This window comes from Scomber scombrus, chromosome 6 (genome assembly GCF_963691925.1).
Source record: "Scomber scombrus chromosome 6, fScoSco1.1, whole genome shotgun sequence".
In the NCBI taxonomy this organism is placed as follows: domain Eukaryota; kingdom Metazoa; phylum Chordata; class Actinopteri; order Scombriformes; family Scombridae; genus Scomber; species Scomber scombrus.
Window position 1 is genome coordinate 7,210,840 of NC_084975.1, and position 132,790 is coordinate 7,343,629.

General features: G+C 39.0%; 7 protein-coding genes across 10 annotated transcripts; 5 read left to right on the top strand and 2 right to left on the bottom strand.

The window, feature by feature from the left end:
* Nucleotides 1-3,356: 3,356 nt before the first annotated feature.
* Nucleotides 3,357-11,838, top strand: pdia3 (protein disulfide isomerase family A, member 3). Its single transcript, XM_062420418.1, has 13 exons — nucleotides 3,357-3,704; nucleotides 5,348-5,426; nucleotides 5,552-5,669; nucleotides 5,839-5,946; nucleotides 6,207-6,336; nucleotides 6,434-6,550; nucleotides 7,798-7,923; nucleotides 8,253-8,435; nucleotides 8,800-8,908; nucleotides 9,573-9,701; nucleotides 10,069-10,148; nucleotides 10,875-10,932; nucleotides 11,151-11,838. The coding sequence occupies exons 1-13, from the start codon at nucleotides 3,571-3,573 to the stop codon at nucleotides 11,274-11,276; spliced, it is 1,497 nt and encodes a 498-aa protein (XP_062276402.1). The 5' UTR covers nucleotides 3,357-3,570; the 3' UTR covers nucleotides 11,277-11,838.
* A 2,023-nt stretch (nucleotides 11,839-13,861) lies between these two features.
* LOC133982130 (apoptosis-enhancing nuclease-like) lies at nucleotides 13,862-19,397 on the top strand. Its single transcript, XM_062421055.1, has 4 exons — nucleotides 13,862-13,902; nucleotides 15,686-16,357; nucleotides 16,897-17,097; nucleotides 18,429-19,397. The coding sequence occupies exons 2-4, from the start codon at nucleotides 15,719-15,721 to the stop codon at nucleotides 18,627-18,629; spliced, it is 1,041 nt and encodes a 346-aa protein (XP_062277039.1). The 5' UTR covers nucleotides 13,862-13,902; nucleotides 15,686-15,718; the 3' UTR covers nucleotides 18,630-19,397.
* Nucleotides 19,398-26,739: 7,342 nt separating this feature from the next.
* On the top strand, nucleotides 26,740-30,299 carry rlbp1b (retinaldehyde binding protein 1b; the record flags this gene model as incomplete). Its single annotated transcript, XM_062421406.1, has 6 exons — nucleotides 26,740-26,874; nucleotides 27,628-27,832; nucleotides 28,560-28,738; nucleotides 28,844-29,002; nucleotides 29,162-29,272; nucleotides 30,171-30,299. Coding segments are annotated over 6 exons (918 nt in total), but the record flags the coding sequence as incomplete, so codon positions are not given.
* A 1,333-nt stretch (nucleotides 30,300-31,632) lies between these two features.
* Nucleotides 31,633-46,341, bottom strand: LOC133982366 (monoacylglycerol lipase ABHD2-like). Of its 3 annotated transcripts, XM_062421405.1 has the most exons (12): nucleotides 46,276-46,330; nucleotides 45,866-45,946; nucleotides 45,214-45,290; nucleotides 44,370-44,605; nucleotides 42,128-42,303; nucleotides 41,598-41,765; nucleotides 40,980-41,163; nucleotides 40,569-40,661; nucleotides 39,936-40,037; nucleotides 39,770-39,839; nucleotides 37,916-38,000; nucleotides 31,633-34,375 (listed from the first exon to the last, which is right to left on the bottom strand). In XM_062421405.1, the coding sequence occupies exons 4-12, from the start codon at nucleotides 44,579-44,581 to the stop codon at nucleotides 34,149-34,151; spliced, it is 1,317 nt and encodes a 438-aa protein (XP_062277389.1). In that variant the 5' UTR covers nucleotides 44,582-44,605; nucleotides 45,214-45,290; nucleotides 45,866-45,946; nucleotides 46,276-46,330; the 3' UTR covers nucleotides 31,633-34,148. The 3 variants fall into 3 exon arrangements, with proteins under 3 accessions (XP_062277389.1, XP_062277387.1, XP_062277386.1); XM_062421403.1 differs by lacking the exon at nucleotides 45,214-45,290 and having other exon boundaries at nucleotides 46,276-46,341; XM_062421402.1 differs by lacking the exons at nucleotides 45,214-45,290; nucleotides 45,866-45,946; nucleotides 46,276-46,330 and having other exon boundaries at nucleotides 44,370-44,806.
* Nucleotides 46,342-53,689: 7,348 nt separating this feature from the next.
* Nucleotides 53,690-82,299, top strand: LOC133982292 (lactadherin-like). Of its 2 annotated transcripts, XM_062421270.1 has the most exons (11): nucleotides 53,690-53,858; nucleotides 65,752-65,874; nucleotides 66,179-66,310; nucleotides 67,094-67,126; nucleotides 73,437-73,550; nucleotides 74,158-74,339; nucleotides 74,662-74,817; nucleotides 75,499-75,643; nucleotides 77,187-77,371; nucleotides 77,707-77,862; nucleotides 78,848-82,299. In XM_062421270.1, exons 1-11 carry the CDS (start codon nucleotides 53,789-53,791, stop codon nucleotides 78,989-78,991), a joined length of 1,440 nt encoding a protein of 479 aa, XP_062277254.1. In that variant the 5' UTR covers nucleotides 53,690-53,788; the 3' UTR covers nucleotides 78,992-82,299. The 2 variants fall into 2 exon arrangements, with proteins under 2 accessions (XP_062277254.1, XP_062277255.1); XM_062421271.1 differs by lacking the exon at nucleotides 67,094-67,126.
* Nucleotides 82,300-92,904: 10,605 nt separating this feature from the next.
* Nucleotides 92,905-96,373, top strand: hapln3 (hyaluronan and proteoglycan link protein 3). Its single transcript, XM_062421111.1, has 4 exons — nucleotides 92,905-93,037; nucleotides 94,493-94,891; nucleotides 95,676-95,978; nucleotides 96,065-96,373. Exons 1-4 carry the CDS (start codon nucleotides 92,905-92,907, stop codon nucleotides 96,340-96,342), a joined length of 1,113 nt encoding a protein of 370 aa, XP_062277095.1. The 3' UTR covers nucleotides 96,343-96,373.
* A 5,632-nt stretch (nucleotides 96,374-102,005) lies between these two features.
* Nucleotides 102,006-114,426, bottom strand: acanb (aggrecan b). Its single transcript, XM_062420820.1, has 18 exons — nucleotides 114,357-114,426; nucleotides 113,121-113,504; nucleotides 112,418-112,592; nucleotides 110,552-110,679; nucleotides 109,553-109,846; nucleotides 109,098-109,331; nucleotides 108,342-108,516; nucleotides 107,983-108,110; nucleotides 107,565-107,858; nucleotides 107,016-107,080; nucleotides 106,764-106,795; nucleotides 105,407-106,599; nucleotides 105,139-105,243; nucleotides 104,826-104,984; nucleotides 103,992-104,074; nucleotides 103,634-103,778; nucleotides 102,986-103,168; nucleotides 102,006-102,158 (listed from the first exon to the last, which is right to left on the bottom strand). Exons 1-18 carry the CDS (start codon nucleotides 114,424-114,426, stop codon nucleotides 102,067-102,069), a joined length of 3,939 nt encoding a protein of 1,312 aa, XP_062276804.1. The 3' UTR covers nucleotides 102,006-102,066.
* Nucleotides 114,427-132,790: the final 18,364 nt, after the last annotated feature.

Here is a 132,790-nt window from a genome sequence, read left to right on the forward strand (position 1 = left end):
TTTTCCACAGCAGGTACATGACACACAGAAACCTGCAGATCCACATGCTTAACCTTCCCTCTGTTATCTGAGCCACGGTTTTAGGCTTATTATTTTAAGTGCTTTGGGATTGATTTATAAGAAGAACTATCAGTTGTAAATATTGTTGCCCATTGGCCAATACAGGCTTTGAATATTGTGGTTGGGGACTCATAACCACCGGACTGACCTCAGTAAGCATGCTGACTCATGCTTACTGAGGTTTAATACCAACATGGATACTTGTTGTTTCAGGCTCTTGGAATTACAATAACTTACCTTTGCACATAAGAAAAAGGTTTATGTCTTTTGAATATTATGGTCTCTGGTAAACTTACAAGATTAAAGAATAGTTTCTACTCCAAATCCATAATAATAATAATACAAATAATAATACATTTGGTTTATAGAGCACTTTAAACAATAATCAAAGACGCTTTACAGAATCAAAGACAATTAAAACAATAAAACTATACAGACTAAATGAAAACAAAATCAATAAAAGCAATGCAAAAAAAGAAGAAACAAAATAGAAAAACAAAAAGAAAAGAAAACATCAAAACAATCAAACATTAAAAGCGGATTTGGATCCATCCAAATCCTGTGCAATATTATTTATTTGCTACTTATTTATTTATTAATTTTATACTTAGTATGGACCATCTCATTTTTAACTTTCTTTTAAGCATATGTTGGTAATTAAGTGTATGCGCACATGTTTTGAGGAATGTGTGTATGATGAATCTTTCTTTTTATGTAAAAATCTTGAGTTCTGTTTTTAAGTTATTATCATCTAACTTATAATCATTTGTTTCGTGAATGTACGACTTGAGTAATTTTATTGATGTTGATATAGATATATATTGCATTGGTTGGTTGGCAATATGATATCATTGGTGGTCAGCTGGACTCTTTTTAACATCCTACATCACAGTGGAAAAAAAGTCTCATTGTTTATTGTGTCATCCATGACGTGGTCAACATGGGCTAGATGGTTTTAGTGATAATAACAATGGAGATGTTTATTGTCTATTCAATGTTGTTTTAATTCATCACTGTACTTTGCTGTATTTATAATTAGAGACTGATACCTGAGAGACAAATTGTGAAAAAGACCAACAGGGATTGTCCTTATCCCACCAACGTGTAGGTGCAGGACAGAAAGCTGAATCATCGTCTGTTATCCAATGAGAGAGAGACACATTGATGGTCAGCCTCTAAGGAATGTTGTAATGCAGAACATGACAAACCTCAAACTCATGGACACAAAAAATTAGTTAGAGGGATAACACAGATACTTTTACTTTAACACTTGAACTGCATTTTTCTGCTAATACTTCTGCTCTTTTAGTTAAGTCTGACTTTTCATGATGGAGTTCTGCTTGTACTGCAGTATTTTTACATTGTATGATACTTTTACTGAAGTAATGATCTAAATACTTCTTCCACCACTGCTCTACTCTAATGCTATATATGTGAGACTGTGTGTAAACTACCACCGGGACTCTGTCCTTTTTTGCAGTAACTTTACTTTTGTAAGTTATGTGATACTGTCTGAGTAATGTTTGACTATTGCATCAGTCATTTTGGTGTCTTATAAGTGCGTGTAGGATGCAGTTCAATACAGAATTGGTTTGTTTTCAAGTGTGTCTTAAAACAGTCAGGTGCCCATATCAACACTGCTGTTATCATCCCTCATCATGTTCATATTGGTTAATTTAAAAAAAATCCCCTTCAAATGTGCTTTCAATATAAATGGCCAAAATCCACAGTGTGCCCACACAGTCATTTAAAAGTAGACGTGAAGCTTATATGAGGTTTTAGCAGTCTGAGTTAGTCGTATCAAGTGGATATCTGCCACATTTACAGTATTTTTAGCGTCAGATTCCCTCTTTGAGTGTCCCTGATGAACTGTTGTGGAGGTATAGTAACAAAAAGAGGGACTTTGGGTCCAAAAATAAGAAAGATATCAACTTAATTCGTCTAGTTTGGACAACTGAAACTTCATATTAGCTACAAGTTAACTTTTAAATACATTTTTGCACAGAAGGAGGCTTGTGGACTTTGGCCACCCATCACTGACATATGTAACCTATTCCAACTTCTCACCTCTGGTGGGCGCTACAGAGCACTGTACACCAAAACTATCAGACACAGGAGCAGCTTCTTCCTCCTTGCTGTCAAACTTATGAACAGTTACCTCAGTCACTATGCAATAGCCCTGTAACACTACAAAACCTGCTGTACCTACAAATTATATGTATTTATTTTAGTTTATATTACAAAATGTGCAATAACAGATATACATGATATATATGTATGTTCATTAATGTACATTTGAGCTGATTTTATATACTGTGCATGTACTGTACTGTATGTATATAAAGAAGTGTATGACTTAATACCTTTAATATTCATTTTAACACTCCTTGTTCACACCATTTGTACCCTATTTACAGTACAGTTTTACCTGTGTATAGACAATTTATGTTGTTTTCCACTTTTTCTATAGGTATGCATGTATTTTTTTCAGCCATTTGCTTGTACATAATAGTGATATGTTTATGTTTCATTATCTTTGGTTGACTTATTGTCCATGTGTATCTTTCTGAAGATTGTTGTGTGTAAGCAAGCTGAACCGGAGTCAAATACCTTGTATGCATACTTGGCTTTTTAAAGCTACTTCTGATTACACTGTAAGTACATTAAGATTAGATCTTTTAAAAGTCAATATGAACAAGAGGAATGATCACAGCAAGAAATTTAAATGCTCATTTAATTTAGCAGGAGCGATTCTAGGATCAGACCTTTAGAGGGGCCAGAGAGGCGCCTTCAAATAAAATGTATTATTATTATTATTATTAATGAATCCTGAAGGAAAGACAATATTAATGACAGGACTATCCAAAGTACATTAGACCTGTTAAAATAAAACCATTTGAACCTGTAGCATATAAGTGTTTGTTCCATCTCTAACAGACAGGCTTGCAAAATAATTAAAGTTGTATAAAATAATTTTTTAGGGAAGAAAATACAATAATAATTCACTTATTTTTAGGGGTGCTTAGTCTGAAATCGCCACTGTATTTGAGCACCTGACTGTTTGTTTTAAATCAAACTTTAAAAAATCTTTTGAATCTATCCTTTAAAAAGCAGTGAAGTCAAAGAGCATCTGAGTGAGGAGTTTGATTTTTGTCAAACTGTGATTGGTCCAAAAAGATGAGCGCTGGTGTGTGCTCGGTTCTCATTGGCTTATCGACTTTGAGTGACGTGTCCGACGGACCAATGAGCGGCTGCCACACTGTGGTTAGGAGAGGTCCTGCTTGCTGCCTGCCTGCGTCTCTTTCTCTTTCTCTATCGGCTCGGCTGCATATTTTCTTGGCCCTGTCGTCCTCGGGGGTTGCACGGAAGAGACACACAGATAGAGGGATAGAGAGGTAGAGAGAGAGGAGGGTTGCTATTGTCTCAAGCTCTGCAAGTTTAAACCAACTTTTCAGTAGTTTAACCAAAACAAGAGGGATACTTTTATTCAACCCCAAGCTGCGGTGAGCCATGCTGAGGCTGATCTTTCTGGCGGCGCTCGCCGGCTTCTCTCAGGCCAGTGATGTGCTTGACTACACGGACGATGACTTCGATAGCAGGATTGGAGACCATGATATGGTTCTTGTGGAGTTTTTTGCACCATGGTGAGTCTTTTTGTGAATGTAGTATTTGAGTTATTTGGACGATAAAAAACGTCGCTAGCTTGAATTGGCTGCTGACCAAAACGTTAAGTTAGCATTACTTAGCTGCAGCGAAAGATTTATTGCTTTAAGAGCGGTTGCAGTTTGATAATAAACATAAAACGGTATAAACTTAACACTATTAGTCATATTTAGTGTGTTTTTAACACGCTGTTGTGTCGTTTTTTCACTGGAAACCACCTTTATGCACGAATGAGGTTAATATGAGGAAGTTGGGGGGCGTGTTCTTTTTCGTCGTTGTAACGCTCTGATTGGTCAGTCAAGTTTTGGTGTCCACCTCTGATTGGTCCGAGGGGAGGAGTGACGTAGTTTTTTAATGTGCCAAACTTGAATGGAAGTGAACCAGGATGCTGCTGTAAAACCTTTCATCCTGTTCTTAAACTTGTGTTTTAAGGACATATTTCTGCATTATTTTACATTATTTGGAGTAATATTTATCTTTATCAGCAGTCACACTTATTAAAAGTGTTGTTTGAGTGACTAGAAGATGACTCAAAGTTGAATTAATCACCTATACATTACAAGTCTTTAAATTTTACTGACTAAATTTCATATTTATAAAAGCAAACTTATCTTTTTTGTTTTTACAATTCAATCAAACGACTGCATTGGATATTAATGCCTGTTTAAAATATGTATTTTACTCCCCCTTACTTAGTTTATTTGTGTTTCTACTTTTATTTTACATTTCTTCTACAAACTTCAAGGTCAATATTTTGATATTTGCATTTTTATATGTCAGTAAAGGGGGAAAAAGTGAACACAGGAAGCTACAAGTCAGCTGTGTTGGTACTGAACTGTTTTTTTTTTTTTTTTTTAATCAAATCTTTTATAATCAAGTTTTTTGAGCAGGAAATAAGATGCTCCACTCCAATTGAAAATTGAATTTATAATATCTTATTCCAAAACTCCACTTATAGTTTTGTAAATTTGCAAAACACAAACAACTGTATTGCCTATAGATAGTTAAGATAAGATATTCCTTTATTAGTCCCACGATGGGGAACTTTACATTATTGCAGCAGCAAAGTGAATAACATAAATAAAGAGCATCAATAAAAAGAATAAAGAACAATAAATAATAAGTACGTACAAAAGCAATAAAAACAATAGTAGTAAAAAATATAGTAAAATAATAGTAATAGTAACATTATGTACATGAGTAATATTGGTGTTGGGAGATAATATAACTAAGTTGGATAATGTTATTGCACAGATTTAAAGTGAAATAAAAAATATATATGGAAATAGATAGATAGATAGATAGATAGATAGATAGATAGATAGATAACTTTATCAATCTCAATGGGAAATTAAAGCATTACAGCATTTGACATAAATCAAAACACCAAAGCAATGAGATATACAATTTAAAGGCAATATTATATACAAATAATTATAATCTGAGAAAAGTAAATCATTTCCCACTTAAGAGTTAAACTTACTCTGCAGTCAAAATGTATCTGAGGTATCATATTTCACTGTAGGAAGTCAATATTTCTCTTTGAGGACTTTTCTTTTTGATGAACTGAAACCTGAACACAAAGCTGAAGTGTAACCTGTGCTCCATATCATCTGCTCCATAGGTGTGGCCATTGTAAACGGTTAGCACCTGAGTACGAGGCAGCAGCTACACGTCTGAAAGGCATCGTCTCTCTGGCCAAGGTATTGCATAATCCAGTTCATTTAACTTTGTCCACGTAAGTGTAGTTTTCTGTACTGTGTCCTGTTGCACTCTGCACCTACTCAGATATGAACGTTTCTTGTTTTGTTAAATTCTTTCCTCTCAGGTTGACTGCACATCCAGCAGCAACACTTGCAGCAAATATGGCGTCAGTGGTTACCCGACCCTGAAGATCTTCAGGGACGGAGAAGAAGCTGGTCCCTATGATGGTCCCAGAACTGCAGGTTTGTGACTCTGATGGGATTTTTGTTTGTAACACATGTTAAAACAATACTACTCATGTCTTCATATTTAGATTAACATGTGATCATCTCTGTGTTTTATGCCTCTACTTCCTTCTCTCATTCTCTCTCTTTCTGTTGTTTTTCCTGCTTTCCTCTTTTCTCTCTGTAGATGGGATCGTCAGCTTCCTTAAGAAGCAGGCTGGCCCCGCTTCTGTAGAGCTCAAGGCCGACGCAGAGTTGGCGAAATACATCGGAGACCACGACGCAAGTGTTGTCGGTGAGTTACAGATTTTAAAAAAATGTTTCGGTCACTTCCTCCTCCAGCAGTGGAAGTAGCTGAAGTGCACGTTGTTAACCCTGAAATCTTTAATCATTATAAAAGTGCAGGAAGCTCCCTTGTAGCCACGTTGGCAGAATATCAACTGCATATCTTGTGATCTAGTTTTTTTTGGCAGGTAGATACATTGAAGTTTGGAAACAATGACACAGAGGTTACTGCATCCTGATCTGAGCATGATTCATCTTTTTTTCCCCCAGGATTCTTTGCTGACGACAAGAGCACAGCACAGGCAGAGTTCCTGAAGGCAGCCAGCGCCCTGAGGGACAACTACCGCTTCGCCCACACCAACTCTGAGGCTCTGCTCCAGAGTCATGGCATCGACGGAGAGTGAGTAGCTCTTTTTGTTACATAGCTGCGGTTAGTTCAGCAGATTCTTCTGAGTGCTTATTAAGTGACCTCTTCTTTTTTTGTTGTTGGTTCACAGGGGAGTCGTCCTGTTCCGCCCATCAAGACTCAACAACAAATTCGAGGACAGCTCCGTCAAATACAGCGAGGACAAATACGCCAGCAATAAAATCAAGAAGTTCATCCAGGACAACATGTAATTATTGTTTTTTCTCCACCCGTTCCCCGTCACTTCACGTTCAGTACTTCTTCCCCCCCCAAGCAGAGATGATGGCTCGTGATATTTAAACAGCACAATACAGCTGCATGAGTTGCTCTAGTTGGCAGAGGTAATATCTACTGTCCTGGTAACGGTACATATTTACAGGTCTGGCTCGGCGCCAATAGGACTTTGTGTAGGAGGTGACGTGTCTGCTCTGCCAACACATGCAGCTCTTTCTCAATTCTGGGAGTGTGGATAATGGTCATATTAACATTTTGGCTGTAATTGTTGTTATTTTGTACATGTCATTAACAAATAGTGTGCTTTGATGATCTGTTTGCATTATGTTTTGGAGGCTAATTTGATAACTGTCTCTATTATGTTGAATAGAAAGATCAAACTTACGTGATTTGCAGATCATGAAGAGACCGACTGATACTGTGCAGACTAGCTGGACTGGTAGCATTTCTCTCTTAATCCTGATCATTTTTAGTGGATCTGAATCATGTCAACTATCTTTTAAGTTGATCTGACTGCACCATGGCAGCCATAATATTAGTTTATTAGTTTTTATATTTAGTTTACCAAAGTTCTCAACAAAAATATTACTTTGGTCTTTTGGCTGTAAGTGTGAAGTTAAGATTAGCATGGGGTTTCCTTTGTGTCTTCTCCCACTCGTGCCCCACCCAATTTAAGTTCATCTCATTCTACATATAATTTATAAGTGTAAACTTGCAGTATTTTCTTTATATTTTCCCCAGATGATGATAGGTACAGTTACTTTTACATTTTGTTCATTTACAGGAACATTTCCTGACTATTTAGTTTTATTAACACCTTCAAGTTCTGATATAAAACTGAAACTGTAAAGATTCACAGTGTTTGTGCGCATGCCTCTGCATGTGGTTTACCAGCTTTCTCACCAACAGTCATGTGAGGAGAGTTTTCATTTCTGAAGTCTACATTTTTTATTTACTCGAACATCTCCCAGTTAGTTTATGCTTGGCTGCATCTTGTTTTGCTTTCATTTTACCTGTTTGTGTGTGTCATGTTCCAGTTTGTCTACATTATTCAACCAATCTTATTTTATGAAGATTGATCAGATATCAACCTATAAACAAACTAAAGGTTTTCACTTGTTGTTCTGCGGATTGTTTCACGCTGTAAATCACAGTTTTAGTGGGTTATCTAATGGGTTACTCTGTTAACTGACCCATTCTCGCTTCCTTTCCTCCCCTCAGCTTTGGAATGTGCCCCCATATGACAGACGACAACAAAGACCAGCTGAAGGGAAAAGATCTGCTGGTGGCTTATTACGATGTCGATTATGAAAAAAACCCCAAGGGCTCCAACTACTGGAGGAACAGGTGAGAGTCACTCAACTCACCCCCGGGTTGTTCTTTCCCTCAATATCACTCTGTCTCTCAGCTTCAGCTCAAACCTCAGATTGTAGCTGTGGTTTTTATAGACACAGGACTTGCTGCGTCAGGCTCTAACAAACATTATAGGAATGAAAGCAACATTTGTTTTTCACTTTCTGTTCCTCGATGCATCGCTGCAAATACTGGAGTGAGCTTTTTTATCTTCTGCTTCTCTCATAGTCCGCTTCACGTTGCATAAATGAACCTTTTCATACCTTTTTTATGTTATTTTTAGGATACATTTTTTAAATAAACTAAACTTAACATTTTTCCAGGGTGATGAAGGTTGCTAAGAGCTTCCTGGATCAGGGCAAGAAGCTGAACTTTGCCGTGGCCAACAAGAACGCTTTCGGCCACGATTTGTCCGAGTTCGGCCTGGACGGCAGCTCAGGAGAACTGCCCGTGGTCGCCATCCGCACCGCCAAGGGAGACAAATTCATCATGAGCGAGGAGTTCTCGTAAGTAGAAGTGGCTCGTTGATTTTAAAAGAGTTTATAGTTCTACATAAGTGCCACGGCGTAGGAAGTTACTGTTATGGGTTTAACTGTATGATAATGTATTTAGTAATTTTATTTAGTGTGAGGTGCAGCTTCAGTTTTGCTTCCAGAAAAATGTTAAATTTTGCATTATGTGACCCACAGCTGATGTGACAGGATGTAGATGTTGTTTTTAGATGCAGAGTTGCACAAATCTGTAGAAAAGATGAACTCAAGAGCATTAAAACGTAAACTAGTATAAAACTTGAGGATTTGATTGTATAATTTCTCTGCTGATAACTTAAATGTCTCTTACATGTTTTTTTTTTTTGTTTCTTAAAAACAGTCGCGATGGAAAAGCTCTGGAGCGTTTCCTGCAGGACTACTTTGATGGCAAGTTGAAGCGTTACCTCAAATCAGAGCCCATCCCCGAGAACAACGACGGACCCGTCAAGGTGAGATGAAACGTCCGGGGAAGATTCTTAATTTCTACTTTTTAATGTATGTTGTGTGATGTTTTAATATCCAGAGGAAATGTTTTTGGGTGTTGCTCCTACTTTTCCCACTTATGCGTCATGTTTACACTCACTTACGCTCCATAATTTTACAGACTGAAATATTTGTGCATGTTTATACAAATCCTTCATAATTTTTCAGTCGAGTCTAGTATTACTCAGTGTAAAATATATTTAGGAGGCAGACTGTTAAATGTGGATTTGTTAGGAGTTGTAAAAGCAACTAATTGAGGAACTTTGACCAAAGTCTTGTGCTGTATATTCTCATCTTTCTGATTATCCAGTGACTGGTTTAAATCATGCTAAAATGCTTAATGCTTGGTATGATTGTTAAATAAGTTCAGTAGAACTTAGTACTTCATTTTATTACTTAATGCTGATTTGTAAAGCTTTGGAGTTTTCTGTTAGTCGGGATCAGATGCAGCGTTTCTTTTACATCCCACACAAACTTTTCTGCAACAGAAGTGATTTCAAATTTAGTCAATTTTTAACACGACTGTTAAAAGTCTTACTGGTCTGTCTCCAGAAAAATATTCAAAGTTCAGCAGAAGCTACACATTAATCCACAGCGACTTGAACTTGTGATGTCTGTCTGTGTCGGCAGGTCGTGGTCGCCGAGAACTTCGACTCCATCGTCAACGACGACAGCAAAGACGCTCTGGTCGAGTTTTACGCTCCGTGGTGCGGACACTGCAAGAACCTGGAGCCCAAATTCAACGAGCTGGGAGAAAAGGTGAGGGGACGAACTCGTCCTGACATGTTTATATTTCAACATTTAGATGATATTAGAGGTTATATAAGTCTTTTTAATTACCTTAACTAAAGAAGCATAGTGTTAATTTAAAGCTTACAATAAGAGAGCAGGTTAAACAACTTTAATGTGATAGAGAGGAACAGTTTGAGGTAGGTTAAATAGTTATTAATTTGAACATTTGGTGTGTAAAAGAATATAAATAGTTAAACTGATTGAAACTACTTCATGCTAGCGCGCAGTCAGTCGTTTGGTTGATTATTGTGGAGCTTTCTTGCACTTCCTCGTGGAGGTGGACGTTTATATGTTGGCAAATGGCTCACACTTTCTTCTTCTTTGCTCTCTAAAGCTCGCCGGCGATCCCAACATCGTCATCGCCAAGATGGACGCCACAGCCAACGACGTTCCATCTCCATATGAAGTCAGCGGGTGAGTCGTGACTAACTAATAACGTGTGATTCCTCCGGGCCCCGAGGTTATGTTTAGAAGAATTTATTACTTAGATAGATACATATTTTTAATTAAAATATTGCACCAAATACCATCCGAGCGCTTCAGTGGAGATTTGCTTTGATGCAGAGCGGATTTTTAATGGTTTCACTGGATTTATTCACTGAACTGCAGCAACACATCTGCTCTTAAACCAGCCATAAAAAGCTCATGACGCTCCGCTCTTCATTTCTCTGCACTGGCTTCCTGCTGCTCGCATTAAGTTCAAGTCACAGGACACTGATAATAGATTTAATTAACCCTCACACACTCTTCATATTTAGACCATTCACAGTATCCCTGCATAATTAGTGTCTCATTACCAAATTTCTGCACAACAAAAATCATGAATGCGTCATCGGTCACAGATAAACAGCCAGATTAATCCTTAATGAAGCTTTCAGAGAGTTCATTCTACAGTTTTTACACTAAAAACATGTGAAGAATGTAACAGTATTTTTGGAGTAAATTTGGATTAAACACTCTGCACACATGTTTTTAAGAAGTTGAAATATTTCCATTGTTGTTTATTCTGGATCACATTAGGAGAGGTCAACAAATATCAGGCTAACAGTAGAAGATATTGAGGGTGTTTCAGAGCTGTAAGGATTAAAAGGAAATATTGATTTTTTTATTAATGTTAACCTTTTATTTTTACTTTTCCAGTTTCCCTACAATCTTCTTCGTTCCAGCCGGACGTAAGATGAACCCAAAGAAATACGAGGTGAGTATCGGCTCGAGCGACAAGTAAAACAAAGTTGATTTTTATGTTTGGACCCTCCTGAATCTCATCCCTCTCTCTCTCTCTCTCTCTCTCTCTCTCTCTCTCTCTCTCTCTCTCTCTCTCTCTCTCTCTCTCTCTCTCTCTCTCTCTCTCTCTCTCTCTCTCTCTCTCCTTCTCTCTCTCTCCTTCTCTCTCTCTCTATCTCTCTGCCGTTCCAGGGAGGTCGCGAGGTGAGCGACTTCATCTCCTACCTGAAGAGGGAGGCGACCAACCCCTTGGTGGTGCAGGAGGAGTCCAAGAAAAAGAAGAAGAAGAACGACAGGCCAATGAACCCAGAGCTATAAATGCTCCAAATTTGGAACTCAACTTCCCCCCCCTGCCCCACCCCAGCCTGCAACAGGAGGAGGATTTGGGGGGCGGTGGGGGGAGGGGATCCATGCAGAGAAAGAACTAAATTATATTCCACTCTCTTAGTGAACTACCGAATGCTCTGAAGCCAAGTCGAAAAAGACGCGGCCCTCCCTTTTTAGGTCCTCCGCCGCTCTGGGATTACTGTGGAAAGGAGGAGGAGGAGAGGTGGTGGCCAGGGCCTGCCCGATGTTTAAAAACAAAAACAAATTTTTAGGGAAGGGGGGGGGGCAAGCTTTTTGACAATTGAGATTTTTATTTCCCCTGGTCTGTCTACTACACCTCAGGCTGATGCACTTTGGTTTTGACACCAGTTTCCAGTCGTCATCATCTGTCGCTTTTTTGGTTTTGTTGTCATCGCGTCACAGGGGGGTTAATGGTATATGGTGAATTCCTCTTTTTTTTTTTCTTTCCTTTTTTTTTGTCGTTTTTGTAACACGTCTTTGTTTTTGTACATTTGGAAGGATTGTGAAATAAAAAGGCCCACAAAACCAATAACTGTATGATCTCATTCACTAACTCTTGCTAGCCTCAGTTTAAAACTCCTTATTTACATGCAATTTCTACACTGCATTTAAGATAAGATGTATCTTTATTGATCCCCCCTTGGGAGAAATTGAAATTGACACAGCAGTACAGTGAAAAAAATTGCAACAATAAATAGGACAAGAATAGGATAAAATACTATATACAGTAAACTGAATCATTGTATAAATACATCTGCAATAGTTCTTAAATTTAGTGTTGATAGACATGTATGAGGAAGCAGCTAACAATGTTTTCTTTATTGATTAGTCTGTTTTTGAGTCACTGATAATTACTTTAATTTATAAAATGTCAGATAATAATGAACAAAAACTAAAGAGAAGATAATCAGATATAAAACAGGGACAAAGGAGAAAATGTGTATATTTTAGAGGCTTCAATTTGCAGCCATTTGAAATCCGGTGCAGGTAATCCAAAATTCATGACCACTAATTTTCTGTTAATTGACTAATCAATTAAATGTTTAACATGCATCATATAAAGATAGATATAGATCTTGTCACTTTTAAGACATAAATACATTTGGACAATAAGAACAGTACAAAGTTGCTGCTTTTGGTGCTTGAGAGGTTACTGCTCTCCACAGTCTCTTTAGATCTTATTGGGGGGGGGGGGGGGGGGGGTGTCAAGGTGACAGCTTTGGGGAAGAAGCTGTTTTTTTTAGTTTATTTGTTGTGCATCTTATTGTTCTGTATCTCCTTTGGTGGGTAGAGTCTTCTATGAGACAGCAGGTTTTCTTGCTCAGTCGACCAGTGTATATGTCCTAAAATGGGTCATTTGGATGTTTGACATTTACTGTCACTTTTAAATTCCTTTTTCTACATCAGTGGTCACCAACTCTGCTCCTGGAGAGCTCCTGCCCTGCATGTTTTAGGTATATCCCCAACACACCTAACTCGTTATTAAACTTGAAGAGCTTCAGCTGCTTGATGAAGAGTTAATTATTAGAATCAGGTGTGTTAGAGTGAGGAGATGAACCTAAAATATGCAGGGTAGGAGATCTCCAGGAGCAGGGCTGGTGATCACTGTTATAGAAGCTTTAACCTGCAGCCATTTGAAATCAGCTGCAGCAGGTAATCCATAATTGGTGACAGAAAATTTACTGTCAATTGACTAATCAATTTAATTGTTTTAACGAGGTCATATAAACTGGGTCATGTGGATGTTTGACATTTACTGTCACTATTTAACCCTTACATACTGTACTTAATTGGGCATTTCAGAGTATCCCCTCATAATTAGTCTCTATACATAATTTTGGACTTGAATATCTCATCGGTCATTAATAAATTGGTGATTGATCCTTAATGAAGCTTTCAGAGAGCAGAAATAGTGTTTTCTTTAGTTTATATGCTTTTTGTTGATGGAGAACAAATATTTACAATCACTTTTTGAATTGTGTTTTTTTTTTTGATAGATAAGAGTCAAACACAAAAACATTTTTATAAAGTTGAAATAACATAATATATATTGAATGTACTACTTTAAGTCAATTTTCAATTTGAGTTGAACATCTGATTTCCTGTTCAAACTTTTTTTTCCTCCTTTACTGACATATAGAATACAAAATATCACAATATTGATCTTTCAGTTTGTAGAAAAAAATGTATAGTAAAATTTAAAAAAAAAAACTAAACTGAGTTAAGGGGAGTTACATAAAGATTTTAAACAGGTAATAATATTTTATACAGCCTTTGGATTATAGGAAAATTAACCTGTATGTGAAAACCAAGAAATACAAATTTGGTTTTATTAGTATGAGATTAAGCCAGTAAAATTAAAAGATTTGTAATGTATAGCTGATAATTCAATTTATTAAAAACGATCTAATCATTAAGTTAAACTGTAGTGACACAGTGGCGCAGTCACTCTCCAGGCCCGCAGGGGGCGCCTCTGCTGGTATTTAAAAGTTCAACACTTCCTCCTCAGAGTTCAGAATCAGCCAATCAGAGAAGAGCTGTAAAAAACACGTCCAGGCGAGTCCCAAAGAGTCCACGTGGTGCTTCAGACCAGCAGGTAATGTCCCCAAAGACTCAATATTTTCCTATTTCTGTTGTGTTTTTCTGATTTTTGACACTATTCATAGACAAGTTAGACTCTTAGCTTTTATGTGACGTGATGTTTTATTTAATGGAGGATGTTTAGTGTCTTTAGCGAGGTTTTATTCTGCTAGTATCGTTTTACCCAAAACACCATGCTACAAAACCTTCAATGGAAATATTGTGCATTTATAATTAATGTGGTTATTGACTGAGTTTAACACAATATACAACGTGATTACCCACCTTTACTGAATTATTATGTGCCATTATTAAATTCGGCATACATTTAAAACCTGTAAAACAAGTATTTAGTAGAATAATTGTATGTTTTTATAATGATTTTTCGTACATCTCTGATGGCTGATGCTCACGTTGGCCTTTTCTAAATACGGCACGTGTAGTTTAGCCAAATGTTGATGAGCTATTAGCTGGTTGTACACACAGTTACACTTTTAAATTGACTACTAGAGTCTAATAATAATAATGACAAATAATCATTAGTAAGGTTTTGTGAGAAGTTAAATATCTAGCGACTATTAAAGGAACATTAAATTGACAGTATTTTGAATGGAGTCTGGTGGCTTTTGTGTTTATTTTTCCAGCACAAAAAAAGTCTAATTCCCATCTGGTGTTTCCCAGACTTTCATAATTGACTTTTAATGTGTATGAGTTATAAGTTGACTGTTATGTGAATGAGACCAAGAAGAGACTCTTAACACAGTAACAGGAGGGTCGGTGTGTTGAAATGTGTTGCTGTCAATCACCTGGTGGTAAACTCAGAAAATATTTCTGCCTCTCCTGTCTAATCTTATCGGCTGTTATATAATAGAAATATGATATATTGTTGTATTTCTTTACATTGTACATAATGTCTTAGTCATTGGGTTTTATTTAACTCGTGTTCTCATAATAAGGCTGCGCAATATATCTAAAATATTATATTAGATATGAGACCAGATATCATAATACTGTGATATGGCATAAGCTTTTCTTTGTTTTAAAAGCAACATTGCAGTAAAAATTATGTAATTTTTTCTGAATTTAACAGACTGTTGTAGCTGTTCTGTAATCTGCCTTTAAACTACTTAATCATTATATCCACATTACTGATGATTATTGATCAAAATCTCATTGTTTAAATAATTTGTAAAAAACACAAATAGTCATTCCTACATTGTGGCAATATTGATATCAAGCTATTTAGTCAAAATATTGTGATTTTTGTTTTTTTCCATATTAACCAGCCATATCTCATAAATTGAGTTTTTTTATTACTCTCACATTACACACACATATAGGGATGTTTGGTATCAAATCGTGTAACCAGTAGGAAGCTTGTTTTTAGTGGCTAAACTAAATAAAACTACTGGTGAAGGCAGGAGCACTGTACTTTATTCAGTGTCCTCTGAAAAGACAGATAATCATGGTAATGTAAATTGTTGGTAGTATTAAATTAAAGAGTACAGTCTAGACCTGCTCTATGTGAAAAGCGCCTAGAGATAACTTTCGTTGTTTGGCACTAGATAAATAAAGATTGATAGCTTGATACAGATTCACCACAGTGTACATAGTAAAATGTTATACTGACAAATCTCTACACATACAGTGAGATAATAACTGGTTTTGTGGTGACTAAAGGTACAATACTATCTTATTTCAGAGTGAATGTTTAAGATTTAGAAAAATAAATCTTAAAGTAGGGATCATTTACTGAATTTATTTCCTAATATTAATTGTTGTGTTTTATTTCCTTTTAGAAATGACTACTAGGCAAGTTTCGTTCGATTCTGATGGCTGAGGCGTCAAGAAGGAATAAAGTCTCTTCGTGGGGGCTTCTCAGCAATTGCCGATATTTGTGCAAAAAAAGGATGATGATGCGTGCCATAGAAAGCGCGAGAGCAAAGAAGAAACATCAGCAGAGGATCATGATCGCTGACAATAAGCGGAAAAGAACTGACAGCCACAACGAACCGCTGGATACAAATAAACTGATCAAAAAGACGAAATCGGGTCGTACGGAGCAGGAAAACACCTTGAACTCTGAAAATAAGAGCGCTGACGTGTCTAAACCTGGACTTTTAGTGTCTAAAGCGGACCAGCACAGTCTGGTCAGCGCCCTCACAGACCACTGGGAGGTGGACAGCGGTTTCTGCTCTGAGACCAGTCCTCCGGCCAGCGGCAGAAGTTCTCCGTGCCTCAGCTCGTGCCGGACCATGGTGGTGGCGTTGGACTGTGAGATGGTGGGGACGGGTCCCGGCGGGCGCTGCAGCGAGCTGGCCCGCTGCAGCATCCTAGATTACCATGGCAACGTCCTGTACGATAAGTACATTCGGCCGAGTCAGGTCGTCACAGACTTCAGGACTCGCTGGAGCGGCATCAGGAGGCATCACCTGCGCAACGCCACACCCTTCGCTCAAGCCAGAGAGGAGGTGAGGCCTACTTCACTTCTTTGTCTGCTGTTGTATTTTCCATCTTCTCATTTTAAAACATTTTTGTCACACCATGTAGAAATAATATAGTTGGTATAAAGTGTGTTTAATCACGTAAATTGTAATCAAACTTTAAAAAGAAACGTAAAATGAAGATCCATGTCATGTATTTATTCATGCATGACCTTTTATCTTGAGCTGTTGTGGACCAGATTTTTCTTATTTTCAAATCGATTAATCTTAATTTTGATTAAAATTTTTGATTAAGTTGTTTGGTACATAAAATGTCAGAAAATGTTTTCCAAAGCCCAAGATGACAACGTCAAATGTCTCATTTGTCCACAATCCAAAGATATTCAGTTTGCTCTGTATCTACATAGAAAAGATACAATTCAGTAGTTGAAAAAAACAAACAGGTTTAAATTCAGTCAAACAACTCAACATCCTGCCTGCTCTGACCCTAAATCAAATCCCTCAAACTTCCAGCTCAAGTTTTATCTTCATTCTGATCTGCATCTCTTGCTTTATCTGTCCTGCAGGTCCTCAGTATACTGGAGGGCAAAGTGGTCGTGGGACACTCGGTCTACAACGACTTTGACGCGTTGGACATGCTCCATCCAGTCCACCTGGTCAGGGACACCTGCACGACGCGTTTCCTCAGTCGGCTGGCCGGATTCCCCGGAGAACGCGGCCCCTCCCTCAAGATCCTCGCCAACAAGCTGCTGAACAGGAAGATACAGGTGACTTCTTCAGCCTTTTACACACTGAATGAAAATGTTTGGGCTTGTTTTTTGTTGTAGGCAGCTGTCCATTTAAATTTGCTTATTTCACATATTTGCTGGTCAGATTTTGATGGTTTATTTATCGACTTACCAGTAACGGACCAAACTGAATATTGGCAGTGGATCAAGGAACTTAACAAACAGACATTTTGTAACATAAACACACGTAAAGAATTTAGTGTCTCTTAGAATAAAACAGAAGCGTGACTTAAACCATTTAAAATATTTTCCTGCAAAAAAAACATCAGTAGATAAAAGTCATAAACTGTTTGCACTGATCGCTACTTCTGTTGAAAGTAGCATTAAGGTCAAGATTACTAATTAGACATATTATCGAGTAAAGCAGGATACAGGCAGGGCGTAACGTTGGGAGGAAATTCATTTGAATGTTGAAAAGTGGACGTTTCATCATTAATCTAATCTGATTGATTGATGGGTGGATGTTATGATATTGTATTGGTTCAAATTGTTTGGTTCAAGCCTACATGAGTACACAAGTCATATTTTGTTTTATAGAAAAAAACATGATTAGATTTCCATTTACAAATACACAAAAAAATGTTTTTGTAGTTTTTGGACCAATATTAAGTAGGTGCACAATATGACAGTGAATGTGATCTAAAAGGGTTCAAGAGGTTTTTTTCATTCCTTCTTGACTTTAAGTGTATCCACTGCCTGTGTGGGTTTGAGAAAACAAATTAAATTGGTAACATTACTAATAGACTAACTGATACAAAGTCATGGCCAATTGTATTGATTGACATCATAGTAACAGATATATCAGCATATATCTTGGGTGTGTGCTGTAATGTAAAAAAACATGTTCACCATTGTTTGTCCACCAGAGAGCAGTGATATGTTTATATTTTAAACTGTGACTGTCCTGCTCAGTACATGTTAGTAAATAGTAAAGCAGTTAGTACATAACTAAATATGTCCCTACCAAAAAATCTGTCTTCTTGTTACACCGGCTGATTGTTTGTTTGTTTTAACATCTATATTAAAGGTTGGAGTGTTGTCTGCCTGTGATTTTTGCTTTTTAATGGTTCATCATCCTTCTACACATGTTGGACTGATTGTTTTATTCATGTTTACTCTCATATTGCAATATTGATGTCCAGCGTTGGTCGGGCTGCAGTGGGAACAAAACTGAAGAAAATCTGAAGACATAGTTACAAAAATTCATAATTACAGGCATATCTGGGTTTTTGTGGTCCATGTTGGGTATCTGAAGGCAGTTTGAGTCGTTGTGAAACACACTAACCCCGTCTGTTTCTCTCTCCGCTCAGGTCGGGAAGCAAGGTCACTGCTCGGTGGAGGACGCTCGCGCCGCCCTCGACCTCTACAAGCTGGTGGAGGGTGAGTGGGAGCAGGAGCTGCAGAACAGGCTGAGAGACGACGACACGCCACGCGAGCCGAGCTTCGCCGCCTCCAACCACTACATGCAGGACGAGTACTGGCCCAATGATGTCATAGCTGACGGCCAATGAAAAGAGGGGATTAATAAGGTGTGAAATACCTCAACATGGTGATGTCCTCAGAAAGGTTTTGATAACAAATAATGTGAGTTAAACACATTTTGACAGTGAATCAACTTATCAAGGATATAAAAGTGTTGTAAGAAATAAATGCTAATGTATTTTGGGGTGTGTGATAACATTTATCTGCATTATCTCATATGAGAAAATGTTCTGTATCACCTTAGGGAAAATAACTTAATAATTAAAACACTTAACTTATTGAGTTTTAAACATGTTAAACATGGAGTTCTTAGCAGCATATTTTTTGCTGTGAAAACATATTTACTTTTCAGAGGTCAGTTGTTACAGACTTGATTATTATACTAAAGTATGAAATGTTCTCTTAAGGTTGGGGGTTATTAACTTAAAGTATAATGTGTTTGGAGTATCTGCTCTTTACTTGAAAGGTGAAATTTAACTGATACCAGGTTAGGATGTGAGGCTGATTTTGGGCCACAGATGCAGCTATTTTATGAAAGTGAAACTTTTGTTTTATTTTTAATTTCTGTACTCAAACATAAAACAAAATGCACAATTATCTGCAGTGAACAACTCAAAATTGCTCAAGTAGCTTTCAACATGCAGCTGTTTTAAATAACCTGTTAAAACTATTGCAGTGACGTCCATGTACATGCAGCCATAGATGTCTGTGTTGGTGTATTTAATAACTGTATCAGTGGTAGTTGATTACCTCTCATTGTAAGCTGCTCTTAAATGTCCTAATAAACCGGCATCATGTTAAAATAAAACCATTGGCAGTGTGATTTTTATTTTTATTTTTTTAATGGGTGAATGTGACAAATAGTATGAAGACCATGAAACCTGCCTAATATTAGCGATGGGATCCTTCCGAAGTCTGAAAATGTATCATCAATTTTAAATTAATCCTATTTTGCACAAGAGTTTTTTTTTCTGTTTTATCTGAACTATCACTGCTTTGAAGTAGGCGGGACCATTTTGGCAAAAGTTGATGTCACACTACCTCCCTGTCTCCCTGCACCAATCAGGAATAAACAACATTTTAATTAAAATGATGGCGAGGCTGTGCGGTTGTTGACTTATGCTTTACTTATGCTGCAGCATTGTCAATTAAATCTGATTCAACCACACTCAAACAGTCCCGATGAAACAGATCAGATGGGTTATGAGTGTCAAACTCAAAACTCGTTCTAAATGTTACACTCCCCCTGATTGTTGCACATTTAGTATTTCAAATGATAGAAATACTTCAGGAACATTCACAAAAAAGACATTATATACAGAAGATATACTTGAAATCAAATAAACACTGATTAATTTCCTTATTACATTTATTAAGCTGATTTTCTTAAATGCTGACACATTTTTAATCAGTGGAAAAGTGTGAAAGTATTTACAGGATTGTGTATTGAGAAACTCCACCAGGTAATTTTAATATTACAGAAAACCCCAAAAATATTTTTGTTCTACTTGGACACAAATCGAGGTCTGATAACCTTGGCTGGGTACTCTGGGAGAGGGTGTCTGATTTGAGACCTGAAACTACATCGTGTTTTTCTTTTCTCAAACAGGAAGCTGTTTATTTAAGGTTGTTAAAAAGTACTATTTTAATCATATATCATGTATATTTGTGTGTTTCAGCTTAAGGGTCATACTAGTTGCAGTCGAATAATTCCCAACAACTATGGCGTCACTGTCGTCCTACTTGATCCACGGCCAGATCAGCATTAACAGAACAGCAGCAGCATTAATGGATGAAGTAAAGGCTCTGTTAGTGTTGGGAAACGTTTCTGGATCATCGGTCACAAACACTGGATCAGGATGTGAAATCATCTAATGGTCGTTAAAGACTACGAAATCCACCGCAGTAAAGATGGGCTGACCAAATATTCTCAGTTTAACGCTACAGCGAGATGATATTTAGCACCATTAAGTGACTGAAACCCATGCTGCCCAGTGTTAGGACTTCCCCTTCCCTTCACTAATCATGCAGTACAGGGAGCTGCAGGTGGAGCTGTACATTTTTCTACGCTCTGAGGCTCTTTAATGGCTTTGTCCCTGTGCCTCCGCCTCTTTCTTTCTCGCTCTGTAAAGCCTGAACTTGGCCCTACAGCTCAGGTTATAGAGAGAACAGAGCGTAGCATTGTTTGGCCAATCCATCTAATTTTGCTCACCAAATCGCTTTATTACGCAGATCAGGCCTGATTTAGCAGATTACTGGTCGGCTGCCTGCGCCTTCATCGTTGCATCAGGAGGAAAACGTGTGTTGGTGACGTTAATGATTCCCAGGTCAGAGATGGGAAAATGGCTAACTTCCAAATAACTGACTGCCTGCCACATAACTGCAATGTCTTTGGTTTTATCTCAGCCAGGGACACTTGTTGCATACCATAACAATCTCTTTCCCCTTGTCTTCTGTCTGCCTCTTCACTATAAAACTGACAAAAATGTCACAAAAAGAAAAGGAACAAATTATGAAAATATGGTTTTACAATCAGCACTTTCAGGATGACACTTTTGGATTTATCCACATCATGAGTTTTGGAAATTAGAAACAGCAGTGCTGCATGTGTGCAAGGGTTTTTTAATAATACAATTAATTAGTGCATGATTTGTATGTGTTGTGAAATGTGAATGGGCCCCACAAGTCTTATTGACACCCCTGCTGTGGGCTTGTATCACAATCTTTTACAAAAGATGTATAAAGGAAAAGATTATACACATTTTCTCAGCATATTGAAAAGTGTTATTATTGGAAAATCATGAAAATTAGATTACAGTACCCTGCTGTATTTACTACCTAGTGGCTCTTTGTTGATTTGTTTGCATGCACATGTCTCTGTTGCTCAACTGAGATTAATCTAGAGATTTTTTACTCAACCTCACTCAGTTGATTAGACACACAGACCGAGTCCACGGCTCCTATGTGATGAATAAACGTTTACTCTCCGCACACAGTCATTTTGCGGCCATCAAGGTGACAGCCACATGCACGGTGCCGTTATGCTTGCTGTGCTGACATGTAATGTGTGTGTGAGAACTAATCTGATCACAGGGAATTGTGGATATTTTAGGGTCCGGGTTCACTGATATAAATGAACCTAAGTCTAAATCCAAATACTTAGGGTGGAGGCGGTGCTTGTGTGAAGCTAATACATGTTTATGAAAACAGGAAGTGTTGAGTATATGTTAAAGCTTTCCTCCTCAGGTAAACAGATAGATTTATACTTTTTTAAAGATCTTATAGTATTTGTTGCATGTGGTGGAAGCTCAAGAGCTTAAAAGAAACTACTATTAAGAAACTGCTAGGCTATTTGAGGTTGTTTTATTTTCCAAAAATGAGAAAACTTTGATGCTGAATCTTCCTCCTCCAAACTTAAATATGCAGAATGTAACTAGATCAAGGGTTCATGCAACGTTTATTATATTGTCTGTTGTTAAATTAATGAGGTATGTTTAAGTCTGTTTGTTGAGATATTAGTCACATATAACACTTGATTACACCCTTTAAAAGATGTATATTTGATATTAGTGATATCTTTGAATGTTAAAGCAAGTTAAAGGACAAGTTCATGGATTTGTAAGTCTTAAAACAACAGTCAGACGCCCAAACTAACACTGAAACAGATTTTTCTTGCTGTAATCATTCCTCCTGTTCATACTGATCATCAGAAGATCCCTTCATAATGTACTTACAATGTAAGTGATGGGGGACAAAATCCACACTCCTCGTTTTGAGCAAAAATATATTTAAAGGTTTATCTGAAGATGAGTAGTGTCAATAAGTTTGCCACAGTTACAACTTCCCCTTTTGTCTAAACAAGGTGTTTTCCTGTTCAGCTTCCATGAAAACGGGGAATTTAACACATATATTACCTTGTGATGCAGCTGGATTCACAAGATCACTAGATCACATGAGAGTCCATCATGCTTCAAGTTATACGCCTGTGGCTTCCTCGGCATCCTAGACCTACTGGCAGCTTTGGGCTTGGTTTAGCTGTGACGACAAAGAGAAGAGATAGATGGTGATTGACAGATGATTCATCCAATTCAAAGTATTACAAACAGTTTCTAAGGATAACTTCTCATTCTGTCTAACAAACCATCTTACCTCATTTTAGCTTCAAATAAACTTTAATACATTTTTGCACAGAAGGAAGACTGGATTTTGTCTCCCATCATTTAATAGTACTCATGAGGTCATTGTGCATTCGGGCTGCTTTAAGACATACTTGTAAAATTCTGAACCTGTCATTTAAAGACTATTTAAATCAAGTTATTCCTATTGCCAGAGATAATAAATACACTACAGTACTCCCTTTTATATAATATAAGTGCTGATTCAGTTGTTAACATGACAATATCAGAACCACACTGAACACTTTTCCACCATTATGCCTCTAAACATGTGAAACAGACTGAATAAAGCTCGACCTCTCCTCTCACCCAACCCGAGTGTTTTCACGTTGCAGTAATGAAAACCGGGAATCAGCGATCACAATGGTCACTTTTCACTCCATCCAAGTCTCCGAGGAATGCCACCAAATCCCCGTCCCCTCCAATCCTGCCTGTTCCTCTGTTAAACCACCTCTTACCTAGAAGTGTGTATACGTTACAACATTACATCATCCGAAATGTGTCCTGACCCTGCCTCTGTCATGTGAGCACCTTCACCATTGGCCAAACACCTTTCGCCGTCCCCTCCGCCCCCCTTCTTCCCACCCTCCACCCTCTGCCACTTTTATGCTGATTGAAAAGAAAAAGAAATCTATTGGGTGTAATCTGTCGTGACGTCACTAATCCCAGAGCTACAAATTATAGGTCCCCTCCACTGTGCTCCACACAGACCCCTGCAACTCCCCACCAGCGACTTCACATCTGCCCCAGGTAAGGCTCGGCCTCCTCTGCTGAGGGGCTGCCTTTTTTTCTGCCTCGGATGTTGCACGACTCTTAAACTCTGCAGCTCCTCTGGGTCCTACTGTTGTCCTTCATGCTACTGATGAAGATGATTTTAACCAGGGACAATGATGCTATGTTATACAGTGGCATTACATTTTTTTTTTTAATGGATATTAAGCTGCTTTTGACTCCCAAACTTAATTTCTCTTCCTTGTATCTTGATGTATTTGAGTGCTAAATCTAATTATAAGACTCATTGGTCACTCTCACTCAGTAGGTGCATTATAGGACTAATTCTAGCTCCCACTGTGTCCAAAGATCCTAAGAATACAAGCACTCATGGTGCTGCTGCTCTGGATATTGAGTCTACAGAGAGGCATTTACAGTGTTATAGTAATTAGAAACTTGTGTGATGCAGTGAACTTTAGAAAATCAGCTGTCGAGATAGAGAGTAGCAGGTGGAGGATGTTTGACTCTGTCCTGATTGATGACACTTCGCGAGCAGTCTAGCTTCAAAATTTCAATGTGTAGGAGACAGATGAACTGTTTATGTCTCCAAAGATACTCAATATGACACGCTAAATGCATGAAACATTTGTTGCAGCTCACATATTTCACCTTAAATTTCACCTTAAGTGTGTTATATTATAAATTAAGTCAGGGCTGCAACTAACAATTATCTTCATTATTAATCAATCTGCTCATATTTACTCAATTAATGATTTGGTCTATAAAATATAGTTAAAATAGTAAAATCTTATCTAATTGCTTGTTTTGTCCACCAGTGTAAAAACCCAAAGATATTCAGTTTACTACTCAATATCTTGACAATTAAGAAGCTGGAATGAGTAATGTATGTTTAATGTTTTTGCTTCGATTATCAAAACAGTTGCTGATTAATTTCCTGACACTAATTTACTGAGAATGGAACAAGAAACATACACTGCAATAGCCAGTGTGATACAAGTTTGATCTAGTTTAAATAAAAACTAGGTTCACTGAGGTTCAAATGGTTGTATAATTTACTGCTTCTGTATAGATACTAGATTTATAGACATGTATTGAATTTATCAGCATGATACTAAAGAGTTCAACTTTAAGAAACCCTTGAGTGTGATCATTTTGATTATAAAACCAATGGACTGTTGACCTTAAATGTCCTGATAAACCATCTAGGAATGGGGCAAGTGCTAAATATAGCACAATCAGTACCTTGTTATAGCAGAGAGGGTGGGATGGAGAGGGATTAATGTGGAGTACAGTACATCAGTAGTATGCTTTTTTTTTTGTCAGGATTGGTGTGAATCACAAATTCCCGTTTGTTTCCCCTCCAGACTGTACAGAGCTGATATTAAAGAGCAGAAGACATGGCTGTTGTTGTAAGTACACGTTTTCTATTTATTTAAAATTGTTTTGGATAAATTGTGCAAAGAGAAAACTGATCAGTGCCGATATTTGACATACGTTTCTTCTAACCGAGCTGTAGCAGGGATTTAAATAGTACTCCTCTCACAACTTTCTCCAAGACAAACACCCAGTCATCTTTTTGTAAACTGGACTCAGCCACAGCTCAACATTTCTCAAGACCAAAGCTCATTGTTACGGATGCCGTAAACAGTTGCTAATCCCTGCATCAGGTCTACTTGTAGTCGTTACTGTACATTTGCAGGCTTTACTGGATTCATGTGAGGGAGATTAACCAAACACTGAAGCCCATTGATTATGTTCCTGCACTGTTTGGTGGCCAGGCATTTTATCTGTGTGGATTAGACTCGTTTTAAACTTCACACTGCATAACCAAGTCTTGTGAGAGAATTATATTGACACAGAAAGCCATTTAAAGCTTTTTGTTTTTACCTGAAGCAACGTGCACATTTTACAAGCGTGGGAGGAGAAGGAGGAGGAGGAGTCAGTCTGCAGAGATAATGAGTGTGCATGTTTCTGTGCTCCCAGGAAAACAAAGTTTAGGTGCAAAACCATCAAAAAACACCTGCTGTGAGATGATGAATAGGAGTTTTTCAGAAATATTGACATGCAATTCCAGGACAAGTGCAATATTAATGATCGAGCCTTCCCATTTCTGAGGGTCACTGACCGGTGAGCCAACACCCTTAACATCGAGGTCCTGGAACTGGCACAGCTGCATGGAGTTAATCCATTATTAATGATATTAATTATACACCACAGCCTTTCCTGCCATGATAAACTCTCCACTGTGGAAATAGTCTATTGAGGTGTGGCCAGTGGTGCAACAGCCTGCTGAAAGGTTTCAACTCACATTGAGCAACAAGAATTAGTCACTGCTGCTTTACTCTGACTTCTGAAGCAGTCCGGGACCTTAAAACTAGGACTCAAAGCTGTTCTTAGTTATAGCTTGCAAGGCTGACTGACAAACCTCTATACTTTTATTGGTATCTTATGATATCGGCATTGAATGTCTGATCAGATTTGTAGCCTTTTCCATTAATTAATCAGATATTTAAATCATAATTCTGCCAAATGTAGACATTAGATTAGTTATTATAATATAGCTGCTTGTGTTTAGACAGCACTCAACATCTAAGTGTGTTTCCTTATTTTGTTAAATGAATAAAAACACATTTATATTTTTTAAGTAAGGTATCAGAAAGTACTTATCTATTAAGTACTATCTTATTAACTATCTTTCTTGAATCTCAAGTATTAAATAATTGATGTTAAGTATCAAAAAAGTTTAATATTTTTAGATTTAGATTTGTTTTGTTCCATGTAGTCATATTATTTTCCTTTAATATTGTGACATTTTTTAGGTAGAGGCTTTAAATAAGTCCATTTGGGTTCTTTGCCTCTCCCTGCACTGTATATTATCTGTCATTGTTTTGTGTGAATTTTAACACTGGTGCTGCTAATTGTTGGTATATAAGCTAGTGCACAAAGAAGATGTACTCTATTTACACAGGACTAAAGCAAGCTAGTGAGAGGATTGTGAGAGGAATTTGTACCTTATTAACTCGACTTAAGCGTAAAACGTCTGCGCTGTGTGGTGCCCTGAAAATCCAACAGTGGAATGAAAATTTAGTCAAGTTCACACGCTGCTTTTTGCAAAAATCACACAAGGCAGTAATTTGTCTTTTCTCTTAAGATGAAGTGCTTGTAAACTGACTCATGACAAAGCTGTTCTGTATGTTTCATTAACGCTGACCTCTGACCTCTCTCTCTCTCTCTGCAGAGTGGAACTTACCGTATGGTGTCCGAGGAGGAGCAGGCTCTCAGGGCCAAGCTCGAGCGCCTCACCGTCAAGGACCATGGGGCGGTGTTTGGACCCTGTGCCAGCCTCCCAGACCACACCAAGCAGAAGGTAGCTAGACCTGCTCTCACGTAACCAAGTCAGGAAAGATCAGGACACAAAATGTAATTATGTTCAAGAGTTTAATCACTGTACTATGTCACTTATGATATTTTAAATTACATATAAACATAGAATAGAAATAGAAATGAAACAAGTTCAGGGTCTCATTCTTTTCTAAAGTGTTAATTGTGCAATTTCAGCACACACATTCACGCTAAATGGCTAACTGTAGCTAATACCTCTACATTTCAGAGTGAAATATTGTACTTTATACTCCACTGCATTTATTTATTATTTATTTAAGTTTTTCAACCTTTTAAATGATGCTGCATTATTCAAGATTAAACCAGCAATTCCCAAATTCACATGAAATATGTGTGTAGATGTGTGTAGAAGACAAGTACTTTTCCTTTGAATAATTTAAATACATTTAGCTGGTAATACTTCTGTACATTTACTTGAATAAAGATTAAATGCAGGGCATTTACATATAACATTGTACATATATATATCTTATATTTTTACATTGTGGTATTTCTACTTTTGCTTAATTAAAGGATCTGAGTCTTCCACCACTGGATAACAATGTCAAACAGCTGTACTTGTATTTCACATCTTCTCTCTGCACATTCTTACAATGAATAAACACAATATTTCAATTTTCTTTTTGACAGTATGTACATAAAAAAGGTATAAAACCAAAACTTAAGTACCTGTGTTTCTATGTGAGCTGTTAACGGTCTGGTGTGGCTCCTCTTACAGGCCAAGGATGAGCTGAACGAGACAGATGAGAAGCGGGTGTCTGCTGTGAAGGAGCTGCGAGGAATCATTAAGGAGAAGGCAGATGCAGGAGATGAACTGGCCAAGGGGGTGCAGGACACCTTCGGGGAGAAACCAGACGGTATGCTGGTCCGCTTCATCCGCGCCAGGAAGTACGACGTGCCCCGAGCCTTCGAGCTTATGAAGGGTAAGTCCTGTAACTGACAGTGTTAAGAAGCAGATTCTAATATTCTGACAGCATTTTTCCTCCTCTGTCCATGAAAGCTGTAATTATGGTGCCAGTTTTTTGAGAAAACATCAAGCTGTTTTTAATACATGTATTTAGTTTAAATGAAAGCAGCTGTAATGAAGTGAATGAGGGATTTTCACTTTTTTCTTTTGAGAAAATCTGTCAATCTTTGGTGTCTAAAATGTTGCATGTGATCTAACAGATAAACAGCAGATAATTTACAAGTAAAAATAATCTATAAAAAGTCTTCAAATGATGCAGTCAGGAAATCCTTTTGCAAAGATACACTAATGTGCCAAAAGTAATGAACGTTATCCATTTTATGTCAACTTTTCACAGTGATTTTTATGTTCACATCAGACATTTCATTTACATCGTGTAAAATCCTTTGAAACAGTGTTTAGATCATCATGAGACACTGAAACAACCTGATTTCATACTTTTAGATGTATCAGTTTCTCCTGAAGACAGTGAGATCTAACCTAGATATGATAAACACTAACATTTGGCCATTAAATTGTACATTAATACACAAAAATGTCAATAAATCAAAATGCAAGCAATGGTTTCATGGCTGCTAGATGAACCTTTAATCATATGGGCAGTGGATGACAGGGCCAGTCAATACGTCTCCAGATCTACAGCTGAGTATGACCCTTCAATCTGTTCCTGTGTCTGTGTCCAGGCTACGTGCGTTTCAGGAAGGATTACCCCGAGCTGTTCGAGAATCTGACCCCGGAGGCCGTACGCAGCACCATTGAGGCCGGCTACCCTGGCATCCTGCAGAGCCGAGACAAATACGGCCGCGTGGTTCTTCTCTTCAACATCGAGAACTGGGACTACGAGGAGATCACCTTCGATGAGGTAACCACATATCTCACAATACTCAGTTTTCATTTAAATGGACACAAGAGGTTTTTTTTCTTTGTTCTCAAATATCACCCTATGTGTGTGTGTGTGTGTGTTTAGATCCTGCGTGCCTACTGTGTGATCCTGGAGAAGCTGCTGGAGAACGAGGAGACTCAGATCAACGGGTTCTGCATCATTGAGAACTTCAAAGGCTTCACCATGCAGCAGGCGTCAGGAATCAAACCCACCGAGCTCAAGAAGATGGTGGACATGTTACAGGTGGGGAAAAACAAACTCTTGCCAACCCACATTTTTCTCATGGGAGAGAAAAATCTGTTAAGTAGTAGAAAAAATGTAGGCTTCACTTACTTCCTGCAGAACTCTTCCTCACTGGATGTTTTTCTTCTTTTTTTTGCCTCATTCTTTCTTTCCCACCAGGATTCGTTCCCTGCTCGCTTCAAAGCTGTGCACTTCATCCACCAGCCCTGGTACTTCACCACCACCTACAATGTGGTCAAACCACTCATGAAGGGCAAACTGCTAGAGAGAGTGAGTTACAGAGATTTAATCCAATAAGAACGATGGCATTGTGACTACTGCTGCTCCTGCCTACAGCCTCATTAAGTCTAATTACAGCAATGTTAGGGGAAAAATCCACTTAAAACGGAAAGAAAACTCTATACTTTGGTTTGAATGCATGACTTTCATAATACAATTGAGAAAATGCACTTAAACACGAAACGAATGGATATTACTAGACTCATTCATGGCATTGTAACTACACTAATGTTAAGAGCTTTTATGTTTTTCAGTTTTGGATTGAATTCACAGATGCAAAGGGCTTTATAGGGAAACTTTAGCACAATACATAAACATATAAATATATGCACATATAAATAAAATCAGGCCACCAAAAGTACCCAATGATAAGATAATATATTAAGTACCAGTCAAATGTTAGGATGAATTTTCTCCTTGAAAGCTACTGTAAATGAAATGAAAGCTGTAACATAATCAAATGGAACAGATAAAACATTTTGGACTGAAAGTAAAACAAACGCTGATATTAGTAAAAAGGCTTTTTTTTTTTTTTTAAAGATGAAGTGATTTAAAAGAAGCTGAGGCTTATCTTTAGACTAGTGTAACAGTACTTCTTATTTTTGGAGCTTGGGGCTGTTTTATTATTAGTAGAGCTCACTGTAGGCTGCTGACTTTAATACCCATAATACACCAAATACCACTTTAAAATTAGGTTTATGGTGTGTTTTAGCAGTGAATGGTTAATCTGTTTTCTCTGTGTAACAGTGGGTTTATTGAGGCTTCACACCTCAGGGTATTATAAACACCCGCTTAAATTAAATGACCACTTATTTACAAAGGAAATAAATGGGTGCTGGAAATTCCTCCCGGTCTGTAATCCCTCTAACCGCTGCTGTGTTTGCTCTAGGTGTTCGTCCACGGAGACGAGCTGGACAACTACTACAAGGAGTTTGACGCCGACATCCTTCCCGCTGAGTTTGACGGAAAAGCTCCCAAGTACGACGGCAAGGCCATAGCAGCCAAGCTGTTCGACTAAACCCTCTCCCTCCCCCTGCCAATGAGGCTGAGAGCCATTATATATTACAAACCCCAAATCTAGCTGTTTGGTTGTAGAACAATAAAAAAAGTGAAGAATGAGAGTCACAAGCGTGTGAAAAGTTCAGTTTATGTCGTTTTCCCAGGACCTGACAAAACACAGTCAAACAGGAACAAGGCAGTCTCACTTCCTGTTGTTGAAATCACTTATTGTAAGTCATTTCGACACTTTACTGTATTCTGTAAAAGCCACTTGGTTGACACTTTGGCACTTTACAACTTCTCAGATTTAACTGGGATGCCCAAAGCCTATTAAATACTGAAGGCAATGGCAGATTTAAACATTACAGACTAATTTCCTTCCTTATAAACAACCTTTCATTTCATTTCATACCAGTTTATTGTGAAAATCAGCCTTTCTAGTCTTAAATTGGCTTAAAATAAGCAATTTATCACAGTGAACATTTAAGTGTTATTTCCACCCAGCAAAGCAATTTTGGGCAGAAGCTGCTATGACGCTTCCTTGTTGATGCGTTCAAATAAACTCTGACACTCAGGATTTAAGAGTTTGCTGCCAAACAGCAACCCACATTAACACAAAAAGGCCACATTTGTTTCACAACACCCACATTTGCTTATTGTTTCTTGTCAGATTGGTGATTGTATTGCTTTTTAGCAGCTGATTAACACATTTTGGATCTCAAGAGTTCCCTGGAAGGGATAAACAGGAGTGACTTTTTAAAGAGTGCATGCTCACAACTGCAAGAAACAATTAAATAAAGGTGTTGAAATGTTCACAGCGATCAATTAACCATCTGAAGGCAATTTCAAGTCTCTGCAAGTTAATTTTCACACTAAACTTAAAGTAGAGAGCCAGTGTCTGCCTGTAAGGTAGTATTTAATGTAAAATTATTTAAGTCTAAGTATTTAAGTCTTTTAAATGGTATTTCATGACGGAAAAACAGTAAAGCGTTCCTTCAAAACCCACATCTCTCCTCTGTTAAGTTATGTTTTTTTGGACCGTACTGTACTTCACTCACACAGCTTGTTTTAACACTGGCTGGCCCCAGCTCTCTCAGTTTCCACTCACTTGCCCCCCCCTCTGTCTCTCCTTGAAGTACAAGGCTGATATTCCAACAAGTGCCTGTCTCTCATGTGTTTTTTAGATTGTTCTTCAACATGAATATTATGAAGTTTAACCCAATGTGCTACCTGATGCACCAATAAGAATGTCAATAAATGTACAATAAACTGTATATAAATGTACATCGTTGTCTTTGCATTGATTTAAACATCAAAAAAAGACGGAAATCTTGGAAAAGGTTGTACGTATGTGAAAAATATTTATTATTAGGTGAGTCCAAATAAGATGACTGTGTAACACATTAAAGCAAAAACACTCGGATTAGACTATAAATCTCACACTCATACGCAAATACATATTATAGTGCCATACAGTACAGTTTCAACTGTAAAGACAGTAAAGTGCAGGCAAAACGGTCCATTTCTCAACATATTGCACAAACAGCAGCAGGTTGCACTGTGCTTTTAAAGGGCAGATTGACAATTTAAAGGACCAGTGTGTAAGATTTAGGGGGATCAATCAGCAGAAATGGAATAAAATAATCATGAGCATGTTTTCATTAGTGTATAATCACAGAATGAGCCCTTTATATCTGCATAGGGAGCGCATCCTCTACCACGGAGGTCGCCATGTTGCACCAACATGTTTTCTACAGTAGCCCAGAATGGACAAACTAAACACTGGCTCTAGAGAAGGCTTTTTTTTTTTTTGCAAGTTTTGCGGCCACCGCAGCTTCTCCTACAAGCTTGAAAGGGGGTGCTGAGGGTGAGGTGTCATTACGGTTCCCAACCAGCAGTGGGATCCAATAATAAATAGTTGGCTACAATCTGCAACAGTGCTGCTAAAATGCCACTTAATCCTACACACTGGTCCTTTCTTTACTATTACATCTTTTAAAATGAAATAAGACTTGCATGTAAAGATAATGAACAAAAGTGAATCATAAACAGTTAATTTTAAGCTTTAAATTGTGTGGAGAGTCCACGGCATTTACATGAACACCACAGGACATATTCAATATTGTGGTGAAAGAGGTCCAAACTGCTAAACAATCACTTACAGAAAACAAAGTTTCAGACCTTTATCCCCATTTATAACTGAAATACACCGTGAAACACAATAGAGATTAGATTTGTGTGTCTTCATTTAATTTTTGTGTTTTTCTACGTAGGAAATCTTTCAGTCTGAATTCTCCTCGCTGCATTTATTGTACTACACAGGCAAACCCACCTAGGTGCAAGCAGCTTATAATAAACCCCCCAAAAACCCTCAGTAACTTATGAAACTCGTAAAAAAAAAAGTTCCAAGTATTGACTAATATCAGACCCCGACTGTATTTGAGCCAACGCCTTTAAAAAAAAAAAAAAAAAAGAATAAAGCATTGGCCATAATCCAGCAGATCAAACATTAAAGTTTTTGAGCACTTTTTGAGTACCATTGTAAAATAATACACCATAAAGACCAGTCAGTGTGTAAAATGAAAGCCCAAATTTGGATTTTTCATTTAAAAAAATGTCCTGTTTGTGCCCCAGTTGTACTTTCCTCTCTCGTGTTTGCAAACATCTGTCCTGAACTGCTCTTTAGTTCTGTATAGTTTTCTAGTATCTCCTGTCCTGGATGGTAGACTTCTAAATCCACAACAACATTTAGGGGACTGAACCACCTGATGGCAGGAGCATCATAGTAATAATCGCTGTTACATGCTGGTTTTTAAGGTTTGTGGAGAAATGAATGGAATGGAACAAAAAGTGGGAATGGGAAAAGTTGACCAAAAGAAGTGCAGTTAAGTTAAGTTAAAGCTAGTTTGCATGAAGACCCATATTCCCATTTAACAACATGGAAATAACTGCTACAAAAACATTAAATAATAAAAAAAAAATTCTCTGTATTTTTTAAATATCCTTAAACCTCTTTAATAACCTGACACCCTGATTGCTGTATTTCAAAGGTCAGCAGCAACGATGCAGGCTGATGGTCCGCTGCTCATAATGGAAATGTAAAGAAAAATCTGTTAACGTGTTGAGCAAAATGACGGCTAAACCATACATCCACAAAAAAACTAACTGATTTTTTTGTCCTGCAATAAGAAAACATGACTCTCTTAATAGAAATAGACAGCATCATGTCAAAGAATGCGCAACATAAAAGAAGAAGACCATTAAAACTTCATGTTGACATCGTACAAAAGCTGGAAATCCTGTAAACCAAAATCTTTTAAAATTAAGGCACTTGCATAGTGGTAGTAAATATTGTGTTTTTAGGGAGCAAGAATAAAAATTAAAAAAAGTGTGTTGAAGACCCACTTTAAGGCTATCTGGTGCTGATTTATGAGTACCTGAGTATCTGGGAAACCTTTCAGTGGTGATTTATGTGGGGAAATTTCACCTTTCTCTTCTTTCTAAACACAGGAACAGGTCATAGTTATCCGTTAGTGTAAGTATTATTTTATGTCCAAACGAGACGAGAGACGCAACAGCTGCCAAAAACCAGCAGATGGCGAAGTGACTCATCACAAAAGAGGAAGGAACAATTGACTCTGAGGTAACATTACACCCTCCGATATTAATAAGTCTGAAATTTGTAATTTACATTTTTGTGCCCCCACTTCTCCTCTAAATTTAGTTTTTACATTTCCAACATGTATCAGAATGACTCAAGTGTATCGCCATTACTGCTGAAGAAGAAGTAGCAGCAGAAGAGCAGACGCAGCAGCATGCCTGTGTGTGTTTTGATATGTTGTTTCGTCTCCAGTCGTGTGTGTACGTGTTACCCGCTGAGCTTTGCCCCTGTGCTCTGCAGGCAAGAGTTTGTGTCCTGTTGGCTGCTCCTCTGGCAGTCCGGCCTGTTCTTCTCCCAGTGACAGATGGCGTCTGTGTACTGGACTATAAACTTGTCTATCCAGGTGAGGGGCTGCGGAAACAGTACGTCACCCTCGAAGAAGCCCAGGTGGCCTCCGTGTTGGGTCAGGGCAAATATCACGTTAGGCATTTTCTCTGGAGAGGAAGACAGAAAGACAGAATTTATTTTAATTTATTTTGTTCTGTAAAAGTATGACTCACATCTACTTCAATGCTGGTTCAGTTATGCATCTAAATGGCTTCTGACATTAACGTAGTGGTAAACCAGTGATAACGGATTAAAGAGTTGCTGATCAAGTACACATTTGTCAATATAGGTGTATTTTTTGGCCAATAAATAAACACGATATAAAACATGAAATCATCTTCACCTTAGCACATAATTCCTGACAGAAACTGCCTCTAATATCATCTAAAATACGTATAAAGGCCTGTCCTACATAAATAGAACGGCTAATTTATGGTGTTTTGTTTCTAAAGGGTCTTATTTAAAGGTGCAGTTAGTGATTGTTAACCACTAAGGTGCAGAAATCCTCCAATATTAAAAGAAAGAAACACAGACCTGTGACATAATTGGCTTATCTAGTTGCCCAAGGTGTTAGCAAACATTTGCCTATTCACACATACAGCAAACGCAGGACAACACAAATATTCTGTTGGAGTCCCCACCTGAAAAGTCAAATATTTACTCCATCAACTGTCCAAAAACATCGCCTTTATTCAACTACCTGCTAATTACGACTTTATCTAGTGCTGCGCAGCTGACGTAAATTCTGCTTATCTGAGTTTGTTTGCTGGAAACTGTTGCTCAAGTTTTTTTTATACAGAGGTTTATTAGAGCGATAAGAGTAAATTCTACCATCTGTGTGAAGCCTGAAAAGAAAGAAGAAATTAGATAAAAAGTTATGAGTTAATTATTTACAGTGAAGCTCAATATTATATAACACAGTCAATAGTGTATATACTGTTATCAAATGTTTTGCTAAATGGAGCGCTATTAAAAGGAGACATACGCAAATCTCCATTTACATATGTTGCTCCAGTCTCTTTAAATTGATCTTCCTGAAGAATAAACTCTGCTCTGATCAGAAGCTGCTCCTCTGCAGACTTCCACCAAACCAAACAACAGTAGTAGGATTTCACTGTTTTTCTCCTTGTTCTTTACTCAAAATATGAACTTCCTAAACACATCTGTACATGTTTAAGCCTGAGTCCGATCTGAAATATGCGGGTAGATAAAACAAACAACCACAGCATCAAAGGTTGCAGAACAGATATCCATTTGTGGGCATGAGCGAACACACTGACGTCAGTTTGAGGAGAACATAGAGGTAACTTTGTAGAGAAGGTGTGCACAGCTGGTTGAAGTCCTGGCTTTTGACTTGAAGGTGGCATTTTTTATATGTTGACTTTAGGTTTTGTAACTTTTACATGTTTAAGATAAATATCCAACATCATAACAGCATAGAAATAAAATAAAAATGTATCAAATGTATATAATGACTAATGACAGTCAATACATTTTGGCAAAGACGAACTCCTCACGTCTCACAGCTGATGATTTAAATCTCAAATTGTGAATTTCAAGAAAAGTCAACGGTGAGCACAGAGCACATTTCATTGTGAGGGGGCGCTATTTGGCTCTAATACAAAAACAGGTAGTGTACCTTAAACAATTAGTGATGAAGTACAGCAGACACATGTTCAGTGTTACTGCTGTGTAATGACATAAAACACCAAAATTACCATGTTTACAGCTTCTGCACTTTATATAAATAAAAAACGTTTGAAACTGTTTTAGTGCTTAAACCAAAGCACCAAACTATCATTATTATTTAAGCATTTATAAAGTTCGGCCATACTATCAGTACACTGTACGCCTGTCAGATGCTGATGCAGCATAACACTCAGTTCTTTGGTTTTTTGTTCAATCTCTAGTCAATTACTAATTAGAGACTACCTCATTTTGTTGATGTGGAAATAAATAATTAAGCCTGCCAGCATTAAAAGTCGACGTATCGTTAAAATGAAAAACTGTGAAGTCAGCGGTGAAGATGTTCAGTTCAATGCTACTTTCCCTTTCTATTATTATAAACCATTTTCACAGTCTTAACCCCCAACCACTGTTTTATAGATTAACACACACACACACATACACACAAAAGTTGCGCCCGTTCAACTAGAACAGTATTTCAGCTTTCTACTAGGCACTGAAACCAGCACTGTGTCCTTTACTTTAATCTGAAGTGTTGTATAATGTTGCACAATGTCACCCAATCTCAAAATCTCCAAGACCTATTCTTAGAAAGGCCACATTTTCAGGAACTAAAGCCTAAGGCAAGACTTCTTTTGTTCAGTGAATTTTAAATGGGTTTGTTGATGAGAGGCCTATACAGGGAAGTGTTATCATTTATTTTAGTTTAAAGAAACAAAAACAAAACTGGAGATGATTTAAAAAATGCATTAACGAAAACAATTTAATCAAAATCTACACCACAGTTGAATTTCTGTGAATAATAAAGAGAAAAAGTAATGGGAAAAAAAAGTATAATCTTTGTAATCTATGTTACTTTATCTTCAAGTGGAGGGTGAGTCTCAGATTTCACTTGACAAGGTGTAAGTCATAGCCAGTGTTGGGGAAGCTACTTTGCAAGCGTAACTTGTAAAACTACATGTAGTTCAGCCTGGCAGTAGTTTGAACAAACTACATTTCTACCACTGTAGTTAAGCTATGTAGTTCAAGTCTCCCCAACACTGGTCATAACACACAGTAATTTACACACTCTGGGGTCAGTGCATGTGACCCACTGAGGCAAAACACACACACGCACACACACACAGCTCTATATATATAATCCAACAGCTCAGGCGGATCACATGGCCCTGAAAAATTCAACAAGACTGTCTGGCCTGGGTGGTGTTGAGCAGAGAGCTGCGACAAGACTTTATCAACACTTAAGACTCCGGTGTCCGGCTCCACAGGGAGGAGGGACAACACTTCCATTCAGTCTAAAATAGGGTTGATTGTTTCACTGTGCGGACAAAGTTTTATGGTTGTAGTCATCGGTTTCTAGGAAACGCTCCAAATTATGCACAACAAACTAAATATGAGCCATTTAAACGTCTAAGTAAGAGTTTAGTCACTGTCCACATGGTGCTGCATTAATAGCTGCAGAAAAGGAGGGAATATTGTTATATTCATTTTTTTTATAAGGGTCAGTGATTATTGTAGGTTCATATGATGTATGATCTTCGATGGATGCCTATTTTTTTGTTTTATTACATTTTGATTTTACGTGCCACCTAATTTCTGATTGGTCCACTAAGGCAGTTTTAAATTTTCTTTGTCTCTTTTCTACCAAAGCCTGTTGGTTTTTATGTTCAAATTAAGATTACTTGTACAGACATTTCAAATTTGAATCATGTACAGGTTTCCGGGATTCCTGAACATTCCCAAAATCATCCGGTATTTCTCTTCCTATACAGTCCCTGATACTGAAAATGTACAATCATCACAAGATTTAAATGCACATGTCCCATTTAACATTAGCCTACTGTATTTAAACAGCCACAACATTATTAAGGCTACAGCAATATATAATAGCTGTAGTAATGGCCACCATGTAACTACCAATAACAATCAATGATAAGTGAATCTTGTCCATTGACACAAACCTGAGAGTGTGCGTGGAATAGACAGCAGTGACTGATGTATTAGTGGGTCGTCTGAGGAGTTTACCAGCAGGAGAGGCACAGTGACCTGAGAGAGACAAAATCACAGTTTGTTTGTGAGTAACCGAGGAAGGTCTACTTATACACCGGGACATTTTTAGGACCAGCATCAGTAATAGTAGTAGTATTATTAGCAGGAGGCGTTTTAGTAGAAGCAGCAGTATTAGTAGTAGCAGTGGCAGGTCAGGTAACTTCAGCAGTAGAAAATGTAAAAGCAGTATTTATTTTTCATTAATTCATTCATTGAGGAATACTTTGACATTTTAGGATCTTTGCTTATTTTGCCACTCTCATGTCTGTGCTAAAGCTAGAAGCAGCAGGCGATTACTTCAGCTTAACATAAAAAATGGAAACAGAGGCAAATAGCTACCGGGCTCTGTGCAAACATAGAAATATACCTCCCAGCACTTCTAAAGTTCACAATATTTTGCATACCATTTGTTTGATCGGCACACAAACAGTAATAAAACAGACGATGTGTGGTTTAGCAACAGAAACAATGATAGAGAGGTTGCCAGGCAACCAGTGGAGTTGCTGTGCAGAAGTACTGTAAATAAGGAAATTACACCTCACAAGTTCCTGTGAACGCACATATTTTCATTCTTACTTACTTTTGGTGTATGTATTAAAAAAACATGTATATCAGTGGCTGTTAGAAGTTTTGATACAGGCAGATTTTTTTCCACTATGGAGACACCCAGACTAGCTGTTTCCTCCTGCTTCCAGTCTTTACCGCTAAGCAAAGTCAATAGCCTCCCAGTTTTAACTCCATGATGAAAACACACACAAACATGAGAGTAGGATTTATCTCTTCTAACTCCAAAAAAAAACAAGAGGAAGCCTGAATAAGCATTTTTCGAACAAAGTAAACTACTCCCTTAACTTTAACCACACAAGAGGTGGGACGCCAAGGCTGAAACACTAACTTAAAGACATTTACAAAACCAGCAGTAAAATGATTCACCATCATAGTAGTTATACAAGAAAAAGTACACTGACATTACAGTAGCGGTAGTAGAAGAAGTAGTAGTTTTAACTGTAGTGGAAGTAAGCAGCAGCAGTATAAGTACGAATATCAGTCCGGATGGTTGTAAAAGTAGAAAATTAGAAGAAAAGTTGATGGGTGGTACAAGTACCAGTAAAATATGTAGTACTATAGTAGTATCAGCAGCAGAAGTATTAGAAGGGGATGCTTTAGAAGTAGGTTAGTCAGTCTAGTATAACTGTAGAGGCAAAAGTATAATGGTGGTACCAGTAGAAGTAGCAGAATAAATAGCAGACATTGTAAAAGTAATAGTATCAGAGGCAATTGTGTTGACTTTAGCAGTAGTACTAAATTAATGAATAATTAACTTTATTCACAGTAAATGATGTAAGAACACATCAAAGTGCTCATGAAGCATAAAGTCAAAGCTACTAAACAAACTGAACATTGAAAAAACACACAAAACAATAACAAAAGTAGAAGCCAATGACTGCTACTCTCAGGCTACACTTAGCTGTGATAATAAGCAGATATATTAGTAGTATTTGCCGAAACAGTAGAAGCAGTAGTACAAAATATAGCAGTAGTAATGGAGGTATCAGTGTTAGGATCAATAGTAGTTTAAATGCCAATAAAACATAAGTCCTTGTAGTAAAAGTGATAGTAATACTAGCACATAAAAGTAGTACGGTAGTCATATGAGCAGCAGCAGCAGATGTAAAAAGTAATACTGGTGGAGTCAGTGGTACTAATATACCGTCAGTCACGCCCTAAAAGTTTCTGTAGTAAACATCTAAATACTTGTTACTCACTTTGTGGATGTAGTGCACACAGCTCTCCTTCTCGTAGTACTCCTTCACCGAGTCGTAGCCGTGGAATTTTCTGCGGGGGTGAAATCGTGCAGTAATATTAGTAACAGATATAACGACCGTGAAGCCATTAGAAGCCCCATAAAATCCAAATTTAACAAGTTTTCACCTCATGATGCTGTCGTCAATCTGCATCAGAGACGTGGCCGCGATCAGTTTGCTAAATTCAGCGTCACCAATGTTGCTGGAGTTCATGCTGAGCAAACTGTTCCTGTTAAAGAGAATAATAATTAATAGATTAGAGGAATATTAGATGATATTGAGACAAATCAGGGCAGGAAGCTAAATCTTTGTTTCTGAGACTTTTTGTAATGGACCGTAACCTCTTAATTATGGCTGATATACAGTCATTCAGTCTTTTAGCTCCATTTTTCAGCATTTGGCTGACATCTATGAATGATTTCTTGTTTCTACAGGACAGATAAACCAATGGATGTTTATCTCAGTGTGTCAACAACTTTTTTACTGCTGAAATTCAACATTTGCAAAAATTAATGTAGAGTAAATACTTAATGTATCTTAAATAAAGCAAAATTCAAGATGGATATTGTTATTTTCTGACCACACGTCAGAAGCCAAAGCAAGGTTACTGTTTGTACTGTTTAAGTTCATAAATGATTCATATTTGACCGAAGTGAAACAGAGAAGAGGAACTTTCTGTGGCAGCTGTTGGATGAATGACAATAAACTTGAACTGTTAATATGTAACCATAGAAACTGTAGTGTTGTTATGTTTCTCCACCTGTGTGACAGGATGAGCTTCTTCATGTTGTCTGCCAACACAAAGTTGTAGAGTCTCCGGCACTGGTCCCACTGAAGGAATGTTTCCTGGGCCCTAGACAACACACACAGACACACACACGTATTAATGTGGAAATACCCCTCTGAACACTTAGACAAGTTTTAAAATACACTTCTCTTACAACCTTTTAGTGTACATATTTTATTCAACAGTGGACTAAAAGGAGATATGGGAGATTATACTACTAAGAAAAAGCTATTGACATGCATAAAAAACGAATGAATTATTCAATATTATCATCATCATCATTAAACAAACAAAGGTATTGACTGACAGCAGTATCTCAAACTGAAGAACCAGCCATGTATCTTTATTTATGCATTTACAAACATACATTTCCATTTCACTAACCTGAGGGCGCTGTATCCCTGGCAGACGCTGGCACAGCACAGCACTCTGTCCTGGTTGGATCGGTTCTCACCCAGGAACTTGCACACGATGTTTCCTCCCAGACTGAAGCCCACGACCACCAGCAGAGTGTCGGGGAGAGTTCGCTTGATGTAGTTCACCATGGCTGCAAACTCCCAGGTACAACCTTAACAAAAGAGAGACATTTTTTAGTAGTCCTAATAAAAACTAGAGTAAGAAATAAGACATCTGTGAAAGGCCTGTTTGGTTGAAATATGCATGTTTGCCTTTTCTTTTATTATGCTTCCACCTTGTCTAATGTAGATCTTATGATATATGTATATAAACCCTTTAATTTCTCGACACGACTCCTAAAGCATGAAATTAGTTTACTCAGCATGTTTCTATGGTTCAAGTTTGTCTGTGTTTTCAGTCAGATGTAAAAAAAATTAAAAATTTTAATTCACTTCTCTGTAATTAATGGTTTGCCATATAATAACCAAAATCAAAATGCAATGATGTAAACTTCACAATCACGTTTTTCTGGCTACAGCGTGCAATCATATGTTTGTGTTGTGTTTTTTTTTCAGTCACAGAGCACCATGTGTGATCTCTCCTTACCGTAGGTGAACATGCGGGGGGAGGTGAGCTCAACGTTGGGCAAAGCTCCCAGGTGGTTGAGGACAGCACAGCGGTATCCCTGCCGCTGAGAGTGATCCACAAAGGTCCGAATGTAGTTCTTCTCGCTATGGTTACCGATCCCAGGGCAGATTACCATGGTTATGTCATCTGACATACACATAGACACACGCATGAGGGAATACATGCACAAACATACAAAGTAGGTTCATTTGTGAGCGTGAAAATTGATGTCATGTGATGTTGTGTTGATTAAATTGCATGCCATTCTCCCTCATGGGAGTTGATTAGCTGCGTTCCTGCTCTTGCATAGTATGACCTGCTTGTTACATGAGGCTGATGTACTCACGATCCAAACACATAGCACATAAAACTCAAGAGGAAAGACACAAAACCTATGGCAGTTTAACTAAAAATAATCTGTCTTTTTTTTAAATAGCAAATTAAACTTTTTAAATTCTGAACAGCTGTTATGATGTTTAAATGGAGACAGACTGCTGTTTGCCTCTGACCTCCTGTGCTGTGTTCTCCGAGTGCTTCAAAGAGGTCAAAGGACGCCGTTGCCCCGTCCTGCATTGGGAGAAACTTGCGGACCCCGCAGGGAGTTGGAGTGTTGACACGTCCCATCTTGCCATACAGAGCCGTCTGAAGATGACCGCTCTTCCCCCACAGCAAGGGAGGAATGTATCTGTCGAGAAGGAGGAGTACCAAATTACACAACAACCCTGTAAAATCCACCGTGAAGACGTTTTCGGTACAGTCTTAGCAAAGATTATCAACACTCAGACACGGACAAATACATCTCCAAACCTAAGAAGGTGACAGACAAACCCACAGGGCGCAATTTAACTGACCAGCTCAGGCAGCTGAGATGGATTTGAACACAGTGAACTTGAGTGGATTCATTACTTGTCACTTAGTTTTTAGCCATACCAGCTGAATAGCACTAGAGAGAGTAGTAAGAAGCCTGTCTGTTTGGTTGGTCTGTCCACCACTTTGGTTCAGACTGAAATAGAAAACCTGTTTGTGGATTGCCATGAAATTTTGTGCAAATATCCATTGTGCCCAGGCAATGAATTGTAGTAACTCTGGTGACCCCTTTCGTGCCTTTATCGTGTCAAAATCTGAATTTGTCAAATACTTTTGTTTATGACCAAATACCAAAGATAATCCCATCTAGTGTTCTTTGTGTTTAGTACAAATGTTAGCATGGTAAACTCCTGACATTAAGCAATGAGCTCAAACTGCCAACCTCACAGAGTTTCTTGCATGGCTATAGAGTCTTATTATTGATAAATTCTGATCTGTGACGTTTAATAGCATCTTGTAACTCAAGGCATCTTCTTCCCATGTATATGTAATGAGTGGATCGCAAGCCAATCAGATAGTAAGTTGCAAAATTTAATGTAGCTTTGTAAAAACAAACAACCCATATCTGAAGCGATTAAGTCTCGGTCTAGTGCCCACAAGTCCAAATCCACGTCTGGCTCATTCAAGTTCAAACCCAACCAACAGCAACAAATGTGAACTAGCAGGAGAGCATTGGGCAGAGATGAATATATGAATAAAAGAAAGACAACTAGAAGAAACTCAAATCAACAGGATCTCTAAGTAAATATAGAAAATCTTTGGTAATTGCGAGGCAGACACAACACTTCAGCCAAAGTCGTCAAAATTTAGCAGAAATGTACAAGATGTTGGAAAACTACCTTAGAATAGACTCACTTTACCACGTTTGGTAGTTTACAGTAATTATAGGAGCCTTTTATATTTACTGCATCTTCATTTTGCATTGTCATTGTGTATTATCTCTTATGGGTGAGGTTTTAAGATAAGCCCAGAGTGGGTGTCAACCTCACCTGCACATGTGTTTTATTTTTATTTTACTATTTTTCTCTGGCTTCTATTTTACATAATAGAAGCATGTACAAATAAACCAATAACTGTTAGTATATCATTTTGTTTAGATATATCTTGCAGTATTCTTTTGGATGGCAGTGACTAGATGCACAGGGTTGAATATTTAGGGGGCCTAAGTGACAGGAAATGTTATAAACGGGTAGGGGGGAGGACACAGCTCTCACTAGACCACAAAGAGAGTAACAGGAAACACACAAACCGGTATATTCAGCATTGCTTTAAACAGCTAATTCAATAAACTACGAGGCAAACAGCAACTACTGTCTGGAAAATCTGTTTTTGGGTCTGTGTAAGATCACTAATGGCAACTGGGGAAAAAAAGGACATTGGAAAATTTTAAAATTGCCATTGCAGTAACTAACTGGATCCTTCTGACATTCAAACCGTTAAATCAACGTGAGTCCCAGTTCAACTCAGGTCATGTCTGAACCACCAGGCTCGTGGATAAATCTCTGAGATTAAATCTGAGTTATTATTAAAATTTATGTCAAATCCACAGTCCTCAAGTCTAAATCTGAGAAACCAGTTCAAGTTAATCTTCTTCTTTAATGAAAATGAACAACAGTCTTCATCTGTCTCTCCATGATCTCACTTCCTGGCACTATGGGCTCAAAGCTCTCTTACACCCTCATGTTAATTGTTTGTAGGGTAGAAGTGTGCAATTAGGATTATACTGTTAACTCACCAGATCATCAGGTACACTCATATCTTACTTAATTTAGACCCAGTTACCAGTTCAAGTTCAAGTTCAAGTTCAAATGCAAGTCATTCCCACGTCAGTCTAAGTTTCATCATGTGTATTTAAAAGGAGTAAACACTGATAATCACTCTCACTCTTTGGTCAGCAACGGGCAGGCTTTGAGCAGGTAGCGGCTGAGAGGTGTGTTCTGGTAGCTGACCTCCGGCGACGCTGTGGTACTCTTCAGGTTCAGACAGCGGACGATGACGTAGAGCACGGTAGCCACGGCTGCCAGCTTCACGCCGTCAAACATGGCTGGCAGCTCCGAGCTCAAGGTGTGGATGTGGCCGTCATCGAGGGTGGCCATTGTAGGGAGTGGGAGGTAGTCGACCTGGGTGCAGTTAGGAGAGCATTTAACTTGCTGTAGATGATTCATAAGTTTACAGAGGGTGGAGTGTTACTTAGAGAGTTAAATGAGTCATGGGTGAGCCTGAAAAAATGACTCATAAAAATGGAATTAGACCAATAAGTTTGCCAGTTCGTCCATTTTAGACTTTTTCTAAACTATCAGATTAGCGCTGCTTTTACAGAGGTTTCTACATAAAAACAGCTACACAAAATAAGCTGTAAAACTGTACTTACTTCACTTTTTATTGTTTTCTGGTTGTAAATCTGTCTGAACTGGTGATGCAAGTTACTAAATGGGCTAAAAACACAGAAACAGGATTGTGCTTTCACTTTATATTAAATCTCTGGGCAGGAGTGAAAGTCTACTGAATTCACAAATAAGTGCAGTGAGCATATACAAGATCTCCTCTTGAAGTTTTCTCTTTATTATATCAATTGAAACAGTCTACTTTAGACTCTGCTTTTCTCTTCATGTGCGCTGCAATCTGCTCTCTCTTTCGACAGCTGCTAGTCCTCATACAGTCTGTATTCTGACGTCAGTGTTGAGTTTTAGTTTTTTCCTGTTAGTTTGTGTCTGGGTGAATATCTGACCTTCTGCAGCAAACTTTCAATTTCTGGCTCCCATCCGATAAATACGATCTCTTGGTAAGATAATGATGTACTGGTCACTAGAAACACATAATTCATAAAAGAATGGGTTCACATTTTTTCAAGTTTGTCTCAAAACAACAGTCGTGCCCAAATGCAAACCGAAACAAGTTTTGTCTTGCCATGACCTTTCATCCATCTAAATGAGCCAAATTGCGTAGGTATCTTCCAGTGTTTTTAGTGCCAAAGTTCCTCTTTTAGTTACTGTACATCCACCGCAGCTGAACAGGGGAAACACTGATGCTAAGAACACTGTAAATGTGTCAGATGTCCACTTGATATGAGTAACTCAGACTGCCTCATAAAAGCTTCAGGTCAACTTTTAAACACATTTCTGCACTGTGGATTTTGGTCGCAATCACATTCATTGAAAACACATTTGTAGAGGAGTCAGTATGAACAGAAAGAATGTTTACATTAGCAAAAACCTGTTTCAGTAGTCATATGTTCAGATGAACACTGAAACAGGTTTATGCTCTGGGTTGTGTTGTGACACACTTGAAAACTTGTGAACATGTCATTTAAACCCTTCAGGAGAGTTTGCCTCAGTTTTACCAAGCAGCCATTGATTTTAGTGATTTTCTTTTTTACCCACCTTTCTGTCTCACTCTGAAGAAAGAGGAGAAGTTTCAGTCCCTCCTTAATCACGTTGAAGTGTGATACTCCTCTCTCAGAGCTGGAAAACACAGTTTAGCTAACTTTTAATAACTTTATGTTAAAGGTAAAAAAGAAAAGAAAAAGCGACATAAAAAAAGCATCGTGTTACTGGCACATAACAGAGTGTCTGCTGGGCTTCTGTAAACTTCAATTAGAGTCACAACTACTCCTGTCGGCTCCTGCTCTCCACTTCTTCACTCTCTTTTGTTTTGTCACTCAGGTAAAACTGTTCCTACTGCAGGCCCAAGTGAAGCTAAGAGCTCACACTAACACTAACACCACAATGACTTCACACAAACTACGTACAATTTTTTAAAGAAAGTTTACAGAGACTATTTGCTGTCCTACCATCGTGTTTTGTGGAGGCTGTGCAAGACTCTGGTCGGTTCCTCCCGTGTCTGTGTGAACACCGTCTGTTTACTGCGGAGCTGTGACTGACCAGCAGGGAGCTCAGGACGCATTCACGTGTCCTCACAAAGCTTCGACATCTGAGCACTGCAGCGGTGAACACATCAACACAACAAAAAAAAAAACATATTTTAGTATATTATTTCTCTCTTCTTCTTTTTTAAACATTAATTTAGCTTTTTGATTATATACACTTGTATTCAACTAGTTATATAATCTATTAATTAAATCGTCTGAGTTTGATATGATTGTAATTCCGGAATATTCGACAGTAAAGAAAGGCAGCAAAAAAGAAAAGAAAAAAAAAAGGAAAAAAATGGTGTAGTTCACTTCCTATTAAAAAAAAAACAAAAAAAAAAACAGTAACCTATTTTTTGTCACTCCCAGCTGCGGTTTACTTAGTCATATCCACGTCCGCCCTTTTTGAAGTCATTAACCTGTAGTCTCACATTTTAAAACAGCACTTAAATGTCACACCAGTATCATGTACAATTTCAGATTATTGTTAAAGAAATAATCTCACACAATGATCAACACCTTGGATATTATATCACTGATTAAATCCACACAAACTTGCTATAAGGTACACTCACTTCCTACACAAATAGCCTGTTTTACATATAAATATAATAGTTATATTATAGGAGTATGAAAATGAACCATTTAACATATAGGGAGGAAACTTTTTTGAATGGTAAGTGGCAATAAAGTAAGACAGATTTATGTTGTTTGGATGTTTTAAAGTGTCTGTCATTCTTATAAACTGAAATTACAGAAGTAGCTATTTCATGGTATTTCATTTCAGTTTCTGGTGCAGTCTGACCTTCTGTCATTGAGTATTTTAACCACTGGGTGGCGCCATGCACCAACAGAGTTGATGATGATGAGTAACAATTAAATTCACTTATGCCTTTATGGTATTTTTTAACTGATATTTATGTGGTATCACTCTAAAATTAATTATATGATTATTATAGTACGTGTATGTCCAGTTACACTGTATTTATGAGATTATATGACATTATATTCTATACTCATCATCCCATTCCCACTTGCCACTGCAGAGTGATGTGTCAAGCACTCTATTATTATTAATAACCAAATATGCACTTTTAAAATATGCACTTTAGTTGAAGCAGTTATAGTTGTTACCATTTTAACTATTTATTGTGTCATTTTGCCGCACTGTGTTGAATTGTACTTAATCTTAAACACCAGGAACAAATATTTCCATTGCTTTGTTTCATACACATTACCCACATTTGTAAAGCCACCGAAATGTATTAAAATTTCACACACATTGCCACAGCATTGTAGATAATGAAGTGAAAAGCATGGAGGAGGGGAATGTGATAATCTTTGAACTGCTGTAGCTTAATTTCGTCCAAATAAGGAGATGAAAACACAGTATTTGCTCATTTTAAAACACAGTAAGGTGAAAGAAAAAGTTAAAACAGATGTACAGATGCACAAGTAAACAGAAACGTCACACTGTAAAATAATATTTCATTTTTTATTAAATTAAGCAGGGATGCAAATTCAATTTCATTTTGCTATCCAATCAATCCAGGACTTTCTGTATATACACTGTATATCTTTTTTTCAGTTTCAGATATACCAGAGAGCCTTTTTATGTTGCTACAGTTACTTGAATGAATCCAAACCAACTTTCACTTCTTTATCTTTGAGGGTATTACTAAGTGTGACTCCTCACTCTTATTTCCACATGGGAGACAGAAGTGAAAGAGGGCTGGGTCGAACTGCACCTAGTTTTAAATAAATACCATTCACTTTTGATCAGTCTGGGAAACAGAAACGAAGATTGACTGATACACACCAGTTACACCCAACTAAATCTGAGTGTTATTCCCCTTTAAGTGCAATACAGTTTCACAAGGTTTAAATTTACAGGATTAAGCAACACTCCACATCATGGATTAGGATCAAACAGGCTTCTGTCGCATTGAATATAGCATGTAATGATCATTTTGTAATAATTAACCCATTCCCCTGGGCTGGCCTCAGTGAAGGTCAGTCATGAGATGAAGCTTTGTCTGATAGAAGAGGAACATCAGAGGACACTGCCACTGTGGAGTCTCACCACATTTGACAGCTGTTTCACGTCAACCAGCCCGCAATGCACATGACTTTCTGATCTGTTCTTATAGTGTCACGACTGTACGGATCAAGCAGTTTAGGGATTTTGCTGACGCTCTTTTTCTGAGCAGACGAAAAAAAGAGAGAAAAGAAACCAAAAGCAGATTAAATATCTTTGCTGAAGCGCTTCAACTTGATGGAAGCATTGGCATTTTTGGATCATATCTGTCACACTTCAACTACAGGATGGGGAAAATCTCTCTAAAGCCCTACTTGCTATCCACATCAACTTTGACATATTTTCTAAACTTAGTCTTGCATTTTTCTGGCTTATGGTGGTTGTTACCTACTGCTATGTGGATAGCCATTTTTTTATGATGCCTTCAAGACTGATTATACTGTTAAATACATGCCTTAGAAAGAGGATGCATGTCTGCCTGGGCTGCTGGGAAGTGTATAAAGACAGACATAAAAGTGATTAAAGGAAAATGCTGCAGCTGCACACTGCCTCTAATGCTGCAGTATGTTTCATTCATTTCTTTTGTGTATGTGTGTGTGTGTTTGGGGGTCGGGGGAGGGGAAAGAGGGGGTGTATTATTATTGTATGTCTTTATTAGATAGATTACAGACAGGAAATGAGGGAGAGAGAGAGAGAGAAAGATGGGGAACAACGTGCAACAAATGTCCCCAGTCGAACTCCAGCTGATGACACTGCAGCTCATGGTCTAATAATTCTAATTTCATCCACTGATTTTTAAATATAAATGTGATTCATGGTTAAGAAAATGCTCATGATCTTTTACAATAGATATGAGTTAGTAAAGATTGGCAGTGGAAGGATAGCAACATACATTTGTCACTGCAGAACAGCCTAAAAACTGTACGTTTTCAGCTGTTTGAGTTATAAATGTTCTAAAGACACTTTCCAGTTCAGACTTATCCAAAGAGTTTTAGTAATAGTTCAATAAAGGCAGCAAATCAAGACCATATGGGACGTATCAACCGCATCCGCTCACACAAAGATCTAATTTAAACCACCCTCTTAATAATAAATCATTTTTGATATGTGCATAAACTAAAGAAGCTTTGACTCTTTTAGTTTCCTAGCAAATCACAGGTTGACAAATACCTCGAATGACCTTCTGCATTTACATTTACGTGGAATTTAAAGAACAGAAAGAACACCTAACATTTTCCATTTCCCAGATGTATTTTACCTGCTAACGTGAAACATTCACTTTCGTTTCTTTTTCATTTCTATGTTCCTCATCCAGTCAAGTAGGCGTGGAAGTCAGGCATTCCTTCCCATGGTGATACAGTATATTCACTCTCTTTGACCCTGTGCTGTTCATCAAACTAATGAGTGGGAATATAACAGGAACTTGGTATTCCTCCATAGTTTAAAATCCGACTTTGATGTGAAAAGGTCATCTGAGGAAAGGATTTTTTTTCTTCTTTTTTTTTCTGGCATTGGAGAATGAGAAATATAGTTTTCACACAGCACAGTTTTTTCATCACGTTTTTTCGCACATACAAACCGAGCAAGGAGATGTGATAAGAACAGACCATCAAAAAGCTCAGCAGCCTTTCTCTCTTTTGTATTTGAGCTAGTCGCCAAGCATGAGATCACTTGTTACTAGGCTACAGAAGGGTAAATTTTACCCTGCCAATCAAAGTGTGTAGTGAGTTCATTACAGAATGTCGTTGCTGCTGCTGTAGATTTTTCTTTCCCAGTGTAAGCCGCAGGGAAAGAAATGCAATGACCACAGCCGGAAAGATACTTCTCTGGCCAATAAGCAGGCAACTCATACTCTTAAAGTTGACATTCAATTGACTATGGTTATATCTTGCCTGCTTTATGTCTCCTAAATTTGGAGCAGGATGTAAAATGTACTGCTATATTCATTCATGCAAGAGAAAAGGAAGGAAGAGGTGAAAGACTGAAAGATGAAAAAGGGCCGGACTCTCTTGGACGGTAGTCTCAGATTTACATCCATTAAAAATAATTCTTTGCCTCACACCCACTCCCTATGAGAACACAAAAATCAACCCTGACCCACTGCTGGATCTCGCCTCAAGAAACGCCCACAGATGAACCTTTTTGCTTGCCACAATAAAACATTGGCCTTAATCTGCATTTCAGAGGAGGATTTCATGCATGGGGCCATCATGGGAATTTCCCCCAGAACTACTGAAGAAAAGACTAACAACACATTTGCCATACAGGCTCAAACAGGGAATAACGTTACAGATCAAAGATGCATTGATTTACCCAGTTACTTGCCTGTTTGATTAAGCAGGAATGCAAATTCAATCATAATCAGCTACTTAACCAGAAGAAAAGTATTAAGGTTTGTTTCAGGCATTCGTACACCTTGAGAACATTCAGTGTGTTGGCCTTTACTTTTGCATTTCATAATAACAAACTTAACATGTGCTACATGTGCCACCTTAACCCTCACATACTGTTCATATTGTCACCCATCAGTCATCAATGAAGAGTGTATTCTATTTATTTATGCAAAAAAATACATTTAAAATCGTTAATGTATAATCCACGAGAACATTTTATAGAATATAAAGAATAGAGCAACATGTTTCAATGCTGATTTTTGATTTTGCAATAAAAACAAGTCAAATGTGGACATTTTCATACACAAAAATGTGTATCAGCTGCACAAAAATAAAAAAAATTATGCATTTTATCTACATTTTTGTATATTCAGAGCTACATTAGGAAAATTCCATCTAGAGGAAATGAGTATTGGGAGCTTTTACACCTCTCAAATGTAAAAAGTGGTCAAATTTGACCCTGAACAGTATGTAAGGTTTTTCACTGTTTAGCCAGATTTATCACCATGGTCAGATTTAGCTATTAAGAGGGACCTGTGTCAAATCGATGGAGCCTCTCACCTGTCACTTATTGTGTAAAGTGCAGACCGAGACCAAGAAACCAACCAGCACTACCAGCAGGTTTTCTTTGTGTTGAAGCTTTTTAAGGCATTTTGGTTTAATGTAACTAAATTTAATGTTTGTTCAAAAACATTACATTTATTTTTTACACAGGGCCCATCTAGACTTGGCCACACAATCAAGAAGCAATGCAGGACGAAACCTACGTTGATTAAATGACGCAAATTCCTAAACATTTTCAATTAGTTACAACAAATTGAAACACACTTGGGGTTATGCTGGTAGTTCAGCACTATGAAATGGTGTTTTGCATGTGATAAAGTCAGATAGGCCAGACAGCTTAAGTCAAAACATTAATGTCACATATTTTAATAAGGTACAGAAATGTAACACAAGCATTTATCATATTTGAAACATGTACACTCCAACACCTGTACACCTGTACAATCTAATACAAAGTGTTCCTAATATTTTGGCCCCCTCATGTACGTTAATGGGGTGGACAAAATATTTGGAATATTTTTGAATATAATGCACTACAGTTAACCTATACCACCTGCTACAAACTCAATAACAAACATAAAGTAACAAAAGTTTCTTAAGGGTGGAATGTAAATTAGGTTATAGGTCAAATATGACGGCAAAGGATACAGTTTTGGGGGGAACAATCCTCTAATGGGTTTTACATTAAAGATCTCCTCCAGGCATATATTACATGCTTGGAACAATAATGTGCGTCTGATATAGTGTTTCCACAAAAAAAGTAAAATTTCCATGTTAAAATCCTTAAAATGGCTTTCAGTCCAACTCCCTTAATAAAACTTCCCGAATCTAAAAGTTTAACTGCTGGACAACAGATGTTTCCTCCTTCACTGTAAAGTCCATTCACAGTGTATGTGCAACAGAGGCTTCAGGTTTCCACATCACACTTGTGTAAGTTTCATATGGGGCCACGGCTGGCCTCCAAAGTAGTTGTGATGTCACAAATCATGCTTGTAGGTGGACTCTTTAAAATTAGATTTCCAGTGAGCACAGAGAAACTTTTCACTTCCAGCTGCAGATGAATGTGAAAACATCATGGCCGGATCTACTGTACAGGAAATCTGGGGCCCTCCACGATGGGAGAAAAAAAAGAAGTGCACTTTTATTTTTGGTCAGGCTCCATAGAAATATGACAAAAGGCTCATTCTTTTGATAATGATAGATGTCGTCGCTGTCAGAAACAAAGCCAACCCTGTATGTCCAAAAAGGTTGCAAAGGTTTCCACCTGACAGCAGCGTTATCCACTAAAATAAAAGTTCCAGGAGAATAAGTGTCATGATTGACAGCTATAAAAGTGATTGTTGGTTTGCAGCCCACAATGCACTGTGGTTAGTTTTTATCAACGAGCGTGTCGGGGAAAAAAACTATTGAAATGAGGATAAGTTTCACTTATTACTGTTACTCCCCAGTAGTAATCCAGCCTTGGAAAACATCCTCTGCACATACATCATTCTGTAAAGTGAAGCTCAAACATCCAACTGTAGCACCAAGAAAACATATTTCCCCAGGAAAAAAATAAATTAGGTCATAGGTAGGGCTGGACAATATATTGATATTATATTGATATCGTGATATGATATTAGATATCGTCTTAGATATTGGATATTGTAATATCGTGATATTGCACAAGTGTTTTGTCTTTTCCTGGTTTTACAGGCTGCATTACAGTAAAGTGATGTCATTTTCTGAACTTAGGCCTACCAGACTTTTGTAGCCTTATTATATCCACATTACTGATTATTATCTATCAAAATTCTTATGATGTAAGTATTTTGTGAAAACACTAATATTGATTCCTGTAATATTGTTCCAATACCAATATCGAGGTATTTATTTGGTCAAAAATATTGCAATATTTGACTTTATCCATATGACCTAGCTCTAGTCATAGGTCAAATATGACTGCAAATGAATTGTGGGATAAAATCCTCTCAGTCTTGATGTGTTTTCTGACAATTTGTCTTTGTGTTCTGTTAAATATTAGTAGTTGTTTTACATTAAATATATCTTAATCAAGACATTAAATCTAATGCAGCTCATTAACCATCAACGCCTCTTTTGTTGCCATGGTAATTTACTCCTTTCTTGGATTTTTTTTTTTTTACAGTGCGTGTTCTTTTTGTCATTAACGGTAAAGGGGGCGTGGGGGATGGAGGGGCGTGGTTAAAATCAAATGCCACGTCACTATTGGTTGAGAGCTGACGCGCACGTGCTCCTGCTGCCTAGGAGTTAAAAGCCTCACAACAAGCTCGAGCCACACTCAGAAGCTCCCAACGTCCAGAGCGCCGCTGACGTCCTCCGGCGTCCCGTCGTACGTTTAACTAACAAATAACAAATAACAAACAGCTCCGTATCAAGTAAAGAAAACAAACAAAAAAAATCTGACATAAAAACAGCAGCAATGAAGGAGGAGGCGCGCTTTTTTCTCTGGCTGCAACTTTTCACGGCTTGTCTGGTGTTTGCACAAAACGGTAAGTTGCCTCTTTGTGTTTGTTTACATTTAAAACCGCAGCCGTTGACGTCCCCGTACGGCTGGCGACGTGAAGAGCGTGTGCCTGCTTTTTAAGTTAAATTGGTAGTTAGTTAAGCTGTAAAAGTTGTCTTCTCCTCTCTCTCAAATTTTTTTTTCTTCCTCACTGGAAATGTCTTGTTTTATTCGGAAAGTATGTTTGGTATGTGCTTATTTAATATCAGCCCTTTTGGCAATAGTGGCACCGTCAATTCATCATTACCAAGGTAACGAGGCGGTCGGGCTCACTGGAGTTTAGGTGCACAAGTTCAAGCGATCCTTGAGTTAAACGGACAGGACGTGTGGGAATGTAAGATATGAGACGCTGCTTTGGCTCTGAAACTGCAAGATTAGATTGTTTGCATGTTAAAGGCCACTTCCACATCTCATAAAACCAGAAAGTAGTCATTTAACAGCGATATTATCTGCATGTTTTTCAGGTTTTTTTTTTGTAGGCCAGCATGTATGGTTGCTGATTCAATACCTAAGGGCAATTTTTGTGCACAATGCCCCCCCTCCCTTTTTATGAGGCACACAGGCTGGCTATTATACTTCTCCCATGTAAAACCTTATGCCACTGGCGTTTGGTATTGTTTGCATGTGTATGCATCAAACACATTTAGGCCGATGGACAAAAGGTGGGAAAAAATGGCCTGATTCCCGTTGCCTTTTATTTTCTGCTTCACATGGCACATAAGTGTTTACCTTGGTATGACAGTGTATTTTCCAAATGTGAAAAAAAAAAAATGTTCCCTGTTCCACTCTTTGAACATTAACAAAGAGGAGAATTCATAACTTTGGTTTGGTGCTGTGTGTAAAAGACAGATGTGTATATGTCAGCAGCAGATGAAACATTTGGACTTTTTACTTATTTATTTATTTGAGCCTGACAGTCAACCTTTGACATTTGCCTCCCTGGCTTCAGGGATCAATACTCAGTAGCAAAGGGCAGGCATATATATATGTTCGATCCTTTTTTATAGATTTGTTTTAAAACGTGCAGGAAAGCATGCCAAATAGTTACCTATAAGATCACATATTCATCATCACCGTAACAGGATCTGAATATGATTTAATTACATCTGAATGCAGAATTAAGTCTGTTTAAAAAAAGCAGCACTCATCCATCTCAGTAAATCCCATTAAATGTATTTTCTGATGCTTTTGTTTTGCATGTGGCTTTATTAGGGAGGCGACAAGGAATTTTAAAAACAGGACCTTGGAACCAGGTAACTAACCAGGTCCATGTAATTGTTTTACAGCTATCAATGACTGGCCCCAAAATTGATGACTACCAGACAAAAAACTAATCTGCTCAACCCAGATTTAGACTGTGTTTTCCACTCCTGGTGATGTAACGTCCTTACATAAACCTGCGTGTCTGTGAAAGTCTGCTAAATCCTTTCCTGATGCATCACTTACATTAATATTTGATACTCCCTTATTTGAATTGAGATTGCAAAAAAAACAAAAAGAAAAGAGAGAGAAGCTGCACATCCCAGAGGCGCTAGGGGGACAGTCCAGCTGTGGAGAATAGGTGTGGCCGGACCGACCACAACGTTGAGTCACTTTTCCGGATGCGGTCGCCAACACAGACATGCCAATGAACTTCCACCCACAACAGCGCTCACTGGGACCTCTCCACGCTGTCAGGGAACGGACAGGGGGGGAGGTAGGGGAGCAGGACTTGTTGCTGCTGTGTCATGCAAAATGTTTACAGTGCAGAATAAGAGCTGAGGGGAGTCTTTTTTCTTTAATATTTTTTCTCTTGTGTTTTACCTGATTAAGGTTTGATTCAGCAGGTCTCCGTGAGCTGCTGAGGAGGAAGGAAAGAGAGGGAAAGAGAGAGAAGTGGAAAATGGTGTTCTGTGTCAGGGCTGAGGCAGAGTCTCTTTTCTCACAACAAGACCACTTAGGGCAGCTGACTGAACCAGGGCTAAATATAGCCTGACGCTGAGCCAATGGCAGGGCACAAGCGCTTGCGTGTGTGTGTGTGTGTATGTGTGTAATTTGTGGAGGTAGGGCAGGTAATTATGAGCTTGAAATTAGTGCAGATGTGTCTTAATTAAGGGGCTTAATTGCCAATATATCACACATTTATCTTATCTTACAATTTGTCAAATATCAGATGTCAAACAGGAATTTAATTTGTTGCCAAGGCGATGGATTATCTTACTTGACCACAGTTACGCTGCAAGAGTCAAATCATGCAGTGACTTTTTTTTTTTTTTTCATGTTTTATCCAAGGATTAACGGGGCTGTTTGATGGTTGAATTAGATTTTTTCATCTGCTTATTTCTTCGGACTAATGTATCCCACAGTTTCCCTTATTACTGAATCTCTGCTGGGGATCAAAATGTTAGTTTTAGTTTCCTATAAACGGGAGAGTGTTTTAAAGTACTTTCTATAATGGGAAGAACATGATTTGTTTTCCAAAACCTTGACAAATAGAGTAAAATTGAGATTAGACCCCACTGTAACCAAACCAAGGAGTGGATTAGAGCTGAAAGATTAGACTATTAATAGATTAGTTTAGTCAATTGTCAGAAAAATGAATACGTTTTCAAGCAAAAAAAGACGAAAAATTCACATGTTTCTTATAATAAAATGTGATTTATGTGCAGCTTTTATTCACGTTTGCTTGTAGTGTACAGGGGCGGAGCTAAAGGGTGGCTTTTACCTCCGAATGTTTTCTTAAAAGCCCCGAATATATTTTAAAATAAATCTGGTTGAAGTCTTTCTTTTTCTGAACAGTGACTTCAACCAGCTGCTGATTGAATCTGAGTGAGTTTATTACAATTGTTATTAAGAGTGAAACTTCTGAAGACATTTCAGTCAAATTTTGAAAGTTCCTCTGGGAATCCCTCCAAAATGTCACATTTAGACACAAATACCTTTAGGAACACCATAAAAAATTCATGATGTCATTTGTTATCTTAACATTTGAGCACTTCTGTTCTGGAAATTACTCCAGCCAAACACCGTCTAAATGCTCTCAGTCTTAGTTTGTGGTTGTAAAGTGTCATTGGTCAGTGTTAATGAGTGAAATGTTCTGGGTGGTCTGGACTTAGCCCCGTATCTCTTCAACTCCTAAACCCGCCCTTGGTTATGTAAGACGGTGAACTGAATATCTTTTAGTTTTTGGACATTTGAATAAATTGTTGCCATTTTTTTCACTATTATCCAATGTTTAGAGAAGCAATTAATCAAGAAAATAGCTGTCAGATTAATCAATAATGTAAGTAATCCTCAGATGAGTCCTTGTGTCACTAATTTTGGGTGTGTGTTTCTCTATCGGGTCTCCCCTTCAGGCTGCCTTCCCCTCTCGAGCGCTGATGATGACTTTATTATAACTTCTCCCATCGACTCCCTTCAGGATACGAGAGCATCTCTCCCCCTCCCCCCTCCTCCTTCCTTTTCCTCCTCCATTTGAATTTTGAACAGCTTCCTTTTAATCAATGTTTCATCACAATATGGAGTGGATCTTCTAATTTAGGGGGCTCGCTTTTATTAGCGTCTGTCGTCCCACTTTCCAATCTGCCGCGCTGAATATTTTACACGCTGTCGTGAGCTTCAACGGCTGAGCCAGAGGAGAGAATCAGTGGCAGTCAGAATCCAAGCAGAAGAAGAAAATGTATTATCAGAGAAGTATTGATCACTTACAGTATTGGTAGTATTGATAACTTATTGACAGTATATTGATACACGGTACAGGTTCAGTTTAGGCTGATGTCGCTGTTGTGGCACTAATTCAAGGCTTTTATTTCAGTTACAGTACGCTCAGAGAAAAGCTTGTTGTCTTGTTGATGATGCGTGACGCTCGTGTTTATTTTTAGCAGCTGGCTCTCTTCTTCTTTTTTCTCCTTTTTTGTTTTTTTTGGGTTTTTTTGAGCAGCAGCAGATGGTTTCGCTGCTCTGGAGTAACACCCACAGATTACAGAAAGCTCACCTGCAGCTGGAGTCCCTCTGCTCAGGCTCAGGTTATTTAACCTCCATACACACGTTGTCTTTTTTTAAGGGGTGTAGTGGATCTTTAGGGGGATATAGAAGGTCGACAGTATATGTAACATAAAAGTGGTGTACATCATCTGAAAACGGGGTACCTAAAGATTCATTTGAGATGCAGCCGAGCACCTATTCAAATTTTGAATGTTTAGAGACTCAAAAAAGACTCAAAAATCCCTCCACAATGCCACATTTAGACACAAATACCTTTAGAAACACCATAAAAAATCATGCTGTCATTTGTCATCTTAAATCTTTCACATTTGGAGATTTCTATAAGAAAATTGGATGGCGAGCACTTCTGGAAATAGCTCAAAACGCCCCCCTTACTGTCAATATACAGCGGAAACCAAACATCCTCATAATGCAGCAGGTCTCTAGTTTGTGGTTGTAAAGTTTATACAGTGAGGTATTTAAAGAGTTTTTAAAGATGATCTCACTACAATGAAATGTGGAGACTAACATCATCACACACGAGTACAGTTTGGTTCGTTGAATCTACAAGAGCTTTCCAATCATACCCAATTCATGCAATGCAGAGACTTTTTGTTACCTCAGTATACAGAAACAGTCAATTACATTTTTATTATAGGTGAAATCCAGTTTTTCCATCGCCAAACTTTAGCCCAGCTTTGGAGCGTTTTTTAGCCCTCTTACGACAAGCAGGGTTAGTGCTACTGGATGCCTTTGGTTGTATAGTTTTACATTATTTATTCTTAAAAAATTAGCCCGCTACAGCTTCTGAAACACGGTAATGTCGTTTGAGGATGAGGTTAAAGCTGAAGTGCAGGATTTTAACATATAAATGAATTCGTCTTTTACATACGAGTTCACACAATGCTGATCAAACCCCAGATAAATCTCTCCATATTTTGCAGCATACCAAAGTTTTTAAATCTGGTGTCTGTGGCGGGGCTCTGATGATTCACACCTGTAGCCTTTCTAAACTTTCCAAATGTTATCGGACCGAACGGATCCAATTCTGATAGTGAAACTAGTTGCGAGGGTTAAAAAAACACTGTATCCACCGTTTTTTTTTTTTTTACAGCCAGTAGCAGCTTGTAGACAGACGTCATAAACATGCGTCGACTGTGTTTCTGTGATTCCTCTCGTTGTGTATTATAAGAGCTAGATAGGGCGCCACCGCTCAGCCTTCATCCGATTTTTTCCAGTGGTCACTCGCGGTATTGCAAGGAAAAATCCCCCTACGGACCAAAAACATTTTCCCCTCAGACTTCCGTAAAAGGTCAATTATTCTCTTTCTATAATGATTTTTTTTAATCCATGGAGGTTTTTTTAAGTGTAAAACTTTCCTTGAGCCGAGAAAAAAGCAATCTACATAATCACAGTGTAAAGTCTGCGGGCCATCGGTCTTGATAAATCCACTTCCTGTTCCACATATCCAGGTCTCTGTACTGTATGCTTTCAGGACTCAGTGATGCAATGTGGCCACGGCACGTCAACAGAAAGTGGATCTCAAACCTTATTATTATGCTTCAGCACGTCCAGTTTTAACAAGGACTGGAAGTGTGTTTGTGTGTGTGTGTGTGTGTTTGTGTGTGTGTGAGACGCAGGCTTCTCTTCCCAGCTCTCTGAGTACAGAGTTCCCACGCTCACTCGCTCGCCCGCGTATACGCTCTGGCATGCCAGTGTATTCGTGACAGAGCAGAGGGCAGAGAGCGTTTACTGTTTTCAGGCCTCGTGACACGTCAGATATAAGTCCTGACGTAACCACACACGCATATACACACATATCGTCTCCTGTCCATTTATCAGCTTCCAGACAACCAGCTGGTGTGGACTTTGTAACTTTCTGAGCTCATTTCAAACAATCTTGCCACTCTCCATACTTCCCTAATAACCTTTAATCCCTCTTAAACCGTCTTAGTGTGTAATTCTCCTTGTTTAATTCAGAACAAAGAGATTTTTTTACCCATGACTGCGCATCGTGTATTTTTCTAACTCAGCGAGTCGCCCGCTCTGTTTAGCCATCCCGACTCTGTGACATGGCAGCCACCAGAAATAATTTTTTCGTTTTGCATGAAACCGATTAAAGCTAGTCCGCTCACTCGTGTCAAGATGATATCTATCCAAAAGTGTTTATTTATCTCTGTGAGCAGCTGCTGGTTCTCTAATACAGCTGCAGTAAGTTGCCCGAAACAGTCCTCTTTGACCTCTCACGCCCTCCGTCTTCACCCTCAAACATGATGCAGAGCCCTTAAATTACTTTAATTCACCTGAAGTCTCCACAGGTTTGTGCTCTATGCTCTATGTGACCGTGTACTTTTATTATTAATGTGTGATTTGCCTGTCTGTGGTGCGTCTTCTTCCAGATAGCAGGTGAGCGCGCAGATGTGTTGTCGTTGAAGAGTAACACTGCTGCCTTTCACAAAGTCGACAAACAGCATCATCTTTGTTTGTGACTCTGTCATCTACGGCGTGGAACCCAAAAATACTTCCACACGCGGCTTCTCAGATGTTTTACTGTTACGTCCGCAAATATAAAAATAATAGAGCATGAGGGGAGTGACGGAGATGTTACCCGGGGAAAGAATAAATCAAAGGTAAACAGAGTTTGATTGATACAAAAGAGGGTTTATTTAAGAAATAAATGAGCAGTGTTTCTCATTTATTATATAGAGTGGCGGCCCACCATAGTCTAATTTGTGCCACCACAGTTTCATAGTGAGCCAAACATGTCTGTACACTCTCCAAAACGTTCAGCTATCAATCTCGTCCTGTACCAGAGCTACTCTGCCCTACTAAACTAGTTGAACTTGGATAATCACTTCTGCTCTCTTTGTTTCAGAGCTAAAATATGAGCATTAGTCTTTTTTGATGGTTTGTTTGGAAAATGTATGAACTGGTAAAATTTCTGTCCCATGCTTTGTCAGTGTGTCATCACCATTCATACCTATAAACAGCCAGTAGTTAAATTAATAAAGCACTAACTTGTTTAGAGCACAACATTTTTTTATTTTTTTTAATAGATATTACCTCTTAATTTGTGCAACCAGTATGATGCATTGATTTAGAAATGGGCTCCTAGCCCCCTAGTGGGTCGGACTGAGGTCCAGTCACCATAGTCTCTCAAGGTTTTGTGGGAAAGGCTGAATGAGGGTCACACAAAAACCAACAGAAGAAAGCAAAGTCAATTCAAGTGAATTAAAGGATTAATAAACACATTTAATTATCTACAACGCAACATTTGGTGTAGTGATTGTCCGCTTAGGACGGCTCTGCTCGCTACTTTCCTCCATTCTAAACAACACATTAACCTTAGTTTAGTTTACTGAGAGGTCATCAGGGTGCATGGGGAAAACCACTTTCAAACACTTGATCTGATGCTCTGACTGCAGCATACATTTCAAACAAGTCGCTACAGCTCGAATATGAACTTTTCACCCCAAACAAAAGTTCAAATTTGCAAAATAAAAAGTGACAGCCCTACTATGTACATCTTTTTTATTGGTGGAGACGGATACAGATCATCAAACCGTACCAAGACATACTGAGATACTAAAAATATCTAAATTAATCATGAAGAACCAACATCTTTTATGGTATTTGACAAGTTCTAATATGATAAGACATGATATGAACCACCAAACTGCAGCTCTGCCCTCATATCTGAGGCTTTGGCGGGTCTCATTACGGACTGAGTCATCATGTGACGAGATGTTTTTGGGTCTGGTATTTGGACCTCGCTCTCGAGGCTGAGACTGCATGGGAAAGGCACAGACCATGACTCATAAGGAGTGAGAAAAACACAATGCCCCGTGGAAATGGCTCGTCCTGCCAAACATAACTCCACATACCTTCCTAATCTGTCACTGCGGTTTGAATAAAGTGGGGCACCATGTACGGTGCTTTTAACGCCGGTGCACATTTTTTGACAAATGCATTTTAAACTGTTGGCATATTTTATTGACTTCGCTTTAAAAACGCTGCCAGATAGATTCGTTTTTTGGATTTGAGCCTATGTTTACAAGTCCAGGCACATTAAATAAAGTGAGGTAAGGTTTGTTTTTCATTGAGTTTTTTGTTAATAAACTTCAGAAACACCTCAGGAATTTTTCTTATTGAATCAAATAATCTGCTATTTTCTTGTAGCGATTTCTCCTAAATGAAACCGAAACTACGGCCACAGAATTCCCTCAGTAAATACTTGCTTATCTGGCAGCGGTTCATGTTGATGATGGGGAAGAACAAATCTCCTGGTTCTGGTTTCCTCTGAATCGACAGACACAACTGTCAGACACACCCACCGTATACAAGGGGTGTACTTGTTTCATTCCAGTCGACTTTTATACAAACGTGTCTGAGGTTGACCACCGTCTCATGACCGACCGTCTTGACTAATACATCACTCATTTCATTTCCTCAATAAATCCGTGCAGACTCCCGACTAAATCCCCCCTCAGTCCGACCACAAGCAGCATTTACGGAAACTGTCTCTTCCTCTCTCTCGTTTCTCTTTTTATTTGCGTCATAAACGTTCTCTTTTTGTTGTAACTTCATCATCAGTCCAATAAAATATTAGATATGTTGATAAGATGTGTTGTGTCTCATCACTAAAAGCATTAAAGCCGATGGGAGCTCTGTGTGCCAGTGTTGGAAGGGAGGTCGAGTTCCTTCCCCAAAGATAAACAGGCAGCGAACTCTGGGATGAGGATGTGTTGGTGGTGCCAGGCGAGTCCCAGGAGAGGTCCACGGCACTAGATACAGAACTGATAACACTGGAGCACCATGGGAAGTTCAGAGGATAAACAACCACAGGATGTTTGTAAAATGGGTTTCTCTCTGCCTCTCTCTTTCTCTCTCTCTTTTTATTTCTCTCTCTCTTTCTATTTCTCTCTCTCTTTCTATTTGTCTCTCACTTTCTATTTCTCTCTCTTTCTCTTTCTATTTCTCTCTCTCTTTCTATTTCTCTCTCTCTTTCTCTTTCTATTTCTCTCTCTCTTTCTATTTCTCTCTCTCTTTCTTTCTTTCTTTCTCTCTCACACACACAAACTCCACTATATTAATCTGTAGTTTATTTCTTTAAAAAAAAAAAAATCCTTTTCTCTCTCTGAGGATCAGCTAGTGAGCTTTTCCACAGTGTTGCACTGTTTGTGAGTGTTTCTACTGGGTTACCTACTCAGCGCGCTCTTATCCTGAGTGTTTTTAAAAAAGCAAGAAAAGATGTCTGGTGTGGGGTTAGAAAGATGGGAGAGGTTGCACCGATGCTCAGGAAGTTGGGAAAACCCTTACAAAAAAAAGGCATTTTCAGCCGTGGTCTCGTGGCCTTTTGAGAATTATACCCTCAGCAGAACGAAAACGCCACTTTTCTTTACTGTCTGTTTCTAAAAATGTTTATCTACTCTCACGTGTCCGTTTGTTTGAGGTGGGAAGAGGTACCCTACTGAAATGCTGAGGAAAAAAAATAGGCTCCGAGATCCTTTTTTTTAGCATGAATGGCAGACACTGTGGTGCTTAAACCACCAATTTCACACTTGGGGTCCAACCTCAATTTCCTCAACAATTTTCCAAATGATAAGGGTTAACCCAAAAAAAAAAAAACCCTTTGCTGTCTACATGGGCGTTAAAAACATCCCAATTATTTACTTCCTCTTTGTCAGTCTCATAACAGGGTGTAATTGAAACGTCCATATCCAAAAATGCCATGTACCGGTAATTACTGGTGCATTTTTTCCAATATCTTATAAACTAAATGCTAAAATTAAGCCCTTTGGGGGAACTCTTTCATACCATCAGACTGTACCACACCACAACTCCCAGTACCTCCCACTCCCACTAATAAGACAGAGGCTGTCCCTACTCTTTAATCCAGTAACATGGCAGATTGTTTTAGAGGTTGTTTATTATGTGTAGTGTTTTATTTTATTTTATTTTTTATCACTTATTACAAGAATACTGTAGTGTCAATTTTGAATTTCTCCCTAGGGGGATCACTAAAGTTTACCCTTACCTTTATCCTTACCTTTACCTTACCAGGGTCCTCGCGGATCATTAAAAAGTCTTACAATTACTTACATTTAGTTTTTTGATATATTTAAGTTCTAGAAATGTTTTAAAATGTTTGAAATTGTAGGAGTTAAGGTATTAAATTTGATTTGAGCGTAATTATATTTGTTCAGTTTGTTATTTATCATTATTATCATTATTTTACATAAATCAACCAATAAGCTTATTAATTAAATTGATGATCAGCAGTTGGAACTCAAATGACACTAATCATTTGTTGCAGTCCTATATATAAATGACCTTCAAAATTAACTCCATTTCAACCCACTACAGCAGTAAAATCCTGCTTTATCTTATAATATGAGTACAACAGACACATGTGACACTTTTCTGCATTGAGTACTCTTTAAAAGTCATTAAATTTGTACTTGTTTGAACTCATTTTTGCCATTAATGATTTTGTAAGCAATGTTTTAAATCTCTTTTTTTGGACTAAAGCTCTTTGACAATAAGTCATCACTCATACAGTCTTCATGCTTTTTTTTTTTTTAAACCACTGCACGCCTGTCGACTCTGTTTCCTCTTCCAGCTGACAGGTTCTCCCTCATTGCCGGAGAGCTGCCAGATTGTCAGGTTCAGGTCAGGCAGCAGCAGCAGTCGACGATGCCGGTGGAAGCATCCAGTGTTTGTGTTGTGTTTACAGCGTCGCGATGGCTTACTCAGCTGTTCAGACCGTCACGTCCAGCCTGCAGCGGGGCGGGTGGGGAGGGGGGGCTTCTGTTATTCAGCAGCACAACAACGAGGGAATACAGTGGAAAATTTTAATAATGGAGAAAAAACATCTGATTATCGCTTAAAAACTGGCACGAGAGCCAAAAAGGGCCCAAATGTAAACACGGATACAGACAAAAGCTCCTCCAGTCACAATTTAAAAGTTACAACTGGTGCAGTATCTCATAGTCCTCTTCCTGTCCCGATGTAGCCTTGAAAGATCAGATGTTTGTTCCTGTATACCGGAGGATATCGTTGGCAGTAAATGCTGAGTTCTGTCAGGCATATATGAATCTGAAATTAGGAGCGCAAAAACCACAGCTGGGTCAGATGAGACGCACAACAACTTTTTATGGTTTTTGTTTTATTTTTCTCTAAGACAATCTTGAAACTCTTGTGAACCTCACATTGATTGACAGCTGTGTCAACACTTTCTTACATGTGTTTTTTTTTAAATAATCGTCACTCATGCAAGAGCTAGAAACTGCCACAGGGGTAGCTTTACTTGATCTCATGTTGTCTCTTCCTCTGTCTCTGTTTTCATTTTACTCACACCCATAACCATTACGCACGATTAAAACCTAACCAGTATCTTGCCACTCATTCTCAGTGGGATAATATTGGAGTAAGGGAAGGGAGAAATATGTTTACTGGATGTAAATAAGTACATTTCTGTATTTTTGGGACTTGCACAGTTCTTTGAGTTGTTAAAGGTCACTCTTTATCAATTTATGTTTGATTACTTCATTAAATATATAAGTTTGTATGAGTTTTGTGTCTTGGGGTTATTTGGCAGAGCAAAGCTGGGGCAGAACAAGTGTTTTTCCTCTGGTCAATCATACTGAACGTGCATCTGCCATTGAGTGCATGTTTATGTCTGTGTATGTAGTTTCGTGGGTGAGGATAGGGAAATTTGCCTATGACGGGTGATTGAGATTGTGTGGAGGTTAGAGGTAAATCAGATTAAAGGAGATCAAGTTTATGTAATTAGATTTCTATAGGGAATGACAAATATTTTGCAGAGTTGTCTTTGTGTCCTTGCTCACTCCAATAAAAAATATGGGGTCAATCATACTGTAGGAATCACCTTGTCACTCCTCCTCTCTCTGCAGGTGATCACTGTGAGGTGAATGTGTGCAGTAATGGCGGCACCTGCATGATCGGGGCAGGAAGTCGGTTCATCTGTCTCTGCCCAGACGGCTTCTCTGGAGACACCTGCAACGAGACTGAGACTGGTAAGCCAATGCTTGAGCTCAAAACCAGACTCAGATATAAGTTTTGTTGTTTTGTTTTTTTTATGGCTTGCTGGTTAGACGATGACACTGTGGACACATAAATTACTAGTTGGTGATCAGTATGAAGTTGTGGCAGCTCAGAAGTAATTGCATATCAAGGCATTTTGGTGAAATGTGCACAACCCTAAAAGATTTATTTGATTCTCTAAAATGCATAAAGATCAACCTTAACACCCCCCCTGGAAAAAGAAAGAAAGAAAGAAAGAAAGAAAGAAAAAAAAAACATTAATTGTATATTTTAAAGGGCCCTGCAACCCTAACCCATGCAAGAACGATGCCACCTGCGAGTTGACCGGCCATTCCCGCCGAGGCGACGTCTTCAGCGAGTACGTCTGCAAGTGCCAGCCGGGTTTTGAGGGAGTTTACTGCCAGAACAGTGAGTATATTCCCTTCTCAGTCTTTGTATCATAAGTCAATCAGTAACAATTAAAAAAAAACATCTGTTATTGAATATTTCTATCATGATGGGTAGTTGCTCTTTCTTTGCTCTGGCTGCAACAAATATACTGTATGTGTATGTACATTTCTTTTTTTGCAGGTAGATGACGAAAGTTCAGTGTATTTACATTTTGGCTTAAGTCTTGAAGTGCCACCATAGTGTGAAAATTAAATGGAGCAGTTGACTATGTATGAGTCCTCAGCATTGTAAATAGTTAAAATCTCTCAGGTCCCTTCTTAGGGAAAGAAAAAAAGCTGCAGCAACACACCAAATTAAAAGATTGTTGCTGACGTGCCAGTAAACTTCATCCACTAACTGTACTCATACATTTCCTACACAATTAACCGGTGAGTCCTGTGAGGTCCTTGTTTATCCACCTAACCTGACACACTAACACAGAGACAGCTGATCTGAGAGTGCCCAGCCACCAGACAGCTGTCGTCCTTCTGTGAGTTTCATTCACACGTCACTCCAGACCAGGTTGGTTCAATCAGGGTCAGTCTGAGAGAGGGGAAGCAATGGTGGGAACATGTGCTGCGATCCTCCAAATGCCTCTAACCCCGCGCACAGAGACAGATGGCTACTGTTTGCATGAGAAGGCAGCAGAACAACAGTGGCCAAGTGCACACAAAGAGCTAATTTAGCAAGGGATCAAGCAGGACTTTTACAAAAAGCCTAAGTGTATTTTTGTGTTTGATCATGTTTGCCTTTTTATTCTAGGTGTCCAAGGGGCAGATTTAAGCTCTGAAAAAGGTAACAGTAGAACTGGGACTTAATGGGATGGGGAATGGTGTGTGTATGTGTTTCTGTTATGCGCTGTAGTCTCTATTTTTCCTTCTTGAATCCAGGTGCTCTCTATTCTCTTGGCTGCATGCAGAGGCCGAGGAATTCAACAAACACACACTCTTTTACCAACAGGGAGCCGCTGAGATCAGCACTATCTCCTCCTTTTTGAGTCAAGGCCAGCAGCAAAGGCAGCAGCAAGATAATTTCAGATATGCTGCTGCCTTTTTATCAGTTCAGTTCCCCTGACAGGAAGACGCCCCTTCATATTAAAAGATTTGTCATTTAACTCCCTCATGCCTCAAACCTTAAACTTTCCAAACGCTTTATGAGCCAGTTGAGTTGTTTCCAAGCTACCGTCTGTTTTAATCTACAATTCCCTAGCCTGTATTCATGCTTCAAACACTCATCTGACTTTAAAAAGGCCAATAATAGCCAAGTTATCTGTATGTGTTTTGCTTAACCCCTGAGAACCGCAAATCACAGCTCATCCATACATTCACAAGTCCTTTGGCAGGTGCCACCCGGAAAACAGCCCTCTGCTCCCTCTGGAGCATTCATTTACACTAATTAGGTAATGCCTCGAGGATAACGATAAGGGGAATTTATTTGATTGTATTGGTTTATGAGAACCCGTCTGAGCACTTCTGGGTCACTGAGGTCCCTCTTCCTTCACAACTTTTGATGATTCTGTTGTGACAGTTTAAAATGTAGTCTAATTGGTGTTTGTGTGTGGGCGAGGACGGAGGCACATGGCAGCCAGCTCCTATGGCTTGTGTGAAACAGATACGGAGACAGGCTGTGAAAACAGGCTGCGGTGAACCCAGACTGTGTAGTTAAACATTTAACTAGCATGCTCACACTCACTTTACACCCGAAAAATGCAAACTGAGATGAATATTTTTGGGGCTGAAATGCTCCTCTCACTTGTCAGCTGTGGGGATATATGGGAGGCTGTGTTGGGAGGATGAGCTGTTCATCAGAAATGCAGACCTTTACATGCAAATGTTGGCGAACCAGAGCCAGATGTAGAAGAATATGTTGTCCTCACATAAACAACCGCCTGTAGAAAAAATTGAAATAGAAAAACGCAACCGTAAAGATGTGGAGTTGAAAATAGCCCCATCCTCTCCTTCAGGGCCCTCTGTCAGTAAAAGAATATAAAAGAGAAATTAAAAACAAGTGATTTTTTTTTTTAATCCATAAATGCAAATTGTACATGTATTATCTCATTCCTGAATACATTTCCTCATAAAAGGCTAAAAAAAAAATCTCTACTGCAAAAAGCTTAATCACACGTGTGCTGCACATCCCACATGAACAACCACACACATGGCTTGTGATCTCATATACAGGCTGTTTAGCATACACATACACACATGGTTCATCCCTCGTGCCAGTGTAGCCAACAGAAAGTGGCGGTCCACGCTGAGCGCTCGCAACGTCAGTGCTGCTACTGTTGCCGGGCGAAAAAGTGAACGCGGAGGCGGAACGTGAATTAAGTCTGCCCTCCCAACAATGTCACACTCACTACTCAGGTCTGACTGCAGCACTTCTGACTGTCCTGCCAAATTGGCCTAAAAGCCTTTTATGGGTTGCAAAGAAGGTGTGTGTGTGTGTGTGTGTGTGTGTGTGTGTGTGTGTGTGTGTGTGTGTGTGTGTGTGTGTGTGTGTGTGTGTGTGTGTGTGTGTGTGTGTGTGTGTGTGTGTGTGTGTGTGTGTGTGTGTGTGTGTGTGTGTGTGTGTGTGTGTGTGTGTGTGTGTGTGTGTGTGTGATGGATATGCAGAGAAAGAGAGAGAGATGTCAATAGCTGTTCACTTCACTTCAGGCCGCAGCAGATGGATGGAAACAGTGAAGAAAGGAGGAGTCTTTTTGTTCTTTTTTTTTCTTGCGGACAGCCTCTAAATCCCCGATTTTCATAACAGATTAAGGCTGTTATTTGCTTCATGGAAGTTGCCAAGGGGTATGAGTGTGTTCCTGTTTCAGTTGTTTGTGTTTCCAGCTCCTCCCAGGATGTGGTAGTGTGGGCAGACTGCGCTCCATTCCCCCCCTTCCCGGTGTATGTGTGTATATATATTTATATATAGTCAAAAGTTTGGACACACTTTCCCATTCACATCAATGAGAAAGTGTGTCCAAACTTTTGACTGGTACTGTATATGTAATATATATGTGCTTGTCTGTGCAGTCGAGGTTCTGATTGAGCCTGGCGTGCATTTCCTGGTTTACTATTGTCTCCATTAAACAAGCTTGATTGGCCTAGTTGATATTCAAAGCTGCTTATCTGGAATCACAACATTATCTCACGTAAGAGCAGCAGCTGTTATGTATTTTTACGGGATAGGCAGCACCTTCACAGGTAAACAACGACACAAAAACAACAACAACAGACTAATCACGACTGACCGCAGGCTTGTGGAGTCAGTACCTTAAGTATTGTTTGCACATCTGCAAGTACTCCTCTGACCACTAAGCAATTGAGGGTTGAGTGCCTTGCTTGAGATCCTCCCGAAGCTACAATAACCACATTTGTTGTAAAAATGTGACCATAATGTGGTGTTGAACTCTAGACGTTCAACTAGGGGAAATCCATCATCTAGAACTCGCAAGACTTTTTCGGCCGCAGTGGCATAAAGTCATCACTCTTCATTTCTCCAGCGAAGATGATAGTTAAAGATCCCTCTGTGTTTTTGTTGTAAAGGGGGGGAAAAAAGCCAGTTTATACTTAAAAATAAATAAAATATACATTCTGAGTTAAGGTAAGCTGATGTAACATTAAAAGTGTGCATTTCAAACTTAATAATGTTGATCTTAACATGTTGCAACTTTAAGAAACAGCTATCATTTACAAGCGCACTGGATCTGATGTCACCATGCCTCGATCCATTTAGGCTGAGCGCTTAAGAACACTGCTTTAAATAAAATGCTCTGTAAATATATTTTATGACATCAGAAGTTTCATCTTAGAGCTCTGCATCTCTCCAGCAGAGAGTGACACCCTGGCAGAGATCTGAATCAGAGCTATTCTAGGTCCCACTTGTGCTCCCTGGCGTACTGCAGATGGTCCAGTCCACAGCAAATTACACATCTGGAAACCTTTTATCCCTTTTTACTTAATAATGCCATTGTGGTTTGATCTGGTGACCATAATGACTGAAGTGCACCCCCTTGGTTGCTGTACCATGGCAACGATGGAACTGGTAATTAAAAATATATACTTGTCTTATTTTATGTTGTCATTTGTTGGAAAAAAACAAGACTAACTTTGCTTCTGTAAAACGTCTTTAAAAGGTGGGAATGACTAGTGTAGATTTTAAGAAGTTTTATAGTACTGTATTATATATTTGGACAATACATTTTGTGGGAATGAAAGTACTTACCTTAACTTTTGTTAATTTTCTCACTTTACACAGTCCTCTGCTTTGAAGGGAGGTATTATTGTCTAACCATGAAAATCACAGATGGTTTACTTCCAAATCTCAGAGTGAGTGCCGCGCAGGCTGAGGCTTCACACTGTGAGGTATGAAGAACATAACTTGACACAGTCAACTCTCTGCAGCAACACAAAAGCAGGTTTGCTCGGTCAGATGCAGATTCGCACCTTTATTTAGGCCCAAATCCTGCTGGCTGCGGCTCACAGCCTGGACGTAGATAGCTTTGTTGACTACCACGTGTACAGCCAGCTGACCTTGGCTTTGCCTCGATGGGGGTCGGGTTACAAACAAGTCACATGAGATTTGTATTGGTTTTCGTTTCATGCTGAGACAGATATTGACGCTCTAAATATTGTGGTAGTTTGCCGTTTCCGTTAGAAGCTCTAGTGTTTGTTGTATGCAGGCCATGCACACGCACCGTCCCCTGTAATCTATATGTGAAAACAGTGTCCTGATAGCGGGAGCTGCTAAATATGTAACAGCTGATAAGTTGACGGTATTGTTTTTCTGGTTGACATTTTAGAGTTACAAGGTCGTCACCCTGAAGCATCTCCATATGGCCGTCACAGTTATAGTTACTCAGAGCACCATGAGTGTGGATATTTCAGGCATGCACAGCCCAGTGATAAACAAACCTATGAGCCAGACAGTGTTACCTGTCTCAGGGATGTTGTGTTCCCCCTCAGGCTCCTCCCACCACTGACTAGGGATTACAGGGAGTTGGCCAGACTGTGTGGTCCTCCTGGTGCCCAATCCTCTTACTGTGGAGAGGGTCACCAGCTGACGCATATCAGGACCTGACCAGAGTTTCAGTCAGGCTGTCATCAATAGCTGATAGGAGCTGTAGGGGTGTATTTCCTGATCTGAACAGACCTTAAAGTCTGAACTAACTAATGCTTCACAGACTGATTCAAATACAGCATACTGGACTTCTTATTTTTGTCTCCCTTGTAATGAATAAATGATTAACTTTTCATCCATCTTCAGTCTAACAGCTGCCCGATTTAAATTAAACCCTAAGACATTTTGTGTAGAAGAGGTGCCTTTTAAACTTTGACCCTCTCTGGTTGAGGATGCTAACTGTTATCTGCTTTGATTATATTTGGTCACCAACCACAAAACATGTTAACAGCTGACCCAGCCAAATAGATACTACACATTCCTTCTTTGTTATACTTTGTAATAGCTTTTTATTTTACTGTTACTCTATTTCAGTATCCTTATTGACAAATACTTGAAACTTAAATTTAATGCATCTAGCGTGGAAATAACTAGAATTTCTTAAAACCTGATAGTGGGAATATATCAGCATAGATGTTAGTGTAGAGTTTGATGTTTAAATATGCTGCTCCTGTGTGACTTCACAGAGCCAGAAGTGACATGACTGTGGTTCTCGTTATCTACAGTTTGTGGTTGTACATTTCAAAGTGACTCTATTCCTCCTGTGACTGTGTGAAAATCAGTGTTTGGACACAGAGCTATTTATGGACCGAACGTGTAAGGAGGGAGATACTAACATACGTGTGTGTGTGTGTGTGTTGGGTAGAAACGTTATATCGGTGTATGTCAGGGATTTATTGCGTGCATATTTTTCCATAACAACAACCGTCTGGGATTAAAGACTACAAATTCGACTGAAATTCCCCTTTTTTTGTGCAGCTAAAATTGTTCTCTGTGTATGTGGTCAACATAGAGTGCACGTTCAAAGCTGGTTTAGTCACACCAGCAGTTCTTGTGGGTGACTGATGAAAAGGAGCTTGAGTTTATTCCCGTTTCATTCTGCTGATTAGTTTTCCTGTCCCTGACTCATCTGCTGGACACTTTGAGTCACACAGATACTGTTGATGAAGGCGCCATCAAGAGGGGATACAAAGAATTACAGGGAAATTAAACATACAATGCATTGAAATTACTCTTAAGATGCTTGGCTCCTCTTTTAACCCTTACATACTGCTCGTATTCGGGCCTTTCACATTATTAACTCCATAATTAGTCTCTATATATAATTTAGGAACCACAAATCATTCATGAATAACCTCATTAGTCACTAATCATGAATAAATTGGCGATTAATCCTTGATGAAGCTTTCAGAGAGACAGAGTGTAGTCTTTAGGTTTTTTTTTAATAAATATGAGTCAAATACTCAACAAAAATATGTATCTGCCACACAAAACATTTTGTAGAGAGTTGAAATATTTCTAATGTTGTATATTCCATGTCACATTAGGATAAATAATCAAATTTCTGGTTAAAAGAAACATTGTAAGGTGTTTTTTTACTTCTCTAAAATGTAAAAAAAAATTGGTCAAATTAGACCCTGAACAGTATGTAAGGGTTAAGAAGAAAGTCACTGTGGTACAAAGATGTCCACTTGATGAAGTTTGAGAGTTTTCTACAGGCTTTAAGGTTGTGTGTTTGATATTTTTGTGAATACTTCTGGGACTTCCCCAGGATATATACTCAACATCCTGACCACCAGATGGTCTGGCGCAACTGATTGTTTAACTCCACATATTTTAATCAAGGCCACACTGACAGTAGTTATTATTCACACTGTCCACTTTATAAAGAATCACCACTGTTGCTTCGAGGAAGTCAAACTAACGATAAAACACAGACTCCTCTAGTTTACCTTCTCTCTGCTACAGTTCCAGTCCTGTTAGCATGGCTTCGACTAACCTCAGTGTGAAACAGTTGAAGAAAAATCAAAACTTGACTCTCAACAAGCATGATGTGTAATCCACTCACACCTTCTATCCGTCGTCGGCTTTCAGACTGGCTGATAACAGTCAACAAAGCAAGCTGTTGGTAGTGAGTAACGATGTGTGTTTTTTCTCTCTGTAGATGTGAATGACTGCGCTGGCCAGCCATGTGAGAACGGAGGCACCTGCAGGGACCTGGAGGGAGACTTTAAATGCCACTGTCCTTCCCCTTATGTGGGCAAACATTGCCAACTGCGTAAGTGTGACCGTAAAAGCACTCCACATTACAAAATGCTTTAACATGAGGGCCAGATTGATGTCCTTTTTAAAGAAAATATACTTTGGTACTTTCATTTTGAGTGTGTTTTTGTGTTTCCCGTATTTCTACACTGTTACATTCCCTCAGAGAGCAAAATGAATCAATGGAAGGAAGTACCACTGAAGGGACACATTAAAGTTAACGGGTACCGGGAAGGAAGCCAAACTGTTTGGTTTCAGGATGATCAATAGGCAGCATATAGACACTGCTCAAATGAAGAATCAATATTTACTTGTATCAATTTACTTGGAATCAAAGCTCTGCATTCGTAATGATTTAATGGTTTACACAGCTCAGTGAAGGTTGAGCATGGGTGCTTCGATTTAATGTGTATTAGACTTTTGATTACATTTCTATGTATGTGACCATACACTCACACACTTCTTATTAGCTTCAGTATTATAATATAATTGTGTAACTGTACGTCTTCTCTACAGACATAGTGTAATAGTTATTGGAATTACACTTAAGAGTAGCTGAATTTCAGGTTGAGCTGAAAAATAATGCTGATGTCTAAACCTACCCCTTTACCTCTCCTTCACAGGCTGTATTTCCTTACTCGGCATGGAGGGAGGGGGCATCGCTGAGTCCCAGATCTCAGCCTCCTCGGTCCGCTACAGCCTGCTTGGCCTGCAGCGCTGGGGCCCTGAGCTTGCACGCCTCAACCACAAGGGACTGGTCAATGCCTGGAGCGCTGCAGCACATGACAGGAACCCTTGGATCCAGGTGAGACCACTGATACATTAACAGAGATCGAGGCTGATACATTAAGTAGGCATATGGAGATGTTTAGCTGCCTGCAGTTATTTTAAGTCTTAAGATCCTGGACCCCGAAATGTTCATGCAGCCAGTCACACAAGTATCAAATGGATGAATTTGTTATCTTTACTGTTTAGTTTCACACAGTTTTTAATATTTTGACAACTATTTACCATCTTGACATTACCTGCATTGATTTTTACAACACTTGACATTTCAGTTGAAGTTCTCTTTGAAAAGAAACTTTAATTAATTAACTCATGTTTCATATTTTTTCCCACTATTCCAGCTCAACCTGCAGAGGAAGATGCGCTTCACAGGTATCGTGACACAGGGTGCCAGTCGCATGGGGACCGCTGAATTCATCAAGGCCTTTAAGGTGGCATCCAGCCTGGATGGCAAGATATACACCGTGTACAGAACTGAAGGAGAGAGGAAGGACCATGTGAGAAAAACACAATGCAGCAAATAACAGAGCACCAGAGCCCACAAGCCTGCCTTATTCAAAGATGTGGCACTTCAGACACATCAACCTTAATACACACACAGACAGATTTACTTAGGTCACTTTTGTTGTGTCTGCATAGACTTACATTCATTTCCTGGAGACTTACCCTTACATTAACCTCTGAAAAATCAGCGTTTTACCAATTGGGCTCTCAGTTTTCATCCCCAGTCGAATACGGAGATTTCCCAATCAGCTGGTCATAAGTCAAGTGTGTGTCCCTGAAAATGAAGCCATACACACAAACAGGTCACTATCTGTTTACAAAAGGTAGAAATGAACCACTAGAGGGCACAGTAACCTTTCTACACAAACAAATCAAGTATCTGTAACTGCACCTGTCGTAAAACCGAGAGACAGATTATGCTTTTTATTTTTAAACTTTAAAGAAACAAAGTTTTATGTTTTGGTCTTTATTATACAAGGAGAGTTCATGTTTGTATTATTAAACTTTGCTAGAAAAAGGAATGCAAATAGCTTTAATTCTTCAAGAGGTGTTTTAATGTTGTCTGCATTAAAACCACCATTAAATATGAATTATTATAGTTACTTATGGTTTCTAAAACTAACAAACAATATACTTGACTCAATTTTCAATCTCTTTCCTCCTTTTTTTCTCAGGTATTTGCGGGAAATGTCGATAACGACGGTACCAAGACCAACCTGTTTGACCCTCCAATCATTGCTCAGCACATCCGCATCATCCCTGTAGTGTGTCGCAAGGCCTGCACTCTGCGCATGGAGCTGGTCGGCTGTGAGCTCAACGGTAAACTCACACAGCGAACACACGCAACACACTCCAGCTGCATGTACATTCACACAGTTTGGGTTTTCAGTTAACTGGGACTGGAACAAGTGTTTCACATTTGAAAACATCTGAACTCCAGGTGGGACAAACTGTTACCAGACAGGGAAGTAAATGTCATCCAACAGCCTTTATTTATCCAGCGTGTAGCTCATATGTTTCCTCACTAATTATTTTCAGCTCCACATTTGATCACATTTCAAAGGATGTTACCCAGAAGATTGCATCACCACAGTAACTTTGAATGCAGATGCACACTGTTTGATTCCAAGATGATCAAACTACAGCATTTTGTCAAAAACCATATGGTCAAAATTAGCTATGGTAATATTGGCAGGCACACCATCAGATTTCAGAGATTTTTACTGTGTTTATATTCATACGATAGTTACTCCAGCAGGCTAACGTAATACTTGGTTCTTTCAAGTCTTCTGGCTGTTTGTCATCTTACTGCCGCTTTTAACGCAATCCACTGGCTCGTTTTGGATCTCGCTGCCCTCATTACACTGTGGGATTTTTTGACTCTCATTTATCATGTCAGTGTCTCTCTTCTCCCATCAGTCATGCTTCCCAGTTTCTGCATGAGTGCAAAAAACGCTATATTTGTCGCTTGTTTTGTTTTTCTGGAGTCATTTAAGCTTCAAATCACAACTTGCCTGAGTTTTGGTTCTTTGTCAGTCATACAGAAACTTTTTTTTCCCTGCTAAATAGAAAACATACGTCAGTGGAAAATGCGCAATAAGAAATTGGTCTGTCCAAAATTCAGATCATTGACGTATTTTGATGTAGCATGATAACAATTTAGCATTATGCAGCATTTTGTTAAATAGGGATATGCCACTGTGTTATAATTTAATGAAGAAGAAAGCAGATTGTATTGTCAAGATAAGAAACCTCTGTTCTGCTTTAATTTGCTCTGACTACCTCAATTTAATTTAGTGAAGGAACTTTAGTGTGAAATTATGTAATGATAATGAGGATGAATGTTGCATGAATAGCTAAGTGCTGCTGGACAGCCGCAGTTAAGTTTAAGTTTCGAAATCTCTTCGTGCATTTTTTTTCCCCACTGTTCTTCTGACCTGCATGCTGCTCAGCTGCTGCACTCATCCATTCTCAGTAACCGAGTCTGTTACAGCCTGGCTCGCACTCTGCTCGTACTGCATGTGTGAAATGACGTAGAGGATAAACGGCAAACTTTGGTAGAGGTTTGATCGATTTTGAACCCAGCTGGTAGAAACGAAAGTCATGTCGGCTCAGCTCATCTCAAATCTGCACATCCATGGCTTCAGATTCCCGCATGTGTCTGCTTCTCTCATCCTCCCCCATCATTCATCGCTCCGGATGTTCGTTTTTTTGCTGCTTCACATCACTTGCTGGCATGCGCTGCTTCCTGCCCATCCCCTGTCTATCATACTTTCTCTCTTTCTTTCCATTCCTCTTTCTTCTGTCTCTTCCTCTCGTTCTCCGCCTGGTCTCACCTTCACAGTGTATTCAAACACTTCAGGTTGTTCAGAGCCGATGGGCATGAAGTCCCGGTTGGTGTCTAACCGCCAGATCACGGCCTCCAGCACCTTCCGCACCTGGGGCATCGAGGCCTTCACCTGGCACCCTCACTACGCCCGTCTGGACAAACAGGGCAAGACCAACGCCTGGACTGCCGCCACCAACAACAGATCTGAGTGGCTGCAGGTAGGCGATGAAGCCATGAAAGCAACATTGTTTTTCCAGTTTCTCCACCGCTGAGCTTTTAAAGTATATAATAATTATATAGCACTTTTCATAACAAAGTTACAAAGTGCTTTACAGAAGAAATATAACCAAACAAGGAAGACAAAGTAAGCAATGAAGAGCACAGAGATAAAAAGACAGAGGCATGGAAATAATAGATCATGGTAAATAAAATAACAAAACAATAAAATAAAATGCTCAGAAGTAAAACAGTAAAAGAATAAAATCAATTTGCACAGCAATAAAAAGAGCAATTCAAACATTTCCTAAAGTAAAGTTTTTTTTTTCCTGCTCAGGTGGACCTGCAGTCTCCCAAGAAGGTCACAGGAATCATCACACAGGGGGCCAAAGACTTCGGCTCCATCCAGTTTGTCACAGCCTTCAAAATGGCTCACAGCGATGACGGGAAGTTCTGGACCATAGTGAAGGATGAGACCACAAAGACAGACAAGGTTAGTCAAGCACATGTTGCAAAACTAAACTGAACAAATGCATGAAGGCAATTAAATGAGCAAAAATACATCTGATAGGAAATTACACCATAAAATAAAAGATATGTATTATAATAAGAGTAATTGTTGGTGTAGAGTAAATAACGTCTTGATGAATAACTTCTGTAAAGACTACAGGCTTCAGTGGTCGGTTTGTCTCTGACATACTCGTCTACACACCTGGTACCAATTACTTTGACACTGGGCTTGATTAGCTCACAGTGTGCATTCACAATGGCTCCTCTCAGTATCTTAACTCACCAGATTTGCTCAAGTGTAAAACAAAATTAAGTCATTAAATCAAGGATGTGAAGCACTGACAGAACGAAGTATCTTTTTAACTTTAGTTTCTGACTAGAGTCTTTTCTGGGATAATGATTGCCAAGGTTCTTCCATCCTGTACATTATTTCTCCTGCGTCACGACAAATATAATTAGGCCTTTCATGGGTGTGTAATTTACATTTTAATGTGTGTGAAGTATATTCATAAAATAATGCACATTGTCACACTGTACTTGACCATCATCTGACATCCAGAGAAAATCATTCCCAAAATATGCACTGCCAAAATAGTGTTCTTTTAAAAAAAATTCTATGCCATTATGTTATTAAATGTGCTTTGAAGATGAAAAAAAAGTGTTTTACAAAAGTTAATCACATACCAGATGAACTCAAAGGAAATATGAACAAGTTAACAGAAACTTGTTTCAGTTTTAAGTATGTCTAAATATTCACATTTAAATAAGCAACAATCAAAGTTACATTTTGAAAAAAACATCCTTATGTGTTTTTTTCTTAAAAGTTTAACACAAAAAATAGAGTCTTAGAGTATGTGATTGTCAGTTTAACATCAGCTATGATGATGATGGTGATGATGGTGATGATGATGATGATGATGATGATGATGATGATGATGATATTTAACTGACTGTCCTCCTCTGTTCAGATTTTTCCAGGCAACAGCGACAACAACGTCCACAAAAAGAACATCTTTGAGCCGCCGTTCTACGGCCGATACGTCCGCATCCTGCCGTGGGAGTGGCACGAGCGCATCACCCTGCGAATTGAGCTTCTGGGCTGTGCCGAGTAGCGCCACCCTTAATGCACCTCCCCCACCTCCACCTCCTCCTCCTCCTCTCTCTACCTCCTCCCCCCTTCCCTCCTCCTCTTCTTTCCCTCCCTCTCCTCCTCCTCCTGAGCCACACCTGCACTGCCTTGCTCTCAGCCCTAGGGGGCAGCAAACACCAGAGTAGCACACCGCCACCCAAACCCTTGCTGGTTGGAGGTGGGACGTGTTCCCCCTGACCACTGTTACCAGGGCAATAACTGGGTTAAAGTCATTTGTGTCCTCGCTTTATTAATTTCCTGAACTGATCTCTCATCTCATCTACCTGAACCAGATGAGAGATCACTTCAAGAAATAAATAAATACAAACGGGCAGCATATCTTCTGTTTAACTAAGCAGAGTTGGGGTCAGATCTTTTCCCACCTGCTGGCTAAACCACAGTTGGTGAATCCCTCCTCCCTGTGTCAGAGGTCAGGGGTAACAGGACTGCTGCTGTATCAGTTGGTGCTGCCTAAACTCTGATCCTAGATCAGCTCTACCTGGAACGTCAAACCTCCAAGACCCATGGCTGGTGATGTACATAAGCTCCTCTACACAGCTTCACACGTCCTATAACCAAACCCTTCATCTCCCCTCGAGACACACACAGAACACACAGAATATATTTTATCTTTAAAGACGACATCAATACTCGTGGTTGATTTCATTTTTCTTCATCAAAAAAGTGAATCTTTATAAGCTGCTTAAAGTCATGTATTTACAAGATAGCTAAAAAAAACAATTTGCAGCCAATTTTGAAGTAGTTTTTCTGTTTGTTGTGGAAAAATAACTAAACTAAAAATAAAACCTCAAGGTGTCCCACTGTGTGAGGTGCAGTACTTTCAGTGTTCCCTTGCAGTGGTTTCATTCAGTACATGATTCCTACAGTGTGTTTGTTTGAGCTGCACACTGTAAGGAGTAAACACAGCGTTCACTTCAGTAAAAGTGAAACTTACATTATATGTGCAGCAGCCAATAACAGAGAGGAAAATCCCCAATTTTCCACAAATCCTTAACTTTACTGAAACGCTACACAAGCTTTTTTTTTGTTGTTGTTTCGCCAAATCAGAGTCAGGTCATTTCGTTTCTGTGGCTTTAATTATGAAAAAAGTAGTTTATGGCCAAGTCATGCAGACACAAAGAGGACTCAAACACAGTACATCTGTCATTTCATGTGTGACATAATCTTTCAATGAATCATCACAGTCCCGTCAGTTTAGCGGCCAAACAGATGTGAGCTCAAAGCCTGAGGAGACACGCCCTCACTGACAGACAGGATGTTAAAAACAAAGGACGAAAAGAGCTGGAGATCGTCGCTCAGTCAGAATGAAAAGAGGCGCTTTTATTGCTCTTGAGGAAACGAACGATGAGCTGTTGACTGAGATTTACACACACAGTTGTCATTACCCGAAAAACACAGACGCCCTACTCAACAAGTCATGTTTTTAAAGTCTAAAGTTACAAACTTATTTCACCTTTTGGCAAAACATGTTTTTTAGTTTCTGACGTATTAAATTATCAAGATATCAACATGATCATATTATATATTTTTACATGTGGCGCTTTATACGGTTTTTCATGTTATTGGCTGCTACAGCACATGTGCATCATTTATAAAAAAAATTCACGTTTAAGCTTAATATTTAGTTAATTAGTCTCGTCATTTACAGGCCGTTTGAAGTCGAGTGATTATGGAAGGAACACTGTTGACATACGTCTCAGCATCTCTGCGATTCTTCACATCTGTAAATCCATTTTCTTCTTTATCGTCGGTATGACAAACTGCTATCAGCGTATCATACATCACACACACACGTGTTTTTTGCCAGAATGACAGTATTAAATCTATATAATAATAATACAAGACTTTAGACTAAAAAACTTGAACGTGCTCCGAGAGGCAGTTTATGGTGCGAATGCATTTATTAGTGATGGGCTGTAGTGTGTAGGCTGCGTTAATGATGGATGTTATCGTCTCAGGTCACAGCAGATCTGCTCCTGGTATAAATGAAATGCTACTGAAATGCTTAAATGCGCGCGACAAAATGTAATGACACTCACTCGGCTGTGCTTCTAGTTGTGTTCACCCAGTTTCACTATTTAATTATTATGGCACTTTGGTGTTTGTGTTTTGACATTTTGAAAATATCTGAAAACCAAAAAAAAAGCTAAAAAAATGAAAAGGAACAGTATTTGTGCATTGAAGAACAAACAGTAAACATTAAACATATTCAACATCATCACATGTAGAGGTAAAAAAAATAATTAAAAAAAGAAAAGTTTCTTTTTCTTAGATTAAACAAGAGTTCTGCTTTGGTTGTTTAGTGTTTGAAAAAAAGGCGACACACACACACATAAATATATATATATAGAATACTTTTAGTACTGGGTTGTGAGTTAGACGTTAACGTTCGCTGCAGACCGTCTATTTTTATTTTTGGGTCCAACATTTTACGCCTCCAGTTGAAAGCTGCGGCCCCACTGATAAGACCGTGAGAGAGAAACCAAATTAAAACTGATTTTCTACGGTTCCACTGGACATGTGACAACGAGCCGCCACATCATCTGCTTCTGCCGCACCCCCGTCACAGTATTAAAAAAAAAACAACCTTTCCAACCCCCCCCCCCTCCCTTTCACCCCCCCATGAATTATGAATTATGGGCTTGTGCAATAATATACTGTTTAGTTTTGATAACAATGAATATTAAATTCAAGTGTAAGGGGGCAAGATTTCTTTTTAAAACATGCACGAGGGGTGCAGCAGTGCCACTTAAGAGGTCGGTGATGGGTGTTGGTGTCAAACACTGTACAATATTTATTATTGTTGCAGACGAGTCCGCAAGAAGTCACCCTCGTTTATCCGAGTCTGCATGCATTTTATCGACTAGTGACGCTCAGTTTAAGTTAAACTCTTTTTTTGTTTCTTTTTTTTTTGTTAAAAGTGTTCATCAACATTCAAGTTATTGTAGATATATATTGTTTCCCAGCTGTTCAGGTTTTCTATGATTGAGTTAATTAAAACATACATAAATAATTGATGATATTGATGTGTTTTTACGGTATTATATGAGTTCTTGCTATACTGACTGTTGACCTCATAGACTTTTTTGACTGGATTTGAAGCCTTTTTTTTTTTTTCCTTTTTTTTATTCCAGTAATGTGTTTCTAAGAGGAATCCTTTGTTTGGCCTTTGTATCTTTTAAAATGAAGAATAAATAAAGAAATAAATAAAAAAACCCTACATTTGTAATTGACTCCAAATGCTTTGAATTGCACGTGATGATACTGGGGTGGAATATTCATGATATATATTTATTATAATAATGTTGAATTCATTTGAGCTGTTTTCCATTTAAAAAGGTGGAAGATCAAAAGACCACAAAAGCACTAAGAGAGGGTCGTTTTTTGCCTGTTTAGCATTTCAACACCCCTCGGGGGAACCTAATCTCTCTTTATATACAATCTTCCTAAAGGTATCTTCACCCGTGGAGGGCGCGTCCCCCTTCTACGGTCTCATTAGTCTGTGAAGGTCACACTAAAGAGGTAAAATCTCTCTCTGCACCACATAATCATGAAAATACACTCATGCTGTGACACTATGTGAAGGTTAAATTCTGCCTTTCAGCACTCGTGGATTAATGTTTGTGTGGTGTTTTGGTAAAATATATGAATTTGAACCACGTTACTTCATCTAACCTGCTGAATTAGTAAACAGCAGGTAGTTATCATGTCAGTGTATCTACTTACAACCAGCCCCACACACTAACACACCAGCTGTTTTCCCTCTGAAGGATCTAATGACGGCTTTCTCCTCTGTGGCCCCCTTTTAATAAAAACCTCCAAATCTCCATCATGTCTTCCCCTTATTGGCTTTCCTCTGCAACACTTTGAAGAGGAAGGTCTCAGTGATTTTTAGGAACAGCTGAGAGATGATTACTTCTATATATTGCTCCTTTTAAAATACACTCGTTTCTCATGGTTGGGTTCCACTTTGTACCAAGCGTACTTCTCTAATGCAGCATTATTGCTTTTATGCATCTTTTAAAACTGACAGATTTTGCTTTAATTAGGTGACCCTTGAATCATTTTTAATAATCTTAATTTGTTGCTTCCCTAAAAATCAATTGAAAAAGGACTCATACTTTACATCCTTACATACATTTATATGAGACAACTGGATGGGCAATTATTTAAGTCCCTACATATTACTAAATAATAAAATCAATAAGATTCATTTAGTTATTAAAAACCCACTTACAACATTTCCACTCTAATAGTTTTATGTTCTTTTTATACATTGTCTGTTTATCCACTAGTTGGAATTCTTTACTCTTATACTCGTATATTCTGTGTGCACCTGTAAAGCACCTTTTTTAACTTGTTTAGAAATAGTTTATCTACTTGTTAACAAAATGTAAGATTTTAGAGGATTCAAATAGCTATATTTTGTATTGTAATTAGTAAGTAAATCATCATTCTTTGTACCAAATGTATATCTAGCTTCATACGTCTGTTTTGCAATTAAACACTTTATATTTATTTCTCAGACCCTGTGAGAAAGTCCACACCCTTAAATAGAATTGAAAAGTGGTCTGGTATTAAAGGCCTAAAGAGCTACAAGATCATAAAAAAAATGAAAACAACCACAAGTGACACTTTTAGTTCACTTGGCAGAAAGTTTCTTCATTACCAGAGTTTGAGGTTTTAATTAATTTTATCCAAACCGAACTGAATCATTAAATACAAAACCTGTTACACCTGAAAGAAGACACTGACTAACATGTTTTGTGTAAACTTCAAATCTCTCCCAGAATCGTCTTTTTGTAAATGTTGTGAATTTGATCTCCTCCGTCAGCTCTGTGCTGGCCGGGCTTCTCCCCCTCTCTCTCTCTCTCTGTCTCTCTCTCTCTCTGGTTTCCCGGTATGATAACTGACCAGGGATGGATGGAGGCACGGGGCCAAAGCAGACAGGAAACTGGAGGCACCTCAGCGGGTTTGAACAGGAAGGATCCACTCTTGGAAAACAACTGGAAGCTTATTTTTAGATCAGGTACCACCACAGACTACAGACATCTCCAAACACGTCACGTAAACAGGCGAAAAACATGTTATTTCTCCTTAAATAAATGTTTAAAACTGTTGATTTGACCGGTGATGAGTGGTTTTAAATCGTGACGTCATGACTACACCCGTTATTTGGCATTTTGAATGCTCGGTTGGTGCTAAACTTACGTCACCGAGTAACAAAAAGATGGATAATTGTAGTGTTTAATTTTTTATTACAGCTCATTTTAAACCTCTATCTTTTAATCCAGTTGGAAAGTGTCACCCAGAAGCCCTGCAGTTCACTGTCCTGTCGGCCTTTTATTGAAGCCTTCCTCTCTAATCACTTCAGTCACACTTAAAGTACACACACACACACACACACACACACATAAAAGCTTGTCCTTGTTAGGTCATTGCATTGATTTCCATTCATCCAGGCTAACCTAAAACCTTAACCATGAACAATTCATGCCCCCAAGATTTAACCACACACACACACACACACACACACACACACACACACACACACACACACACACACACACACACACACACACACACACACACACACACACACACACACACACACAAGCTTGTCCTTGTTAGGTCATTGCATTGATTTCCATTCATCGTTTACAGGCTAACCTAAAACCTTGACCCCAACCTTAATCATAACCAATTCCAATTCATGCCCCAAGATTTAACCAAAGCACACACACACACACACACACACACACACACACACACACACACACACACACACACACACACACACACACACACACACACACACACTGAGTAAAGGTGTGACTGCAGTATGCACGGTCACACACTGTCTCTGTTAATGACAGCGTTTGGCCGCACATACTGACACCATCAGCTGCTCGGCTCTTCAATCAAAACCAATGTAAACACACACAGTCAATGTCTTCTTTCATGTTGTTTCTCTCTCTTTGGGCTCCAGTGGACACACACTCTCTCTCTCTCTCTTTCTCCATGCCTCTCTGGGCCCCGAATGTTGAAAACTTGCAGAAATTACACCCCTCGCTCCGACGCTGCTGCAGTCACCCAGGAGTTCACAGGGCCTGCTGGTATTTGGGGCCCCAGGCCAAAACCTTTCATCTGTGAGCTTTTGGGAAGAGCACTGATCTGGTCTCTTCAAACACTGTGTGAGATAATGCCTTAGAGACACACATGGGGAGGGGACACGGCTGAGAGCGGGGGGCTTCAGTCACACAGACAGTTGAGGGGAGGTTTCAGCATTTTAGGAGCTTGTTTTATTGAGTCATTATGCTTCCTCTTAAAATCTTTATGAAGTTTAATTTAATTTGGGAATAGAGCAACCTTTACTGCTCAACTGAAATCCATAAATCAAGTATTGCATATTTGTGGTATGAAAGGTACAATGCATTTCTTTCTTTTTTCCAGTTTTCCAAATTCCAACACTTATTTTCTCACCAAAAATTATCAGGAGAATAATGAGCCTCTTAAAAAACTACGATTGTAACCTTGAGACACAGTTGAAGCTGATTTTTTTCATAGTAGCAGGGACCTCATTGTTGGTGGGTTGTTTGATCCACCTCTTTGGTCTAAAGCTGCAACATTTAGTCAAATAATCGATAGTTGATCAACAGAAAATTGATGATAATTGTTTTAATTATTAATATTTGCTTGATGTAGATTTTCAAATGTGAAGATTTAAGATTTAAAGGAGGACACAAGATGGACCCACACATGACCTTTTAAACTAGGAAACATAACTAAATTAAGTATGTTTATCAGTTCATCAGTAATGTTTCTAATGTATGGTTGTGTGTGAATGTGTGTAAATGTAAGATAAAACAAAAATCTAAATAACCAAAGCTCAAACAAACCCAGCAACTCAGAGCTCTAATTATAAAGGAGCATCCACGCCAATTCAGGTGTTGACCATCTCTCCTAATGAGCCACATCCCAGATCCCAAGCAACAAATAAGAAATTAGGTCAGAGGTCATGTGGCTGTCACAAAATAAATAAATGATAAAATTGTTGAGATATTTCAGTCTGGACCAAAGTAGGGCTGCGACGAACAAATTATTTTCATTAGTGATCATTATCAGACATTAATGGTCTCCAGAGGATGAATTCTAATGATGTTTCCTGTTGCGCTAACATCAGGTTGACAGTTTTTAGTTTTTGGTGACATGTCTTTACAACTATTGGAAGATGTGGTGCAGATATTTCTCGGTGCCTGGAGGAAGAATCCTAGTGATGCTTGGTGATCCTCTGACTTTTCCTGTTCCAGCTTGTCTAAGTTTTCACGCCGTTTCTGTGATTTCTGCCTCCATCCCAAAACAGAGGAGGTGAATAATCCTCACTGTGGACAGCAGGGTATTGTAGAAAAATGGTTATTTCTTCCCCATGACTTTAAGTGTGATCTGTGGATTACCCATTCACCTCCACTGTATTAAGCACTAATTTAACCCTCACATACTGTTCATATTCTGACTCATAATCAGTCTCTACACCAATTTACATTTTTCCCATCAGTCATATTCTATTTATTTATGGTAAAAAAAAGACATTTAAACTCACGACTCAGGAGAACATTTTATAGAATCGAAAGAATACAGCAACATGTTTGAATTGTGATTTTTGAATTTTGTGATAAAAACAAGCCATATTTTGACATTTTCATACACGAAAATTTGTATAAGCTGCACACATTTTTTTTTTTTTAAATGATGCGTTTTATCTCCATTTTTGTATATTCAGGGTCACATTAGGAAAAGTACACCTAAAGGAAATGAGTATTGGGTGTTTTCACAGCCCTTAAATGAAATTTAAACCTGAACACTATGTGAGGGTTAAAATAAATGCTTTGTTAGTACAGAAAACAGCACCAATGAGGCACACATGGAGTTTTATGTGATCTATTGGATGGATCACCATGAAGGTTTATATACTGACTTTTCATCTACTGCCACCATTTGTCCAATGCTTTTTAAAAAATGTTTATGACCAAACACATCAGCTAATTAGCAAATGCTTACATGCCAAATTCAGATGGTGAACATTACAAGCTACCTACTAAACACCAGCCTGTTAGCATTTAGCTCAAAGCACCTCTGTGCATAAAGACTCACAGCACTGCCAGCACGTCTGTAGACTCCTGCTGCTTTACAGTTTAAAAAGAAAATCTTAGGCAAGGAAGCAAACCCTTTTTTTCCTTCTTTTTTTTACCCTTCATAAATATTTATTTTCAAAGCACATATTTTAGATGGTAATGAGAAAAGTGAAGGGAAGTGGTGGAGAGAGAGGTGGGAGTGAACATGAAGGGTTTAACCAAATAATAAGCTTGAGATTCATGAAATTCCACGTCGATGATGATGAGTGAAGACGCAAATATGCAAAACCTTCGTACAGACTTAAAACCAGAGGTGGTTTTCGGCATAGTAAGTAAATTCAACATCATCTCCGCGTGACATTTGTGATAATAACGGTTCTGTTTCATGACACGAACCAATAAAATGAATATAACATGACACTGTCTCATCATCTGAATATCAACACCCTGCGCGTCTGTCTGGAAGAACACAATAGAAATATTTGTTGATATTTGTAGTTGGAGGAGTTTCAGCAGACCTCATAGCTCTGGCTATTGTGGGTGTCGGTATTTTGGATTTGTGGGTAGAAAGAAATAAAGAAAGAAATGAAGAAGAGGGAAAGAGGAACAATACTATGGGATTGGACACTATGGGTTAACTTTCATGAGTTCAGAGAGCTTTGGGCAAATCACGGCTGATGAGATGTTGGTGTTGATCCGGATCTGGGATTGCTGCCATTAGATGATTATCGTTTTTTTTTAGCCGTGACTGTGACATTAATGTAGTTAGACTTTTTTGCAAGGTCACGTAAACTCAAGCTGAAGTTGGAATGCCTTTGAGTAAAACAAGAGAGGCAGAGAATGGCTCAACTTTCGTTTGTGCTCATTTACTACTTCACAGTTTTTACCCACGTTAGCAAAAATGTGTATCAACCCCTGTTGTCTACACTGAAATATCTATGCAGTTAGGTACAGGCATTCATTGTCCTCAGATGATAAACTCTGGGGATTATTTTTCCTGTAGCACCAACACCAGGTCAACGTTTTTTTAATTTAACCATTCAAATATTTACTCAAATTCAACATTTACTCGATTGCTTATGACGTTCATGGTTCCAGAGGATGAAGCCTTCATTATCTGATCTTTCGACTTTTCGTCTTCATAGCTGTTGGATGGATTGCCATAAAACTTGGTACATATATTTATGTTCCCCATCAGGATGAATCATAATGACTTTGGTGATAATCTGGCTTTCTTCTAACGCCACAGTGAGGTCAACAACTGTCTTAACAACTGTTAGAAGGAGTGATGAAATTTGGTAAAAGCTTTTGTGTCCACTTTAGGATGAATTATCACTTCAATGATCCTCTACAGCAGGAGTGTCAAACTCATTTTTGTTCAAGGGCCACATACAGCCCAATTTGATCTCAAGATGGCCTCTTGGCGGGCCGGTTCTGGCCTGTGTATGTTTCACACCCCTGCTCTAAAGTGTTAATCGGGATCAGAAATACAATTTTGTCTGTCCTTGTTTTATAACCAAATACCCTCAAAACCATCAGTCTTAGCTGGACTTTATGTTCAGTGATAATTAGCACTAACTGTTAGCATGCTAACACACTGAACAAGAATACACATGCTAAACACATACCTGCTAAACATTAGCATGTTAGCATTGCCATTGTGAGTATGTGGCTGTAGAGTCTTCTTACACTGGAATCACTTTTTGGATTAATGCAACTCCATGTTTCAAAAATGAAGAATATGATATTGGGAATGTGGTAAAAAAACAACAACAAAAAAAGTTGTTATGTGTAGTTATTTGATCAGTATGTTCACCCACCAGCCTCGCAGCCTCGATCTATAATAAAACCCTTTACATCCTGGTAGTCTTCCGAGGGCTTAGGGCAGCTTTTTCCTCAACATCCCCAAACCCATCACCACCACACCCCCCGCGCCTGAAAGGCTTGTCGTTTTGGGTTTCTGTTATGTCGGCTGGTTGTCAGTCAAGTCACCAGATAAACATCAGTGACTGCAGAGTGCTGACCACAGAGGAAAGCGTTGCGTGCATGACTCAAGACTTTCTGTTTGGGATACTCTGCAGCGCTGTGGCAACGTCGTGACAGACAACAATATGTCTGACACTATGCGTCTGTGTCAGGAGGGCAGCCTCCATCTGCACTGTGATCACCAGCCTTCACTCAGATATTTGGGCGGCGGCGCAGCAGCAACACATTCTCCAGGGCCCAGCGGAGAACTGGAATTGCTCTTGCTCTCCACAATGGCTGCTATTATTTCCGTTAATGGCTGAAATATGATCTTGTGTGGCAATATTTGCTGTGTTACTTGAGGACGTAGCAAAACAGAGGCATGAAATGTGCTCAGTCAGCCCCAACATACCAGGAATACAGAAGCTGGTAGCCTTGAACAATACTGATGCCTGGAAAGCCAAAAGACTGGTTGACTTTTAATACTTAACACATGACAATGTTTTGAATAAACCTGTTATATAACTGACAGTTATTGGAGTAGTAAATACGATGTCCTCAAAGGCTTTCTTGGTTTCTGAATCAAACAACATTACACATTGTGGGGATTTAAGTGACTTCAATTTAAGACGTCTTACAGTAATAAATCAGAGAAATAAAGATGATGTTTTTACCCCTGATTTATATACACTTACCAAGCACTTTATTAGGAACACCTGTGTAACCTAACGCAATCCAATACAACAGCTCTGCCATAAAATCTACTTTTATGAAGCTTATATGTTTTCAGTTTTTGTTGATGTTGCCAGAAAGGTGATAATTCTATTTTATGTTTATTATTAAGGTCGTAGTGGGTGGTGGTGGTGTCCTGGATAGCATTATGAAAAGGTGTTTCTAATATTTTGTCCACACCATTACCATTCAACAGGGAGGCAAAAGATTAGGAACACTTTTCAATATAAATTTCAATATTAAATAAGATGTAAAAGCTTTTTAAAGTAGATATATGTATTAGATTAAATTATATGTTATTATATGGTCCTAATAAAGTGCTTGGTGAGAGGGGTCAGAGTCAGGTCACGCTGGGTTGCGTCATCAAGACCAAAAAAAAAGCTTCAAAATGCACCTGCATTGTAAACTGTTAATGATGCTTTTCCTTTGCCTTTTTAATGGATTTAAGCCCAGTAAATTCGCCACATGATCACTGTTTGCATAAAACATGCCCACGTAGAGCCGCAGCATGTTTAACTTGCATATTTGCACTTTGTAACCTGAATAAAGAATGTGCTGGCAGCTTTTATTTGTTATTTCACCACCATTTCAGGTCCAGATGAGGTTTTCTGTTAGGTTTGGCCACATTTTTACAGGGATGAGACGGGGTCAAGGAAGGGCTTGACCGAGCTGACCTGACCCCCATTAGTTTTCAACAATGATGCAAACAGAATTCAGGTTGCATCTGTGTGCAAGATGGGTCGATATGGTCCACCTGTGCTGGTGTTTGTAATAGTTTTACTGTTATCTTTATCTTTAGCTTTGTTCTTATATTGGACAGGGAGGAGGTCACTTTAAAAAGCTACCAGTCTCAGAATCTAATTTCATTCTTCAGAATTGTTTTCACTTTTTTATTTTGGTCTTTAATTGTGGTATAAGGTCTCACTGTTATGGTGACAGGTTCCTTAATGGGGTAATACTGAATCCTTTATGAATCTATTGGCTCTAAAGTAGTCTAAGCAGTTTAATGTGTTGAGTCTAAGCCTACAGAATATCAACTATGTGCTCTGTTATCTTTTAATTGAAGAATGTAAATGCAAAAGCCCCAAAAATTACCCCACAGAAATACCAAACACTCAACCTCGTTGTCCTCAATTTGAAAAGAAACAGATCACATCCATGAGCCGCCATTCAATCACTGGTAACTGTTAGTATTTTTCTGCAGTAGCAGTCCTGACATGTTTTAAATAACCTAAAAATAAATAAATAACCTACACATTAACATTTTAATATTGCAGATAATACCACTTATTTAAATAAACCTTAAAGGAAATATGGGTGAGTCTATTTAGTGTTTAAAAAAAGATACATACTAGTGCTAATACTAATATTTCCAATAGAGTTGTACTGCTAGAAATACTGTGTATAGTTAACATTTTTGGACAGATTAAATAGTTGTTTTTATTGGTATCACACTGACACTGGAGTATTGTATCTGTATTTGTATTTATTGGTACTAGTAGAATTTGTATTGGTAGTAGTGCTATTATTATTAGTAATGCTATTGATTATGGTTTATTGACTGTATTAATGCTGGTATTAACATTTACAGTAGTAATGATATTGGCACTAGTGATATTGATTATGATTTTACTGTCAGTATTAATATTAGTTATAGTATAGGTAATGATACTGGCAGAAGTGATATAGATTATAGGTTTTCTGTCAATAATAGTATTGGTCGGCTTATTAATATTAGCACTAGTAAAGGTATTGATATTGGCACTAGTCATATTGATTATGGCTTTATTGTCATATTAGCAGTAATAAAAGTAATAAATCTAGCACTAATAATATTTATTGTGTTTTTCCTGACAGTATATTGTTATCAATAGCAAGGTAAATATATTGGCACAGGTGATATTGATTATGGGTTTTCTGTCAGAATCAATATTGGTATCAGTACAAGGACAAGTAAAGGTTTTGGCACACATTGGTTATCTTTTTTTTTTTTTTTTTAAATAAATAAATTGCTACATTACCAGTGTTGGCACCGGCAGAATGTCTCGTGCGTCTCACACTGTCTGATGAGGTCACTTTTTTGGGGGAGTCTCGTGCACTTCAAAGGGGATTGCCTCGTCCCCGTGACGTCACGCGCGCTCTACGGTCCGGTCAGCCGGAGAAAGAGCAGAGGATGAGGAGGATAGGATGAAGTGAAGACGCGCTGGACGAGCAGCTGCTTATCTGTGAGTGACTTTTTTCTTTTTCTTTTTAAATCTAATTTAATTTAAATAGACGATCAGCAAGCCGATTTATCGGAAACTTTGTGTTGATTATTTCATCTTTTAGCCAGATTGAGCTGCTTGAATTTACTAAATGCGATGAGATATTCAGTGAAGTAAACAGAGAGCACTTTACTTTAACTATGGCTTGTATAGCTACACAAGGCGTTAAAAGGTCAGTATAATTAAAATGTAATTAAAAATGCTATTTTAAGAGACTAGAAAAGAGGGGTACCTATGTATTGTTAAAGATAATAGAAGTAAATTCCTGATGTGTTTTCTAATTATTGATCTCTGGAAGAAAACATATTTAAATACAGTCGTACTTTTTTTTTTCTTTGACATGTATTGCATCACAGTGCAGTTCATTTTAAAATATTTCCATAACTTTTGGTTGTCAGGATGAAAGGCTTTGTGGGGCAACAGTCTAGAAAAATGAACAGATTCTCGGGTGTTTTTTGTGACTGAAACTATTCACAGTTGTGAAATATCTTAACTTCATAAGCAAAATCATGTCTCTCCTGAGCCATTACGTGTATGCGACACTGGATTTACCTTTTATCCCAAAGTGAGAGTAAAAGATCAAGCCCAAAAACAAGAGTTAAAGAGTCTTTTTTTTTTTTTTTAAACATGTAATTGAACTACTTTGGGCTTGATTTTAGCTGTGGCACTTATACCAATAGTCTGTGTTTTTACAGGCACCCCGTCCTGGTATTTATGGTCGTTTTTAAAGGGGAGTGCTGAATAAAGACCCCTGTATTCTTGGACCAGCAAAGGATACCGTCATGTTAAGTCAACTGCGCCCCCTGCTGGCCGTCTGCTTGTACCTGCAGCTGCCCGGTGGTCAGGGCTGGTTCCCCGGGTACAGCAATGGCTTCCACTACCAGGACATCACCAATGGGAATGGCAATGGAGAGAGTAGGTCCTCAACTTTGTGTGTGTGTGTGTGTGTGTGTGTGTGTGTGTGTGTGTGTGTGTGTGTGTGTGTGTGTGTGTGTGTGTGTGTGTGTGTGTGTGTGTGTGTGTGTGTGTGTGTGTGTGTGTGTGTGTGTGTGTGTGTGTGAGTGAGAGAGAGTGTGAGTCACAGATGGGCAACATGCATCATCTGTGTACATCATAACACAGCTGGCTGCAAGTAACATGGATGTGAAGAGATGTCAGCTATAATTCATGGGGTCCAGACAGTCAGTGCGGTTATCAAAGCAAACTGTGGTTGTGACTGATGTGTTGTTTTTTTTGTTCGAGCTGGTCATTTGTGTTTGTGCGAGTGTGTTTGGTTTTATTCTGTCAAAAAACAACTTACATAAAACCACACTTTTTCTGCATATTCACCTTACAAACCACACAAACAAAAACACACATGATACACATGACACAAACTATAATGAGCATGTTTAACAAAACCTAATGTCATGTATGAGATTGAAGCATTACACAGAATACAAACAGGAAAAGTTCAATTATTTTATTTCTAAAGTGGTCTCAGCCTGTCCCCAAATCATGGGCACAACCAATCCTACTGTGCTACATTACAGATGTAAATGTAAATATAGTAGATAAAGTGTTATTAATTAAACAAACACTTTTACTAAAAAAATGTACACCTGTTTTCAAAAACAGATGTATGATATTGACCATTTGAAGCACTCTAAGTCTCAGATAACCCAACATATTTTATCTACTTATCAGTGAACAGATCCATGTTTCTGTCACTGTAATAAAACATAACATTTAAGAGCTATACAATGTTAAAGTTACTTTGTTTATTCACTGTTACTCCATTATCTAACATATTAACAGTACTTATATACTACTGACAACCAAGCAGAGTCAGTAACAATGATGATGGATTATGGATGTTAAGACCAGTGGTGTAAAGTCATTAAGTACATTAATTCAGGACCAGATTTAACTGGTGACCCTTTTGGAGGAGCCTGACTCTCCAAAGGGTCACTAACTGTATATAAAGTAGTGTAAACTAGCTCCACCTCCAGCAGCTACAACAGTAACATGCTGCTCTAACACTGATGATTCAATATTAATAATCTAATGAGATAATGTCATATATAATAATATATCAGTCAGAGGGACCAAACCACTACTTTTACTGTAATACTTTAACTACATCAAGCTCAAAATACTTGTATGTATTTAACTACATCAAGATGTACTTTTACTTAAGTATTTTTCATGTTGGACTTTTTCTTGTAATGGAGTATTTACATTGCTGTGTGAAGGATTTGAATACGTCCACCACTGGTTAAGACCTACTAAAAATCTGTTATTGCAGGTTTAAGCTTCTATTCCCAGTCAGATGAACTCTCTTCTCTCCAAAGTAACATGTATTTCTGTCTCTTCTTGTATCTCATCTAGTCTACTTCAATGGGGTGAGTCTCCATGTTGAATCCCCGGAGCATTCAGTCTCAGCCACCAGGGGAGGCAGTGTCATCCTGCCCTGTCACTACCACTATGAGCCTGAGCTTTCCACACCTCGCAAGACCCGGGTCAAATGGTCCTGGTTGCCTGCCAACCCCATCAGTGCACCTGCTTCCCTCGAAGCCTTCGCCAAGGAAACTGATGTGATGGTTGCCATGGGAAACCGGCACCGCAGCTATGGCAGCTTCAGGGGCCGTGTCCGCCTGCGCCGCTCAGCACCGGGGGACATGTCTCTGGTGATCAATGAGCTGCATCTCAACGACACGGGCAGATACCGCTGTGAGGTGATCGACGGCCTGGAGGACGAGAGTGTGACAGTGGAGCTGGAGTTGCGGGGTGAGGAGTGGTGGAAAGTAACTAAGTACACTTACTCAAGTACTTTACTCAAGTACAATTTCTAGGTACTTGTACTTTACTTGAGTATTTCTATTTGATGCTACTTTATACTATCACTCCACTATTTCAGGTTATATTTCAGAAGGAAATATTGTACTTTCTACTCCACTAGGCCTACATTTATGTGACAGCTTAGTTATATTTCAGATGACAATTTGACACAATGGATAATATAACAAACAACACATTTCTGAAAATAAACTACTGTTTTTCAACCTTTTTGACTCTTGACATCTTACAAAAATCAGTGTGTAGTTGGGGTCACATTTGAGATGTCCATGAGTTGTTAACTGCTCTACAAAATAGTGATTTTTCCCACAAAACTTCTCACATGGTTTCATTTCAATACATTTTCAAATGATCCAATATTTCACCAAAAAATCTAAGATTAAGAGAAAAAAATCCGAAAACTGAAAACAGATTTGTGTATCAGGAGATATCCTTCAGAGTTTGACCGAGAATGCTACAGCAGCCACGATGTCAACTCAACAGCCTTCGATGTTAAAGGATAGGTTCACAATTTTTCAAGTGTGTCTTAAAACAACAATCAAGTGCCCATATGAACACTGAAAGAGGTTTTTTCCTTACTGTAATAATAACCCCTGCTCATATTGGTTATTAAAAGCCTCCCTGAGGTTACATATGTGTTGGGAGCCAGATTATCTTCGTCTATGACCGCACAAACAAATAATAAACTCATAACACAATTATCTTTCCTGCATAGGTGTGGTGTTTCCTTACTACTCTCAGAAAGGACGCTACCATTACAACTTCCTGGGGGCCCAACAAGCATGTAAGGACCAGGAAGCCACTCTAGCTACGTTTGAGCAGCTCTACGCAGCGTGGGAGGAGGGGCTGGACTGGTGTAACGCTGGCTGGTTGGCTGATGGCACAGTGCAGTATCCAATCACAGTCCCACGTGATGGATGTGGGGGTGTGGACTTAGCTCCTGGTTTGCGTAGCTACGGACAACGACACCGCTTCCTTCAGCGCTACGATGTTTTCTGCTTTGCCGCCTCTGTTACGGGTCAGTACTAACATGTGAGTGGATTAAAAATTTTTAACCCAAATACTCATGACAATCTCATGATTTATGATTCTCTCCTTTCATAGGTGACGTCTACTTCTTAAAGCAACCAACCAGACTCAACTTCACAGAAGCAGTCGAGGCTTGTGCCAGTAACGGCAGTCAAATTGCCAAAGTGGGCCAGCTGTATTCCGCCTGGAGGCTGATGGGTTTGGACCGATGTGACGCAGGTTGGTTGGCTGATGGGAGCGTCCGTTATCCCATCACAAAGGCGCGGCCTAACTGCGGCCCACTAGAGCCAGGGGTGCGTAGTTTCGGGTTTCCGCCTCTGCACCAGAAATTTGGCGTCTACTGTTATCGGTAGACTCGCCGACTCAACACAAGATATAAACAAACCATTCTAACAGCGCACTGGTTCAAAGCTCTGCTCGAGAGGTTAGCATTAGCTATAGCCTGGAGGCAAATTAGCTGTAGGCCAGTTTGTTCATTTCTGAGCTATTTTGAGGTATTTGGGTTCATTGCTCTCCACCTCCATAACATGTAAATGATGTCTCAGTACTGAACTTTACTACCAGTCAACAACTGTTAATCTATGTACATCTGTCAAATGATGCCACTGTCTACACTATATGGCCAGAAGTATGTGGGCACTGAACATTACACTCATATGTACTTGATCAACATATCATTTCAAATCTGTGGGCATTCATATGCTGATAAAAACAGGCTTTCTTTGAGATTTTGGATGATGGCTGCTGTGATTCAGCCACAAGAGCAGTAGTAAAGCTGGGCTCTGAGGTTGGACTGCTCATCTTGGCGTGTGGATCTACTTTCAGGACGAAACAGGAAAGGGCCTTGACCAAACTACTATAAATTTGGAAGTACACAATTGTTTATAATATCATTGTATGTTGTAGTATCCAGATTTACACGGAGTCTAGTGCAAACCGTGAACAACAGCCTGAGAACATTTAACACCAAAGTATGTGGACAGGCGTGTCTGCATACTATTGGCCATATTGTGTATACTGAAACAACCCACCGCAGCAGAAAAGTAGTACATCTTTACATAGTTTGTTCTTGGCTTCAGTTGTATGTTGGTGGTAACATTTCCATGCAATTCACAGACACAATCAAAACACATTTTGCTCATAGAAATATTTCAAATGTTTCCAAATTCGGGAGAAATTTGATCCACCAGGACTGACTTTTTTCTACCCTGATGATTCGTTTTACACTTTTAGACTCACATAGAGTAAGGTATTCATATTCAAATTAAGTAACTGCTCTCCAGCCATTAAACTGTCACACACCCTGCAGTTTTACAGCATTATAGCCACTTACTTCTGGGTTAAGTGCTTTGTGAAAAGACTCCTTGATGGTTGAGGGAGTGGATAGTGTTTCTCATTATTTTTGAAGTCTTCACATTTGGTCCGCGGCTCACTTAGGTCACTTCCATCACAGATTATTTGTGTTAATATCACTGTGAAATATACAGGTGTCTTTGTTTGTTGCCTAAAATTGTCTTTGTATCCCACTTTATAAAGTATAGTGCATCTCTTTTTCATTTTTGTAAAGGTGATTAAGAGTAGTGCTCTGTGTTGGAGAAGAAAGAAGTTATGAGTGGTTTATCTGTGTTGTTGTAATATTTAAACTACCTTGTTTACACCCATAGTGGAAGAAGAGACAGTGTTTCATTACATACATGTACCTTTTCTTTGTTTTACGTATGTCTATGCATTTTTTTTGCATTATTTTCTACAAATCAATAAAAACACTACTGTTGATATGTTTTAATATGAGACACATTTGTCAGAAGAAATTGGATGATTTCGGAAAAAAGCGCAGTGCAGTTGAGCAGTGCAATATGGGGCTGAGAATGTCATATGAACAGCTGGTATAATAATGCCGCGTTCACAACATCTGATCCAACTATAAAGGAATCTCTGTCTGTCTGTCTGTCTGTATGTATGTGTGTCCTTCACGTATCTCAACAATGGTTCATCTGATCGACTTCAGACTTGGTCGGCGTATTTCTGGAGACCGAAGGAAGTGCAGTCTCGAATTTGGTTAAATTTGAATAAATAAGTGATGAGTGAGCTTTTCTGCTCTGCAGTAGGGGGGGAGCAGAGCTTCTGGGCTCTGGGACTGAATCTTGTGAACCCAGGCAGACATCAGACTTGTATAATCCTGCCTTGAGAAAGATGTGGAAGGAACATCTCTCTTTGTTTGATAAAGTTAAAAGTTAGGTTCCCAACTCACGTTAAAAACGAAAAAAAAAGAAAGAGAGGAGGCAAGTGAGCTGATAGCACAAGTAAGCGACAAGGAGACAGTGGTGGTGATGAAAGCCTGTGAATGACATAAATGGCTGGCTAATGAGTAGTCTGCAGTGTTTTCATGTCACCTTTTAGTATCAGCTCTGCTCGAGAAACGTTTTTTCATATGGTATGCACTAAAACGAGAAAAGTAGACACCACAGAAACAGCTTTTAAATCAAGAATGGACAGACTCTTAGACTACTTCCTTCAGGCAGTTCAAAACCACTATGTCTGTAGAGCCCAATATACTTTATTTTAGGATGCACATTTTCTCAAAAGTTCTCCATCATTTTATTTTTAAATGCCGTCTTCGTTATACTTGAAATGACAAAAGATTCACCATTACACTACTTAACATCTGTGTATAATAGAATATGAATTTCTTTGTTATTTTTTTATGCATTGAAGCAGCAATACTGGAGGCCGAGCAATTGGCCTTTTCTGAACAGGCACATTTTGAACAGGCGCTGCACTAGTACAGATGGGAAAGATACCCATGTTTACTGCATGTGAGCGTTCACATCATAGGGCAACAAAAAAGATGCTGTGTGATTACAAAGTCGGTCGAGTGGAGTAAAAACAAAGTATCAATGGTTCTTCGTCTAATGAATAACATGTTCAAAAACCTCTTTGATGCCTTTTATATGAGAAATATATACCAAATACTTTCTGTTAGTTGCTGTGGACCATAAACCACGACTGGTTATGTGTTCTCAAGTCGCTGATACAGTTTCACTTACTGTCCAAACAGGAATGCCAGGTTAGAGAGGTGTGATGGGTTATTGACCCATACAAAACAGCCACTGTATGTAAAGCGAACACGCGCCACTCTGTCTGGGTACGATGCACTTTTAGATGAGTGGGGTTGAACACGTTGCTACACCCTCCTGCGTCAGGGTGAAAACAGAAGTCCCAGTGATTATATGGCCAGTAGGTTTTATAAACACATCTTATAAACACCTGCTGGACAAACATGAGTGGAACACATGCACATCAGATCAATGCACATGCATGTACTGCGTGACTCAAACAAATCACATAGATGGATATACACATTCAACCACACGTGTACTTGTATACACACAGGGCTACTCTCCCAGTTAAACACACACACACCCACAGACACACACACACACACACACACACACACACACACACACACACACACACACACACACACACACACACACACACACACACACACACACACACACACACACACACACACACACACAGAGGAGATCTGTTTGTGGAGACTGCAGTGATGAAGGTAGTCGCTGTGGAGGCTGATCAAGGAGGTATTTACTGCGTGTTTTTTTTTCACAGTTGGGTTCCACAGGAAGGTAAAAACAAACTAAATGGCAGGTTTGTTCCTCTAGCTCACAGAGTTTTACCACAAATTTTGGGAAAGATGTTTCCAGAAAAGAACATAAAATCTCTGTGGGATTTTACGTAACTTACCAATGAATATCAATAGATGTTAACCCCGTCAGTTTTAGTTTTTTTGCACACAATAATTTCACAGAGACAGATGATTCCAAGTTTTATTTGGTACAGCATAGTACAGTATACTGCATGTTCACATCAGGATTCAGGATCTGAACAAAGTCACAACAGAGTTAAAGTCTGTGTGCAACATATTTTGGTTTATTTTCTAAATTATATTTCAGTTTGTAGAAGAATCAGTAAATCACAAACGCTGACCTTAAACCACACGTTTTTTTTTAGCTCACTGATTTTCTGTGAATATCCTCCACATAAAGTGTTGGATTCATGTTGAAATTTTAGCATATTATGCAGTGATAGATCTTGAAAAGTCCTGCACACATCAGGAGCATCCACATTTTCTTGTACAAGATGTACAAATCTTTGAGCAAGTAAGTTGTTTTGCTTCCTGGCTTCGTGGCTTCGTCAGGTCCACTTTCATATTCTGTGGTGTGTTTACTGACTTCTGTGTCCATGAGTGTGCCAGTTTGACTGTGTGTATGGGTGTTTGCTGTTTCAGTGTTTGTGAGATGTCGGATATGGACACAAGTATCCGCTCTCAGAGTTGAAACAATTCTTGACCTAAAAAGGTCATGGTCAACATTATATAACCTCCTCTTCCTCCTTAACATCCATTTCTTATCGCATTTTATCTCAAAAACTCATTTTTACTGCTTTCACAGCTTCTTTATCCCTTATATTTTTTGTCATTTCTCAAGTTTAAATAAGTACTTTTCTGATAAGACCTTGTCACATGAAACACAGCCAGAAACCTCCATAAAGATGTCTTGGATTGGCTTGGATTGAAAAATCCATTTGTGTCTTCTTCTGTTTAGCTGGATGTCTAATCAGTCATACCCATTAGATAGGTAACTCATAACTGCAATTTACCAGTTAACTTAACTAACAAATAAACAAATAGGCAACAAATAGGTTGATGATGAATTAATCAAACAATTTGATTGTTCGCTTTGTGTAAGTTATTGACAGATCCTGCTGTTCAGACAATTATTGTGAGAATATTCACAGTGAGAAACTGACCAAGCAAGCACTGAACATTAATCATGATCCTCCCACGAAGCAGTGCTGACAGAGGTCATAGATTGCTCTTGATAGGTCACTAATATAAACCACAACTGTTAAAACAGGGTGTATATTTTTTGCAACAGATAACCCAGTGAGGTGATGATTTGCACTGTCCTGGAGGCTAGTCCTGACAGAAAAGCCAACCAGTTCAGTATCAGGTTGTGGATGTCACTTGCTACTCACTGTGGTTTCTTTGTCACATGTCAGCTACAGATGAGGATTGTAAGGGTTTTTTGTTTTTGTGTTTACTGTTTAAGGTGCGCTGGATTAAAATGATTGGCACAGAAGTGACTGAAGACTCCCAAAAGTGCATGAGTGCTGACTATTTCAATCCAGGTCTGTTGCAGTGACTTTAATCACGTCTTAAACTTGGATTTCTATTCATCATCAAATGGAAGAGCACAATCATTTCAGTACATCTGATACTGTGGTGGTGTCACAGTACAGTGATTCTCCAATTTGAGGTTGTGACAAGATCATTTTGCGGGGGGCTTGACGGATGTATTGTGTAATGTGTTGTGCAAATGTATATCCCGGTTTTAACTCAGATTTGGGAACGTTTGTAAGCCTTTTCTGATAATGGTAATTCAAGGGGTCACAACCAAAAAGCTTGAGAATCACTGTCTTGGCATACCATGTAAGTTGGTTTCACCAGTCTGAAGCACACACACATAGTCCTTAGAGTCTAAGACCAAATAAAAAACACTAAGAACCACATATCTAGAAAAAAAAGCCTAGCAACAATCTATGTAACAATGTGTTTGACTTCAGAGAATCCAGCTGCAATCGAAAACACTTTTAATGGGCTGTTTTGCATTTTGTGTGTCACTATAAAGCCCCTTAAATCACTGTTTGATTAGTTTATCTTGTGTTTTCTTACTTAAGTGCAGTGCTGGCAACTGATAGAATTTTTAAACTTGTGCATTGAAATAATATTTTTTTCCCCAAATACTGGATCACAGCTATAAATTAGATGCTATAAATACATATTCTGAAAAACTGTCTTTAAAAGTTGCAGAGTGACACTCAAAGGTCCAAAATGTTAGTCAATTAGAGACCATCACTGTCTAAATGTGCTTTAGTGTTTGTATATACAGGGAAGGAGCGTTATCTTTTTGTCGGGCGTTGGCATCGGTGTTCATGCTTTCTTATAAAAGGGGTCCTTTTTGACTCTGTGTTGTATGTCCTTTCAGTCCTGCTCAGAGCAGCTTCCTCTGTTCCTGTTGGCTGCTGACCCCTTTACTTCTGCTTCTGAGGGATCTTTTGTGTAGCCTGTTACTGTTGGCGGTGGCTGAGGGAGAAAAGGTACGCATACTGATGACATCATGTAAACACGAGCTGCCAAAAGAGTTGCTCAATTACCCTGAGGTGAGTGGTGTGGCAAAAGGATCCATTTTAAAAGCTGCCATGGGCTCCTCACCAGTATAATGTTGAAAGCTCTGCAGGAGGTGTATTTCTAGTGTGTCAAAAATTACACTTGCCTCTCTAATACAGAGTTTCACAAGTTTAAATCTACTACTTGCATCTGCATCTTCCATTTATTCTGCATTCCTTTTATTACAAATAAGACACACTATTACAGATCATATTTAACTTGGATCCACCACTTCTATAATGAATAATACATAATCAGTATTGTATGAGGTGTTGCTTAAAACAAGGTAAAACTATTACACTTGCATGCTGTATTAAAGGTCCAATGTAGATAATTTAGTGGCATGTAGCATGGCAGAAAGGAAAAATATTATGCATACTGTAAGTATGTTTTAATTGGTATATAATCACCTGAAAATAAGAATCGTTGTGTTTTGTTACCTTAGAATGAGCCCTCTATATCTACGTAGGGAGTGATTCCCCTTCCGGCCATATTTCTATAGTAGGCCAGAACAGACAAACCAAACACTGGCTCTCAAGAGGGCCTTACATGTTTTTTTTGCCAGTTTTGTGGCCACCATAGATTCTCCTACAAACTTGAAAGGAGGGAGTGGGGGTTTTACTTTGTTGCAATCTGCAATCTTACCACTAGATGCCACTAAATTCTACATACTACTCATTTAAAATACAAACATTTTTACAGTACGGAAGAAAATACATATATCAGTATCTCTCAGCACTCACCCTCTATACATTCCACTTGTGGCTCCTCCCACTGTCCATTTGCCATACAGCGTATGACTGGCAGGTGGCGCTGTGTGAAGCCTGGGTCACACTGGTAGCGGACTATAGAGTTGACGGGGTAGTGCTCTCTACTGCCGCCCATCGGCCGGCTGTGCTCCACCTCAGGGGGTGCCCCACATGTGACTGATAGAGACAGACTTCAGTTAATACAAAAATAAACCACTGATAAATGTTTGCAACATTCAGTGGCTTATAGGCAATCTACAGAAAGTCTCTTGCCAGTCTCACATAACAGAAATACCCCAATTCTATCAAATGTATCAATCTAAACTTACCCTTAGACACTTGTGTGATGCATATTTAAAAAATCCACACAAGTCTCCTGATATTTATGTGTTGTGGCCTTTTCAACAATATTTTTGTAATGATTGATCGAGGCCCAAAGTTTCACAATGAGCTGATTTCACGATAGCCACATCCCTTTATGACTGACATAATTTCCAATCACGGAAAATCCATCCTTTTAGTAATCCAACTGCATGTTCTATCGTGTTCAGTAACCCAAGTAAATTTTACCTACAGAGCAAAGTAATGATCGCTAGACTCCTGACGAGAGATACATGTAGTACTCCAGCTGCATAAGCTTACCAGGTCCAGTCTTGCAGATGAAGGGAAGGTGATAGTTGCAGGGCACATCGTTCCACTGACCACCCTCATGCCAGATCATCACCACACAATCCTCTCCGGAGTCGAAGTAGTTATCTGGTTGGTTGGGCCTCCAGTTCACAAATGTCTTAGGAGGTTACAAAGATGATCAGCATAATAAAAAAAAAAGACAATATTTGAGTAATGGAGCAAAGTTAAATATCACTGAGCATCAACTGCATGATGAAAAAACTGAAAGGTTCATATGTAGAGACAAAGAAATGTAATACAGTTGAATTACTAGAACTAACAATAAACTATGATGAGTTCCTGAGCATATAGATGAATAGACTATGCTCACCAGAGGAGTGCCATCTGTCCAGTGGAACTCATTCTGAACATCTTTGTCATTGAGTCCTATCCACTGGTAGTCCTGACCATTAGCTGCAATGCAAAAAGATTTGACATTTGAGGCAAATTAACCATGTTGTTCCCATGAATTATGCTGGCCAAATTGATATTGACCCATAATAATCCTACAAAGTAAATCAGTGCAATGCTATGAATGTCACAATGTCGTGCTAAACGATATAACAGACATGGAGGTTCATGCTACCCCCTCCAGATTCTAGCCCACTGTTTGCAGGCCTCTGAGCAACAAGTAGAAGTCACTACTACAGTGATAATGACATGATCCCTCACCGGCTTCCCACCCTTGAACAGTGATCTAGCATTTATAGCCTTTAAAAGTTAGAAATTCTCCCCTTTTCTTACATATTATATCATATATTTTCACACACAGTATATTCTGTAAAGTGACTTCTGGTATGTTTTATACCAAGAAGAAACTACCACCACTTGAGAAAAATCCCAACTCCAATTGACTCCCATTCAAAAAAGGTAAACTTTTATTTCTAGAGAAAAGTTTATGTCAATATGGTGACCGTCTCAGTTGCAAAAATTGTGCATGATACCCAGTAAGCTAGCATTTACAGTAGACGGGCTGGTTTCATCCTGCATTTCTTATCTGGAAGGTCCTGGCTCCAAACTAACCATAAGCAGCAACTCAGAGTTTCAAACCAGCTTCAGTCACGCCTGGCTACGTCCATCTTCATAAAGTCAATGGTTTATACATGCAAAACACACAGATAGACATATACTGTATACTTTCTTGCACACACATACAGCTACTCACAGTTCACAAACTGCTGCTCCTCCTGGGAGCTGATGCTGACCAGGTGAGCGTTTAGCTCCTGGCAGCGCTGCTCAGCCTCAGACCAGGTGTGTCGTTCCGCAAAGTGGAGGTAACAGCTGCCCTTGAACTCCAACCAGCCCTCTGCACAGCCCTGTACAGCTGCACACACAAACACACACATTAAAACACAGATTTGACTGTCCTATGCACATATACATATTTTAAAATCAGATAAAAGATGGGATTCCTGTATTGGTATCAAGCTTTTTCTAGCTCTTCAGGTACTGTGCCATGTGTTGTATTGGTGACTCACGTGTTGAGCAGTCTTCACCAGAGAAACCATTAGGACACTGACACACAGCAAGCTCTCCCTGCACAGAGCAGGATCCTGAACCACAGGGATTTGGATCACAGGGGTCTGCAGAGGTTGACAGAAAAGAAAGAGGCTATTTTGTTTGCTTGCTTGTTTGTGTATATAGTGGTGATAAGGACGATTGCTAGGATACTTTGGTGAACAAACAAGTGTATTTCCCAAATTGTTGAACATTACAGAATTACAGCAAATGCCTAAAACCACATACCTTCTACTGCTTCAGGTTCCTCCAAAACAGCAGGGGTTGATAATGACACTGATGGTGCTGTGGTTGGGCTGCCGGTGGCTGCATCCGGAGTCACAACATAAACTGTTGGTCCTGCACGGCTTTCCTGTTCCTCCTCTTCATGTCCTGATTGAGCAAGATTAGCAACGTACTCTGGATAAGCCATTGTGGATCCAGGCTGTAGGGCTATGGAAAGCTCCTCAGTGGATGGTTTTTCATGATGGGCTCCACTGCCTGAGACATGCAAGCTTTGGTCCAAAGTGCCACTGAATTCATAGTGGAACCCTGACCCACTCCCTTGCCCGCTAATCTCTACTACCCCCCGGCCCTGCTCAGGAACACGTGTTGGTTGCTGCATGGTTACCTCCATCATGCCATCGTCTGTTAAGTAGATGACATCACCACGATGCTGGGAAGAGTCTCCAGAGGCAGAGCCGCTGCCTGATGCACCAGATGGAAAACCACTTGGAAATCCACTGGGGTACCCTGATCCAGAGGGACGATACGCTTCCTGCTCAGATGACTGGACTGTAAGGTCAACACCACTGTGATCGATGAATGATATGCCAGAGAATCCACTGGTGCCTGACCCAGACATACTTCCTGATCCGGACATACTTCCTGATCCGGACATACTTCCTGATCCGGACATAATTCCTGATCCGAACATACTTCCTGATCCGGACATAATTCCTGATCCGGACATACCTGATGTCAGGAAGCCTCCACTGCCTAACTCCTGTTCAGTGAATGTTTGGTGGGTCAACACCTCTTCAATCTTCTCATCCACTATGGTGATCAATGACTCTCCACCACTACCACTAATACCACCACTAGCACTGGTAAAACCTGATCCTGATTGATCGAAGCCTGAGTGTTGTCTGTCAAATCCCTCCCCAGATCCAGAGGCAGATGCACTACCGGGTTCTCCAGATGTGAAGGTGACAGCACTACCACCTTCTGCCTCCTGTGGACCTCCAGAGGCAGACTGGTCTCCAGAGGAGATGTCAGTGCGACCGCTGAAGACGACTTCCCGTCCTGAGCCAGAGACGTCACCACTTGCGCCTGAGGTGCTGGACTCCCCTGAGATTTCCCCGCTGGCTGAATGATCAGCTGAACCAGAGCCTGATGCATCAACATGGACTGGAGGTAAAATGGGTGTCACTGGGGGAAACATGAAGAATTCATTAGCTACTATCCTTTTTATTAAATCCTGTTTAAGAATATTCTGTTGAGCATAATTAATTTGAGTTTAGCTGGATTTATTTTAATTATTGCGGCCACATTTACAGAGACTAACTGCAGTTGTCTCCAGTTCTTACCAGTAGGAACAACTTGCTGAGTTGTGATGGTTGTCTTGTTGATGATCTCCTCTATGTCAGTAATATTTAGGCTGGTTTCGGTTTCATTGTACTCTACAACAGTTTCAACTAAAAACAAACAAAACAGAATACCGGATTAGAGCATCGTAAAACATCCAACAAGCCTATTAACATTTATGTGAAATATTCATGCGAGAGAGAGCATTTCATACAACTGTCTTACTAGTGGGAGCAAAGTGATCAACTGTGACTGTTGTCTTGTTGATAACATCCACCACCACCATCGTCAAGTTCATACTGGTCTCATTTTCAACATGGGTGATTGGGAGTTCAGCTGAAAAACAAAGAGTAGATAGATTAGTACAGATATATTTCAGATATAGTATAATTTGGATATAAATAGTATTTGATTCCTAACATACAATGCTGTGCATATGTCAATACTAGTACTGCTACTTATAAATAGTTATATCAATAAAATACCAATGCATATCATCATTGTTATGGTGAACCAATATTGTTGGAAAGTGTTTATGTTCTACGATATCTAGACAATTACTGTATATTACTAAATGCAACAATATAGGGGAACATTCATTCCTGGTTTGGTTTGGTCTGCTAGTGTGTTTCTGCTTTCACTGCAATGTATCCTCAAAGTGTCCTGGACCAACACACTGAAGTATTACTAATTCTCTTAAAGTCAGTAAATATATTTTAATTTTGCAGACTGGCAGCCCTCAAATAGAAACTGACATTTATTCTAACTTTAGTAGCCAAAAATTATGTAAGATGACTTCAGTTACACAAAGTTTTCCTACCTTTGAAACAATAGGCATCGTAGCGTGAGTGCTCATCAGGGAAGCCGGTTTGGTTGGGGTAGGCGTAGATGATGTTGACCCCCACCTGGCCACCACCACAGTGGGCCCTGGGATTTGTGATGGGGTAGCGGACACTGCGGTCCATCAGCCAGCCTGGACGGCACTTATCAAATCCTTTATTCCAGGCGGCGTACAGATGCCCGGGGGTGGCAAGGGTGGTGTTGAGTTTGTGGCAGTGCTGCACAGCCTCCTCATAGGAGAAGCTGTCATAGTCGCTGGTGAAGAAGACCTCACCTTAGAGAGAGAGAGAGCAGCATTCAGAAAAGAGAGACAGATAGATATTAAAAAAAATACATTTAGTATTGTATCGTATCATAAATAAATTGCTTCAGGCTGTGAGTTGCTTCATGCCCCTCACCTTCCAGACGTTCTACGTAACAAAACACATCATAGAGTTCGTTGGCTGGCCTCAAGCCATAGGATCTGACCCCTGGAATGTGTGGCAGATTACCAGCACAGTTATCTCTGGGTGACACGATGGGATACCTGAGCATGAAAGAGGATGTTGGTGCAGAATATTATTACTCTGCTTTGCTAAAATACACCTCCTTGAATTGGCTTCTTTACCTTTTGCCTATAAGAACAAATTTAGACAACTGTGCAGAAAAAGGAGTTAAGATAAGTTCGAAATTATTAAAAGCTTATCTGGTTTTTGACCAGCTTAGTATACAGTATGTGTAACACTCATATATAGTGGTCTATGTGCCTCCAGCTCACCTGACAGTCTGGTCGCGGAGCCAGCCAGCATCACATTGGTGCAGACCTTTCTCAAAGGCTGCCTGTAGCTGCTGGGGGCTAGCGACGGCCGCTCCGATACTCTGACAGGCTTTGTGAGCCTCCAAGAAGGACAGTGTGTACCGGCCTGTAATGGGTCGGTAGTGGAACACCACACCTGTAGTGAAGAGGGAGGTGGGAAAAGACCAGGAAGCAAGGAAGAAAGTGTGTAATTTGATAACTTTTCTTCACAGTTTTACTTTGTCTAGACTTAGTTGCATTCCTCATTGCTTTTTCATTCATAGCTTTTAGTCTTTTATTGACTACATTGTGGTTAGTAATGTTTTGGTTTGCCAATGACAACAATGACTAAGTGAATGGGGCTTTTAACCCGCAGGTATGCATGAGACAAGTCGGTGGAAGTGGTTTGTTTAGCAGTAAATTGTAATAAAAATAGCACAAAGCATGAGAGTAGATACCTTAGAGAGACTGAAATTCTTGAATACTTGAATATTTTTACAGACATTTTGATATATTTTTGGGTTAGGGAAACAAAGTCTCGCCTCAGCAGAGGTGTTCAACTACAGACTGGATAATGACAGCGTTGCTTCTTATTTTAAGGGCCACCTCCTACAAAGTCTACTCGAGACCAAATAGTATAAATCACAACAACTCAACATGGGTGTCCAAAGGCTTCTGCAAAAGAGGTTAAAGCATGCGGACAATGAAATATGGTCCAATGGGTGTTTATAGTCGTACCTGTAGGACCCATGGCAGCATCTGTGAGATCCAGTCCAGGAGTCACTTTAATGAATGTGTCCACCACACTGGGTGGGATGGGCAGTGGGGAGAGGGTGCCCACCTCTCCACGCTTGATCTCCTCACCTCCAGGTCGGGGGGTGAGGCCTGGATAAAGCCCAGGGGCGGGTGTCATGCGGATGATGTCTGGGAAGGGGGTGGTCCTCCCAGGCACTGCACCCTCATCCTCACCAGCTGTTTGTGACACAAGATTGCATCAGGCTTGATTTAAAGTTCTCTGGGTGGCTTGATAAGACTGAGATTGTTAAGGTGTTATTAATCAGCAAATTGATTAGTTGATATGATTACTTCTAATTAGACCTCTTACATCATTCAGTTATATCTGAAAAGGATCTTACCACAAAATAAGCTGCCACAATGCAGTGTTGATAACAAACTGTCTCAGAAGGACTTACCACTGAAGCAGATGGCGTCGTAGCGGGTGTCTGGGTAGGGGTATCCTGTCTGGTTGGGGAACAGGTAGACGGTTCTCACTCCCAGAAGCCCTCCTCCACACTGAGGCCTGGCGATGTTAATGGGGTAACGTACGCTCCTGTCTGCCAGCCAGCCCGCGTTACACACATCCATGCCAGACTTCCAGGCCAAGTAAAGCTCTCCGGTGGTGGCGAGCCGAGCACCGAGTTTACCACACTGATCTCCGGCTTCGTAGAAGGTAAACTTCTCTATAGACATAGAGTAGAAGACTCTGCCTGGGAGGAGAGAGGAGGAAGCAAGGGGACGAACACAGTCAGTGCAATGCTTCTCTACTGTGTTTGAATATACTGCATTGACATGACAGTATACAGTTGAGTTTTCAGCAAAAAAGTTTGATGTAACTACAGCAGTGGCAAATCCAAACAGGGTATTAGTTCCCTCATTGGGTACGTCTGCAGTTGCCAGCAGGTACATGGCAAGATTATGAAGTAGTACGTTTTCAAATGAGAAATTATACTGTAATCTGATAACAACCATACATGGATTACTAATTGATGTAATGCAGATTTTTAATAAATTTATTGTCACAATAGCCGGTAGGCTACCAGCTACAATAGGCTGAATGTATGGTACACACTGTGTATGAAATCTAGTTAGCAAGCTAGAAAAGATGTTGAAGTTTTGTTAAAAGTAGTGGATGGATAGTTTTTTTTAAATGAGCTAGGAGAGGATATATGTACATTTAAAATAATTGTCCAAAAGCAACAGATAAACAGGTAAAATAGTTTCCTAAATGTAATGCATAAACAGTAAGTTAAAATAAATAAATACAATTAATGGATGAACAGGTGAAATAAACAGCTAAGTAATGGATGAACTCCACAATCAAACTTACCTTAAAACTAACCATTACATTTTATGAAAACAAAAGGTATGTAAAAGGAGAGATAAGAAAGCTGAGATGAGACCGATGAGAGTACCTGACATTTTCTCAGCAAAACAGTACACGTCGTAGGTTTCGTTAACGTCTCTCACGCCATAGGTTCTCACTCCAGGAAAGGTCTCCTTGTCTCCAAAGCAACGTTCACGTGGTTCATGGATGGGGTACCTGGAGGGGATGAAAGAGGTAGTAGTTAATAGCTGGACATCAGTTCTCTTACAGTTTGATTTTGTTTTATTTCCATGGAAATGGAAATTATATTAATCTGTTTTAATATTTGCAACTTAAACTTAAAACAGATGGCACTGGATGGTATTTTGTTGGATTGTTGGTTTTGGAAAGGTTCAGAAATTGTTGGATGCCACAAATTCGACTTTGTGAAGGTGTGTGTGTGTGTGTGTGTGTGTGTGTGTGTGTGTGTGTGTGTGTGTGTGTGTGTGTTGGACTCTGTTTGGACATCTGACAAAGCACTTCTGCTGGAGTAAGTCAGCACCTTTACTTTAGCACTATTGCTACAGCACCAATATGAACTTTGTACTTTATTCTCAAATTCACATCCCTGAAATATTAAGTAAATGTTCATCATATTTAAGCATAAATAATATTTATTTAAACTAATTAATTAAAGTCTACTTCATTTTTTCACAGACAGGAACATCACTGTTATGAAATAATTAAGTAAATCTTATCATTAAGAGAGTAGATTTTATAATACTTTTTTATGACTGGAAATATGCTTGGAAATTGACTGGAAAGAAATCATGTACTCATCCCGGTTCAAAAGTCACCCTGATCATATTCTGGTTTCGAGTATTAAGTACATCTTACTAGTCAGTATCAAGTGTAAGTATCTAAGGTCAGCTAAGGATCTACGGTTGCTATGGTTGCTACGGCTATTTGAGAATCTGCATGGAAACAATTCTCAAAAATGCCCCAGAATTTGGCTTCTGACAAGGTCCCGAACAATTGCAAACTGTGAGAAAACCGTAACTCCTGTCCAAAAACCGAAAACACTGTGAGAGACACAGAAGTCGGTAGATTCTGACAGTATTTATTTTATTCAGATATTCCTTAAAATGAGTGAGTAAGCTCAGTGCAAAAACATAGTGAGATTCTTTTGAAAAAAAAAAGATGATTACATAAGGGTCAATGGGGAGCGAGACAGGTATTCCCGCAGTCTCGGACCCCCCGTTTAAATTTTGTGCAGACCCCGCCTGTCAACGTCACATTTTATGAATCCCGACACCTATGTCTACATTTTGACAAAAAATTATTTGTCTCCTTTTTACGGTTTGGCCGTGAGCTCGAGTTAAAAATAAAAATTGCGTTTATTTTTTACTGCTTCTCGCACTCAAGCTAACTGACGCTTCCGCTTTAACTTTGAAGAAAAAGTGATTTCCACTCCTCGTTTGACTGCTCATAGTTTGAAAAGTTTACATGTTATGTAAAAACAGCAACACTTGAAGTATAGAACAACTTTATTAATAAACCAATACGTGTTTACTTGTGGCCTTCATTGGGAACATCATAAAACGTAATGTGTGTAAAAAGGTCATGTGTTTTATGATGACCACCATGAAGGCTTCGCCCCGAGGCACTCTCTCTACATCTTTACTGCTGTAGAGGGAGTGCCTCGGAGCTTAGCACCCGTGGCACTAATTATTTACAGCAAAGAAGGTTATATATTTAATCCTGCCGGCCTTTCTGTTTGGTGTTTTCAGTTTGTCTGTTTGAGTCTCCTCTGGGTGTTTTCCACAGTCCAAAAACATAAAGCGTAGGTGAACTGGAAGCTTTAAATTGCTTGTAGGATTGAGTTTGAATGTGTTTGATCTGTGTGACTTTGTGACAGACTGCCCTTACCAGCAATCTTGAATAAAATAACCATGAATGAATGGATGAATACTACCTGACAGTCTGATCCGACAGCCATCCAGCATCACACTGGTGGTATCCATCATCGTAGGCGGCCTGAAGTTGGGCTGGGGTGGCGATGGTGGCACTGTTCTGAATGCAAGCAGCCTTTGCCTTCTCAAACGTCAAGGTGTAGCGGGTGGAGATGGCTCGGTAGTGGAACACAATACCTGTGAGTTATAGAAAATGAGCTGAATAACTATGATGGAATACCTTTTATCTCTTAATGCCAATTCAATTTTTTTTTTTCTAACAGCAGTATTGCTTGAATTTCACCACAAATCCCAAAAATCACAAGACAGTGGACATGATAAGACAGTAATGTCATAATGATGGAAAGGTCAGCCAACTGAATTACTGCTGCAGGATTTTCAAAGGTCTTTTTATACATATTTTTTGACACAGATTTCCTCCAGACCTCCTACAACTTGAACACTTAACTCTGAACATTCGGTATTACATCCTGGGCTCTACGTGTGCATTGAAAGAATTGTCTTTGAGGAAAGTATACAATGAAGTAAAATGGTAGGCAGTGTTTTGGCAACTTTGAACCCATGTTGTTAACTTTTAGCTTGAGAAAACCTTTTGAATAGAGTCATAACTGTCTGTTCGGTGTTTGGACGAACTATGTTGGAACTTGACTTTCATTTTGTAGTGGCCCAAATCAAAAGAGATTTTTTAATGTTTCTGTGGCATACCCTGAACCTGGACCTCCACAGAGTCGTAGTTATCCTCAATGCCATGCGTCACCTCGCAGCGGTAGGTGCCAGAATCTTTGGACCTCAGCTCTGTAATCTCCAGGGTGGCATCGGTGGGCACGAGTGGGTAGTTGACCATTGTCACTCTGTCTAAATACTCTATCTCCACATTAACTTTTCCCTCTGATGCCACCAGTATCGTGGTGACTTTCTCCTTGGTGACGTAGGACCATTTGATACGATGGGAGAGCGGAGCGACAGTTGGGGCACCGGGGTCGTTGACAGTGTTGTCCTGGAAGTAGCATGGCACCACTACCTTCCCGCCCATCAGAGGACGGAGAGGCACCTCCATTGGGATGCTGACACGCAATGTGCCATCCATCTCTGGGGTGAAGAGAGATCAAGGTTCATTTTTCAAAGTATTTATTTTTAATGAGGGTTCAAACTTATAGTGTATGTAGTGCAGATTTACAGAGTGGTTTGGAAAAATAAATTTGTTTTATAATCATTTATAAAATTAAGACTGTGGCACAGTCGTTTAATGTTGTTTTTAATCTTTAAAACAGACTTCAAGGACTTCCACAATGTCCGTGGTTAGGACCACTTAAACAATAAACTAACAAAAGGCACATAGGAAGAAAATGAGCTCTAGAGGTGAGACAAGAACTACGAAAAAGACAGAATTTGCCTCAAAATCTGAAAGATTACACAAGAGAGAATGACAGGACTGATAAGCACTTTATTTCTCAGAAGATGACATGTAAAGGAACAGTTTTGGTAAAGTAAGATGAAAAGATTACCACCTTTCTCAAGTCTGTCTGTTAAATATGGAGCTACAGCTAACAGTCAATATATGCTTAGTTTTGCATAAAGATTCGAAATTGGGGTAAAAAGCTGTCCTGGTAACCTCAAAATGTCACTTATCATTGTGGTCACAAGTCACTGCACCAGGCCAAGAACTGTACTCACACAACCCCTATAGATTAACTAAATAAGATGTGTTAATAAGTGAGTTTTAGAGGTTTTGATAGTTGTTTTTTCAGATTTCTTTACCATGGACAGAGCCAGGTTAGCTGATTCCCACTGTTTCCATTCTTTATCTCACATTTACTATATAGACTTCAGAGTGGTATCAATTTGCTCATCTAACTCTCAGCAAGAAAGTAAATAAGTGTATTTCGCACAATGTCAACATTTAAGAAAACTAAAATACATTTTCCGTCAGTGCACACTTACCGTCATGTTCTTCAAATGGCGTTGCCGAGATGAGGGGCAAGAGCACACACAGCAGAAGCAGGGGGGTCATTGTTACCTGAAAAAATATTTAAAATATGGACACTGGAATCAAGTTTGTGTTGATAAAATAATTAAAATTTTGAATGATAATTATTTTTATTATGTTTTTTTTTTTTTCTTGACGGAAATGGGCTTCCATACGGGTCTGCTAAGATCAACATTAAGCAGATTGAGTGTATTCAATTGTTGGTGTGTAAAACTATGCAAATTTTCTAAGGTTTCTTTGTGAAGTAAGTGCTGAATGAATGAATTGTTTTCAACATATTCCTACCTCTGTATGCCACTGTGTTTTTCCCTAACTTGCACGCTTACATTCATATTCCATTTTATTCAGGATGTACAGCGCATTTGGTTATTGCGTCAGTCTCTTTTGCTAAAGTGGAAATAGGACGTCGAGTGTATTGAATATCATTTGGAAATGCCATACATGCTCGCAGTGGAATGAAAGCCCTTCTGTCTGTGGGAAAAGGAAATGTCTTTAGTGCTAAAATAAGTTCAGGCTGAGAGGGAGAAGTGTGATTCATTCATTTCAAATGCTTTTCCATTTGTGACAAACTAATGAAAAAAACAAGGACGTTAAAATGAAGCAGTTTTTCCCCACCTTATTAAGATAACTGTCAAAAGTCATATGTGTCTGCTTGTATGTGTCTTTGTCTGTCCTAATATACATATATAGTATAAACTGTATAGTGTCTGCATGGGCATACAATCCGTAATTATTTTCAGTATATGAAGTTTTTTTGCTACCAATAATTACAGTTACATTAAGACAAAACATTACATATATATATATATTATTTAAACGTAAGTCAATCTGTGCCACCCATGAATGAATCATGAATGTTATAGGACTCAAGTAAGCAAATGTTTTATGTATAACAAACAATATGTGTAGTATCAGGCAGGGTAGCATACTCCTAAGGCTGTACTAAAAGAAAAAATTGATTAAAATGAATACAAGGAAACATTTTAAAATATATATGCAATAAATATTTAAAAGTTGGGCCTAGAGGTTCCTTGCCCATGAAAGGTACATAAAAATAGTGGAACCTGCTATGAAATTTAAATTTCTGTATACATTTTATTTCTTTATGTAGTTTTTTTCTTTTTAGCTGCATCTCAAATACAGTCACACTTTCTCATTGCAGTGAATGGAAAGGTGTGTCCAAACGTTTGACTGGTACCGTGTATATTTATTGACATTTGTGTTAGTCCTCCTTTGGTAGTTAGTTTTGTTAAGAGTAGATTAAACTAAATACAGCTTTTATTTGGCTTCTACAGCTTAAATCACGCTTCTAAGAGGCAGCATTTACTGATCTGAGACCAACAATTAGGTTTTTGTCACTGAGGTCACATTTTATCAGGAATGTAATCATAAAATATCAGCTACTGGTTGCCTCAGTCCAAAAACAGCAGCATCAATACCACAAACCCACATCTGTCAAACCCTGATTACCACACTGCTTATTTTTTCTCAGCTTTCCACTGCGTTGACATGCAGCACAGTCAAACATACGAAACAAGTCCCAACTGAACCCTCATTGTGCTGCATTCACAAGCCTCAGGACGGGGCTGCCAAACGCTCTCCGTTCATTCCAACCAGCCACAGTGAGACTTTTACAACCAATAAATCCGAAACCTAAAGAAAAAGTTTTGCAGGTGAAAGGCCAATGGAGAAATATATTGACCTTTCAAGTTCAAGTGACTCAAAAGGCATAAAAAACACCGTAATGTGTATTTAACACACTGGTAGAGACGCATGACAGCTTTGTGAAAGCGTCTTCACATGGTGTGTATACTGTACGTCTCTATGTGTACTACGTACTGTATGAATGAGCGTGTGTGTGTGTGTGTGTGTGTCTGTGTGTGTGTGTGTGTGTGTGTGGGCTGCTAGCATTCTCAGAGTTCCACACAGCCAGGACAGCACGGTACAGCAGGACTAATATTTGCCCTGCTGTCTAAGATATGTCTGGGAGTGAAATGTTGGCCCGGATTGAGCGGAAACACAAAATACCACATGGTATTTGTAGACAGATGGAGAAATCCACCCTGGAATAATCACACACTGTTATACGTTGCTAATCAGTCTATGATCTTCAGTCCACGCCCAGACCTTTTTGTATGATGAGATATTTTACAACTCACCAACGGCCTGGCATGGTGTAATTCTCCATTTTTGGGAGTGATTTCTGACTCATTTCCTGTCTTTTCTGACTCTTCTGGGTTAGTCACAAACTTAAACCTGACTGTACCTATATAAGATTTTTTAATATTGTTGATTTTTCTCTACAGTTGTGGATTATTACCACATTATTACATGCATTTTCAAGACTTTAAGCAGTAGTCAGCCCATTATAAACACTGAAAGAGGTTTTTCAGACTGTAATCATTCCTCCTGCTCATGCTGAACATTACATAATCCCTTCTTAATGTGCTTTACAGTGTAAGTGAAGCGCAACAAAATCCTTGTTTTGAGGAAAAATGTATTCAAAACACAAGGCTTCATCAGACTGAGTTAGTCAAATATTTGTATTTCCCTGTTGAATTACAGTGAAAGAATAGTGACCAAAAGAGGGAATTTTGTATAAAAAGGCTGTAGCTTTGGAAGATTTCCACTTGATATGACTAATTTCTATGGCTTAAACTTCATAATGTATTAGCTAGTGTATTTTGTGTATTTTGTACCCCATCAATTACACTGGAGGCACATTAGGAAGGGATATGTTGCCAGTAAAAACAGGATTAATAATTACAGCTTTCAGTGTTTACATATAGACTCTTGACTGTTGTTTTAAGACACTTGAAAATTTTCCCACATGAATTCCCCATGAATACGTGACATTCAATGCAGCGTGCCTCGTGGTTGTTTAAGTTGTCTTTGGAAAGAAATTCATATCTCTGCTTCTTCAGTGATGGATTTCTTTTCATATGATTGTTGAAAGTTGTAAAATGTAGAAAAATGTAGAGTCAAGAATTAAGTTTCTACTCTATGATTGTAAAAATGTATTTCTATTTCTATCTTTGCAGAAGCTTATACCATTCATATTGGGTCCTCCATGAGATTAATAATCAATCAATAAGATGTGCAACTATCAAAAGCAAGGTATGGAGTATATCTCCATTAAAGAGCAATTTAACAGCAGTTCACCTTGCTGCAGTGATGTAGAGGTGTACTCCAGGGTGGGGCCAGTACATCGTGACATCACTGGTGGGTGTAGTTACAGGTGCAACAGAGTAGACCTCTTAAAATAATGGGCTGTTTTGGTGTGCATTTTTTCCTTGAGAGATATGATGATAATTGGCCGATTGAGGATATCAGTATATGATCTTGTCTGTGCTTTTGCCTTAAAGCACCAAGTCATATATTATTTTATGTGACGTTAAAGTGTGTTATTACAAAGTAAAGCAGGGTATCCAAATAATGGATAGAGACAGCAGCAGCCAGCCAGCACTCAAACTGAGCACTCAATCTCATGATGCATTAGCATAAACAACGCCAGCAAAATCCTTCCCCGTTTCTTAAGCCAAGCCAACCACAAATTCTGCTCCACATTGCTTTACTATCCCATCATTGAGCAGATCCACGGCTCTCTTTAAATGCATCATTTAAACTGTGGTCACTTCATAATGTGCTCCAGCGTTCGGGGAGCAAGCCACGCCAGGCCAGGTCAAGCCAATCAGCCCCCTCTCCACAGTGTGCCCATTCAGTCGGTGGGGTGGCTGCTGCTCCCCTGTTCGGGCGCTGTGGTATGTTCCGCTCCCAGCTGAGGTGAGGGGCAATAAGGCCTTGGTCTGTTCCAGCAACGGACAGGGGTAGGGCCTTGGGGGGTGCGACCCTGCCAAGGTAAACACAAGGCGGGCATCCAGGGGAGGCCCCCCCCCCCACCTTCCCCCCTTCACCACCTCCCCGCCCGTCCACCCACTCTCCTCCAACCCTCTAGAGTCCCTCAGCAGCAGAACAGAGTGGACATTGATACGCACACAGAAACACAGACTCACACTCATAGATCACCAAGGGGATGTGTGGGAGCGCACGTCCGATGCCCCTGGTAAAGAAAACGCATGGGAGTGTGTGTACATATATCGTTATTGACACATACTGTAAGGCTTGTGTTTGAGAACACACACAGACTCTTGTACAGTGAAATGGGTGGAGGGGATAAATTCATATCCACAGGTGGTTATGGGTGCATTAGTACATGCCTACGTACTCAGCAATCTATGATCAAAGACATACTTCAGCAGCATGTGCACATTGGTCGGTTATATGTGTAAAACATACACACAACTACACTGTGCAGCTGAATAAGACCTACTATATAAATGTTCAGATTATTCTAAACCAAAAAAATGGAAGATATTTCCCACCTACATCTTTAATTGTTGCTTTCATTTCCTACATTTTAGAATTACAATTTTACAACATGCACTCACTCAGTCTGATGTTATTATAGCAACAGGACGTCACTTTTGACACAAGTTTCCTATATTCTAGTATATTCCAATAACATTGTATTCCTAGTAACCAAAAGGTGCTTTGTACAGCTGAGATGTTCCACTCAGACGTTTAATTCAAAAGGAAAATACATTTTTTCCTGTTTCCAGCTACTGTGAGATCTCCAAAAACATGAGGCCTGGCACCAGTGTGGAAACAGGTTATACATGAGTATGCATAGTGAAAAGATTTGTACTCAGGCTCAGTTTTTTTTGGAAGTCATCTGACAGGTAGCGCTGTTGCACATAGTGTTTTTTTCCACGTGGTGCCTGGAGTATATCTCAGCTCCACAGGGGGGTCACAAGATAAATCTGAGGGGTCTCGAGCTGAATGCAAGATAGGCACACTGAATAATCTTATTTCTGCTGCACAAAATTACTCTTTATCCTTGTAAATTGCTGGATGATTTTACATTATCAGGCTTACAACAATTATAAAAAATATGACATCTGCAGCCAGTAGAGTTTTTTGGTTTAATCCTGAATACAATAAATTACAATAATCTAACTGATGTTGTATAAAAGCATGCATGACCCTCTCAAGATCAGGTAGCGAGCAAGAGAGAAGACTTTTTGAGATGGTCCTCAGCTGATAAAAACATGACTGAGTAACATTTGAAATGTGTTTTTCAAATGTGAGGTCGCTGTCAAATATTACACCTAGGTTTCTGGCTGCAGGTTTGACTTCTGAAGACAGAGATCCAAGATGTTTTGGTTAAATTAGTGTGGACTTTGGAGGGCCAAAAACAATTATTTCTGAATTTGATTTGAGTTTTGGGATTTCCAGCACTTTATATCTGGCAGACAAGTTGGAAAAATATGAAGACCTGGATTCTTTTAAGGCTTTATGAGAAAAAATGACAGCTCAGTCTTCTGTATTACATTTCCTTGTCTGGATTTTCTTTTTTTGTTTCTCTATTAATTATCTTCTGTTATTTAGCCAAGGTGTGCTGTGAGTTGGTTTGACTTTTTTGGTTTTTGTAGCTGCTACAGAAAGAATATTTTTTACATGCATTGTTGTAGTTATTTAGTAGATCTGTAGCTGTGTAGACTTTTCATTTTAAGGGGTCACAAGCCAAACAGACTGGAAACAACTAGTCTACACGATCACTGAATATGACAAGTGAAATTGCACAGAGCCACAATGAGCAGTGACATTGTCTGGTCAGTAATTAAGTATGACCTAGTAAATTCAGACACTGCCTAATTTGATAATACAGTGATGTGATTTCCATAGAGAGAAATCACCCAGAAATCAAGCTAGATTATTTAAATATGTGTAGTTTTCATTTCCACGTAGATTTTTTACTAATTCATTCTCTTAAATCTCTTATTTCAGTCACATTGTATGTCTAGAATAACACTGAACAGATTAGTAGAAAACACTTATTGTAACAAATCACACATCAACAGATAATTCGTTAAATATTAAAGAGAAGCTGAATCCATTCACACCTCACTAAAATAAACTCAGTGAACCCATAGTGGGCGTCCAACAAATAAATCACACAATGCCCCCACAGCATAATAAGCATAGAAACACAATGAAAGTCAAACACTAAGGATCTGATCACATTTATGAGCAGTTTTATCTTTTATCTGTATCTGCAATAAACTTCCCAGAGGGCAGATCTGTCTGATACTCAAAATAAAAACTTCAAAAAGTTACCTTTGGTGTGACTTCTGAGTATTTCAATCAATACCTGTCCCCCAAGCAGAGGATGAAGCGTCAAAGTATCCCCTAAAACCCCCTTCACAGTATTCCTTGTTAGGGACTGGTGAGTTGTAAACGTACCGTTGATGCTCCAAAGCTCCCAGTGCCAGTGACTCCAGGGGCCTCTTGCTCCTGACTGTGTGTGAGAGCAGAAAGAAGCTTTATTCAAACTACCGCACATTTAGATGTTGGAAAGAGAGAGGGAGAGGGAGGGAAAGGGAGAGAGTGAGTGAGAGAGAGAGTGAGAGAGAGAGACAGAGAGAGAGAGAGAGAGAGAGAGAGAGAGAGAGAGAGAGAGAGAGAGAGAGAGAGAGAGAGAGAGAGAGAGAGAGAGAGATGTGGTCCCCTCCTGCCAGTTGGTGAGGTCATACAACCACATTTGAATATCAATGTTGAAACAGTGAATCAGATTGAAATCAGTCCAGAAATGACAGAAAGGACAATTGTCAGAATATCTCAGTTTTTCTGATCAAGTTGGCTTATATGAAGGTTAAACACACAATGTATCAACTTTAAAAGCAATAGATAAATGTACTTTCATGAGGAGATATGCATGATTTAGCTTTTTTACAATTACATTTTTTGTTAACCTTTACAGTATATATATGTCTGTATAAATACAAAACATAATGAAACATAAGACCACATATTAGAGTAAATTAATGAATATTTAACAGAACAAAGTAAAATAAATATATTCGCTAAAAGTAAATTTAAAAAACACAATAAAACCATTAAACTTGGAAACTTGGCTTTTGGCACATGTACAAACCTTCTGCCTATATTACCCACAATGCAACTGAACTAGATTCACACAACTGTACATATATATTTTTTTCGTTTTCAAACTTGTAGTCTATAGCTCTAACTGGCTGGGTCAAGTGAGTCTTTGTGTGTCTCTTGATGGTATTTCTCCAGTGAAAGAAAAGTGACAAAAACAGAAATGTATGCTAAAAAGGCAGAAAGATTTCTATCTAATTTGACTACTTTGGATGACTGAAATGTCATACAAGCTTCAGAAAAACTTTTAAATACATTTTTTATACAAAATAAGGACTTTTGATTTTGTCCTTCATCACTTCCATTGAAAGCATATTAAAATGTATCTTTAATTGGCTAGTATGAGCAGGAGGAATGAGTGCTGCTAACACTACCTGTTTTAGTCTTCATGTATAAAGAGAAAACTGGGTACAATGTTGGAGGCGGGGCTTGATTTACAGGTGTAAAATATAAAATTCTGGGTATATGCCTCTGCTAACTTTACTCCACAGGGTGCCTTTAATATTTTTTCTCTAATTGCTGAATAATGAGATGCAGTATTTTGAGTGCTTTACATAGAAGCAATTTTAATATCAAATACTGTATTAAAAAGGAAAAAGGAAAAAAAGGAAATATGTGTTGACCTCTTATGATTTCTAAGCTCACACAAATCAAAATATTTAATATTTGTGTAACTGCGAGTGCTGATTAGGTGGCAAATACCATGAGGTATGTTTGTTTGAGTATGCATGTGAGCACGTGTTTGACCCACATGTGTGTCTCTGTCTCAGCATACATGCCCAATGTAGGAATTTAGTACCTGTATGCATTCAGTTTAAAGTCACATTTGGTAATGGTGGCCTGAGGTTAAGGAAAGGCGTGTCTCCCGTTTTGTCTCCTGCCAAACACTATTCAGAGGCGTAAATACTGGCAGTGTGCTCCCTGCACTCACTGACGCACACTTAAGGTCCACATCTTCAAAGGAAGATATATTAACAGCCGATTTGCTCTAATTTTGTGCTTATTTGCAGACTTGAAATGTTTATTCAGCAGCTGCACACAGATGAAATAGAAACATTGGGTTTACTCACCATCATTCATGTCAATCAGCTGTTGCATGGTAGCATATCTCAAAGGGAAGCACAGAAAGTAAGACACTGGGACATTTTTACACCATGCCAACTCCAAACATCTCACTTATTTTGTAGCTTTTATTTACACAGTTTGAGTTTGCCTGGTAAAACACGCTCTTTTTAAAAATTGACATTCATAGTTATATGGTCAGCACAGCCACAGTGTTCTAATTTTGGCAGCTGGTAACCTGCGGAGAAAAGGTATTTCAAAAAGAGGTGCTGAGGAGGAGGAGGAGGATGAAGTGTTATCCACTGTGCGAGCCATTGTTGTTCCAGCAGGTCGGGGGAATTCAAATGGTGCTCTGTGAGTACCAAGAAAGCATCTCTAATTTTTAGGGTGAAAGCCAAAATAATCTTATTACATGGTGATAGTTATTTACACTTTCAAAATTGTATTATCAGTCAATAATCAATGAGAAAAACCACCGTAGTGTGTTTATTCAATACAGTGGCATTCATGTTGCAGTTTTATTACCTGGAAAATCCCTCTAATAACCGCAAAGTAACTCATTCTATTTCTGTGATCTCAGACAAGCTTGTCTATAAATATGTTCATTCTCCCAAAGTAAATACAGCCAAAACACTTGTTGATCCAAATCCCATTGCTCATAAATTATATTTCTGACAAAGAAACAGTATGTAGACTGTTTCTACAAGACCATAGTCATTTTTTCCATTGTGGCAGAAGTAGTGCGTTGCAGTTCTCCGAAACAAGGAAAGTTAGTCATCTTCAAAAGTTGTCAAAATTGCAAAAGCAAGACCATATGTTCTACTACTGAACATGTATGTGCTTATCTTATTGATTTTATTAGGTTTTGATGGCATTATCTATTTATCTACCGCCGTAATCTGTACTGATCAAAAAGTGGGGCAGAGAATTCCGCTGAAGAACATAGCAGGAAAGTTGCTCATACCAACTTAGTTATTTTGCCCACAAAACCTAAAAGTTGCCACCAAAAAAGTGGGGCTGTAGATTTGCACACATTTTTATTGTTATAGTGTCTCATCACTGCACAGAAACATGCAATTAAGCACAAAAAAAAAAAAAAAGTTTGAATCACTTGCAGTGGATCAACTTGCCCTCAAATAATACATTCACAAGCCACATAGAAGAAGAAATTTAGATGACTTTATAATTTCATCAATGTGTGGTTTGATTGTTCATAGTCCCAAACAATTCATCTAGAGAATCATCTGACTTTTCATCTTCTTCCCAGTTTATGCCTAATATACACTAGAGGACTTTAAAAAGAGTTTGAAAAGACTAAAGTCTGACTCCATCACACATTTAAAATCAATGTCTTTTGCAAAGACAGAAGATCTTGCAGGGTCACTATTCCTATTCCACTATTCACTTACTTTTTAGATTATTTCACATCCCGCTCCTGGTGGAAATTTAATAGAAGAAAAACTGTTGAACAATGAAATAGAAACAGAAGCAGCTTTTAGCCACAGCTGCCCTTGTGTGTGCAGTGGTTTATTCTGAAAAACAAAAACACAGCCAAAAAGAAAAGTGGATATGTCCCCAGCTGAGAGAATAGGGACAGCATGTCTGACAGCATGAGAGCAAGAAAATCAAATCTAAGAAGCAGATTACTGTGAAATGTACTGAGCTCCTGTAACGATCCCATTTAAAACAACAGTATGTAAGTTTTTTCTTATATTTTTTAGTTGAATTATGCTTCAAAGTATATCTTAACATGAAGAGGTGTTGTCAAAAGACATGTGTGACCAAAGCTTATTGAACAGTTCCCAAGTTTTTACAAGAGCTTCATCACTTTAACCAATCAGAGTAGGATAAAGTCAGGGGAGGGATCTCATGTCTGTCAATCAACATGAGTGCATTTTTTGCTTACTCAAAGGCTCCTGATATCTGCAACAGCCGAATCGAAGAGCTCCTTTACCTTAGAACCTCGTAGAGAAATCAATACATCGGGTAGTTTTAATCAACGAGCATGCACGGGAAAAACTTAACATCTTAACCTCACTATTTCTCAGGAATAGCACAATCACAACTTGTTGGGTTATTCTCTGAAACACACAGGACACATTGTGAGTTGATATCTTTAAATTTATATTAATTCTCAACTGTAGATTTATTTCAAAACATATGATTAAGAGTAACAGCTTTGCCTCCAGTATTAATATTGATACTACTGTGACTCCAGCAACAGTCAGACCAGCAAGTTGAATTTAATCCTGTCCCATGGAGCTTGAAGAACTGAGCCACTCTTGTGCTCTTTCTGTGGCAGCAGGAAAAACCCCTTCAGTATGTTATAGTATCATCGGCCTTGCACTGAGGTTGTTAAAAGTGTTGAGTGTATAGGCTTTATGTGTTGGGCTTACTCTATATTAAGGCGCACAGGGGGTCTAGAAATAGACAGGTTGTGTGTTTCCTCAGTTTGGGTTGTAAAGAGATTGTGTGTGTACGGGTATGGTGTTGAGCTGACTCACAGAATCAATAATGTCACATTGTAAACGACTAAGATATCCTGTTTCTCCTAAGTTTATGCAATGCTGCAAGCCAGTCTGGGCATGAATGCCTTTTTTGTTCACATGAAAATAAAGAATTGGGTTTTCATGAGCTTACTTAAGCATCATGTTCACCCAAAATTGTTCCATCTGTATTCATGTGCGTCTGTTCAAACCGTCATCTCTGGTGACGGTTTCAGTTCATTTACAGTCACTGCGAGTGCGGACTTGACTCACAACTAGAAGCATCACACAGCACAGAGTCCTCCTGAAAGACCTCTCTGAGTGGATGAGGGAGGTCCACACATAGACGCTTGTGTTTTCACTCTTCTCCAGCTCAAATTATCCAAATATGAGCAGCCGCATGCTGGAAACAAGCTGGAATATTGCTGACACAGGTAGTCGGATGGGATGGACTGGAACCAGACTGAGGCTTTTTCTTGAGGGTGACACATTTCAAGCTTGAGAAAAGTGCTGAGGTGTCTGTTTCAGTTCAGTTGATGCACACAAAGGCAAACACACACACAGATGCACCCACTCACACGTATACAAAATGGCCAAAAAATGACACACACTTGCATGTATGCAATACAAAACATATAGGTGACAAAACCAGTTTTACTAACCTAGAGAGTTTGCATGCACACATAAGGAATTTGACTTGGTGGGTGTCTCTTTGAGGTCACATTAATGTACCACAGCACAAATTATAGTATATTTAAGATTTGTATTTATTTAGATACTCTTACTAGATTCTTTTTGATATATAGATATGCACATAGACTATCTCAGAGACAACCTGACAGCACCCATAAAAATATATCTAAAGACACAGATTTACACATACAGATTTAGAAACTATAGGTATGAATAGGCATAAATATACCACTGTACTCTATATAACCAGTACTCAGTTGAGCATGCCCCCCTACATACACATATCATACATGCCTATAATGTACACAACCCACCTAATTTGCAACTGCAAATATTCTATAGTAAATAGATTACCTTAAAAATGTCAGTGGTCTATACTTTGTGACAGGTTACAGAGTCAAACTTGTATCTGATTTTGCACATGCTCTAGACTGTCAACCAGCTCTACTTAAAGGATAAGACTGGATATTTTATAAATTTTTCTTATTGACAACAAATGTCATGCGCAGAGCCAAGCCAACAAATCCAAAAGCTAAAACATCTTATTCAGCTGTGCCATAAACCTCGGTTCTTGTCTAAAAAATACTAAAAACACAATAGTGAGCCACGCCATGTCCTTTCATTATGAAGAGTTTGGGTAAGTTACTTGGTTTAGAAATGGCTCCAAAGGGGAATGACAAAATTCTTTTTTTGCAGTCTCCGTAGAGTAGTTTCGTGGACAGCTACGCCACCGCGCACGTGCAGGAAAGCGGTTGTCTTTGCTAGCTTGTTGTGCTACATATCACAACATCGTGACTTTATACTTTTCTTATATACAGTCTATGCTTTATACACTATAAATATGTCAAAGAGACAGTGGCATCTGCCTCACACAGAACTATTCTCTGAAGACTGAAAACATGGTCACTGTTATTAGTCTTTGGATCTGTTTCTAAACAAACTAATGTGACTAAACTCATAGTAATTAAAGAACAGGTCATTCAGTGCATTGGTGTGGCTCACTGCCATGTTTAAAAGAGTTTTTGGACAAAAATAGAGCTCTATAGTACAGAGGAATAAGATATATTAAGCTTGTAAGTAGAATGAGTTTGGCTGGTGGTGGTTGGTTGGATTGGTTTCGCACAGGACATTTGTTGACAATAACAACAATATAGAAAATTACCAGCCATTTACTTTGATGGACAGTGAGAGAGACCAGCTGTCAGACTGACAAGCAGGCAAGTTAACAGACAAATACTGATGTGCGAAATATCAGACGAGAAGAGAGGCAGATCAAGAGGTAAGACAAAATATGCAGTAAGTGCCAAGAGGACCGACAGAAACACATGATTGAGGTTTTTTCTGATCTGTTCAGTCTACTGGACCAGCATGTTGGTCTAATAATGCGTCTTCAGGGACCACTCGTGCTGAAATGAACACATTTCAAGACAGCGTATGTACTGTATTTAGCAACAGCTCACATCATTTAACATGTCACCTCTCAGCAGTGTCCTGGCTTCCAGCTACAGAAACATCAACATACTGTAGATGCCAGAAAGCTATAACACTTCCCAGAATTTCTTCCTGTGTTTAAAATTTGCCTGAAATAGTCCAGTGTTTTATGACTGTGTGTGTAGTAGTCGGAAATGGAGTCATTTTAAAAAATATATGTCGTTTTTTTAGTCCATATTGTATTTAGCATGTGTTTATTGTTTTTTAGTATTTATCTCAAAAGACACAAAAAGCTGCTGCTTTTTCAAAACATTAACCCAAAGGCATGAATACACTCAAAACCCTGTCAGTACTAAAAAAAGAGAGAGAGAGAGAGGTTAGACTTGTACTTTGCTTTGTGATCAATAAGTCATAACCAAAAAATATCAAGGCACACTGCTTTACAAAAATTAAAATGCCTTTAATAAATGGGCTTAGTGTGCCTTGCATGTTTCGAAGACTGTGAGTTGAAACGTGTAAGCGCTAGGCTCATTTATTTAAGGCTTTTTAATTTTTGCAAAGCAGTGTGCCTTTTGGTAATGACTTATTGATCACAAAGAAAAGTACAAGTCTAACTTCTCTCTCTTTTTTTGGTCTCATGTTAGGTCCTTGGCTCCAAAGAGAACCTGTTTTTTGATACCTGCATTCATGAAGTAGCTTTCCTCAACCAGTCTACAGGCATGCTCACAACATAAGTCCCACTATTTTTTTTTTTTTTTTTTTAATGACAACATTAAAGGAAAGTTTTTTCAGTCAAGCACTGAAACCCTTTGTGGATGTTCAAAACCAAAGCGATACATTTTAAATTCTGGGCAAAACCTCAAGTTTTCCAAAGAGAAGTGTGTAATATGTTCTTAGATCAGATAATGAGTTGTTTCATTAAGAAATAAAAAATAACCATTATCCAGCTGAAAGATATTCTCACAATTTGCCAAATGGTGTGTCTGACTTTATGCTATTAATCATGCAACTTCTATATTAGAACAGTAGAGGGTGCCCACTCTGATCGGACAGTGGTTCCTAAATGATGTGCATGCATTATATCAATATGAGATCATATGTGACTGCATTATGATTTTATAATCTTGCAGTCACTAAATGCATGTTGGAAAAACCTGGTGCAACATTTTCTTTTCTTTCTTTGTAGGATGGTAGGATGCAAAAGAGGGCTGCTTGTCACGTACTTTGTGTGTATGTGTTTCTCTGTGTGTGCATGTGTCCGTGTGTGTGTGTGTATGTGTGTGTGTGTTTGTGGCCTGTCATAAGGCCTTCTTTCACCCAGTCCTGGCCAGGCATCTCCTCCAGCTATCCGTTAGGGAAAGGCAGTAGTGTGTGTGTGTGTGTGTGTGTGTGTGTGTGTGTGCATGTATGTGTGTTGACACAGCCTCTTGCAGTCTATCAAGTGGGAGTGCTGCATTTTTTACAGCCTCTCCATGGAAGTGAATAGCTGCTTTATGACTGTCAGGGCTCACTCACTAAATATAAATGTGTATATGTGGATGCCTGAGCCACACTGATAGCTGTGGTGAGCATGTCTGGACAACATGCATCAGAAGACACACAGGATATCTTCTTTGCATCCCTCTCTAATTGACTTTAACAGGCTGTTGATGTTTTATGTAGGCTTATGGCTGCATTAGGATGCTGTAGTCTCACAGTCTCAGCTGCCAAGAACAATAATAATAAGTGTGCAGGAAATTCTCTCTGCGACACTGATGCAAAGGTGTGCTGAGCTACAGAATTTGCTGTTCTTTATGTGCATGGTGTTTAGCAAAGACTTATCATGCAAGTACAGCCGGATTCCTCAGAAGAACTGTCTAGAAATGTCAAGTGTGATTTATGTTTTAACCAAAGGATTTAACCACCAGTGCTGTCAGTCATGCTTTGTAGCATAAAAAGAGGAAACCAAAGACAGACAAAAAACATTTCTATGGTTGCAAAAACAATGCAAATAAACTGTAGGCACAAGATCAAAATGTTGCTCTGTTTAAACAAATTTACTGGGAGCTGACAGTACAGTGTGCAGCTCTTTTGTTTGACTTTTGCCTAAGGGAAAGAAACCTCCTTAATGGAGGGGTGATTTCTGGTATATTTAAAGAATAATATCCCATAAATCCATTATTTCTGCAAAACAGAATCAATAAAACAGACACTGAATTGATATCAAGGAGTTAATCAGTTATCTCAACTCTCTGAGCCTGATCTTTCTTAAGGAAGGGGTCGTTACACAGTATTTTAATATTGAAGCTGGTCGACCTGGAGCTACTTAAGTTTTTTTAATTAGTGAAATTACATTAGATTTTTCTTCCTGACATCCGTGACAAATGGCAAGCAAGATGAAAGCCTGCTGTCATTACTGCATCTATTTTAAGCTTCACCATTAATTAAATGTAATCCAAAGCCAACGTGGCGTAAAGTGAGAAATGTTGGTGCAGTTTGGTGTAAAGATCAGCCTCAGTTTCAGTAAACTTGGCAAAGTTAATGAGTCATAGTAGCAGCAAATATCTTTCCCCTTTTCAGGAAATCTCTGGGAGAAAGTGAACAAGAGAGGTAGAGAAAAAAACCTAACACAGAGAGACACTCAACGAACCCGTTCACCTCATTATCCATCATTAGTGACTGCGCGCACTCTTTATCCATGGAAACTACATGAAGAAAAGTCTCCTTTTTCTTTAACTGTTTATTTGGGTATTGAACTAAACTAGTAACAGCACACACATTTTAACATTTTAACTACCTTCTCTCTGTAGGTGTCTATGTTAATTTGACTGCTGACAATCTTATACGGTTAATGTTTCAGTGCTGCAAATTTTAAACAGACCTTTACACCCCTGTTTCCTCTCCATTCCTGTCTCTTGGTAAGCTGAACGTAATCAAAGAGAACAAGGACTTGTTTGTCAGCAGGCTCTCAAAATCCAAGATGACCATCAATGATAGGGTGCCCATTGAATCAGTGAAGACTGAGCACTATAGAAAGCATTTTGCTGTTTAAAAAAAATGCATTACATAATATCAAGTGCTTAAAAAAAGGTTTTTGGATGCTGCACATGTGGTTAGAGAGAGAGTAGATGAGGAGAAGGGGGAGAGGTGGTTACTGGTTTTTAGTGAACACTACTTGCTTATGTTGCAGCACAGACTGGCTTCTCATGTCCTGCTGCATGATGGGATAGAGAGCCGCTCCACATTTTCTTGACATGCTGCCAGGCTCACATCAGCCACACCAGGCTGTCTGGCAGCGACCAGGGCCGGTCTGCTGAGAAACGACTCAATGGGAACTGTGGGATTATGGAAATCTATGTAAAGGCCTGTTATTACCTTCATACCTCATCTGACTGTGTGTGGTTTCTGTGTGAGGCAGATGATGAATAAGTTCAACTAATAAATAAAAAGTCTGTATGTATTATATCTTTTCAAATGAGAAAAATTGGATTCACATTCAATGCTAAATGTGCAGGTCAAGTGTTATGCATCTATGCAGCAATTGAGACCCACAAGTATATTTGTGTAAGGATGTTTACACATAAAAGGAATCCGACTTTGGCTTAATGGCCCTTAATATACTTACATAGAATAACAACACAACAATCTTCAGAAGGAATGTCTATATACAAGTTTCTATGACTCTAAACAGGATACAAATAGTGAAAAGAAGTAAAGAGTGCAAAGAGTAAAAAAATGATGCTACTTTATACAAATGTATAGTAGGTATACAGTCTGTTTAAATATACAGTAGTGAGTGTATTGCACATTTTGTATCTTAGACTAAGACAATTTGTTGGTACATTGGGTATTATAGAGTTCCAGGGTTATTGCACAGTGATTCCACATAAAGTAGAGTGGTCATAATTGTGACGGTGAGGAAGGAGAAACTGTTCCTGTGTCTGGTGGTTTTGGTGTGCAGTGTTCTGTAGCGCCTACCAGAGGGGAGAAGTTGGAACAGGTTATGTCCATGGTGTGAGGGGTCTGCAGGGATTTTTCCTGGCCTGTTTCCTGACTGTTCCTGGATGGTGGGCAGGTCAACACGGATAATGTTCTCTGCAGACCTGACTGTCTGTTGTTGTCTGTTCCTGTCCTGTTTGGTAGCTGATCCAAACCAGAGAGGGATGGAAGTGCAGTAAACAGAATCAGTGACAGTATTGTTGAACTGGATCAGCAGCTCCTGAGGCAGGATGTATTTCCTGAGCTACCGCAGGAAGTATATCCTCTGCTGGGTCTTTTTGATGACTGTGTCGATGTTGGACTCTCACTTAAGGTGGGATATTGTAGATCCCAGAAACCTAAAGGATACAATTCGACACACTGATGTTGATGTTGAGTATGGTGAGATGGGGCAGTGATGGAGCTGTTATCGCTACAGTTTTGAGCGTGTTCAGCTCCAGGTTGTTATGACCACACCACAGGACCAGCTGTTTAACATCCTGTCTGACTCCTCTGTGTCTCGGATGAGGCAAATGAATGTTGTATCATCTTCAAATTTCAGGAGTTGAACCATTGGGTCTCCTGAGATGCAGTTGTTGGTGTAGAGAGAGAAGAGCAGTGGGAGGAGCACACATCTCTGAAGGGCGCCAGTTGGGGTGCTGTATGTGATTTTTTCAAGCCTCACCTGCTGCTTCCTGTCTGTCAGGAAGTTTGTAATCCACTGACAGGTGCAGGCAGGCACAGTGAGCTGGGTGAGTTTGGTGAGGATGACTTCTGGGTTGATGGTGTTTAATGCCAAGCTGAAGTCCATGAACAGGATGCATGGACTTCAGACAGAAGTAGTGTAGTCCAATGTTGACTGTGTAATCCATTGACCTGTCTGCCTGGTAGGCAATCTGCAGGGGGTCCAGCAGGGGGACGGTCTCCTAGTTGTCCTTCAGGTGTGTTATCAGCAGTCTCTGGAATGACGTTTATGACCACAGACATCAGGGCAGCGGGCCTGTAGTCATTTAGTCCAGTGATGAAGGGTTTCTTGGGGGCCAGGATGATCATGGAGCATTTGAAGCAGCAGGGGACTTCACACAGCTCCAGTGATCTGCTGAAGATGGGGGTCAGTGCAGACTTTCAGACAGAAGGATGACACAGCGTCTGGGCCTGGTTCCTTCTCGATCTTATGTCGCTGTAAGAGCTGACACAGATCCTCTTAACAGAAAGTTAGTGCCAGTGGCGATTATGTGACACACCTTGATTTAATGTTAACTAGCTGTTATATTTAAGTACTTTTACTCAAGTAGGATTTTACATACAGGACATTGACTTAGATTTTTTTTTACAGTGCTCTATGTACTTTTATTTAAGTAAAGGATGTGAATACTTCTTTGGTTACTGATCCTGATGAATGTGACTTTTTGATTGGCTGTGTTTACATGCACATGAAACTGCAGTTTACTGGACCTTCTGGCAAGTAATACAAAAAAAACTAAAGAAAAAACTTTGCATCTATGAATTAAAAAAAAATCATATTTGATACAATGGTAATTTCTTGCAATTTATTTTTTATAGCATGTTTTTTTAAACACACAAAAACATATTGAATACAACATTTTTTAAGGTCCTTGCATAAAGCTCATATTACCACCTTCAAACTTTTTTTAAATGCATGATAATAATGCATGAAATGCAATAAAATGAAAATTGGCAGATTTACAGATAAATGACCTTTTATACCTGCTGTATCTAATTTGATACAGGAAACA

What these genes read in the sequence shown, in the direction of transcription:
- LOC133982292 (XM_062421270.1), top strand. Translation starts at nt 53,789, where the DNA reads ATGAAGGAGGAGGCGCGCTTTTTTCTCTGGCTGCAACTTTTCACGGCT. An exon ending in GGGCAAACATTGCCAACTGC is followed by an intron (nt 73,551 to 74,157) that starts GTAAGTGTGACC and finishes TCTCCTTCACAG; the next exon opens with GCTGTATTTCCTTACTCGGC. An exon ending in GGTCGGCTGTGAGCTCAACG is followed by an intron (nt 75,644 to 77,186) that starts GTAAACTCACAC and finishes CAAACACTTCAG; the next exon opens with GTTGTTCAGAGCCGATGGGC.
- acanb (XM_062420820.1), bottom strand. Translation starts at nt 114,426, where the DNA reads ATGACCCCCCTGCTTCTGCTGTGTGTGCTCTTGCCCCTCATCTCGGCA. An exon ending in CTGTCGGATCAGACTGTCAG is followed by an intron (nt 110,680 to 112,417) that starts GTAGTATTCATC and finishes CATCCCCTCCAG; the next exon opens with GTACCCCATCCATGAACCAC. An exon ending in CGATGCCTATTGTTTCAAAG is followed by an intron (nt 107,081 to 107,564) that starts GTAGGAAAACTT and finishes TTTGTTTTTCAG; the next exon opens with CTGAACTCCCAATCACCCAT.
- hapln3 (XM_062421111.1), top strand. Translation starts at nt 92,905, where the DNA reads ATGTTAAGTCAACTGCGCCCCCTGCTGGCCGTCTGCTTGTACCTGCAG. An exon ending in TGGGAATGGCAATGGAGAGA is followed by an intron (nt 93,038 to 94,492) that starts GTAGGTCCTCAA and finishes TATCTCATCTAG; the next exon opens with TCTACTTCAATGGGGTGAGT. An exon ending in AGTGGAGCTGGAGTTGCGGG is followed by an intron (nt 94,892 to 95,675) that starts GTGAGGAGTGGT and finishes TTTCCTGCATAG; the next exon opens with GTGTGGTGTTTCCTTACTAC.
- pdia3 (XM_062420418.1), top strand. Translation starts at nt 3,571, where the DNA reads ATGCTGAGGCTGATCTTTCTGGCGGCGCTCGCCGGCTTCTCTCAGGCC. An exon ending in TGATGGTCCCAGAACTGCAG is followed by an intron (nt 5,670 to 5,838) that starts GTTTGTGACTCT and finishes TTCTCTCTGTAG; the next exon opens with ATGGGATCGTCAGCTTCCTT. An exon ending in TGAACCCAAAGAAATACGAG is followed by an intron (nt 10,933 to 11,150) that starts GTGAGTATCGGC and finishes CTGCCGTTCCAG; the next exon opens with GGAGGTCGCGAGGTGAGCGA.
- LOC133982366 (XM_062421402.1), bottom strand. Translation starts at nt 44,650, where the DNA reads ATGAATCATCTACAGCAAGTTAAATGCTCTCCTAACTGCACCCAGGTC. An exon ending in ATTGACGACAGCATCATGAG is followed by an intron (nt 39,840 to 39,935) that starts GTGAAAACTTGT and finishes TCACCCCCGCAG; the next exon opens with AAAATTCCACGGCTACGACT. An exon ending in GTGTGCACTACATCCACAAA is followed by an intron (nt 38,001 to 39,769) that starts GTGAGTAACAAG and finishes TGTCTCTCTCAG; the next exon opens with GTCACTGTGCCTCTCCTGCT.
- LOC133982130 (XM_062421055.1), top strand. Translation starts at nt 15,719, where the DNA reads ATGGCTGAGGCGTCAAGAAGGAATAAAGTCTCTTCGTGGGGGCTTCTC. An exon ending in TCGCTCAAGCCAGAGAGGAG is followed by an intron (nt 16,358 to 16,896) that starts GTGAGGCCTACT and finishes TCTGTCCTGCAG; the next exon opens with GTCCTCAGTATACTGGAGGG. An exon ending in TGCTGAACAGGAAGATACAG is followed by an intron (nt 17,098 to 18,428) that starts GTGACTTCTTCA and finishes CTCTCCGCTCAG; the next exon opens with GTCGGGAAGCAAGGTCACTG.